General features: G+C 50.6%; 31 protein-coding genes and 1 non-coding gene across 32 annotated transcripts; 11 read left to right on the top strand and 21 right to left on the bottom strand.

The window, feature by feature from the left end:
• Positions 1–8,277: 8,277 nt before the first annotated feature.
• THITE_2116120 (uncharacterized protein) lies at positions 8,278–10,560 on the bottom strand. Its single transcript, XM_003653528.1, has 2 exons — positions 9,643–10,560; positions 8,278–9,583 (listed from the first exon to the last, which is right to left on the bottom strand). The coding sequence occupies exons 1-2, from the start codon at positions 10,272–10,274 to the stop codon at positions 8,650–8,652; spliced, it is 1,566 nt and encodes a 521-aa protein (XP_003653576.1). The 5' UTR covers positions 10,275–10,560; the 3' UTR covers positions 8,278–8,649.
• Positions 10,561–10,734: 174 nt separating this feature from the next.
• Positions 10,735–10,834, bottom strand: THITE_t58. The gene has a single exon. It is a non-coding gene; the product is annotated as a tRNA-Arg (tRNA).
• A 192-nt stretch (positions 10,835–11,026) lies between these two features.
• Positions 11,027–12,555, bottom strand: THITE_2116123 (uncharacterized protein). The gene is made up of 4 exons (XM_003653529.1): positions 12,253–12,555; positions 11,855–12,196; positions 11,418–11,792; positions 11,027–11,357 (listed from the first exon to the last, which is right to left on the bottom strand). Exons 1-4 carry the CDS (start codon positions 12,455–12,457, stop codon positions 11,200–11,202), a joined length of 1,080 nt encoding a protein of 359 aa, XP_003653577.1. The 5' UTR covers positions 12,458–12,555; the 3' UTR covers positions 11,027–11,199.
• Positions 12,556–14,279: 1,724 nt separating this feature from the next.
• Positions 14,280–16,626, top strand: THITE_2116127 (uncharacterized protein). Its single transcript, XM_003653530.1, has 10 exons — positions 14,280–14,432; positions 14,498–14,688; positions 14,747–14,964; positions 15,034–15,207; positions 15,265–15,371; positions 15,469–15,588; positions 15,660–15,796; positions 15,858–16,037; positions 16,119–16,247; positions 16,309–16,626. Exons 2-10 carry the CDS (start codon positions 14,601–14,603, stop codon positions 16,521–16,523), a joined length of 1,368 nt encoding a protein of 455 aa, XP_003653578.1. The 5' UTR covers positions 14,280–14,432; positions 14,498–14,600; the 3' UTR covers positions 16,524–16,626.
• Positions 16,627–18,296: 1,670 nt separating this feature from the next.
• THITE_2116134 (uncharacterized protein) lies at positions 18,297–19,813 on the top strand. Its single transcript, XM_003653531.1, has one exon. It carries the CDS (start codon positions 18,715–18,717, stop codon positions 19,564–19,566), a length of 852 nt encoding a protein of 283 aa, XP_003653579.1. The 5' UTR covers positions 18,297–18,714; the 3' UTR covers positions 19,567–19,813.
• A 2,839-nt stretch (positions 19,814–22,652) lies between these two features.
• On the top strand, positions 22,653–25,903 carry THITE_2116136 (uncharacterized protein). The gene is made up of 4 exons (XM_003653532.1): positions 22,653–23,352; positions 23,932–24,084; positions 24,141–25,730; positions 25,798–25,903. The coding sequence occupies exons 1-4, from the start codon at positions 23,045–23,047 to the stop codon at positions 25,808–25,810; spliced, it is 2,064 nt and encodes a 687-aa protein (XP_003653580.1). The 5' UTR covers positions 22,653–23,044; the 3' UTR covers positions 25,811–25,903.
• Positions 25,904–27,009: 1,106 nt separating this feature from the next.
• On the bottom strand, positions 27,010–29,564 carry THITE_2116140 (uncharacterized protein). The gene is made up of 3 exons (XM_003653533.1): positions 29,153–29,564; positions 27,777–29,038; positions 27,010–27,701 (listed from the first exon to the last, which is right to left on the bottom strand). The coding sequence occupies exons 1-3, from the start codon at positions 29,250–29,252 to the stop codon at positions 27,150–27,152; spliced, it is 1,914 nt and encodes a 637-aa protein (XP_003653581.1). The 5' UTR covers positions 29,253–29,564; the 3' UTR covers positions 27,010–27,149.
• Positions 29,565–30,204: 640 nt separating this feature from the next.
• THITE_2116143 (uncharacterized protein) lies at positions 30,205–33,736 on the bottom strand. Its single transcript, XM_003653534.1, has 7 exons — positions 32,550–33,736; positions 32,299–32,469; positions 32,046–32,229; positions 31,165–31,959; positions 31,022–31,100; positions 30,648–30,958; positions 30,205–30,560 (listed from the first exon to the last, which is right to left on the bottom strand). The coding sequence occupies exons 1-7, from the start codon at positions 33,617–33,619 to the stop codon at positions 30,213–30,215; spliced, it is 2,958 nt and encodes a 985-aa protein (XP_003653582.1). The 5' UTR covers positions 33,620–33,736; the 3' UTR covers positions 30,205–30,212.
• Positions 33,737–35,488: 1,752 nt separating this feature from the next.
• On the bottom strand, positions 35,489–36,301 carry THITE_151239 (uncharacterized protein; the record flags this gene model as incomplete). The annotated part of the gene is made up of 3 exons (XM_003653535.1): positions 35,489–35,736; positions 35,813–36,121; positions 36,190–36,301. 3 exons carry the CDS (start codon positions 36,299–36,301, stop codon positions 35,489–35,491), a joined length of 669 nt encoding a protein of 222 aa, XP_003653583.1.
• A 280-nt stretch (positions 36,302–36,581) lies between these two features.
• THITE_2116145 (uncharacterized protein) lies at positions 36,582–38,407 on the top strand. Its single transcript, XM_003653536.1, has 4 exons — positions 36,582–36,884; positions 37,010–37,133; positions 37,186–37,351; positions 37,407–38,407. Exons 1-4 carry the CDS (start codon positions 36,631–36,633, stop codon positions 38,342–38,344), a joined length of 1,482 nt encoding a protein of 493 aa, XP_003653584.1. The 5' UTR covers positions 36,582–36,630; the 3' UTR covers positions 38,345–38,407.
• Positions 38,408–38,508: 101 nt separating this feature from the next.
• THITE_2116150 (uncharacterized protein) lies at positions 38,509–40,127 on the top strand. Its single transcript, XM_003653537.1, has 3 exons — positions 38,509–39,404; positions 39,469–39,864; positions 39,975–40,127. Exons 1-2 carry the CDS (start codon positions 38,562–38,564, stop codon positions 39,796–39,798), a joined length of 1,173 nt encoding a protein of 390 aa, XP_003653585.1. The 5' UTR covers positions 38,509–38,561; the 3' UTR covers positions 39,799–39,864; positions 39,975–40,127.
• Positions 40,128–41,917: 1,790 nt separating this feature from the next.
• On the bottom strand, positions 41,918–43,066 carry THITE_2116154 (uncharacterized protein). The gene is made up of 2 exons (XM_003653538.1): positions 42,653–43,066; positions 41,918–42,564 (listed from the first exon to the last, which is right to left on the bottom strand). The coding sequence occupies exons 1-2, from the start codon at positions 42,898–42,900 to the stop codon at positions 42,033–42,035; spliced, it is 780 nt and encodes a 259-aa protein (XP_003653586.1). The 5' UTR covers positions 42,901–43,066; the 3' UTR covers positions 41,918–42,032.
• Positions 43,067–43,525: 459 nt separating this feature from the next.
• Positions 43,526–45,227, bottom strand: THITE_38248 (uncharacterized protein; the record flags this gene model as incomplete). The annotated part of the gene is made up of 2 exons (XM_003653539.1): positions 43,526–44,166; positions 44,249–45,227. The coding sequence occupies 2 exons, from the start codon at positions 45,225–45,227 to the stop codon at positions 43,526–43,528; spliced, it is 1,620 nt and encodes a 539-aa protein (XP_003653587.1).
• A 241-nt stretch (positions 45,228–45,468) lies between these two features.
• Positions 45,469–48,417, bottom strand: THITE_2116156 (uncharacterized protein). The gene is made up of 3 exons (XM_003653540.1): positions 46,273–48,417; positions 45,886–46,129; positions 45,469–45,829 (listed from the first exon to the last, which is right to left on the bottom strand). The coding sequence occupies exons 1-3, from the start codon at positions 48,136–48,138 to the stop codon at positions 45,738–45,740; spliced, it is 2,202 nt and encodes a 733-aa protein (XP_003653588.1). The 5' UTR covers positions 48,139–48,417; the 3' UTR covers positions 45,469–45,737.
• Positions 48,418–49,047: 630 nt separating this feature from the next.
• THITE_2116157 (uncharacterized protein) lies at positions 49,048–50,602 on the top strand. The gene is made up of 2 exons (XM_003653541.1): positions 49,048–49,634; positions 49,710–50,602. The coding sequence occupies exons 1-2, from the start codon at positions 49,214–49,216 to the stop codon at positions 50,291–50,293; spliced, it is 1,005 nt and encodes a 334-aa protein (XP_003653589.1). The 5' UTR covers positions 49,048–49,213; the 3' UTR covers positions 50,294–50,602.
• A 451-nt stretch (positions 50,603–51,053) lies between these two features.
• THITE_109958 (uncharacterized protein) lies at positions 51,054–52,596 on the top strand (the record flags this gene model as incomplete). Its single annotated transcript, XM_003653542.1, has 3 exons — positions 51,054–51,342; positions 51,453–51,570; positions 51,678–52,596. 3 exons carry the CDS (start codon positions 51,054–51,056, stop codon positions 52,594–52,596), a joined length of 1,326 nt encoding a protein of 441 aa, XP_003653590.1.
• Positions 52,597–52,986: 390 nt separating this feature from the next.
• Positions 52,987–53,919, bottom strand: THITE_37555 (carbohydrate esterase family 1 protein; the record flags this gene model as incomplete). The annotated part of the gene is made up of 2 exons (XM_003653543.1): positions 52,987–53,436; positions 53,515–53,919. 2 exons carry the CDS (start codon positions 53,917–53,919, stop codon positions 52,987–52,989), a joined length of 855 nt encoding a protein of 284 aa, XP_003653591.1.
• Positions 53,920–58,481: 4,562 nt separating this feature from the next.
• On the bottom strand, positions 58,482–58,928 carry THITE_2014523 (uncharacterized protein; the record flags this gene model as incomplete). Its single annotated transcript, XM_003653544.1, has 1 exon — positions 58,482–58,928. A coding segment is annotated over one exon (447 nt), but the record flags the coding sequence as incomplete, so codon positions are not given.
• Positions 58,929–60,220: 1,292 nt separating this feature from the next.
• Positions 60,221–61,468, bottom strand: THITE_2043632 (uncharacterized protein; the record flags this gene model as incomplete). The annotated part of the gene is made up of 3 exons (XM_003653545.1): positions 60,221–60,433; positions 60,552–60,972; positions 61,041–61,468. 3 exons carry the CDS (start codon positions 61,466–61,468, stop codon positions 60,221–60,223), a joined length of 1,062 nt encoding a protein of 353 aa, XP_003653593.1.
• A 610-nt stretch (positions 61,469–62,078) lies between these two features.
• THITE_2116160 (uncharacterized protein) lies at positions 62,079–63,394 on the bottom strand. The gene is made up of 2 exons (XM_003653546.1): positions 62,677–63,394; positions 62,079–62,608 (listed from the first exon to the last, which is right to left on the bottom strand). Exons 1-2 carry the CDS (start codon positions 63,273–63,275, stop codon positions 62,227–62,229), a joined length of 981 nt encoding a protein of 326 aa, XP_003653594.1. The 5' UTR covers positions 63,276–63,394; the 3' UTR covers positions 62,079–62,226.
• Positions 63,395–85,649: 22,255 nt separating this feature from the next.
• THITE_132430 (uncharacterized protein) lies at positions 85,650–88,741 on the bottom strand. Its single transcript, XM_003653547.1, has 3 exons — positions 87,406–88,741; positions 86,612–87,308; positions 85,650–86,521 (listed from the first exon to the last, which is right to left on the bottom strand). The coding sequence occupies exons 1-3, from the start codon at positions 88,563–88,565 to the stop codon at positions 86,165–86,167; spliced, it is 2,214 nt and encodes a 737-aa protein (XP_003653595.1). The 5' UTR covers positions 88,566–88,741; the 3' UTR covers positions 85,650–86,164.
• A 3,743-nt stretch (positions 88,742–92,484) lies between these two features.
• THITE_2116166 (uncharacterized protein) lies at positions 92,485–94,548 on the top strand. Its single transcript, XM_003653548.1, has one exon. It carries the CDS (start codon positions 92,539–92,541, stop codon positions 94,285–94,287), a length of 1,749 nt encoding a protein of 582 aa, XP_003653596.1. The 5' UTR covers positions 92,485–92,538; the 3' UTR covers positions 94,288–94,548.
• Positions 94,549–95,104: 556 nt separating this feature from the next.
• THITE_2088748 (uncharacterized protein) lies at positions 95,105–95,698 on the top strand (the record flags this gene model as incomplete). Its single annotated transcript, XM_003653549.1, has 1 exon — positions 95,105–95,698. The coding sequence occupies one exon, from the start codon at positions 95,105–95,107 to the stop codon at positions 95,696–95,698; it is 594 nt and encodes a 197-aa protein (XP_003653597.1).
• A 649-nt stretch (positions 95,699–96,347) lies between these two features.
• Positions 96,348–97,088, bottom strand: THITE_2021587 (uncharacterized protein; the record flags this gene model as incomplete). The annotated part of the gene is made up of 1 exon (XM_003653550.1): positions 96,348–97,088. A coding segment is annotated over one exon (741 nt), but the record flags the coding sequence as incomplete, so codon positions are not given.
• A 630-nt stretch (positions 97,089–97,718) lies between these two features.
• Positions 97,719–98,090, bottom strand: THITE_17825 (uncharacterized protein; the record flags this gene model as incomplete). Its single annotated transcript, XM_003653551.1, has 1 exon — positions 97,719–98,090. A coding segment is annotated over one exon (372 nt), but the record flags the coding sequence as incomplete, so codon positions are not given.
• A 1,112-nt stretch (positions 98,091–99,202) lies between these two features.
• THITE_2144678 (uncharacterized protein) lies at positions 99,203–100,444 on the top strand (the record flags this gene model as incomplete). Its single annotated transcript, XM_003653552.1, has 2 exons — positions 99,203–99,381; positions 99,502–100,444. The coding sequence occupies 2 exons, from the start codon at positions 99,203–99,205 to the stop codon at positions 100,442–100,444; spliced, it is 1,122 nt and encodes a 373-aa protein (XP_003653600.1).
• Positions 100,445–100,571: 127 nt separating this feature from the next.
• On the bottom strand, positions 100,572–103,355 carry THITE_2116168 (glycoside hydrolase family 31 protein). The gene has a single exon (XM_003653553.1). The coding sequence runs from the start codon at positions 103,202–103,204 to the stop codon at positions 100,700–100,702; it is 2,505 nt and encodes an 834-aa protein (XP_003653601.1). The 5' UTR covers positions 103,205–103,355; the 3' UTR covers positions 100,572–100,699.
• Positions 103,356–104,694: 1,339 nt separating this feature from the next.
• Positions 104,695–106,373, bottom strand: THITE_2144680 (uncharacterized protein; the record flags this gene model as incomplete). Its single annotated transcript, XM_003653554.1, has 3 exons — positions 104,695–105,967; positions 106,031–106,180; positions 106,240–106,373. 3 exons carry the CDS (start codon positions 106,371–106,373, stop codon positions 104,695–104,697), a joined length of 1,557 nt encoding a protein of 518 aa, XP_003653602.1.
• Positions 106,374–107,919: 1,546 nt separating this feature from the next.
• Positions 107,920–108,998, top strand: THITE_2116170 (uncharacterized protein). The gene is made up of 2 exons (XM_003653555.1): positions 107,920–108,113; positions 108,211–108,998. Exons 1-2 carry the CDS (start codon positions 108,028–108,030, stop codon positions 108,794–108,796), a joined length of 672 nt encoding a protein of 223 aa, XP_003653603.1. The 5' UTR covers positions 107,920–108,027; the 3' UTR covers positions 108,797–108,998.
• Positions 108,999–109,738: 740 nt separating this feature from the next.
• THITE_2031700 (uncharacterized protein) lies at positions 109,739–110,512 on the bottom strand (the record flags this gene model as incomplete). Its single annotated transcript, XM_003653556.1, has 1 exon — positions 109,739–110,512. A coding segment is annotated over one exon (774 nt), but the record flags the coding sequence as incomplete, so codon positions are not given.
• Positions 110,513–111,351: 839 nt separating this feature from the next.
• THITE_2048753 (uncharacterized protein) lies at positions 111,352–126,708 on the bottom strand (the record flags this gene model as incomplete). The annotated part of the gene is given in 5 exon segments (XM_003653557.1): positions 111,352–111,900; positions 115,923–115,926; positions 125,626–126,362; positions 126,438–126,526; positions 126,543–126,708. 5 exon segments carry the CDS (start codon positions 126,706–126,708, stop codon positions 111,352–111,354), a joined length of 1,545 nt encoding a protein of 514 aa, XP_003653605.1.
• Positions 126,709–127,357: 649 nt separating this feature from the next.
• THITE_2088758 (uncharacterized protein) lies at positions 127,358–127,690 on the bottom strand (the record flags this gene model as incomplete). Its single annotated transcript, XM_003653558.1, has 1 exon — positions 127,358–127,690. One exon carries the CDS (start codon positions 127,688–127,690, stop codon positions 127,358–127,360), a length of 333 nt encoding a protein of 110 aa, XP_003653606.1.
• Between the last annotated feature and the right edge of the window lie 5,092 nt (positions 127,691–132,782).

Raw genomic sequence — 132,782 nt, forward strand, 5'->3', positions numbered from 1 at the left:
TAAAACGTTGTACCGCTTTACGGTAATATACTTAGGAGCTCGCTATATAGCTTGACCGCTAGGCGCGTTTAGCCCTCTTTACTTCTTATATTGCCTCGTCGACTTTAAGATTCTACTATAGCGTATAGGACCCCTAGTTAAAGTTACAATATAGGGCTACTATATCTATAATACTAGTTAGCTTATATATAAGAGTATCTACTATATCCTTAAGTTCCTCTACTATATTGATCTCCTTTAGTAGGGTTAGGAACTAAGCTTTAGCCTTATACCTTTTATAGTCTAGTAGCGCTTAGCTATAGCCCTATAGTATAACGGCTCTACTACTACTCCCCTTTAATAGCACTTTAGCTACCTAGGGTATATAGTCCGAGCCTACTAAGTTAAAAGGTCCTAGCTACTAGATACTACTACCCTATATTGCCTAGATATAGTCGATTATACTATCTCTATTGCTTTACTATACTTAGATAAATATATTATATAGTATATAAAGCTTAAGCTCCTATTCTACTATAATTTAGAGTAGTATACTTACTAATTAAAAGGTCCTATTGTACTTGTCCTATATTAGGTAATAGGCGTTAAAGTCGTTTATAAGTATATTGCGCTCTCTCAGCTCTTGCTCTACTAGGGTATAAAATAGCGACCGCTACCTTAGCTTTTAGTTAGGCAAATAAATAAACTATACTATAAAGGGGTCCAATCCTTCTTTCTTAAACGTTATAGCCGCCTAATCTTCCCCTACCTTAGCCAACTATATTACGTAGTCGAAGCGTTTACTTATATATAGCGCTATTCTATTAACGCTATATACTATCTTATACTAGCTACCTCGCCTATAGGACGGGGCTAGGGGGGTCGTATCTAAGCGAATTAGTAGCTTCTAAATCGCTATTAGGTCGAACTCTTCTCTACCCTCTAACGTTTAGTTAAAGTAGTTTCTACTACTATCGATATTCCAATAGAGCACTCTTAGCGTTATAGCTATATATTTAGTATAGGATAGAGGCCCTTGGCTATTATTATATTAAGTTATAAAGTTGGCTCTATACTCGCGCTATATAGGGGCGCTATATAAGTAGCACTCCTATTTTATATCCTAGCTCCTTAGAAAGTTTATAAAAGCACTCTAAATTAGAATAGGTCTATATCGTTAGAGCGCCTTGCCCTCTAGATATCAATGAGCTAGCCTACCTTAGTAAAGCGTTTTCTTAGACGCTATTCTCCCGACTTATTCCCCTAGTTTCTACACTACGTACTTGCCTCTATCGCTACTACTATTTGAGACTAGGGTATATAGAAGGTAAATAAGCGGTCGTTGAACTACTTCTTTATATATTAGCGCTACTCCTTCGCTATCTTATAGCTTATATTAAAGGCTATATAGGCGCCTCTATAGTTAATATATTTTAGCCTATTCCTAGCTAGGTCAATCTTCACTAGGTATCTTGCCTCTCGCTCCCTTGCTATATCGCTATTGCTATACGCTATATAGACGTAGATTAAGCAATGTACCTCTTCCTCTTTATAGAACGTTACTTTATATCCCTACTTTCTATATTTAAAGTATAGAATTATATATACTATACCTTCGAAGCATTTATAAGGGTAGACTATATAATCGAGTAGGACCCCTCGGTCGATAAGCCTTACTACTTCCTTAACTATATATAGCTCGACTAGTATATATATTGTTTATAGCCCTTAACTGTCTTTAACATTACCCTATAGCGCTTATAGCCTTATATATATAATCTAAACCTTATTCTCCTTCGCTAGGTCTACCGCTAGGTAGTCAATATTATCTCTATACCTTATCAAAGTAGCTAGCTAAATGCCCTTTATAAACACTATAAAGGTATAGCGCTTAAGTATTATAGTTGCTCTAAACGTAGCTATAACCTATACCTTATTGTCTTTATTAGCAAACTACGCTTAGTGGTCCTCCTTAAAGGTAACTACTATATTCCTACTCTTTAGTAGCTTCTATACTACGATTACGCTACTTTCGCTACCCTCTATCGTCGCTCTCGTCGTCACTATAGCTATATTAACCGCCTAGACTATATTACCTATATTCCTATTAACAATATTTGTAAAGGCTTGCCCAAGGTCTACTATAAGCTTATAGAACAGTTTCTTCGATATATACTAAGTATAGCTTTCAAATAGCTAGGGCGCTACTATCGTAGCTACGCCCTACCCTACCACCTATACTTAGGTCCTCGCTTATATACTTCCAACGTTTACCTACGTCCTAACCTTGTTCTTAATTTATATAACCTCCTCTTTAATATAGTCGATACTCCTATATAGCTTATATACGTTGTAAAGGCAGTTTAGCTTATCTTAAAATACCTTATAGTAGTATATATATATAGCTACCTATATATATAGCTATATCTCTAGCAACACTAGGGTATAGAATTCCTATAGGAGCCTCGATCGCTTATCGCTAACGCCCTTAGTACGTATATTCTAATCGTTTATAGCTCCTATAGGAGGGAGCCTAAGTCTTTGGTCGCATCGGTCAGGGTATTCGTATACGTTAGCTGCAATGTCGCGACCTATAGTGCCCAACGCCGGGCTACCGCCATCGCTACCACGACCCACGTGGCCGCTACGCCCCCTCTACGACATTGTAGATAGGGGTAATTAGGTACACTAAAAACGCTTACGTCGTCGGATTCGGTTTTAGCTCAACAGTTCTTTCGCAATTGGCGTTTAAGTACGAAGAAGCTCGAATCGTAGCTGCTCCCTTTATATATATATTATATAGGAGCTATATAAGCTTTATCCTCTAGAGCCTTTGTTTAATATATACTACCTAGTAGTTAAGGTATAAATTGATAGGGGATATCTAAGTCTCGTTCTTAAGGTTATAGACTAATATAGCCTTATATATACTTATAATTACCTAAAGGTAGCTCGACTATATTGCGCTAAAGCTATATATAATTCTATATAAGGTCCCTCTAATTAATATTGGAGTATACTATACTACTACTCTATATAAAAGAACACTTCTAATAACCTTTATATAGATCTTCTAAACTTATATAATATATACCCTATATATCTTCGCTATAAGCCTTATAAAGACGAACCTCTATATAGCTATCTTCGCCTTTACCACCTTCTTATACACTTTGAAGAAGAGCTTATAATCTAGCTATATACCTAGGAACTTCGTTAATTCTACTAGGGCGAGCCCCAGTTGGCCTTTACCTAAGATATTAACGACCTCTATATATAGCTATTGTACCCTTATAAAGTAAATAAGCTCGCTCTTCGCCAACTCGAACTATATACTCTACTTTACTACTTATTTCTTATACTCGATAAACCCCCTCTCTAGTATATAGTAGTATACTAGTATATTCTATTTAAATATAAGGAGGTTAGTGTTATCTATATACTTAACTATTAAAAGCCTAATATACATCTTAAGAGTATAAAATAGAAAGGTAATAAAAAGGATAAACAGTGCTAGCAATAGTAGTGAACTCTATAGCGTACCTTGCCTTAGAGTTATAGGCTTAGCTATAATCCTATCGAACTATAGGTACGCTATACAATCCTTAAAGTAGCTCTTTAAAAGTATAACCAACTTCCTTTCAAAGCCTAGCTCCTAAAGTATATATAGTAGCTAGACCTAGTCGACCTAGTCAAAGGCGCCTTTTAAGTCTAGTTGCAATAGCGAAGTATAAGCGCTATATATCTATACCGTCTTTACTATATTAGTCACTACCTAGATCGCTACCTCTATAGACCTATACTACTAGAAGCCTATTTATATCTCTAGAAGTAGTTTATACGCCTTAGCTATAAATAATTACTCGATCTATAATAGCTACTTTAATGATTTTACCTACTATACTAAGTAGCGATATTAGATAGTATACCTCTACCTCTATCAACTGCTCTAAAGACTTCCTTAGCTTCCTAAGGACAACTACCTATATAGTATAGAATCTATATAGGAAGTGCTCTAGCTTAAAATAAGTATATATAATCGCTATAAATACCTTTAATAGCTTACCCTCTTTATTATAAGCTTTAAAGAACTAATTAGTAAGAAGGTCTTTGCTAAACGCTTTATTTAATCCTATACGACTTATAATCTCTATAATTTCAATATTATAAACCTCCTAGTTAATAGATATAGTATTATAAAAAGACCCTTTAAACTAGTTTCGGTCAAAGATACTATTGTACTACGCCTATAGTATAGGAAAAAAGCGCTTTATTAGCGCTTTAGCCTTCTAGGTATATATTATAGTGCTCTAGAGCTCGCTAAGCCCTAGCTAGAGCGCTAACAACGCTAGAGACTTAGAGCGTTAGTAGCTTTAAAGTTATATCTACCTTTTAATATCCTATATTAGCTTCTACTCCTTTAACGCTCTAGTAAAAGAGTAGCGCTAATATAGCGTCTACAACTAGCTAGTATAGCATTTAAACTGCTATACTACCTTATAGTAGTATACCTAGGAGCTTGCTATATAGCTTAATCGCTAAGTATGTTTAGCCCTCTTCGCTTCTTATATCGCTTTATTAACTTTAAGGTTCTACTATAGTATATAAGACCCTTGATTAAACTTCTAATATAGTACTACTATATCTATAATACTAGTTAGTTTATATATCAAGGTATCTACTATATCTTTAAGTTCCTCTACTATATTAATCTCCTTTAATAGAGTAAAGAACTACGCTTTAGCTTTATACCTTTTATAGTCCAATAGTACCTAGCTATAGCCTAGCAATGTAACGGCTCTACCGCTACTCCCCTTTAGTAGTACTTTAGCTACCTAAGGTATATAGTCTAAGCCTACTAAGTCGAGTAGCTTTAGCTACTAGGTACTACTACCCTATATTGCCTAGATATAGTCGATTATACTATCTCTATTGCTTTATTGAACCTAGGTAGACGTACTATAAAGTATATAGAGCTTAAGCTCCTATTCTACTACGATCTAGAGTAGTATACTCGTTAACTAAGAGGTTCTATTATACTTGTTCTACATTAGGTAATAGGCATTAAAGTCGTTAACGAATATATTATACCCTCTTAGCTCCTACTCTACTAGGGCGTAGAGTAGCGATCGCTACTTTAGCTCCTAGTTAAACGAATAGATAGACTATACTATAAGGGGGTCCAACCCCTCCTTCTTAAACATTACCGCTACCTAGTCTTCCCTAACCTTAGTAGACTATATTATATAGTCGAGGCGCTTATTTATATACAACGCTACTCTACTAGTACTATATATTATCTTATACTATCTACTTTACCTATAGAGCAAGGTAGATAGGGCTATAGTTAAATAGATTAGTAGCTTTTAAATTACTATTAGGTTAAACTCCTCTCTCCCCTTTAGTACCTAGTTAAAGTAGTATCTACTACTATCGATATTCCAATAGAATACTTTCAACGTTATAGCTATATACTCGGTATAGAATAGAGGCCCTTAGTTATAACTATATTAGGCTATAAAGCTAGCTAATGCAGAGAAGTGCTGTAGATATGTAGAATAATAAGATGTAGATTATAATGCCGGTGGATCGAAGATCTAGGCGGTGGTGCGCCAAGAAATATATGTCTGCAAAGTAGAACACATGTGCGCACACCGCCTGCCCGAATGGGCCTAGCGTTGCAAAGTCTGCAACGCAGGGCGTAGGGCACCCTTATCTAATCTACGTACACAGACACATAGGTCACATAACCCCCCTATTCCTCCTGCCCTATATTACTAGCTCTGTATTTATATTATATAGGGGCGCTATATAAATAGCGCTCTTATTTTATACCCTAGCTCCCTAGAACGTTTATAAAAGTACTTTAAATTAAAATAGGTCTATACCGTTAGAGCGCTCTACCCTCTAGATATCGATAGGCTAGCCTACCTTAGTAAGGCACTTCCTTAGGCGCTATTCCCCTAACTTATCTTCCTAGCTTCTATACTATATATTTATCTCTACTACTATCGTTGCCTAAGGCTAGGGTATATAGAATGTAAGTAGGTAGTTAAGGAACTACTCCCTTATATATTTATACTACTCCTTTATAACCTTATAGCTTATATTAAAGGCTATATAGACGCCTCTACAATTGATATACTTTAGCTAGTGCCTAGCTAGGTCGGTCTTTATAGGGCACTATACCTCTCGCTCTCTTATAGTACTACTATCGCTATACACTATATAGGTATAAACTAGACAATATATCTCCTTCTCCTTATAGAATATCGCCTTATATCTCTGTTTCCTATATTTAAAGTATAAGATTATATATACTACGCCCTTAAAGCGTTTATAAAAGTAGACGGTATAATTAAATAGAATTCCTTAGTCGATAAGCTTTATAGCTTCTTTAACTATATAGAGCTCGACTAATATATATATCGTCTATAGTCTCTAACTATCCTCGGTACTACTCTATAATATATATAGCCTTATATATATAACCTAGACTTTATTTTCCTTCGCTAGGTCTACCGCTAAGCGGTTAAAGCTATCTCTATACCTTGTTAAAGTAGCTAGCTAAACGCCCTTCGCTAATACTACGAAGGTATAGCGTTTAAGTACTATAGTCGCCTTAAATATAGCGGTAACCTATACCTTATTGTTCTTGTTAGCGAACTATACTTAGTGGTCCTTCTTAAATATAACCACTATATTCCTACTCTTTAGTAGCTTCTACGCTATAATAGCGCTACTTCCACTACCTTCTATAGTCGCTCTTATCGTAGCTATAGCTATATTAACTACCTAGACTATATCTCCTACACTCCTATTAACAATATCTATAGACGTCTATCTAAAGTCAACTATAAGCTTATAGAACAGCTTCTTTGATATATACTATATATAGCTTTTAAGTAGCTAGGGTATTATCGTTATAGCTATACCCTACCTTACTACCTAGACCTAGGTCCTTGCCTAGGCACCTTTAATACCTATCTATAGCCCAACCTTGTTCTTTATCTATATAACCTCCTCTTTTATATAGTCGACACTCTTATATATATATTATAAAGGTAGTTTAGCTCGTTTTAAAACATTTTATAGTAGTATATATATATAGTAGTCTATATATATAGCTATATCTCTAGTAGCACTAAAGCGTAGAACTCCTATAAAAGCCTTGATCGTTTATCGCTATTGCCTTTAGTATATATATTCCAATCGTTTATAGCTCTTATAGGAGAGAGCCTAAGTCTTTAGTCGCGTCGGTCGGGGTACTCGCGTACATTAGCTATAGTGTTACGACTTACGACGTCTACTATTGGACTACCGCTATCGCTACTACGACCTATATAGCTGTTACGCCCCTTCTACAACATTGTAGATAGGGGTAATTGGGTACGCTAAGAATACTTGTGTTGTCGGATTCGATTTTAGCTCAACGGTTCCTTTATAATCGGCGTTTAAGTGCGAAGAAGCCTTTCTAGTTTTTAGTAAGTAAATAGTATATAAAGGGCTATATAGGCTACTATATCTCTGACCCTACTAAACTAAAAAGGTGAGTTCTAGCGAGTTAGAAGGTAGGAATCGGGGAGGCCTGCCCTATATAGCGAGAACGTAGCGTAGGCGCTATATGAGAGTAGTATAGATAGAGGTGGAGGGACCGCTTGCCCTTAGTAGCAGGGCACTTAGAGCCCCTTTGGTGTAAGATTAATAATAATAATACTTAGGAGTTTATAAGGTTATAGGCTTGCTTATAGGAGTATAAAGCAAGCTCGAAAGGGAAGTGTAGGTTAGGGTAATAAGCCTCTCAAATATAGAAACCTAGTTTTTCGTTTATTCTAATTTATTATATTCGCTCTAAGAGGATCTAGATCTCTAATTATATATATTTAAGTAGGCTAGACTCTATGATTAAAGTTATAAAGGAAGCCTACTATTAAGATTAGTATAATAGACGTTCTTTACTACAAGTAGTATTGTTTCTTTTTCTAGAGGGCTATTAAGCCTATCCTCTTATTATTCAATATTTATTTAGATGGAGGCACCTAAGCTATAAAGATCTTATTATATTATATCCCTCTACTACGTCGCTACTAGACACACCTAAGCTATATATCTACCTATTGAGGAGACATCCTTCCTACTACTTAATACGTACTATCTACATCTATCTAGATAGACACTGCATTCCTTTTAAAGATATCTTATATATCTAATTTATAATATAGTAGAGTAGGTTAGCATAGAGGTTTTACACTACTTCAATATATATTAAGAAAGGTGCTTCTCTTATACAGAGTGGGGGGAGCATCTAAGTCTATATATATGTGTAGGCAGGGCTAATATATGCCCCCCGAGCGCAAGGAGTGGCATGCAGAGCTACATATGCTCTAGCTTGTGACATCTTACTACTATAATTTCTAACTATTGTGTTGCTTTGCATCTGTATCTGCAAGTGCTTTAACTGTGAAGTAATGTAGCGATTGACTCAACAGTTGGGTTCTCCAACATGCTCTTTCGCAGTGGCATAGGCGCCATTACAACTGAGAACCAAACGAGGATAAGAATGAAGAAGGACTCTGGAAAAGCATGTTGCAAGCTAGAATGCCAAGTGACTATATGCAGCCAAACCTAGCTATGCCTGTGTCTTCGCAAGCGTAATACCAGCTCTTTGGTTTAAATGACCAAATCCTTTACGAAACAAACGGCGCTCCCATTGCCTGGCCGACTAACCACCACAGCGGCCTCCTTCTGGTCCTCAGTAAGGTTGAGCTTGCTGTAGTACTCTCTATCCCACGCATCTCGCACCTCTGCAACTTTGTCCGCCGGCACGAGATGCACGCTGCACCCACCCCAGCCGGCACCGGTCAGACGGCTGCCGTAGCTGCCCGCCTTCCGCGCGATAGCACAGAGAGTATCAATCTCCTCGCAGCTGCACTCGTACACGTCGCGGCAGGACGTTTGAGTTTCGTTGAGGAGCGCACCCAGCTGACTGTTATACGAAGCGGTGTCGTCTCCAGACGGGCCGGTCTCGAGCAGGGCCATGAACTTCAGGACCCGGAGTGCCTCGGAGAAGACGTGCAGCGCACGCTGGCGCAGCTTGAAGCGCTCGGCGCGGACAGGAAACCGGGACGTGAACCTGGCGTTGAGCTCGTCCACCGAGATGTTGAGCACGCTGGCGATCTCTTCTCGCGTGTAACCCTCAACTTGGGTTAGGGTCTGCTTGGTGAGGGTAATCAGCTCGTCGAGCTGGTCGGGCACGGGCTTGCTCGAGGTGGCACCGGCGCCGTGTTCCCGGAGGGCGAAGTACGTTTCATGGAAGCCATGGAGACTGATACCCAGCGGTGCAGCATCAGGAGGAAGCTGGGTGCCAGGGGGGTTAAGCACTGCGTTGAGGTAGGCAGCGGCCAGGCTGCACTCGACCACGCGCAAGTTGTAATGGATCGGGCCCGTGACGAACTTGTCTGAAGTGACGAAAGACTGGGCCACAAGGAAGGTCAACTCCGGGTTGGTCTTGGGGAAGTAGACAGGCCGAGCCTTGAGGGAAGGCGCGAACGAAACGAAGAGCGCGGAGCCGCGCTCGGAGAAGACCGAAGCAGACTGATCCATCCTGGCGTCACAAGTCAGCTGCTGAATCCAGACGGAGGGTGAGGATGCCGAAATGCCTACCCCCCTGAGTTCACACCCACAGCGCGCTCGCTCACGATAGCCAGCTCGGTTAACTCGGTCTTGTTAACGGTGTGTTCGCCATTCGCAACCATGATTGCCAATGCGCTGGCGCTGACGAACGCCGCGCTCGAGCTTAAACCGCCACCAGCAGGAACAGTGCCGTCCATCAGGATCTTCATGCTACTGGGTTTGAAGTCTGCCCCGCGCTTCCTGCGCAAGTGCTCGAGAGCGCCTCGCAGGCCAGACTTGAAGTAGTTGGTCCACTCATGCACAGTGGCATCGATGTCCACAGTCTCGTAGGGAATATCGAACTCGCGCGAGGGGAATTTGGAGTCTTGCACGTTGGCGATCTGTACCTTAAATGTTCCAGGCGTGGTCGGGGTGAGGGCAGTGGAGACCACGAGCAGCGCATCGGCGGTGATGGCCATAGGGAGTACCGAGTACAGTGAGTAGTCGATGTGTTCGCCAATGATATTGACCCGACCCGGGGATCGTGAGATGAACTCGGCCGGATGCCCGTAAACCTCCTCAAACTTGGCCAGAAGGTTGTTCCATCGCTTGGCCTGCGTCGGCAACGCATCCGGGGTGTAAATGTCGCTCAAAGAGCGAGCAATAGGGACAGAACCGGCCATGTCGGAAGAGGGGACGCCTGTGCCGAGCACGGCGTGTGAGGTAGCCACCTAGAATGGTGGCTGGAAGCTTTGGGGATAGGAGCAGCCCTTGGCGGGAGCTAACGCGAGTTGATAGGCTGGACGTGGATTCGCGCAAGCTTGCGAGTTTGTTGCACTGCGCACAATTGAGGAACTGTGGTTTGAAGTGTGCACAATATGGGAAAAATAAGGTTTCCGCTGTTGGATTTGGAGGCAACATGTGATGAACTTAAGTCTGAAGTTGAGCACGTGAATTGGAGGGGAAATCGCTTAGCCTTATATGAAGGTAGCTAGCTGTGGCTCCGTCTGCCACAGCGCTAAGGCCATGCATATATCTTGTTTAACAATATTAAGTTACTGAATTCCTGGAAAGCTTGGCTTTTTGTGTAAAGAAGAGGAGAGACCTTGTGCAAAAAGAAACAAAAAAAACTCAAGCGCTTTACGACCAAACTGGGACTCGAACCCAGAACCTTTACCAACCAGCGAAGGCAACCTGCAGTGCAGTACCGGAAAGTAACGCGCTACCATTGCGCCATTCGGCCCTTGTGTAATACAACGTGAGCTTTAAGATATCATAAGAGCGGTATAACGTCTGCCCAGTCCTTACCGGAATCTCCAGAGATTTCGTTGGTTCACATCAAGAAGAAGTACTCAATTCAGTAATGAAACTAAACGCGCTGTGCACGAAAGAGAACTGAGGCTCTGTGGCGCAGTGCATGTGTGTGTGTTGGTAGCCCAGTTGTGCTTGAACAGCGATAGCCATGGCGTCTCCGCCTCCCCAGGGGCAAATCATTGTCAAGGGTTCCCAAGTCCTCGCCGTTGTTGGTCGGCAAAAAAAGAAAAAAAAAGAAAAAAAAAATGACGGAGTCACTGGGAAATGAAACGCTCCCGCCAGCACCAGGTTGTGTCAAGCCTTGTTCAAGGCGGCTCTCCGCGAGGTGCTGTTAGGGTCCAGGTACGGCTTCTCGCCAAGCCCAACAACGCGGTTTCCGAACCGCTCACCGTAGCTGCCGTCAAGGTAGTCAAAGGTTGCTGTGTGGAACACGGATCGGTTGTCCCAGATGGCTGCGCCTGGTTAGCGCCGGACAGGTAAGCAGGCATATTCGAGAGCGAGCAGTCACCCACCAATGTCGTTCGCGTTCTTCCACTTGAACCTAACTTGCAGATCGTGGTTCTTGTAGACCAGGTCCAGGAACCAGCTCAGCAGATGGGAGCTCTCCTCCTCGGTCAACCCGTTGATGTGCTTGACATGTCCGCCCACCGGGAAGATGCTCTTCCAGCCCGTGACCGGGTTCGTACGGACGACCGGGTGGATGGCTTTGAGCTCGGCGCCCACGTTCTCGGGCGCTCCCCGCGGCTTGTCGTAGAGATTGAAGCCCAAGTTATCTGCTACCTTCTGGAAGCCCGGCTGCTCAAACGTGGCCGTGAGTGTCTCGAGAAATTTCTGGTACGGCTCGCTGATCCGGTCGTAGATTTCGTAGCCCGACGCCCACAGGGTATCTATGGTGCCTCCTTGTGAGCGGCGGATATCTTCGCTGCGGCAAAAGCTGAGGGACCCTCACCTCCTCCCGTGGTGGGGAGCTGGACCAGGCGGAGAGACGTGTAGTCTGCCGGCACGGGCTCGAAGGCAATGTCACTGTGCCACTGGGCGCTGCGTTGGTTCTTGACGCTGAGCGTGTCGGGGACCTTCTTGGAGTAGAACTGCTTGTTCTGCACGGAGCTGATAGTGCTGATCTCGAGATCATTACCACCCAGCTCTCTCTCCGAGTTGAGGATCGGATGGATATGGAGCCCCGAGGTGGCAGGCCGCCCCGTGAGCTCTCCAAGCCGCAGAATCAGCTTCTTCTGGAGCTCATTGGTAAGGTCATCCTGGGCACGGAAAAACACGACTCCGCGCTGAGAGACTGCTCTTGTCAGCAAGGTGCGCTTGCCGTTTGCTCAATATCCGACATGGACTCACTGGTGATGGCGAGGTCCCTGAGGAGCTCGTCCGAGTTGGGTGCATTGAGCCACTCAACAAGCTTGGCGGTGGGAAACTCTCGGCCGATAACAGGGGTAACATCAAAGGACTCGTACGAGTCCAGCGCTCCTGAAAGCTGGAGAGGCTCGCGGACTGGCCCTTTGCCTCTCACAGGCACATCGGGCTCGACTGCTGAAGGGGCCATTGTGACGGTGCACAGCGTTTGGTTGAAGATAGGACTACCCGGGAGTCTTGCTGTTTCAATGTGATTGAGGCTGGTTGGAATGTGATGGGTTTGTAAACCTCTGGGTGTTCAGATTACTTTATACAATACCTGAGCCCAACAGGCCCGCGTTGCCCACAGTCACGAGTGACGAGATGGTTTCGCATCATCCCCAGCATCAGTCCTGCCGTGCGATAGCAAACCCCCGCGTTCCCCTCTTCGACTTACATAGGCAGGCTGTATTATTGCGTTTAGTGTGGAGCGGATATCGCCCGGTTATCGAATAGGCGTTGGTGACGGTGATGACGAGCTCTTGGTGGTGTATTCCGCAACTCCCTCTCGAGGAGAGTGGGATGGGCCGGTCGGTGGAAGCGGTCCGTTTTCGACCGAACAGAGCATCGGCAGAGCGAGAGGAGCGCCTTATCCAGCCAGTACCGCATTCGCGAAGGGACGAAAGCGGGGTAGAAGGACGTCGACGGCGAGCTTGCGTGGAGGGTGGCCTTCGGGGAAGACATCGGGAACGGCCAGCACGTGCGTATACCCCGGCCCAACCCATTCCCCAAAGGCCGTGCCCTCCGGGCGGGACACTTACTCTGCCGGCGCTCGGTTTCGCTTCGAGCCGTTTGTAACAGTCCCGGTGATAGCGGAGATAATGCGTGTCCGTGGGGGGACGAGAACGGACTTCCATATGGGCATGGCGGTTGGACAACCCCCATCTCCTTACCCCGATGCCGGGATCAACTTGCCGCGCCGAGAAAAGGAAGTGACCAGTGGCAGGACCCGCAAAGCTGGGCATGCCATCGCGCCCTTGCACCCACGAGGGTCGCGTCAGTTGCTGCACTGAGCACGTCTCATCACGTCATTGCTTCCCCTTTATGGGGTGCTTGGCGCTAAGTCTCAACGCGGGTGCTGACCACCGCGCTCGACAACAGGTTCATCCGCAAGCGACCCGCCAACGCGAAAGTATTCCGTAGTGAATGCCAGCGTCCCTGTGCCGTCGTCAAACACATTGGTGCCGTGGGGGTGTGGCGCCTTGCAATCTTGGGTTCGTTACGATGCTGCCCTTCCAGCACCCCAAAACAACATAGCTGCTCTATGTCACAGCGTGCTCGATCAGGTTGCCGTCTCAGAAGCATGCATGGCGGAAACTTGAGGTGTGCAAGGGTCAATGTTGACCAAGTCCTCATGCGCAGGCGAGGGCTAAGGAAGGGGAGCACCGCTTTTGCGCTGCGAGACCGGAGTTATACGGTGAGCCCTCATCTTCACATTTCACCTGACCGCAGACCGGGAGCAGAAACGACTGCCTGGTATTCGTCCAAAGTCGTTACAGCTCGCGGCTGGTGTGAGGCTGAATACCGAGACCCGGTTTCCAGCAATGCCCTGCATGCTCGGATATCCTGTAAGTTGTCCTCGACTTGGCGCAGAATGTCAGGTACATGCACCTGACGTGATTATGCAGACGGCGTACGCAATGGCCCGTATCTCACTCGGGCTCAGATAAGGCCAGTTCGGTCTGTCTCGCCCAGATGCTGCCCGGGAGCGGTATGAAAAGCTGGCACCGGCCGGTCTTCCGTCGTCCTCCGCGACTGGGTGCACACCACACACTGGCTTGATGACAGACTAGATTTCATCTTCCAGCAACAGCGCCCTACCACCATGGCAACCGTCCTCGTCCGGAATAAAATCGTCAAGGCGGAGAGGGACCCGGATGGCGAACTGGGCCCGGAGACCTCAACCACGTCGGTGAACACAATTCCACCACTCGGAGAAGCCATCCGAGCGAAAAGATTTTGGTTTCAAAGAGCAGTGTTATACGACCGTGACGCCATCGCCACCCAGGCAAGCTTTCCCCCAAGCCTCCCGGAATCACCAGGTCCACAGACGGGCTAACATGGTTACAGCCCAGCGTGTTCGATGACCCAGAAACGGCAAAGGAGTATCAGCCGCCCCCGCAGTGGTGAGTACTACGCGGGGCTAGCCGCACCCAGAGCCGGAGAGATCTGATGGTTGTTCTGTTGTCAGGGAGAACACCCATCGCTTCGACCCCCTGGAGCGATGGACCTGGCGCGAAGAGCATCGGCTGGTGCGCAAAATCGACATCCGCATACTTGTGTGGGCTTGTATCATGTTCATGGCTCTCGAGCTCGACCGCGCAAACATCAGCCAAGCCCTCACGGACAACTTCCTCCCAGACCTCGGTCTAACCACCGACGGTGAGTTGTCCGCGCACCCGGACGGTGTGTAGGCTCGGGATACTGACGGCTTCCTCAGACTACAACCTGGGGAACACCGTCTCCAAACTGGCCTTTCTCTGTGCCGAGTTGCCGTCTCAACTTGTCTCCAAGTGGATGGGTCCCGACCGCTGGATACCGACACAGATGGTTCTCTGGAGCCTTGTCGCGAGCAGCCAGTTCTGGCTGACCGGACGCACGTCGTTTCTCGTCTGCCGCGCCTTGCTCGGTGTTCTGCAAGGGGGGTTCATCCCCGATGTAAGCCATCACCACCGAGATGGAGAGATTTGCCCCATGAAAGTGGCTATCGGCTGACTCGGCCGGCAGGTGGTGCTGTACCTCTCCTACTTTTACAAACACCACGAGCTATCGTTGCGCCTTGCCTTTTTCTGGACGGCCATGAGCTTCGCTGACATCGGCTCCTCCCTCCTTGCCTACGGAATTTTGCACATGCGGGGTGTACAGGGGCAGTCTGGTTGGAGGTGGCTGTTCTTGATCGAGGTACGCACCGTTCCTTCCTCAAGTCCCCATCGAATCTGCCCCTGACGACCTAACCAGGGCCTTCTAACACTTGTTGTTGGTCTTTTTGCCTTCCTCCTGATGCCGGCCGGACCGTGCCAAACCGCGAGCTGGTTCAGGGGTAAGAACGGGTGGTTTACAGAGCGGTAGGTCCCCGCCCCCAACCCCCGCTGAACGCTGAGGGGTCTTTGCTCGCACTACTCGAATGGGTTGGACTGATCGAAATCGCATGCGCGTTGCCAGTGAGGAGAAGATCATGGTGAACCGGGTCTTGCGAGACGATCCGAGCAAAAGCGACATGCATAATCGCCAACCGATCACCCCCAAGCTCCTCTGGCAAAGCCTCAAAGACTATGATCTCTGGTGAGTAGCAGCCGAAAGACGCCCGAGAACGCACTCTGATCATGGATATCCACTGATCTGCCCCCGCCCAGGCCGCTGTATATCCTAGGGCTCACATTCCAAATTCCGATGATTCCCCCGCAGCAGTATCTCACACTCTCCCTCCGGGGATTGGGCTTCGATACGTTCCAGACAAATTTGCTGGCCATGCCCTACACCGTTATTCACGGTAAGTCTGAGACCACGCTGACCGATGCTTTGGCGAGAGCTGGAGGTCTGACACAAGCTAGTAATAACGATGCTCGGCCTAACCTACGTCTCTGAGGTCCTCGGGGAGTTGTCCCTTGTGGCCGGGTTCGGGCAGATATGGGCACTTCCCTTTCTGATATACCTCAATGCAGTTGACACGTCCAAGGTGAACCGATGGGTGATATATGCTGTCACCACCCTGCTACTCAGCTATCCCAATGGTAAGTCTGGCCACCAACCTATGAGTCCCCATCGGAGTACACCATAGAGCAGAGCGGGCAGCTGGCTGACTCCGGTGGTAGCGCATCCAATCCAAGTTGCCTGGAACTCCCGAAACTCCAATACTGTCCGATCCCGCACCGTGTCTGCCGCCAGTTACAACATGTTTGTCCAGGCGAGCGCCATCATCGCCTCCAACATCTATACTTCCGGTAAGTTTTCGACGGCAGGAGGGGGGGGCTCTGACCCAGGTGGGCGCTGACCACGTGCAAGATGACGCACCGCTGTACCGACGCGGAAATCGAGAACTCCTGGGGATTCTCTGCATGAACATTGTCCTGTACGGCCTCGTGAAGGCATACTATGTGTTCCGGAATAAGCAGAGGGACAGGAAATGGAACGCCATGAGCCCCGAAGAGCGGCTGCATTACCTGGCCACGACAAAGGACCAAGGAAATAAGAGGCTGGACTTCAGATTCCAACACTAGACGAGCCGGAGGCCTCGAGGGTCGGGGCAGAGGATCTTGGGAGAGGGGATTCGCGGCACCATGCATATTGTTGTATTGGCGGGACAGGGCGCGGTGAGGCTTGCCTCCGGGTGGTGCGTGGTCGAAGGGGGGAAACCGGGAGAGGCACATGGCCAACAGGAGGTACCTGAGGGCTGAGCTAAGGCAAGCAAAGTACCCTACCTCATCTATTCGGATGGGGAATCAAGAAGCTGCGCCGACCAGATTCGCCAATTTTTGGTTGTGCTCAACAATAGATGACTTGTAAAGTTATATCGTGGGGTAGCCCGGCGGGATTCCACTGGTTGGAGAGGACGCAGGGCAGAGAGAGATGGTTGTGATTGGGGCAAATGGAACCGAGTACCGTCGGTACCTCTGTACCAGGTATGCATGTGGTTGTTTCTGTTTTGGAAAATGGAAATCGTTTCAAGGGGCCTTGTTTCCCCGTCCTCTCCCAATTGAGTTGCGCTTTCTGTTCCAACAACATGGAACGCACGTTGTCTTTTGACAACGACCCAGGACCAGGTGATACCGAGCGCACGTGATCATTCCTGTGGACTCGTGGTGAGGAGTACGTGGAGTACGGATACTGTATTGTAACCTAACGGTACCTGGCGTACTCGTATTCCGGCGTACATGTATTCCGTACTGCGGTACCTTACCTGAGCTACCCCTCCACGTGGGGCAGGGCGAGGCTCCAAATGAAGAGCTCACCTGATGAAAGAGCTCCAAGCTCGTCTTTTAACCTTCCTACGGAGGCTCCGAGCTCGGACTCTTCGAAAACCCAAACCACCTCGACGTTTTTGCCTTTACCTAACCCGCTCACCTAGCTGCCCCACTATTGCCAAGAAAAATTTTCAAGGCCCTACAGAAAATAAACCTTCCTTACCTTCTTCGCCAATTACACTGCTCCACAGTGGTTGGGTCGACCGCAGTGCAGTAGTTGGGTCGACCGCAGTGCAATGGTCGGGTCGAGGGTAGTGCAGTAGTCGGGTCGACCGCAGTGCAATGGTCGGGTCGAGGGTAGTGCAATAGTCGGGTCGACCGCAGTGCAGTGGTCGGGTCGACCGTAGTGCAATGGTCGGGTCGACCGCAGTGCAGTGGTCGAGTCGACCGCAGTGCAATGGTCGGGTCGATCGCGGTACAGTGGTCGAGTTGAGGGAAGTACAGTGATTGAACTGACTGCAGTGCAGCGGTCGGGTCGAGGGCAGTGCAGTGGTTGAGCTTGCCTGTGGCTTGCATGCCTGTGGCTTGCGTGCCTATGGCTTGCGTGCCTGTGGCTTGCGTGTCTGTGGCTTGCGTGCCTGTGGCTTGCGTGCCTGTGGCTTGCGTGCCTGTGGCTTGCGTGCCTGTGGCTTGCGTGCCTGTGGCTTGCGTGCCTGTGGCTTGCATGACTGTGGCTTGCGTGCCACAGCCACAGGTACGCAAGCCATCGGCAAACCCGACTACTGCACTGCGGTCGACCCGACCACTGCACTACCCTCGACCCGACCACTGCACTGCGGTCGACCCGACCACTGCACTGCGGTCGACCCGACCACTGCACTGCGGTCGACCCGACCACTGCACTGTGGTCAATTCAGTCACTGCATTGCCCTCGAACCAACCACTGTACGGAAGTATTGTGCCCACTATGGAGTCGGTAAGGTACCTGGAAGGTAGGGAAGGCTTGTTTTCTGTACAGGTTAGAAAAAATTTTAAGAGGGGGCGGGGCAGGTGGGTAGGCGGGGTAGGTAAAGGCGAGAAAGTCGGTTGTGGTTTGAGTTTTCGAAGAGTCTGAGCTCGGAGCCTCCGTATTCCTCCATCAGGAGGGCCCCTGCAAGCAGCCAACGTACCTTGCCTGATGCTGGCCCTTCCTGTCAGAGCGCGACACTGGTTTCACCCCTTTGGTTCTGGCACTCCTCAGCGGTTTTGATCCCACATGAATAAGCGCGTTGCAGGCCCGGCGACGAGGCTAAGCACGTTTGCACGCAAACCCCACCTGCCTGCGCATCTTGCTGCCGCTGCCGGCTCTTCTTGTCCGCTTTTCTCTTCAATTTACCCGAGTGCCGTGCGCATTCCCCCCTGGACCAGTGTCTCGCCGTTGTCAACCTCATTCAGCCGCCACATAAGGGACGCTTCACCATCCAGCATCTATCAACATAGGGTAGCAGCAGCGCTGAACACGCGGACAATGGCTACTGCGGCGCAGGAACAGGCTGCGCTGGTCGAGAAGTCAAAGCGTCTCGCCGCCTACCAGGCCGTCAAGGACTACCTCCTCCCCGAATACACGAGGATAGGTATCGGTTCCGGAAGCACCGTCGTCTACGTGGTCGAGGCGATTGCCGCTCTCGGCCCCGCCGTCACGTCCAACATGTCCTTCTACCCGACAGGCTCGCAATCCGAGGAGCTCATTGAGGCGGCCGGTTTAAGACTCCAGTACATCAGCAAGCTGCCGGCAGGACAGCAATTGGACGTCGCCTTCGACGGTGCTGACGAGGTGGATGACGACCTGAACCTGATCAAGGGCGGCGGAGCATGCCTGTGGCAAGAGAAGATCGTGGCCACCAGCGCAAAGCGCTTCGTCTGCGTCGCCGACTTCCGCAAGCTTTCCGCCCGCCTGGGCACCACCTGGAAGAAGGGCATCCCCATCGAGGTGCTGCCCATGGCAGCCCCGCGCGTCCTCGACGAGCTCGTCAGGATGGGCTCACAGAACCCGCGTATTCGCCCCGGCCTGCCCGGCAAGGCTGGCGCGATCGTCACGGACAATGGCATGTGGATCATTGATGCGCCGTTCGCGCCGCTGCGACTGCCCAAGGATGTCGATAGCGCCAACCACACCGACACCGGGAGCGACGGTGTGTGGACCGTCGACGCGCTGGCAGACAGGCTGATCAAGATCCCGGGGGTTGCCGAGATTGGCTTGTTCTACGGCAAGAACGGATTGGAGGTTGCCAGCGGCGCCCAGAAGCCCGTGGCCGCGTATTTCGGAATGGCCGATGGTTCGGTTGAGGTCAGAACGCGTCCGATTCGAGGCGACAAGTGATTGTTTGGGCTCGCCATCCCTTGCCCTCCCTCGCCGCCCTGCGCCACCACCAACACGGAGATATAGAAGTAGACACACGAGCGTTAGATTTCCGGGAAGGATAGCCGGAGAGCCACATCAGCTCTCTGCCCAAGATTACTTGCTTCGGTGTGCTTCGGGTCTCGCGGAGAACCTAGCTGGACATTCGCTCTCCGCAGACCCATGAGTTTGGCCCAGGGGTCTGGCCCGCAGCGGAAGGATACCCCATACCAACGCTTTGGTGATCGGACCGTCCCGTACTACCTGTGTTAAGCTTCGCAGCAAATACACAGCCAAGGCGTCATGCCCCTGAGATCAGGAATGGCCGTTAGGCCGGTGGATGTCACATACTGGTTTCATCAGTCTACAACTACCTGGCATTGACCTGCGACCCCCGTTCCCCGTCGGATTGGTGTGCTGGCCACAGCCCGCAATCGATACCTTCTCAATTCCGTTGGTATCAATCTACTTGTGATCAAGACTCTTGTTTCCGCGGTCGGTTCCAGCTGAGAGGCGTGTCCCGCGCCTCCTCATAAGGCGAGTCGAAGGCGGGCTGTGCCGAGGGGCCAAGGGCTGTTCCGCGGGTCGGGTCGCGTTTCGGGGGTTTCGAGACAGCGCTTGCCAGGCGCTCCCAATGGACTGCGCGTTCGGGCGCTGCATCCAGGGGGGTCACAACGCCGAGGCATTTCCTGAAAACGCAGAGCTGGGACCACACAAATTCGCATTCAAGCGTTATGTACGAGCGCCTCAAGTTTGGAGCCATGGGAAGTGCGCAAAGAGCCCAACAATGCACGCTCGCGAACTCACGCCCACTGCGTAGGCCTTTCCAGCTGGCTGTGGGCTCGTTCGACACCGTCACGTGGCTGCATTGTGATGTGCCGCAGACTTGGCTTGGTTGGTGCCGCTCTGGCCAGAGCCGCCAGGGCATTCAACCTGGACAGCTAACGTTACCTTAGCAAGTAGCAGCTCCCCGTCCAGGAGGATAGAAGACCGGGCCGTCCCAGTTTCATTGCCCGGCAACTGGATAGCTGCATAGATAGGGTTAGGGTTATACGTCGATTCTTGCCTACTACCTACTGTGTAGCCAGACAGCTCGAGCGGGGCGGCAGCAGGCAGAGGGAACCCTCTGCGGAGGACTCGCAGTTAGTGAGCGAGGGGGAGGTCTTCATAGGATTGGCCTACGGAGAGGGACTGCGTGACGGCCTTGGGGGGAAGTGCGCCACACACATTTTTAGCCTGAGAGCTGAAGGCGGGCGCGGGTGAGATGGGGGCGGAGGCCGGCCAGGACTCTTCGGCTCCCGGCAACATGAGACACGCCGAGGGAAAACTTCTTTTGTGCGCCCGGCATCGTAGGGGACAGGATATGGTCCAACTGAGGGAAGTGACTGAAGTACAAAACTGCGGCCGCCGGTAACTCCACCCGCTCCCGAGAGTGTCGTGTTCCCCTGGGCTGTTTCCTTTGACCCCAACTGCGCCCGCAAATTTGCATCCGAAATTGCGGGTCCCGCGGCCTGGCGCGTCGTTAACTACCAGAAATTCAACGGAGCAGAGTGAGGCCAAGTGCCTCAAATGGCTAGGCTTCAACCTCCTGCTCGCCGACATCGACGGGACTGGCGGCGGGACTAACGCCGTATGTTGCGCGCAGTAGACCAAGTGCAGGCTCTGCGGGGGGGAACTGCGTTACGCGCCTGCCGGGGCGACGGATTGCCCGCCTGGCCGCCGAAGCGTCCGAGATTCGAGGGAGGGAATTGTTGCTTCGGGAACTGTGGAACCTGCGCCCGGAGGCGCAGGAAACCTTGTTGGGCGGCCACCCCAGAACCACTCACTACCCGGCGTAAGTCACTGATCAGCTCGGCTGCTTTTCAGGCGCGTTCTTGATCGCCTGGTGCGCTCTCGCCAGCGCTCAGGAAATCCGCTTATGCCTCTCCTCTCTGAGGATAGGAAAGGAGTTTGGAAGAGCGCTGTCCGAGACTTTATCGTTAACGTGGTGGGGGTGCGCAAGCCGGATCACGGCCCCACATAGCAGGGTAGGTACCTAGGTACCTGGTACCAGGTAGGTAAGGGCACATTCCTGCGCAGAACGCTCCCATTCTTTTCCAAGGCTGGGAACAGGAGGTTGAGCCATGATCATGCAAAGAATGCAAACGAGCTGCATGATCATGTATCAGGCACCTCACTGGCGAAAGGTTCCTTTCCGAGAGGAAGCCGGGTACATACCGCCGGTGCCAACAAAGCCCAGCGTGTGGGTCGCACGGACCCGCACGCTTTACGGAGGCAGAGAGGAAAGCGCCGTTGTGTTTGAGCGGCGGCGGGCTGCGGAAGGGCATCATCAGCCCAAGCGGCGCGCCCAAAGCTGTGGTGGGATAGGATATTTCAGCTGCCAACAGTTGCCGTCCAGCCGGAAGCACCGTCTTTCTGTCCCCAGCCGTCCTGCATGCAACTGGGATTGAGGGAGCAGGAGACCGAAGATCCGGGCCGGCGTCCTGCGGATGGACGATGCCGACCGGAAGCCTTCTGCGTCGATTGTGTTGTCGCGCAGCGGCTTGAATCAACAACCGCGCGGTTACTGCATGGCTTGAGGCCTGCTCGCGAGGCAGTACCTACCTGAGTTACGGAGTAGTGACCTAACGAGGCGGCGCCCTTCCATCCGGGTCCCCGCGGCGGGTCCATCACCGATCAGCGGCAGGGTCAGCGCCGGACCAAGGGCATCGACATGTCTCAGGGCCGGAGACGCTTAATAAGGACCCAAAAGGGTAAAATAAACAAAAAAAAATTAAAACAAGGACGGGAGACTTCTTCTGCAGCGCTGAAATCGCTTTGAGAACGCGGGATTGGGAGCCTGAAATAGGCGGCCGGATTGGGGTAGGCCCCACGGGTGACTGATCGGATCGCTTCGCTGTGTGTCCGGGCGCCGGGCTGCGAGCGGCGGCGGCGGCACGCTGGGGCATCGCACTGACTGTCGCTGATTGTGCCTTCCTCGCCTGACCCCACTTTATCCCCCGTCTTCTCAAAGTCACCCCCGGCACCATCAGCCGATCCGCCCGACTGTGGCCTCTCTTTCTGCGAGCGCTGCCGCCGCCTCCCGCCTCCCATCCCTCGCTTCCCGAGGTTGCAAGTCCGCCCAAGCCTTTTTTTTTATTTTACCCCAATCGACTCCCCGTCCTTCGTGGCCTTCCCTTTCTTTCTCCCGCTCCTCCCATCCCGACCGGAGTCGCGCACCGCACCGAGTGGCCCCTTCCCCGGTCTCCCTCGAATTTCTTGGGAGCCCGTTCCCTCGTGCAGCATCGGCCTTCCAAGTTCATCCGTCCGGCCCTGGTCCGGACCTCCCATTTTGTTCTTCCGGCACCCATCATCGGTCTCAATTCGGCGCGCCTTCTAGTCTCCCATCGCCACCCGCTTCATTTCAAACTCGCCACCTGCTCTCAATAGATTCCGCAAGGCACAGGAGACGACATTCGCAATGTCGGCGGTCGTGCGATCGACGGCCCTCCGTGCTGGCGGCGCCTGCGTGCGCTGTCGCAAGGGCAAGACCAAATGCGTCTACGAGAACGGCAGAGCGCCGTGCAAGAACTGCGCAAAGGGCATGCACGAATGCTATTTGCCATCTGAATCCATGAGCCACGGCGGCCACGGGGTGTCGCCGGCTCGAGTCCAGCAGCGAGCGCGCGAATCTCTGCCTAGCGAGCGGGCTGTCTCAAGCACGTCAGGCGACCGTCAGGCGCCTCCCGCCACGACGGTGTCGCGTCATGTCTCGACGACAACTGAAAAGTACGTTCTGTTTCCCCGAGTTTTTCAATTTCTCACCGATCTCTACTTTGGTTTTCCATTCGCGAATTTCGCGTTGCGCCTGATTTTTTCCTCGGTCTGCGAGTGCTTCCTTTTTTTTTCTTTTTTTTTTGCCTGCCTCCTCGGCTTCCGGGCGCTCCGTTTGCGCAAGCGCCTTTTTTCGCCCGTCCCGGGCTGCCTCCACCGCCGAGCCTTAGCTTGCTAGCGCTCGCACTCGGAGGGCCTAGACCAGGCCCCAATTTTCTCCGCCCGGCCCTCATTTCCCAAACCGGCCCACGCAATTTTCCCTTTGCTCCGTCTCGACTCCGATGGTCTTGGCCTTGGCGGCAGCGGCCCGTGTGGCGAACCTGTCACAACGCTCCCTCTCCACGGATGCCCACCCTCCGTCGGCGCCAGCCGTTGATACGTGCAGCCGCAGTCCCTTCTGCCTTCACCCTCCCCCCGGCTTTGACAGCCTGAACAAGGAGACGCCGCGACTCTTTTTGTTTGCTGCTACCAAAATGACGAACTCATCATCAGTGCCCCGGTATCCGAGCCAGGCTAACGGCACTGCCCTCACAGACTCACTCCCGAGTTGATGCAAGAATGCGAACGTGTCATCACGAAGACGCTCCCAGCATGTGTGGCCTTCCATAAGCCCTCTTTTCTTCAGCAGCTGAAGAATGCGACAATGGACCCCACGATGGTCAATGCACTCCTTGCTACCGCAGCCCGGTAAGCGGCAACCCCTGTTTCCAAAACTCCCGGCCAGCTCTAACCTCCAATGACAGGCACTCGCCGGCCATGATTCGCCGGTACGGTGGCCATGGGGGCGGCTCGGCCGCTGCCGAGCATTTTGCCAGTAAGACCATCGGGCTCATCATGCAGGCACTGGATCAACCCAGCCTCGCGGATATCCAAGCCCTGTGCCTGCTCGTGATCCATGAATGGGGCTGCCGCAACGCCGTGCGCGCCTACATTTACCTCGGCCAGGCTGCGCGCATGGCCCAGATGTACCGTGTGGTGCATACACATCACCACCAGCCCGATCCGGACCAGTTTCTCCAGGATGAGTCGTTCCGGCGCACACTTTGGCTCATCTATGTTCTCGACTGCTTCCTCACCAGCAGCCCTGGCCGCCACCCGGCTCTCTCGTCGCTTGACGTGAAGGATGTATCCCTGCCGTGCCCCGACATGAACTATCACTTCGGCAGCCCCGTCTATGTCCGCACCTTGAGCGGTGCTTCGCCCTCAACCATGGCCGACCCAGCTGGCCCTCTGGGCGAGGTGGGCGAATTCGGTCACATCGTCTTAGCGACCAAGGCTTGGCGCAACGTTGTTGAGATGATGACGACGACCACCCTTGAGACCTTTTCGGAGGAACAATGCATGGCGCTCGAGCAGGACATCGAGGTCATTCGACAGTCGCTGCCGCATCATTTTGCGGACAAGCCTGGCCAGATCACTCTGCACATCACGATGGGTAGCGGCTACACATATGCGATGATCCACTCGCTCCTCAACTGCGGCACCATCTTCGTGAACCGGCGCCGCATTCTCCAAGTCGTCACGGATGAGAACTTTTCGCTCGAGGCCTGGCGCAGCGCCTCATATCCGCACGTTCAGGCTGTGGACCGCATCTTTGCCGCGTCGCACAGCATCATCCATTCTCTGCTGTCCCTCGAGAATGGTGCGGATAAGGATAGCATCCTCTGCTTCCCGATCTTCATGCTATTCTCAGCCTTCACGGCGGGCTCGACCGTCGCGTATCTGACACTCAAGGGGCTAGCGCCGCCCGACGTTACCGAATCCGCTTCGAGCATTGTTCGCGACAGTTTGAGGCTCTGCCACGAAGGGTCCCAATCTTGGCCGCTGGTGCTCCCCTGGCAGCGCCACCTCTCTGTCATGTCCAAGGTCCTGCGCGAGGTGAACAGCACTCCGCGCGACGCTCGCGAGTCCCGCGAAGACAGCAGACATGCTCAACGTGTGTCGCCCTCGGTCCGGGACGACATTGCCAGCCAAGCCGATACAAATCCGGACGCAATGGACTACGACCAGGTGGCAGCCCCCAGAGCCCATGGTGCTCTTTCTTCTGCCGCGGAGGGCCGTGACAGCGAGCCTCCTGTCCCGAGACGGCCCGGGATCACGACGATCAATGGTGGATCTGCCGGTGCGTCCACCCCGGCCACGGCTAGCCCCCCTCCGGGCCCCATGCCGAAGGCCGATTCCCCCGGTGCGACGTCGTCTGCGTCCATCAGCGGCATTCCCCAGGCGCCGCAGCCGGGGCCGGATGTTGACATGACGGCGATGGAGCTCTGCGCGGCTTTTGAACGGCAGCTCTTAGAGCTCGATGACCTGGCCGCTTTCATGGGAGGTGGAGTGTGAGTCTCCCCTGGTGTTCTCTCACCGGCCGGTCTCCCTTGGATTGAGCGGCTAACAGTGCTTCAGGGCTCCCAGCTAAATCACTGCTAAATCGGTGTCCACGCTGGCAGTTTGCTTGATATGTCACTCTTGTGTCCCTCATCCGATTCGGAACCTCGGGTGTCATCGGGATGGTGACATTGTACATTAAAATTGCACGGATGGAAGCAGACAGTCGGAGCTGAAGGTGTCTGGTCTGTTCGAGGGCTGCGATACGGTTCATGTATGACTACCCCCCGTCTTTGCTCTGTCTGTTGTTCTCCCCTTTTTCTTGCCCCCTTTGCTTTTTTACCCACTTTCCAAACGGAATTGGAGGTGGTATGGTTGGTGGAGTGCCAGGATGGACGTAAGGGCGGCTTGAGGTCTTTCGTTTCGCATGGGGTTAATCGGCGGTGTCCTTGGCGTTGGTCACTCTGGCGCTCAACAAGGATGGGAACGGGTGTGGTGTGGACACACCAAGGATGTACCGGACTTGGCGTCACATGTACGAGATTAAACACGGGGGAATATTGTTGCGCTTTGCTTGGGAGCACAGACGTTGTAAGCTCCTATTGCTTTGCATTGGGCAGTAGAGAATGTCAGGATCTCAAGGACATTCGACCTAACACATAGCAACCCAAGTTCCAGGGCAGTGTGTCTTGGCGCTATATCTTCCTGCGCAGTGATACCCCTCCCTCTCATGAGTGGCATTCAACCCCCAATGACAACACTTTCATTTCGCGCCAACCCGCCGGCCAACAATCCCTTTCCCCTCGTTGCAACCCGAGAGCAGGAACGTCAAGGTCCCATTTGCTGATCGTCAGCCAGAGCGGCTCGGCCCGTGGGCCCGCCTGCAAGGCTCCCCTGCCCCATGTTCCTGATACATCCCTGGCTGCCTACCAGTAGCGTACTGTACTGTACATACCTCCACTACCGAGCTTTGCTCACCCGCAGTTGATCCTGTTCCCAGGTTTTGCGCACAAGCACGTAACAGAACAAAGGGGCAAGTGTCAGCTGTTCTATGGGCCGTCGTCTGTCGGTACTGCCATGAGGTTGGAAATAGGGCTCGCTGGCTCTTCTTCGGGAACGACATTTTCGTTTTATCTTGCAATATCAACATTGCTCGTCTGTCCAGTCCTGGCCAAAGAACGTGCACAAGTAGTCTCGGGGAGGGGCTGGTGTATATACATACCCCCTCCAATGCGCAAGCCTAGATACATAGCTATGGTATAGGACAAATCGTCACAAAGTGCGTGCCACGTCCATTACGGCAGTGTCTTGAAAACGACAAGAGATACGCGATTAGTCAAAAGCGCAGTGTGTCACGGTGTAAACAGATTCCAACCGAAGAGAAGGCCTGTTGGGCAATGTGCTAGCGACGGAGAGGGCCGAGGCCGAGTCTAGCTCCCATCGCCCTCGCCTTTGACCTCGCCCAGCGCCTTGTGCAAAGACAGGACGACGTCCTTCAGCTGCTTGACCTCTTCCCTCAACCTCCTGACCTCGACTACGGCGGGATCTTCGTCCAGGTTGCTCTTGGCCGCGTCGACCTTCATCTTCCAACCGTCGGCCTCGAAGTCCAGCTGTCCCAGCATTTGCTCCCACTCCTCCACCGTGTCGTCGTCGGCTTCGCCGCGGGCGCGGTTGCGGCGGATCTCGCGGGCCCAGCTCGTCTCGAAGTAGGCCGAGATCAGCAGCAGCGGGGAGTAGATGACGCCCATGACGACGTCGTTGATGCGCTCGTACGTCTTCTTGTCCATCCACCACTCGAGCGGCAGGGCGAGGAGGAAGATCTCGATGAGGTTGAAGGGAGGGATGAAGACGTTCTCGTCGGGCGCGCGCACAAAGGTCAAGGTCTTTTGGGCAAACATGGCGAGGTACTCGTCGTTCGCGTTGTCGTAGATGTCCTGGTAGGCGGAGTTGTACAGGGCAATCAGGATGTTGAGGAGTACAACCTGGGATTACGCATCAGTCAAACGTTAGGAGTGAGGGGTGGGGGCAACGAAGGTGGCGGGTTGGAGAGAACAGACCATGACAACGAAGGTGAAGCAGTAGTAGAGGATCAGGCCAAAGGGCGGCCGGAATCTTTCGAACCCGCTGAAGTCCGGAGACTGCATCACGGCGTTGGCCATGGACTGGATGATGTAGAGCATGTCTTCGGCAGCCCTGTCATCGGCGTAGTCGAGACCGACGAACGCCTGCAGGAAGCCGAGGATGATGACGACCAGAAGGGCGAAGAAGATGATGGACTCCTTCATCATGACCTTGAGCACGACCAGCATGGCGCCGAAGAAGCGGAAACTGTCGAGGTACAGCAGCAGGCGGGCCCAGAACATGGGGGCGCTCACGGCCAGGAAGCCGTAGCTGAGGGCGCTGTAGTGATGGCGAAGCCCGCCAGGATCGTCCGGGCCGTGGCTCAGGGCGACGCAACGGAGCACGAAGCTGGTGGCCAGCAGGGTGTACAGGATGGAATTGAAAGCATTCCAAAAGTTCAGAATGTGGTAGCCGACCTTCCAGAGCTTGGCGATCTCGTCGCAGATGAAGCCCAGGGTGAAGGTGTAGAGCAAGCCCTCGACAAAGTCGATGCCGGCGTCTTGATTGACCGTGTTCATGGCGACGGTGTACAGGCCCAGGTAAGCAAAGGATATGAGCATCTGCGTGGCGTTCTGGTACATGGGCGAACGCATGCGGTCCGGGTCGAGGTGGGCAGCGTAGGACGTGTTGTCCTTGTCCCTGTAGTCGATGAAGGTGGCCGGGTCATCCTCGTCCTGGACCAGCCAGCCGCGCCAGAGAAAGTTGATGCACTTCTGGTAGCCCGAAGAGCCGATGACGCGCAGGGCGTGCAAGTCGACGGCCTTCTCGACGACGTTTACAGGGTGCGTGGGGTGGCCGTTGACCAGGATGGAGTAGCGCTTGAGCAGGACCGAGTGCAGGAGGTACTCGGCGTCCTCCTCGGACTCGATGATCTTCTTGGCGATGACCTCGCAGGCGATGGCGCGCAGATGGTGAAGGTCGGCATCCCACAGCTCCAGCAGGGCCTGGTGGCGCCACCAGCGCTTGTTGACCAGGAGACAGAACACCACGCAGGCGCCGTGCTCGCGGCCGCCGGCTTCCTTGGCAGCCCGGACGACCTTGGGGGTGATGACCTTGCTGTGCGGGCTCGTCACCAGCTCCGGCTTGAGCTCGCAGGGGACGCATTCCTCGATCAGGTGGCGGATGCGGAGCGCGACCTCGGTGACGGCCTGCGCGGGGATGGCCGACTGGATCGATTCATCGCGGTAGCGCGGCAGCACTGGGGGCACGCAGGGGGTAGGGGGTCAGTGTCTGTCTGCCGTGTCTGCCAGTGGGGGGGAAATGGGGAATAAAGTAACGACACACGACATGGCGACAGGGCGCGCGCACTCACGCCGTTGCCTCGACTCCTCCCACCAATTGCTGTGGTCGCGATGGCCTCGCCTGGGGTCCCAATCCCAGCCCAAAAGGCGACTCCATGTCTGTCGCGGCATCCTGGTTGGCGCTCGACCTCGTTCTGAGCTCCGAATCGCACCGCGACGCAACGAGATGTGGACACTTCCGTGGGCCTTTCTGTTTTGGTGGGGGCGGAGCCAAGCCGGAGCTGGTGCGCCAATCCGCGCTTGGAAGGCCAGGAGCCGGGCACCCTTTAACAGCACACAGCTAAGGACTCGACGGACTGACGGGTGAGGGGGGAAGGGGTAGAAGCTATGGAAACTAAGACGACGAGGAAGCAGGCAGTCCTGCTATGCGCCGTCTAATTTAGTGCTGGTTTTTGAGAACCCGAGATCGGCTTCAGCTCGGTGTAACAAAAGGGCTACCTGGATGACGTAGGTTTCAGACAAGGGAGCGAGTTAGTGGGGCCTGCTTTTGATGTTTTCTGAAATAACAATGGACTAACTAACTCAGACAAGAGGTTGATCCAGAACCCCGTGCCAACAAACAAAACCCCCAGAGATATTTGGACATTAAGTACCCTTGACGATTGGGCGGGCGGCGGAGGACACTGTTACCGTGGGTTGGGTAGCAGCACATCACGTTATGCACCGAAAGAGACTGTGCTGAGATAGTGCGATTCGCCAGTCCATCCCGCTCAGGGTTGGAAACACCAAAGAGCGCCGTCTATCTCCGTTCCGAGGTAGTCCGTGGCATGCAAAAGAGACATACATGATCAGTGATGTGCAAATGAACGCCACATTTAAGAAACGCGGGTATCGGGCCGAGGCAGAGACGGGACTGGAGACCGAGACTGATAAAACGGGAGAATGCTCATCATGCAAGGAAGGAGAGTAGGTAGTCCTGCACCGAGTCGGATGCAGGGGGATGCAAATCGACCGCAGGAAGGGGTATCCGTTATCCACCACCAGTTGACCGAAAAGAGCACGGAACGCCAGGGGCGGGAAGGACGAGGAAATACAAAAGAAAAAGGGAGGAAATGAAGAAGCAGGCCCCAACTAAAAATAACTCCGCATCGCATCCTGGTAGCCCGTGCCGCCCTTCAAATCCCGCTCAAAGTTGGTTTGCACATCGAGCACCTGCCGGATGTGGCTCATGGACAGCGGCTCGCCCTTGTTGACCGCCAGAGCTTGCGCCGTGCGGACCGTGTTCTTGATCTGCCTCCCGTTGAGATCGTGCCGTGCCAGCATGTTGTAGTCCTCCTCGCTGAACGGCATCAGGCTGATCTTCTCGAGCACCCGCACGCGCTCGATGAAGATCTTGAAGATGGCCTTCTTGGCACGGTGGTCCAGGTTGTCGTACCGCAGAGCGATGTGGATGCGCGACTGGAAAGCGTCGTCAAAAGTCTAATAAGCAGGCAATACTCGTTAGCTCGTTCAGTCAGTAGGATTGGGGGGAGGGGGCACTCATTCGCCGCCGGGTTCTGTGCCTACCTCCACTCTGTTCGTCGTGAGGAAGAGGATCCCCTGGAAGTATTCGAGTTGCCGGAGGAAGATGCTCACGAGCGCGTTCCGGTGGATGTCGTGCATGTTCCGCTTCTCCAGGAACACGTCGGCTTCATCCAGCAGCAGGATCGCGCCCCAGGCGTGGCAGATGTCCAGGATCTTTTGTAGCTCGCTCTCGAGGAACCGCGAGTCCGTGCCCAGCTCGCCGGCCGACGCCATGTACAGAGGGCACTTGAGAAGCTCCGAGATACCCTCGGCCGTCAGGGTCTTGCCGGTGCCCGGAGGGCCGTGAAGCACGGCTAAAAAAAACAAGGTCAGCATGAACCTGTAACAGACAGGTAAAGAACCCCGGGGAAACGAACCGACGAGGCCCTTGCCCTTGCCCTGAATCACGTCGTCGATGCTCTCGGCGGCGTGGTACTTGTGTGACTCAACGAGCGCCTGTAGTTGACAGACGTAGTCAGATACAACGCCACAGACGCGTCAGTTTCGCAGCTAAACGTACCTTGACGATGTCCTTGGTCTTGGGCTCAAGCACCAGGGAGTCGTAAGCAGTCTCGTTCCATTGGATATCCTTGATGCCGGACACGGTGAACTCCAACCACATTTTCTCGGCAAAGGCAAAGCCGAGCACCACCGGAGATGCGATCAAGTACTCCTCGTCGCTGAACTCGGGGATCGGTTTGGCCCCCTTGCCCCCTGCCGGAGTCGCCGTCCCGTCGTCGCCGTTCTCCTGCGGTGCGTCCTCGCCCTTCGCAGTCACCTTGTCGAGCTTCTCTCCCCGGCCTCCTTCGTCGTCGTTTTCTCTGGGCGCGCGGATAACCTGTACGTTGCCCTTACCGTCCTGGAAGACCTTGGTCACGAACTTGAGCTTCTCGCCGCCAGAACCAGCGTCACCGCCGACATCCGAGTCGCACCCGCAGCAGACCGATTCGCCGTCCGAGTCGTCGTCGTCAGAGAGCTCATCCTGGTCCTTGGGTCTAACGAGAGAGATCGGGTAGTTGGGGTTGATGCGCCGATGGATGCTGGGGTCGATCATGACGCGCCCGTTGATGTTGACCTTGATGATGGACTTCTTCTTCTTGAAGTAGGCCATCCCCTGGTGGCTCTTGTAGTGCACGCCGCTGAGGGACACGAACTTCTTGCCGCGCTCGATCAGCTCCTTGCGCAGCTGCGCCTCGTTCTTGTGGTACTGCAGCGGGTAGCAAGCCAGGCTTGTGATCTTGCGCGCTCCGCGGAAGTCGCCAATCTCTTCCGCTATGCTGCCGAAGCCGAACTGCTTCCCATCATACTCGAAGTACTACAAAAGGCGCGGAGACCATTAGCAAAGGGGGATCCGCAAAGAGGAGTTTTTGGTACTCCCTCAGGAGGACTGCATTGCCATACCTTGCCCTCAATGTAATAATACCCGCCCCTCATCAGGCCGTGATGTCTCTCCGCCATCTCGACCTTGAACACACGGGGTTCGTCGTGTGAACCGTACGTGGTCGTGAAGGCCAGCGTGTTCGGCTTCCACAGCGCCCATAGCAGGTCAAATGTGATGAGGCCGTTCTCCAGCATAGGGTAGAGGCTGGTTGAGTGGACGTCAGCAGAACACATCCGAGAACTCGGGGGAGGAGAAAGTGATGAGGAGGCGCACCTGTTCTTGACGTCGGCGTAGTCCTTGTCAATATACTTGATCAGGACTTTCAGATGCTGCCGCTTGGTTTCTGCCCGCTTCTGCTCCTTCTTCCGGCCGTGCCTATCACCCTTGGCTGCTTTCGCCTTCTTCTTCAACTCCTTCATGTGCTTGCGGAGATCCTCGAGGTACCTGGCCACGAGTGGTTTCAGTGTGTGAGGAATTCATGCCTCCGGCATGGCAGCCTTTGGGGAAAGGGGGAAGCGACTTACAAAAAGAGCATGTTGGGATCGAGCTTCGGCGTGTCGTCGACCAGGCTGACGCCCTTGATGCCGCCCATGACCTCCTGCAGGCACTCACGGAGCAGGTTGCTCTTGATGTCGACGATGGTGGCCTTGTATTTGCCCTCCCAGTCGAACGTTCGGCGGACGTGGAAGAGGAACTCATCGTACTGGGCATCCACGGTTCCCTCGGCCGTGTCCTGGAGCTTGAAGTTGTGGATCGAGTCGTCCCACACCTGGTCGACACGCTTGTAGTCCAGCTTAGTAGCCTTGGCTCGCTTCTTCTTCTCTTTCTGCTGCTGCTTGGCGTCCAGGAGGACGCCGGGATCAATGCCGCCCAGGCTGAGGTTCATGCGCGAAGAAGGACGCACCCCTCCGCGCCGGGCCCTTGGCTGGCCGCTACCGTAGATGGGAGGGGGCAAGGTGTTGTTGATGCCGGCGTTGTACTCATGATACGAACCGCCGCCGCCATGGCGCTGCTGCTGCTGCTGCTGCTGCTGCTGCTGTTGCTGCTGCAGCTGCTGCAGAAGCAGCTGGAGCTGCTTGGCCAGGTCTGCCTGGGTTAGCTGGGTCGCCTCGTCGCCGGAGCTGCCTCCGTCACTGGCGTCCGAAGAGTCCGAGTCGGAATCCGAATCGGACGAATCATGCGACTTGGCCGTCTTCTTGTTGTGCTTTTTGGAGCGCGTCTTCTTCTTGGCTCTCTGGGGATCCTGACGCTTCTTGGCTACCCGCTTCTTCTTGGGCCCGTCTGCTTCCGAGTGGCTGTCGTCCGAAGATGAGGACAAAGAGGCCGCATCGGTGCTGTCATCGCTTTCAGAATCCGACGCCGACTCCGTGGACGACGCTGCCTTTTGTGACTTCTTCGGCTTGCGTTTTGTGTGCTTCTGAGAGCACTTCTCCTTGGACGGTTTCTTATTCCCGTCGGCCCTGTCGTTGGCCTTGGTCTCCCCCTCCACCGACTTGACGTTGGCCTCGGCAGGGGTTTTGGGCTCCTCGCTCTTCGCCGGCGCTGGCGGGGTTCCTTCGCGCACGTCGGCTGACGTCTTGTGCTCGGTGTCCATGGCTCTCGCCGCGAAACGGAAGACAGCGGTGCGGGCTGGGGCTTACTCGGGCGCCGTGGACTGCTCGCCGAGCCGGGAAGCTGAAGAGTTTGAGTGGGAAAATGGCCGGGAGATGGCGACTGGAGGAAGGCAGGGTAACTCAGAGAGAGCCCGACAACCCCTGCGGGCGCTGTGTGCTGTGTGACTCAAGGAAGCGACGTGGCCGGCTGAGGGAGGCCCCGGGAGGACGTAGCAAATGACAGCGGGGCCGGGGAAGGCACCCGATGCGAAGCCAGCGGATGCTCGGCGATGCGCTGTCCGCTTGCTCTCACGTAATGGTCAGCCGGAACTCTCCCAGGCAGTTCACTATCGAGAGCGCAAGAGAATTGGCGTCGCCGGGCCTGTTTCTATGAAGGGCCACAGCAGCGATTTGGAAGTGGGATATCAGATATGGCAAATGGAGCTCGGGAAAAAAAGATGAGGCACCAGCAAGGAAGAATATAGAATGAGTCCAGGCAAAGAGTGCCGGCTGAGCACGGCCCGGCAAGATGTTTGCAACCGGGAAACGAGGAAGAGCTCATCAGCACATTACCACATGAGTTACCTACGCGCTTTTCTTCGTTGCGTCCGAGACCCGGGACGACTTGCTCTCGCTTGCGCCGGTTGGCGTTGCACCTCGCCAGTAACTAGCGGCTGTGCGCAATGCAGAGTGAGGTGTCTGCCTGTCGCGCTGTTCTGCAGAAGTCGGTGAAGGTCGAGAGAGACAGCGAGTGAGGTGCGATTGGGTACAGGTACGACGGATACAGGGTGCAGTGCCGGGGGAGGGGTTGGTGCCACTCAAACAAGTCGACCAGGGTAAGCAGCCCGGCTCTCAGCTTTCCCAGACTGCTGGGATCGAGCCACGAGGAACGGGTTGGGGAGATCGGCAGACATTAAAATTTGACGGCAGAGGCAAGTTGGTATAGCGACAGAATGACCGCAGAACAGGAAGGGAACGCTGCTTGTTCTTAAGTTGCCTCTTGCGAGGGACACCGCCGCATGCATGTGGCTTTATCAACTAATGTTCTAACGCGAAGTCAACCGCGCTGGCGGGACATGAAACGAACTGAACCGTGTGAGCTCAGTCGTACGGAGGATTCCGTACGCTTCATTCCTTCATTCGTCCACTGGTCAGCCTTGTTTTGCTCGACTGGCCAGCAAACCTGCATCGGGAACAGGCAAGCGCGGCTGCCTGGGCCCCCTGGCGAGCTGGGGGAGATGCCGCAACCGATGAAACCCCCACTGCTTGGCTGGCTTCCTAACTGGAGGCCAGGGGGGAGGGAAGAATAAAAGAACTCAGCTGAGTGCAGACTCTGTTGTCCGGCAAGGACACTTGGCTGCCGAGTAGTGTAATTCGTGCCCAGCCGGGACGACGGTATTCCGTTGCCCTGCTCCGGAAGCACATGGCGAAATACTGCACACACGGAGTAACTAGGTAGTTACGCAGTACCTCTTGCTGCTCGCGGAAGCACAAGGTCCTGCTTTGGTGAACCTCCTTCCCTGGCGCACCCGTGGCATCGTGCCACGGTTTGACGGTTGGCGGCACGACGCTAGTGTTACCTCACTCCCTAATGAGCGGTAAGGGTCGGTTGGTCACCCACTGAGCCACAGAAGAGAAGCCGCCACAGCGAGTCGGACCCAACAACCAGCTAGTTAGTTCAACTAGCGGGTCGGGAGGTCGGCTGCATGAGAGAACTCCCAATCAGGACCTGCGCTTGAGGTCATCCCGCTGCGGCAGACCAGGCAGCCAACAAGGCTGGGTCTTCTCGAAGCTCGACACATGCGTTGTCCACGCGGGCGGTTGGGGCCGTGCCGGACGATACTCAACCCAGTTCCACAGAAGGCATTCGCTCAATCATGGCCGCCCCGGTCACGCTTGTCCGTCGTTGGTGAGCGCCTCCGGCAGGCAACGAACATGCATGGCGGGCCTGGGCTGGGCTGAGACATGGACGCCAGCGTCTGGCCAGGCATGCTAAGAGCAGCCGAGGGACCTGCTTGCTGCGTGGTGGCTTCGGGTAAAATAGCCACGATAAGCGGGAACCTGCAGGCTCCGACTTGGGTATTGGTCACGCCGAAGAACAGGACGGGAGGCGGCTTTGCTTGTTTTAGGTTGACAGATAATATGTAGTGTACGGAGAAAATGGAGAGCGTCCGTTGGGATGCGTATGGACATACCAGTCTTTTCTGGCGGAGCTAGCGTGAGTCCTCCTTGGACCAGCACCGTCTCTAAACCGAAGAACAGGCAGGCAGGTCGTGCCGACAGCTGCTGCCTGATCACAGTTGATGGCCAGTGGTGGATGCTGTGGCTTTCCGTGTCCATCTCACCAGCCCATGCAGCAGTTCCGGCCGCAAAGGCCTTGGAGCGGGAGGAGGCGAGGCTGGCAATATGCTTGGCTCGCTGCGGCACTCTTCCAGACTTGCTTTGCATGTCTGATCCAATCGCCCGGCCTCGCACGCCGGTGGCAATGCTCGGCCGGCAGAGCTCTGGCCGACACAAACTGGTTGCAGTATTCCGGTGGTGCCAACCAGTTCACCAGAAGCGGGTCTCGTACCGGCGACTTGCCATGCTGCTGTGACGCCGCATTGCGGCCGGGGCGCGAACATTTCGCGGTGCACACATGGGGCGAAGGGCTGCAGAAACGAGGCAGAATCGACAGTTGGCATTGCGCACGGCGTTCGGGTTGATTTGGAGGACTTGACATTGAGATTGAAGATGTCGCCCGTGGATTTCCGACCCCATTCTCATGCAGCCTCATTGCACGGCGCCTGGCGCGATGGGGGGGCGGGAGTTTGGAGAAAAGCAAGCAAGGGTTGGTTGATTCCATGCGCAGCGATTGCCTTCCGCCAGCGGCGGGTCTCATCAGTTGTCCCACGTGATCGTGGCAATCGCCAGCCCTAACAACAGTAAAAGCGGTCCATTTCCTTACCCGGTAACTAGCGCGCCCCGGCGGGGCAGCTTCCTACTGCGTCGGAAACGGGAATCGCCAACTCCAATGGCGGAGAAGAAGAGAAAAGCACCAGGCTGGCCGGGCGAGGCGGGCAGCGGGGCCGGGACTGGGCCGGGGATCGGGGCCAATGTCCAGGCTGCAGCACCCCTGGGCGGACCCCAAGCGGGCTTGCCGAATCCCGGGGCGCAGCCTCGTCGTCCGGCGCCCGGCGTGCATGCTGACGGCTATTTCCGCCGGCTTTACTCGGCCGAGCCGGACTTCAAGCAGCTTGCAAAGCAAGACCCTCGCTTTGCTGCAGTGTACGCTTTTGCTTGTCTTGCACCCCTCGATCTTTCTGACCGGGACCCCCTACCCACCTTATCTCGATCACCCCCTCGCCCATCCTCCCCGCTTATGACCCACGGATCTGCTGACGTCCTTGCAGCCTCCAAGACAACGGGCAACTAGACTTCAGTGATCCTGCGGCTACAATGCAGCTGACGAAGACACTGCTGCAGATCGACTTCGGCTTGAAACTGGAGCTACCCCACGATAGACTTTGCCCTCCGGTACAGTCGTTGCCTCGGGTAGTCTCAGACGACACGTCTGATACCGTGCCAGGTTCCAAACCGCCATAACTACATCCTCTGGTTAAAAGACCTCATGGACACGACATCATACGAGCCACCCGGCCGGAAGTTATGTGGGCTGGACGTCGGCACCGGTGCGAGCTGCATCTACCCCCTCTTGGGGACCGTCCAGCGGCCCTGGTGTTTTCTCGCAACAGGTGAGAGGCTTACGCGCCTGACAGGCAGAGACGTGTTTTCTTAACCTCACCGCAGACATCGACGCCCAGAATCTGGACTATGCAAAGAGGAACATACAGCTGAACGGCCTAGAGGACCGTATCCGGCTCCTGGAGCGGAAGCCAGAGGATCCACTGGTGCCGCTCGACGAGTCGGGTGTACAATCGATTGACTTCGTCATGATGAACCCGCCGTTCTACACATCGGAAGACGAGATGCTGTCATCAGCAAGGAAGAAGTCGCGGCCGCCCATGTCGGCCTGTACGGGAGCCCCGGTCGAGATGGTCTGCGAGGGCGGCGAGGTCGGCCATGTTGGCCGGCTGCTGCGCGAGTCCCTGGTCCTGCGGGATCGGATCCAGTGGTACACGTCGATGCTTGGGAAACTCACCAGCTTGGAGGTGCTCGTCGAGCAGCTGCGCGAGAACGGCATCGACAACTATGCCGTTACCGAGTTCGTCCAGGGGAATAAGACGCGACGGTGGGCGCTCGGATGGAGCTTCGGGCCCATGCGGCCGGCCGAACGCGTGGCACGCGGCATGAAGGCGAATATCTGGAAGAAGATGCTGCCGAGATCCGTCACGATGGAACTGTTGGTATCGCCGCCGGACAAGCCCGTCGGCCCGGTAGTCGCCCGGATCAACGACGTCGTAGGGTCACTGGAGTTGCTGTCCTGGACTTGGGAGCCGGAAGCAGCGAGAGGCCTGGGAAGGACGAGAGAGAACGTTTGGAGCCGTTCTTGGAGGAGGAAAAAGCTGCGAGAGCAACTTGGAGAAAGGGAAACCGGTGATCACACCGTCATGGCCACGGAATCGGAATCGGAAGAATGCCGTCTCGGATTCGAGATCGCAGTTGCGGTCAACCGGACGGAGACCAGGGTCAGCCTTCAGTGGCGTGAGGGTCACGACCCGCTCTTATTTGAGAGCCTGGGCGGCTATCTGAGAGGGAAGATGAAAGATATTGGAATAGACAAATAATTGAGGAAATAAATGGCTGACAGCCATTGTTGCCTGGGCTGTGTAGCTGTTATCGGTTTGGCGTTGTGCTTTCAGGGGGAGTAACCGTATCGTTACGAGTGTAAGTTTACACGCCTGAATGTCGCTGTCAGCAGTAAATTTCAGCAGTAAATTTCCCAGAGAGTGTCACTGGTCCATCACCGGCAGAAACTCGGTGTTCGCGCCACCACACTCCAGCATGACGGACCAACCGGCACCGCAGCCTTCGGGGCCGGCTCGCTTCACGGCGCAGAACAAGTCGACCCACGAGCGACTCTCCACCAACACGGTCGGGCTGGTTGCCCTGTCCGATTTCCGCAAGCGACGCGCCGAGGTCCTCGAGCAGCAGGAGCGCGAGGCGCGCGAGGCAGCCCTCGCCGCGCGCACCAGCGCCACTTCGACGCCCGACCGGTCGCTGACTGCAACGCCGAACAACGCGAGCGCCGACAGCAGCGAGGCGGAGAGGCAGAGGGCGAAGAAGAAGAAGAGGACGAAGGCTCTGGTGTCGTTTGGCGGTGACGAGGAAGAGGAGGAGGACAGCTCCGGGTCGCAGCTGACCGCTGCCCGCGGCCTGCAAAAGAAGGAGAAAGTGAAAGAGTCGGATGACAAAGATGACGGGGAAGCTAATCGCGCGGGAGCAACGGGGACGGAGAGCTCCTCGGGCGATGACAGGGAAAAACGGCCGGCCAAGGTGGCGGTGAATACTTCAGTCGGCATTGTGCCGCGGGCCTTGACGAAAGCGGCTCTGCGGCGCGAGGCTGCCGAGAGGGAGGCGCTGCGCAAAGAGTTCCTACTGCTCCAAGCGGCGGTCAAGGCAACCGAGATTGCTATCCCTTTCGTCTTCTACGACGGGACGAACATCCCCGGCGGCGTCGTCAGAGTCAAGAAGGGCGATTTCGTCTGGCTCTTCTTGGACAAGAGCCGGAAGGTGGGCGCCCAGCTTGGAGTCGGCGCAGACAAGAGCGCCAACGCCAGGCGGGACTGGGCCCGGGTCAGCGTGGACGACCTGTTGCTTGTCCGAGGCACCATGATTATACCGCATGTGAGTCTGGGCCATATGTAACCTTTTCTCCCCGAGAACACATTTGTATTGACTTGCCGTCTAGCACTACGATTTCTACTTCTTCATCATCAACAAGACGGTGGGCCCAGGCAACAAGCGTCTCTTCGACTACAGCGCCGAGGCGCCGTCCACCGGCTCCGGACATGCCGGCGCTGACGCGGCTGGCACCATCAATCGTGCCCCTCCTCCACTCTCCGAACTCGAAGGGGCCTCGGATGACCCAACCTTCACCAAGGTTGTTGATCGGCGGTGGTTCCAGCGCAACAAGCACATCTATCCGGCCAACGTCTGGCAGGAGTTTGATCCCGAGAAGGATTACTCGAAGGAGATCCGGCGGGACCCCGGCGGAAATGCCCTTTTCTTCTCGAAATGAGGCGGCGGGTCGTGGCTATCTTGACCGGATCGGTTTCATGGCCTTGCAAAGCAGGCAGGACGGTTGGTGTGTTTCCTCACCATATATCGGCTCGACCTGCTCCGGGCTGTCTCTGTGTGTGAGCGTTGTCGGCCGTGTTCGCAAGCGGTGGTGTCCTTTGCTTACCCCTCAACTAGTCAACTGCCAGATGCACCAGCCCAGGAAGGCCAGCATGAGCCAGCCCGGCCAGAAGATCATCAGCAGCACGGCATTGCCGCCGGGCCCCAGGAGCAGAACGAAGAGCTCGAACTCCAGCCTCTTGCGGAAGCGTCTCGACTGCCGGCAGTCCCAGGCCGTCCAGGCGAGCCGCTTGGCCACGACGAGGCCTCTGGCGGCGAGGAGCCTGGAGGCGAGGAACAGCTTCCAGGCAGCGCTCTTGCTGGCCCACACGGAGGCTGCCGCGACGACCGTGGCGGCGAAGTAGGTGCGCACGAAGAGGTGGAAGGCGGCCGAACCGACAAGCTGCTGGAACCGCAGCGCGCTGTTGACGAGGGGATGGAGGGCGGAGATCACATCGGACCGCTGGCTGTGGCTGAGGGAAACGCTCGGAACCGTTCTCGAGGCTGCTAGGGGTGCCATGGTTGTGGAGAGGTGCTGGCTGGTGTGAGAACACTCTCGTCTGGCAAGTGGGAAGGCATGATGTCCAAAATCTCGGGAGATCGCTTGGGCGGAGTTGATGCGGCCGGGAGAGAAACGTTGGCCTGCTTTAAGTACGGTGGTGGAGCTGGCGGGGACGCTTGGAATGAGTGGTTCTTCGAGAGAAAGCTTCGTGGACCTTGGGACCCCACAGGCGAACGAGATGGAATGTCTTGGCGCCCATTGCGACCTGACCGTGACATGCCAAGCCATTTTCGTCTGCCATTCGTCGCAATTTGCTTGCCCCGCCACCAAGTCACTCGCCGGTCCCGCCGCTCACTGCTCTGCTAGGGGTGTTTGTCACTTTTGTCCGCAACGAGGTAGGGGAGACATTGCCATCCTCTCGCTCGCTCCCAGTGTGTACACACACTACCTCAGGTATTTCACATTGATCTGCTGCTCGTGGTGTTGTGGGCCCGGGAACCCCGCGCCGAAAGGCTGACCCACGTGGGGGATTTGATTCGTGATCTGAGCAAACAGTGAGTGACGGGTTGCACTGAGATTGAGGTGCAGCCGCCGAACCAGGCGTTTTGACACATCCGAGTGCTGGCTGCAGCGGGGGGTCTAGGTGATCAAGAGCGGTCGTTTCAGGGTCTCGACGCGCGCGCCGCGTGCACCTTATGCCGGCGGCATGCCTTACTCCCGAAGAAGCAGCGTCGGAGTCCCCAACTCCCCGTTGGTGGACCACAACACATGTGTAGCGTGGATGTCCCTCTGTGGACACCAATGCAGTACCAATGAGTCTCCAAGACTCTACAGGAGTGTTCCCCAGTGCGCTTTCCGACGGCGCTCCCAGACACCTTGTCTTCCATCCCGGATCCGGCCGGGATCGGGCCCGTTAGCGCTCGGTGGTGCGGGGCTGCTGGAGCGCACAGCGGGGCGTCCGCCCTCCGGAGTACACCTAGGAACGTGCATCGGCCTCTCTGCTGATTGGCCGCACGACCCGGCTCTTTTTGGCCCGGATTTGGACAGCTGCAGCGAGTCAGGCGCTGATTTGAACCACGAGAGACGATGATTGCATGAGGAGTGTACAATCGCGTCCAGTCTGGCCATCGAAGTCGGCCATGTGCCTTCGCAGTATGCCGATGCCTGCTGCCCATCATCACTGAAGTGAGTTTTGAGTCCCGACGGGACAGTACGGGGAGGGGACTGCAAGAGATTCAGTGGCCGAACTCGCCAGTTGGCCTATGACCTATGCTGGCACATGCCCTTGACCTGGCTTTAGCTTAGCCTCAGCATCCCGGCACTCGTATCTGCCTCTTCCCTTCACAATTAGCATCCTTTCCTCTGCATTGAGCATTCTTCTAGTCTATAATTGGCATCCTTCTGGCATCCTTCTCACTGCTCCTTGTATGGGGGAGCTGAGGTCATACTTCCCCAACTACCAGGTTGGCATTTCAAGCAGGGTGTGGATTCACCACAGGGGAAGCAACCAAAGTGCAGACTGCAGAGCAACCAAATAAACCAGAGAGGGAGGTATTACATGTTCACACTAGCTAGAGTGGCAGTGTCCCTGCACTCCAGTACTATCTTACATCGCCCGTTTCCAGAATGATCACTCACTTGCCCTTCACAGCATCCAGCCCCATCAACCTTCTAAATCCCTTATTCTCCACAACAGCAGAGCCTCCCAGCAATCTCTGCACCCCTTCTCCCTGCAGAGCGCCATCCCACATTCCCATTGCCATACCCGTCAGAAACCGACCGAGAGGCTCGGTCGGACTCAACCTGCTTGTCGCCGAATACCGCATAACTGGAAGCAAGATAGCAGCCAAAAGGTTTTTGGCGGCTCCCATCTCGGGTAGGTAGGGCTTGAGCTCGTCATGTCCGGTCCAGTCGACACCGCCCGGGCGGACGGTGGTGGCGCGGAGGGAGGAAGGGTCTGATTCCTGCATCTTGGCCAGGGCAAGCTCGGCTTCGCCTTTGATGCGCCCGAAGAACGGGGTGAGGCGGCCGGGCGTGAAGGTGGCACCCTCGCCGGAGACGTAGACAAAGTGGAAGGGTTCCGTCTTCTCCCCGGTCTTGGCTGGGAGCGATCGGAATGCTTCTGCCGCCGCCAGCGGGAACGTCTTCGTTATCTTGACGTACTCTCTGGGATGACCAACAATTCAATCAGTCAGCGAGCAGGAGCTATGCAGGACGGGCACGGTGCTCGGTAGCGAGGCTGGAACTCACTCACTCTTTGCTAACTTGTGTTTGGCTGATTCCCAGGGCCCATACGCAAGCTTGTGCGCCGTCCAGCTTCTTGAGGAGGTCGCGGTCGTACGAGGCGAAGTCCTTGTGGATGATGACGTTGATGCGGTCGTCCTGGAACTTGACCGGCCGTCTAGTGAGGACCGAGATCTTCGTAACGCCCTTGTTTCTGATCATCGCATCAAGTACGGCAGAGCCCACCAGACCGGTGGCGCCGGTTACAATGAGATGCATCTTGTCGTCGTGCTCGCAGTAAGCCAGTCAGAATGCTGTCGTGCTTTAGGTAGTGTATTATGATTCTGACGCGAGATACAAATCCGGACTCCCGTCGCTTGATCAATGTCTTTTCCTCAGGGGACAATGTGGGTGATATATCAGGCAGCTGTGGATTAGGTATGGATGTTAGGCAGCCGTTAGCGGCGTCAGCATTTGCCGGGGTTAGGAGGCGCCATAAACACCGTCGGAGATAAGCTGGCGCTGCAATTACCGCGACGGCCAGGAACTGAGATGCCAGCAACATCTCTTAAAAATGCCCAACTTCCCTTTTGGCTGCTTTCGCTCGTAAGAGTGAGGAGGTGACTTTCTTTTTCTTTTTTTTTCTTTTTTTTTTCCTTTACCCTACGTGTCCTCCAATCCCCCAAGGGTCGCTTCTCACGCCGGAAGTCTCCAACGCGGCTTCAGCGTGGCTGGGAACTTCGCTTTGATTACTCGATAGAAGCCACCCAGGGGAAGTGCTCATGTCCAACATGTCTAAGGGAGGTACATCAACATGAAACGCCTAAGTCCTGTACACAGTACTTCCTTTGATATACTCCAGTTTCAATGGCCCCCAGAGACTCGGCCATACAATCCGTGAATCTCATCCTTCGCCCATCAATGCCTTGATCCTAGCTAGGTGAGCTGGTGAGATCCCGCGATTGGGGCTGACGCGTTTCTTCGGCTGCTCCTCTCCCTCGTCGACTAGCACCGTGGCCTTCCGCTTCAGCCCACCGCCCGCTTCTCTCGAGATTACCCACGCCTGTTCCAAGACGACCTTCTTCTTCTCGCCATTTTCGCCAGTATCCAGCTTGGTCAGGGCACCGAAGGGGATGCAGGAAATATCCCCAGTTGCCCGCCTGGGTGGCGCATCGCCAGTCTCGTCCTCCTCGTCGGGCTCGCGCTCGTGGTCTACCACCGAGAGCCACGCTTTTGGCCCGAGAGCCCGCGTCTCCTGATCGCAACCGGGCTCGCCCCACTTCTTTACGTCGCGAGAAGGAACTTCGACTTTGTATATGTATGGCGCTCTCCTTATGGCCAACTTCAACTTGACCGCTTGCTCGCAAATTGCTGAGATTTGCCCTCTCACCTTGTCTGCGTTACGGTGAAAGGTGAAGCGTACCACGGGCTTCAGGGCCTCGAAGATTTCATTTGTGATTCCCTCGATGTTACCTGGGATGTCTCTGAGAGGTGATGTGATGTCGATGGTTGAGGCTATCCAATTCTCTAGAAGTGAGCGGTCAACTAAGACAAAAATAGAGTGGTCAGTCAGCTGAGAAACACTGGATGAGTTGTCTCACAAGTATGGTCTGAGTTGGCAACTTACCTCCCCGAGCTGCCAGTTCCTTTTCCAGAGCGCGAAGATGGGCCTCGGAGGCCGAGATAGAATGGTGCTCATCACTCCTGAGGAACGCCTGGAGCCCGAACATACGAAGCCCCGGCCGCAGAATCCGGCGAAAGAGCAGATGGAAGATCTTAGCCATGACCCGCCATCTCCGCTGCTGCCCGCTTGCGCGGTTCCAGGTTCTAGGATGGAATAGCTCGTCTGCGCCGACCGCAGTGTTCGGCAGTTTGCCGAGTTGTAGCGCAGAACTCTCAGTGAAGCCCAGTATGGACTCCCTGAGGCCCAGAAATGCGGATCTAATGGCCTCATCCGGGTCCAGTAATTCCTGGGGCTCACCAGTCCTCTTGGATTGTGCGTCTGCTGCGCGTTCAGCTTCTTGTATTTCTTTCTCCAGCATCTGCGCATGCATCTGGGAAAGCCGCAAATGCCTCTCCATGCTCGCGAGTGTCTCCTTGTCCTTGGCCATTTCTCTTTGTAGATTTTCCATCCGAAGGCGATGCTCCGACTCTAAGGCAGCCACCTCGGCGTCATGGGCTGTCTGCTTGCGCTCGGTAATGCCGGGTTGACCGCATTGCTCAAGGAGCTTGTCGAGGCGCTCTATGAACTGTTGGGATGCCCTTTCTGCTGTTTTTTCCAACTGTTGTATGCCGCTTAAGACGCGATGAAACTCGAGTTGGATGACGGCAAAGTTATGATCAAGGGTCTGCCGCAGCTCTTCGCAGTTGATCGTCCCCGGCTCCGACAGCTGCCGTGGTGTGGAACGGAAGCGGACTCTTTCCGCGGCCATTCTGGTAGACCCAGGGCCAAGGATCGAGGAAGCTCTTGTCTTACGGTGTCCTAGGAGACCCCAGTGATTGCTCAAGAAGCCGTGCCGCGTTAACCTCCGGTGCTGGGAGCCCAATGGGCCGGGCGCAGCAGAGGAGTAGGGAGCCAAGCGGATGAGATGCGTTGGTCGATCCATTGGAGAAGCCTATGGCGAGGTCACAATTCACAAAATTCAGACCCAACTCGACGAGATTGTATCAAATAAGAGATAAAGGCAGGCAGGCAGTTGACGCCGGGGCTACGTTGTTTGGTGCGGTTGTGGAATAAAGAACCAATTGCCGGACTCGGCAACCGCTCCGCCCCCAACGCTAAAGGTCTTTTCACGTTGACGAAGTGGACCACCGAGACAAAGTACTACAAAGCGAGGCACGGAGGACTGCTGTAAAACGGATTGTCCCAACTCGTTGACGTGCATGTGTTGGTGAGTTTGCATCTTGGTGTGACCCCCGCAGTTAAACAAAGGTCTCTAACGGCTTCTCACCCGAGGCTTTGCATCTAACGACACTGTCATTGTCAACGGAGTACTCGTTTGCTTCACTAATACGCGACTATCGCCTTCTTGACACGACGTGGATTGACCAGTGACCTCTGAGATTTCGACGAGCCTGAAGCGTCGGCCGAGCTGGTTCCGGACCCTCAGTAGTCATCAGAGATCATCAGAGGTAGTAGACCCAGAGTCGCCGACGGAAGAGTCAGAGCTGATGTCCTGCTGAGGGTTGGCGGGAACCAGGATTGAATCTAGACAGAGAGTCAGGACGCTGGAGCACCAAAAGCAAAAGCGCGGGTTTCCTTACCTCCGCTGAGCCTCAAGCCAACAAAGCGCTTACAGGTCTCTAAGCCGCTTCGCAGGACCTCCAGCTGCTTCGTGAGCTGCTCGCGTTCGGCACGGATCTCTTCAGGTTCCCCAGCAATGCGGGCGACCTGGTCGGCCGGCATCTCGAATACCGACACTGGGGACAGGATAGCAGCCAAAGCAGAGACCAGCCTCCCCTCAATTACTTCGACAGCTACGTCGTCAATGAAACGCTTCAGAGCGACCTGTTTGAGCCTCGAACTGTTAGCGAAGTGTACACGACTCGCTCCCGATGCTCGCTATACTCCCGATGTTCCCGATGCCTGACGACTACCGGATAGCATGTTACGAGGTAACGGCTGATGCGGGGAGAGGTGGACAAGCTGACCTTGTAGTAGGCGTTCAGACAATCCAGGGCGTCACTAGCGGCAGACCGCTTGACCTCCGGCTCAGTGCTGGCAGCCAAGGCTCTGGCAAGTGCTTCGAGGTTGAATGTGCCCCTCCATTCCGGGCCAAACTGCAGTGAGCTAACGTCAAAGAATTTGGCCAGGAGTCTCTCGGCTTCTTTCCGCATCCTCTCGCGGCGCAGGTTCTCGAGCGCCTCCGCAAAACTATGGTCGTACGTGATGGGGTGCGCCTCCTGATTTGGTCTCAGCAGTTCGGTGGTCTTGTCCCGCATCTCGTCAAAGATGCGTCTCATTGCCGGTTTGACAACCTCATTCTGCAGAGCCTTGGCCGCCAATGGGTCTGCCGAGTGAGCCACGACCAACTCGACGAAGCGAGAAGCTGCTTTCCACACCTTCTCCACGTGACGACGAACAATGGCCTCCCATGGCCGAGACTGCTCGATGAATAGATCCGCCACAATCATCGGGTTGAAGGTCCCCGGCAACTCGCGACCTCGAGTCCTGCGCAAGAGGTGCTCGATGTGAGTGATGAACTCACTCCTCGTAATCTTGATGGCAGTGGAAGATTCGCCCGATGGTCCGGCCGCAGACGGCTCATCTGTGATTTCCCGGTAGTGGCCGGCCCGGGACATCTCCTTTGCGAAGTCTTCATTGAGATTTTGGATGATGGCCCGTAGACGTTGCTGGTACCCAACTTCAGTCTTTGCGTCCACAAAGAAGCGATTGTTGATATAGTGCCCGCCCACGCCGGCCGAGACGAGCGCTTGAAATTCCTGGCTGATGTGTAGCAAGTAGCGCATTTGCTCGGTTGCGTTGGCTCGTGGATCCCCAAGGTCCTCAAGTTGAACTTGAGTGGATCTGGACTTTTCTTCCATCTCGCTCATCAAGCTGGGAAGCTCGGAGGCTATCTGCCCGAGGAGCACTTTGCTGAGACGGCTGCGAAGCTTTTCGATACCGAGTGACGAGGGTGGCAGGCTGGCCCACGCCCCAGAGCTGAAGAATTCGGCTTCTTCGGCGTCGCGTTCCGCAAGAGACCATGAGCCTTTCTCCGAGTCCATGTTCTTCAAAACATGCCAACCGTGGCGGAATACAACCTGGTGGTTCCTGGCGAGTGACACGTACAAAGCCTCGCTCTCGCCGCCGGGAACCAAGGTGTCGGGCTTCGTAATGACGCCCAGCGTCCGGTTGCCGCTCTGGTCCGCTTCGCGAGCCAGCTTGAGGACGACCTGGTTGGCAAAGTCGTTCTTCGCCGACACGACGGCCAGGATAATGCATCTTGCCTCCTTCATGTAGGACTGGACAAGACCTTTGATCAGCTCGACGTCAGACACTGTCTGAGTCTTGGTCTCGGAGTGGATCAAGCCGGGGAGGTCGACAATCGTGAGGTGAGGGCGGTCTGGGCCGGTGACCTCAACGCGGAGGATGTCTTGCGCGAAAGCCCTTCCATGGGGTGTGATGCCCATGGCGAGCTTTGCGCTCTCAATCAGCTTTGGAAGATCGGCGAAGCCGGCCAGTTCCTCGTGGAAGTTTCGGAGCGCGATCTGTTCGGATTCTGAACGGGATTCATGGGGAATGATGGATACGCGGGCGCTGAAATGGGCAGTCCTGCGCAGGACCAGCTCCGTGGGGAATCGGGTGCACAAGTTGCTTTTGATCGGAAACGAAACGCCCGAGATGGCTTCCAGAACCGAACTCTTGCCGGACGACTGATCGCCGCAAACGATGATCTGGGGCAGCGAGACGTAATTGTTGATGCCTTGCAAGCGGAGCTGGTCGATCGAATCGAGAAGGGCGAGTTGGTCCTCGGAGCAGAGTTTGCTCAGCGCGTTGCTGTTGAAGGCTGCCATCCTGCCGTCTTCCCTCATGGACTGCCGGCGATGGAGGCCGATTGACAGTCGGTTGATCCGGGCCTTCGTGCCTGGAGACTGGATTCCGTCGCTGAACTAATGATGTGTCGGCTTCGAGAGAAAACTGAATTCCAAGTTGACCCCTCGAGGTTCTCTTGGGGGAAAAAAAAGAGCATCTAGGTACACAGTACAAAGTACCGCGGCTCAATCTCGGGACCAGAAATCAGTAACTAACTGGATTCGGATGGATTTGACATTTCAGCATCTCGATAAGACGACGGCCGTTGCATCCATAAGGTAGTGAGTTAGTGGGGCGAAGGTTGGCCAGGAAACCCCCTTAGTGTCTTGAATGGGATCCTGTGGTGGAGCCCGGCCATGAACCTGGGAACTTCGGATGCATCACATTCACAGCCAGCCCATCACAGACAAGTGTGCATGAGTCAAACAGAGGAGTCTTTCACTCTTCTCGTCAACAGTGACACTTTCTGCCTATAACCTTCAAGTAATGGATTACCAGTGAAGTTGGTCTTCGTTCACAAATGGAGGTGTTCTTCAAATGTCACAAAGGTACTCTACATACCAACTAAAATAGTGCAACTCAAGCAGGATTAGGTTCCCTTGAGCACTGGCAGCGACGCCCACACCGGTGCCTCTGGGTTCCTCTGGGTCGATATCAATGAAACAACCCAAATCCGCCGTCATTGAACCTGGTTTTTCCCGAACTGTATATCATGTATCATCCAATACCTAGTGGGTACGATATTCTCCCTGCCATGGGGACGCCAGAGTCCATGTGCTGCTTGTGCGATGGGATAGGCTGTCCACATATAACCCCAACCCCGAAGCCACAACCTTCTCCTTTTAATGATCCATGGTCGCGCCACTCGGCTGATGATGACATCGTGCCCCTCCGGGCCTGCATTAACCACATCTTAACCGCCACCGTTTGGCCCCCAACCAATCACTCCTCTCTGCACACACACATATAGGTAGTGAAGAAGAAGCTCGCATCTGAAGACGGCGTGGAGGTAGCCCAGGGGAAAAAAAAATGTCGTCCGCACAGGTACCGAAAACAATGAGGGCGTGGCAGTACACGACGACGGCCGGCGGCATCGAAAAGAACCTCGTTTTGAAGGAGTCGGTCCCGATCCCGACCACATCCTCGCGCCTCGGAGACAACGAGCTCCTGATACAGGTCCTTTCGGCCAGCCTTAATCCGGTCGACTACAAGCTGCCCGAGCTGGGCGTCGCCGCCCGCGCCGTGATCCGCACGCCGGCGACGCCAGGCGGCGACTTTTGCGGGCGCGTGGTGCAGACCACCAGGACAGTGGACAGTTTTGCCATTGGCGACCTGGTCTGTGGACGCATCAACCCGCAGCAGCACGGCACCCTGGCCGAGTACATTGTTGCACCGACCAAAGCCTGCGCGCATGTGCCCCAGGGCGTAGACGTTGATGAAGCGGCGGCCCTGGGCGTTGCAGGCATCACGGCATACCGTAAGTGGCATCATGAATCCTGCTCCGGCACTGGGGGACAGGAGAGGGAAAAAAACTGATGACGAACTGAGACAGAGACCATCGTCCCCAATGTCAAGCCCGGCGACAAGGTCTTCATCAACGGCGGGTCGGGCGGCACCGGCACCTTTGGCGTTCAGATCGCCAAGGCGCTCGGATGCCATGTCACAGTGAGCTGCTCGCCCGGCAAAGCCGACCTCTGCCGCTCGCTTGGTGCCGACGAAATCATCGACTACACATCCAGCGACGTGTCTCGGGCCCTCAAGGCAAAAGGCCAGGTGTTCTCCCTGGTCGTCGACAACGTGGGAACTCCCGAGGACTTGTACCGCGCTGCCGACGACTTCCTCCTGCCGCAGGGCAAGTTTGTGCAGGTGGGCGCGCCAGCGAGCTTGAGCACTGTCAAAACAGTTACGTCGAGGCTCCTTCTACCTTCGTTTCTCGGAGGCGGCAAGCGCAAGTATGAGATGTACAGCATCAAGCGCAACGTGGACGATCTGAAGCAGTTGGCTCAATGGGTTGCCGACAAGAAGATTCGGGTGGTTATCGAGCAGACCTACGAGCTGGAAGAGGTGCCTAGCGCCTTCGAGAAACTGAAGAAGGGGAGTAATGCGGGCAAGTTGGTTGTTCACGTCGGAAAGTGACAGGCTGAAGATGGTTGGCTGGGGAGTATCTATTTGGAGTCGGGTAATTCAAAGACATGTCGTAGTTGAAGGGACACGGCGCTTGGCCTCCTCCATAGGTTAAGGAGCTGATGATAGGTGTTGCTGGTGGTCTACAACGCAGGCCAACACAATCACTTTTAAGTAGCCCATAAACCTTAAAGTCTGCTAAGGAAGACACAACTTGCCAAACAAACAAACAAAAAAAAGAAAAGAAAAAAAATAAAAAAAAAACCAAAAAACAAAAAAACAAAACAAAAATAAAAAAAAACAAAAAAAAAAAACAAAAAAGTCAAACAAAAAAATAAAAAAATAAAAAATAAAAAAGAATAAAAAAAAACCAGAAAAAAACCAAAAGAACAGAAGAGGGAAAAAAAAAAAAAAAAAAAAAAATGGGGCGCATGCGAGGCGATGTGGTCAACTTGATGGGATGTAGCCGTCGGCGCCACTCCTGCGACTTCGGAACTATGCGACCAACGTCGTTGGCGGCGCGTGCTGTGTAATCTACGTTCTAAACAGCGGGGTCCTCGTGGTTGGTTGCCCCTGGGAGCTGGGTCTCTCAGGATGGCGGCAATCGAGCCGAAAGGAACGCTTTGCTTGACGTGTTTCGAGCCGCCATGTCCTGTGAATGGGCGTAGCTGGACTGTTTCCCAGACGCAAAACCACACAGAACCGGCCAGTTGGCCACCTGTTGGAGCTAAATACCTCGTAGACTGGACAAACCGTGTCGGCATCGGCGCCTATGTCCCAAGAGGAGGCATCTTCCACCGTGCGATTGGGCGCAGAGATCTGTTTGAATCAGTATGAGGCGCTCGGTTTCCTCACTGCTGCCTTGGAGGCTTGGAACTCCAATCTCTGCAGAGAAACGGGTGAAGCCCAGCGGGCTGTGAAGAGGAGCCATAACAAAGACCTCTGCCGTTTCGTGACTGCTTGTTCATCCACGAGGCACATCTCGCACAATGGCCGAGACTGTCACACGGCCCGCGGTGCCGGCCACGCCACTGCAAAGAACAAGTTGACGGGCACAAAAAGTGGGCAGCCAGCCAGTTCTTCCTGTCCTCCAAAGCCTGCATCAATCCCTGAAAAATCCAGCATCCACCCGCCCCTAGGCACGGATCCCCAACTCTATCACCAAGGCAAGTGCCTCGCCCTGGCCGACAAGCAAGATGTCCAACGCCGCCTCCACGCATCGGCCAGACCTATTGCCTTCCGCTGATGACCCCCGCCTCGGCGATCCCGCCCTTCCGCCTTAAAGCGAGGTCAGCACAGATAATCGCAGAAGGCGAAACCCGCGACTCTCACGGGACCCGCCGCCGTCCATCGACGCCCCTTATTTCAGTAGCTATCCCTGGACCTACCCATGCAGCGAGAATGGGTGTCGAAACGTCTCAGAACTTGCTGTGAGACGGAGGTGGGACCAGCTGGTCGTTCCGCCGCGGTCTGACCCTGCGTTCCTCAGCAGATATTTGAGGTCTCATCTGCCCGCCCAACACGAGTCTCCAGAGGTCCCCCTGTACGGCCTAATGTGGCTCAGGCAACGGATGATGGCCGCCAGGCCGGAGACCAGAGATGCCACTGTCCCCACTCGATATCTCGGGATCCGATCGGAGGAGACCATGAGGCGGCGGACACCGGGGCTGCTATCACCGTCGCCTACGCCCATTAACGACATCCACCTCGACCGCTTTTCCGGGACCCGCTCTTCCAGCGGGCATCAGTCTTCGGACCCCAACGAAGAGAACGACACGAGGCAGGAGTTGGAGATGCAGGTGACTCCCCGGCCGTCTGTGCCCTGTAGCGGGAGGGGCTCCAGTTCGTTGCGGTCTCACGGCACTAGCTCGCGCCGGAGGAGCGAAGGGGACAGCACGAGTGCAAGAACCCAACCGGGCAGGGAGTATTTGCAGTTGCGGTGCAAGGATGGGGATCTCTGGATCACGAAGAACACCTGGGTAGTCTCCGACTCCCCCCCGCGGCACCTCGATCCCCAGGATTCCGTGACCTTCCTCGGAACCCTGAGCCGCGTGGACGCGGCTGATATCAGGCGACTGATGTTTTCGGATGGGATGCAGCCATCGGTCGTTCCGATGTACCTTGACGCGCTCAGGGCCCGCGGTGGCTCGTCTGCGCTGGACGGGCTCGACGTGACGACGCTCAGAAAGGCCTGCAAGTTCATATCTGCTGATAACCCCGCCCCCCATCCAGAGTCTTGGGCGGACTTCATGAAGAGAGAGGCTCTGCAGCTCAGGACTAAGTGGACCTTGATGCGTCGGGGCTTGCCTAGCTAGGCGTGGCATGCAGAACAGCGAGAGAGGATAAAGGCAGGAAGGTATGATGAGATCAAGCCGTCGGAGCAGCAGGGGGCGGCCTGTGTTTGAACAAGGCAGTCGGATAAGGGGCGCTGGATTCTTGTGTTGCGTTTTCTCCTGGGGTTTGCCGGGTAGGGGGTTATGCAAACGGCGATAGTTGAGACTCTTTTTGCACTCCAACAGCAATTCGCGGATTGACGGGGAGGGTCACTGATGCATGACCTTAGCTCCATGCAACACAACCGCTGCGTTTTCATTCTCTCTCTCCTACGTGACCCCCCCCCCCAAACACGCTTGCCTTTCCCGCTGCCGTGCCCAGCCAAGCGGTCTCACATCGAACCTGGAACTTCGACGTTTTCTTCCTCACTCTCACAGCCCAAAGAACTTCATGTCATCGCTCCCACGAATCGGCACCGTGTGTCCGACGCCCTGGGCATAAATGCCCACGAGATGGTCGCCCCAGGTGTAAGTCGTGTACCTGGCCTGCGGCGTGTTGGCCTGGGTGGTGTCGGGCTTGGTGTAGTCGTAGCCAAAGACGCCGCACCACTCCTTGATGGTCTCGTTGTAGTTGCTGGGGTAGAGCGTGGTGTCGGCCGAGCCGTGGTAGATCTGCATCTTGGGGCGCGAGCCGTTGTAGCCCGGATACATGTCGTGGACCATCTTGGCCCACACCTCGGGCGTGCTGTGGATCTGGCCGTTGGCGCAGGAGCTGTTCCACTGGTCGGTGCCGCCGGACTGGCTGTAGAAGCAGCCGGCAGGGGTACCGGAGTAGACGATGCCTGCGGCGAACATCTCGGGGTACGTGGCCGCCATCACGTTCTACATACCGACCGCCGTTGCTGTCAGTAAAACAAAATTGGGCCGCCTAGGCGGGTATTCATCATCGTCCAGGCTTACCGTCATCATGGCGCCAGACGACGAGCCGGTCACGAACACCTTGCTGGGGTCGCCGTTGTACTTGTTCAGCGTGTAGTTGACCATGTTGGCGATCGAGTTGCTGTCGCCGCCGCCGTTGTGCGTGAGGGCCGCCCTCGACGACACATCCCAGCAGGTGCCGCTGTAGGGGGACTCCGGATAGATGACGATGAAACCCTTCTGGTCGGCCAGCTGGGCGTAGGGCGACCCGCTGTAGTATGCCTGGGCCGTGCCGGTGCAGTAGTGGATCGCCACGATGATGGGCGGCTTCGCGGCCAGCTTGCTCGGCACGTAGATGTACATCTTGGTGTTCGAGCTATTGGGGCCGAAGTCATTGACCCGGGTGAGGGCAGCCTGAGCGCGCCTCAGCGGGGTGCTTGGCTGCATCAACTCATCGAATACGGGATGGGCCAAGACGCTGCTGCCCGCGAGGGCCAGAGCGGCCGAGATCTGGCTGAGGAGCTTCATCGTCGCAGACTCACTACTCCGGAATGTCTAGTGATGGCTGAGGGTCAACACTTCACGGGGCCATGGGCCATGTCAGCCCTGATATACGTTTCCGCATTCCGGATGCTGTATGCCCCGGACGCAAACCCCGCAGGACATATATACCGTGTAAGATAGACATAATAGACTACTTCCCTTCCCCCGGTACCACGTTCTCGACAGTGCCGCCAGAGCGGGTACCTTACCTGAATGGACCGCTTCAGAAGACAGAGATGCAAGTCCAATCGGGAAACGATGAGACACTGGTGCCCATTTTACCCGGACGCGGCCCTTGACTTGGCGTGGTACCCCGGATTTTGAGAAACAGAGGAGAGAGGGACCGGGAATCGGAACGGGAAGCAGATGGCACTTGGCTTTGAGGTGCCCATTTTAGATGGCCCTGGCGCGCTGGGCGCTGGTGAGTGCAGCAGCTCAGCGCACAGCAGTTGAACTGTATTCCGTACCCCCTCGGCGCTGTCTTGCAGGCCGGGAGTCCGCAGAGCCAGGGGCTAAACGGGAGTTAATCTGGGAAGAGACGAGCTGGGACTTAAAGTGGTCCCCGCCCAGATCCCCGATATGGCCAGATCGCCAAGGAGGTGCTCGCTCCGTGGCTCGGAGGTCCTTCTGCGGTTTGTGTCCACAGTCATATATCATGGGCCCGGTGTGGGCCTGTCGGACGGACATGTTTCGGGAAAATGATCATCTACGTGACATTCCTTGCTGCGCCTATTCATGATTGGCGCGCGTGGATGCAAACCCGCGTCAAGGCTGGCGGGTGACAAAAAAGACCGAGAAGGACCTAACCAACTTACACAGCACAACCACTTCTGTTCTTGTGAATCTCGTGCAAATCTCTAAGCCCCCTCTACCGCCTCCGGTTCCCCCACAACAACTAACGGCACCGGCTTTTGAGTCCGCATCTGGCGATCCAACCGCCCCTCTCGCCTCGCCTTCTCAACCACGTCGCGCCCCTTGCGCAGCCTCGCCCGCCATCCCTCTACCCACCGCCACGCCAGCCTTGCCTCGCCAACAGCCTCGGCATACCTTGGCCAGTGGGGACTCCTGCCACTCCTGTCGCTGCTGCCACTCCGAGGGCCGGTGGCAGGCCCCGCGTGAACCGGGCTGGCCTGCGTGTTCACAGTCGCCGCCTTCCCACGCCCACGACCGTCATCACCGCTCCCCTGCTCCTCGTCCGATCGGCCATCATCATGGTCCATCGAGACCTCGGCCGTGACCGAGAGGACGCTGGGCTAGATCAAAGTTTTCGGCCAGCACGATGACCTCGCTGCTTGCGGATGAAGGGGTGCCGGCATGAGCCGGCCCCTGCACTCGCTGCTGCTGCTTCTGGGTTCGGTCTTGGCCCTGACCTTTACCACCTGGACCCTGAAATGGAGCCGACTCCGCGCCACGGCTCACGCTGCCGTCCCTTGCCGCGCCCGAGCGTGGTCAATTCTGACGATCGGGGGGCAGACGGCTCCGCGAGGGAAGGGAACTTCGCCCCGCGTCTTCTGGTCATCGGCGGCGGTCGGCGCGCCAAAAGCGGACATGGAGAATCGCTTTGGTTGCGCTGTCGGGGAGGGGCTTTCGGGTTCGCGCCGAGGAAGCTGCTGGTCGTCGGCGAGCCACGCGCCGCTGGAGGGCTGCGAGCCGATGGAGCTGGGCAGGGAGCGCCGGTCTGCGGCGCCCGTCGAGCTGGACCGGGGCTGTTCAGAGATACTGCGCATCTGCTGGAAGAGGCTGTCCGTTGTGGTGCCCTCGGTGGGGCTGCCGGTGTCCTGTCGGTTGGAGGGGCCTGCGGTTGCGGTGATCGGCTCTGAGGTCTCTACCCGCTGCCGTGGCGCCATGGGACTGACTGGCGTCTTGCTTTCTGTTTCATCCCTGGGCGTGCCCCGTTGAGCAGATAGAACCGCGCTGTACGGCCGGACCTTGTGACGTGGTGATCCAGTTAAGAGCTGACTCTGAATTTCGGGTTCGATCATGCTACCGTGACCGGTATGGCGTGGCGACGGAGGGGTGGATATCGTGCTGAGCGTGTGAAGGGACTGAGGTGTCCAGCCATCATTTGTACCCCATGGCATGCTTACGATGCCGTCCCGGGTTGTCAAGGTGTCCGGCGTCACGCAATCCGACGAGAAGAGGGACTCGTGTTCGACAGGGGTCTCAGGTCGCCTCTGATCTCGCTGGTTCGCAAAGAGACCCTGACTGGATAATAATGTCTGCGGCCGTTGGGTCGACTTGGTTCTTGGAGGAGGCATTGTGCTTGTTCCCTCCTCGCTGGCAAAGTAGTTGCTAACAGCCCCAACCCAGCTTCTACTCCGGGCGCGGACCTCGGGAGATGTTGTGATTTCGATTGAGGTTTCGGGAGCTCTTCGCTCTGCTTGGCTGGTGCCCACGTAGCGCTCTACCATCTCCCTTGGATCTTCCGGGCTTGACCGCGAGACAGGTGTACTTTGTTGACCGGCTTGGACGTTCTCTGCGACTGTGGCTCTTGGAGGCAGGGCCGGCAACTCCTCGCTTCGTTCGTCATCGTCGTCAAAAAGCTCGTGGGCGCCGTGAACGGGGGTGGTGTCCTGGTGTCCCAACTCGCACTGCCGCACGCTATCCCCTTCATAATGCTGACTACCCAAGTAATCGTCGTCGAGGCCCAAGCTCCGGTGATCGTCTGTCTGTTCTTGACTAATTGCTCCCAGGGATCGGTGAGACGGCAACGGCGTAACGAATTGCTGGGAGTCGGTGTCAGTATCGTCGTCCTGTGGATACTGACCCTGAGCCTCGCAATATTCCTCCCTGGTGTTTGCTAAGAAATCATGCACATCACTCTCAAGTCCGGTCAACCTCCCCTGGTCATGGTCCGCACCCCTCCAAGCGCCAGGGGCTTCAGTATTCGCTGGTTGCCAAGCATCTGCAACGGAATCTGACTGTTGAGAAGAGGAATAGCTTGTTTCCATGTCCTCGTCGCTTTTTATGCGCTCTTCAATCCCTTGTTGCTGAGAGTCTTCGTGGGGTTTTGGACTGGCCGGCGCCGTTGGCTTCTCGGCGGCCGTGTGTCGTGCAGTCTCCTCGATGTCAGCCTCCGTACTCGTTCCCGGTCCACGATCAGGTTGGTGAAGGCCACCCGACGCTTGATTGGCTTCGTCACGCAGCACCAGGTCAGAATCCCCATGTCCGCTGAGATCGTCTTCTTGGATGTAGCTCTCCTGAGCTCGTCCGTCGGCTCCTTCGGACAGATCGCTTGATGTCCAGCTTACGTCCTCCAGATGCGGAAGAGAAACAGGACCCGATACTTCTGAATCATGCGGATACGGGTTTCCAATCGGCTGTGCCTCGACCGGCGGAGAGGTGGACGGGATCTCTTCGCGGTCTGAGACATCGCTTTGTCGAGGAGCCTGGCTAGCTTGGGTTGTTGGAACAGACACAGCAGGATTATCTTCGAGAACTTTGCATCTGGGAGACAGAGTATCCTGTGCAGCATCGAGAGCACTTCCTACCACACTTTGTTCGGGTAGGTCGCTGTCCGCTTCTTGGTCGGCCAGGTCCATGACGCTGGTCAGGGGCTCTCCCGCTTGTGTCGACATCTTCTCGTCCAGGGACCCGCTTTCGTAATGGGCGTCATGGGCAGTAGGGGACGTTCGCCCAGCAATATCCGACCTTCGAGGGCTAAGCTCAACGGTCTTCTTTTCTCCACCGGGCTCCGAAGTATCAGCTCCATGGCTCACGGTGCCAGGGAGACTCGTAACCCTATCTTGTGGAACAACGGCTCTCGCATCGGCCTTCAAGCCCTCATCGTCCCCATACATCTCTAATCGAGCCGAATCGGGTCCTTTTGCGGCGCGCGTCTCATCGGCTGGACCGCTAGCACTGGGCTCTGGCTCAACCGGGCTCAGGGCAGTGGCTGCCATGATTGGTGTTTCCTTGAGCGGTGCCATCTCAGGAGCTTCCTCGTGGACCATATTGAGGGGCTCCGAGAACTCGCGGGATTTACGGAGGTCTCCCTGCGGTTCACGGATGACGCCGCAGAACTCGAACCCGTAGACCGCCGGAGACTGCTCGGGTCCTGGGAGTTCATTGTCGACACGCTGTGTCGATGAATCCAGCTCGGCGGTGCCTGTGTCGACTTGCGGCTCTCGGCTGGTCGTATCCTCGTGTCTTGCCAGGAAAGGTGCGTGAGGCTCTGTCTGCGATGCCTCATCCGCGTCGGGTGGATTCTGATATTGCTTTTGCTCGACCAAGGACGTCGAGTGGCTGAGACGTCCCGCATTCCTTGAGGATTCCAGTTGTGCGATCGGCAGAGAATGTGGAGGAGCGCTTTGTCTCGCGGGTTTCCTCGGCCTGGTCAAGGCAGTGGGTAGTGTTAGAAGTGTGCTCTCCAGTTGCTCCTCAATCAGACGGTTGAGTTCCTTATAGATCGCAAATGTTAGGCTCGGAATCCGTGTTTGCGTCACATGGCTCGAATCGTTCGCACTTACCCTTCTCCTCTCCTGCAGTGCTTCAAGTTTCTCGCGAGCCTGGGCGATGGCCACCCGAGCCTCCTCTTCGACCTGGTTCATCAAACGGTCCGTTTCCTGCTCAACTTTCTCGGTATCTTCCGTAAGCTTTCTATCTCGGGCCGCGTCTTCCTCTCGATTCCTTTGGGCCATCTTCTGGTCTTCTTCCTGCCTCCGTCTTGCGCGCTCCTCGTCCTCCTTCCTTCGCCACTCCGCGAGCGCCTCACGCTCTGCCTTCCGCTTCCGGCCCAAGAACTCGGACTCGGAAAGAAACGCAGAGGACAAAGCCTGGATGGCGTCATCGCGCCGTTTTTCCAGCTCGTAAAGTTTGGTATCGTGGACCGTGTGGTCAAGTGATGCAAGAGTGGCATGTAAGCTTGCTAGGATCTCTTGCATCTGCGTGAGGAGCGCGGAGACGTCCATCGTGGGCCCCGTGCCGACCGGATGTGCGACGAAGGATAGGCGTAGAAGAAAGGGGCGGGAAGGGGGACGCTGGGACTACCACTTTCTGCGGACCAACTGATTTATCGGCGTCGCAGTTGCCCTTCCCCTAATGATGCACAGCTTCTTGAGAGCAACGGCTCTACGGAGATATGACGGCTAGCGGTGCGGTGACACGCTGGGCGGCCAAAGGCCGCCGTGGACGTTTTATCGTAGACCACCGCCCACAAGCGGGTTGAAGCAAACAATATGATGGTCCCGGAACAGGCGGATGTGTTAGTTCCTCAATGCAGACAGCAGCACTGCCGGGACAAATCTGCCAAGCCAACAGCTAAGTACAAGACTCCGGCGAGGGGAAAAGCCCACAATGACGCGGGGAAGGTTGGCTAGAACAGTTCGAACAAAGTAGACAAACCAACGCAATCTTCGGCCGTGATGTTGAGGCGATGATCGGACCTCCACATTGTGACGTTGGACCTTCGAGCTGGACAACTGCTCCCCACAAGTTTGCCCGCCCGCTCGTCAGCGCGCACATGCCAGTTGGTTGGCCGTTGGTTGGCTATCAGTCAGCCCTGTGTACTACGTGGTCCGGCCCTCCCGGCTTGGAGCAGGAGAGTGCCCGCTTTGTGGATTCCGATGACACAGGAAGGCGACCCTCAGAACCGGGGATGCCGGCCGAAATGTGGCATGCCATTACTGAGCTTTCGAACAGACGAAGCGGCGGCCTGGCACCTCATGAGGCTTGGGGATCTCGCTGGCCGTTAGGGAGCTGCTTGCTGGAAGAATAATCCAGGAGTTCCCCGACCAGGAACACAGGACAAACGAAGTGGCCATGTGCCATATCCCGACGACCGGGATCACCCCAGGCGTTCACGATGATGCACGGACGTGCCTGTTTGCCATAGTGGTCGCATTTCCAGGTTCCGCTCCGGCTTTCCTGGCTGGAGCAGCTCTTGCGACAGGTCGGATGGGGCTGGTAGGCTAACTTGGTTTGCCGCTTCCTTCCCTTCATCCTTCAAAGCGCACAATCACCGCTTGGACTTACCGCGTCTATTGTTGCAGGAATATAAAACTAGGTAGATGGACGTCCTCGTCGAGTGCGCCTTTCTCTCCGGGCAGTATTGAAGGCCCTCTTCTTCAAGTCTGGAATGTCCTTAACTCATTTCTTCAGTTCAGGATCGTCCTTAGCCACAGGAGAGAGGTAGTTCGAGGCGGTTCTTGGTTGAGGCGCGTTCCAATTCACTGTTACTGTCAAAAGTGCACCGAGGAAAGCAACCTTAACCGTCTTCAACCCCCCATCGCTCCCTCACTATGCCAGGAGGATACACAACCATATCCCGTTTCGGAATCTCAAAGTCGCCTGGGACCCGAGTCGTCCAGTCCCGTGTAAGGGCGATCCACTTCCAGTCCTGTATGTCGCGACACGGCCCCAGCTGATGGTAGGATGTGATCGTAACTCTCCAGCCGTCGACGAGGGGCCCAACGTCATCCTGGTGGATGTTCCAGATCAGTGGCCGACGCCCCTATTAGCACAGCATACCTTTCAGGCATACATACCTCGGTGTCTGAAGTACTGTATATACTGTCAGAGCGATGCATCTCACGCACCTCAGCCGTCTCAATGGTGATTGTGTAGTCAGTTAAGCACTCGACGCAAGCCCTCGTTACATTTCGGCAAGCCCGTAATAGCGCTAGTCCATTCGGCGGCTTCTTCACCTCCGGCATAGGGTCCCTCCCATTACGGGCCTTGTAAAGGATCCTGGTGGCCGAATCCGAGCCCACATGAATGCAGATATGGTAGTGTCCCTCGTCGATGGCGTCTCGAACTATCGAGGCTCTGCCTTCCAGAACGTGCGATATGCGGAGAAAGAGCTCGTTGCCCACGACCCGAGCGGAGGGGATCTGCCGCCAGGGTGGGCCTGCATCCCAGCTGTATCCCCAAGCGGGCTCGGTGAGGCTATCTAAGGGAAGGCCATGAGAGGGACCGTAGAAGTGCCGGTTCATAACAAGCCGTGCAAGGAAGTGATACCTGTTAGATGGCCACAGTTAGAGGGCGCAAAACCTCGAATATAAATGTATAGAGCATACAGCTTATACGGATAGCCCCTCCAGTTAGGATCAAAGGCCCATGCTTTGTAGTAGCGAAAGCGATTGCACTCCAATATAGGCCATGAGGGCGAGAAGAGATGTAGTTGGCAACAGGCGGAGCAGTAAACAAAGCGGTCGCCAAGATCTTTTTCAAGCAGCGCTAAGATGCCAACCCGACACTTGACGTGGACTTTGGCAACCTCCTTTGCCAATGCAAGGCGGAGATGTTTGCAAGTGAGCGAGAGCGCGACAATGGATTCAGGTGATGAAGAGAGCTGCGCCGCAATGGACAGGAGGAGCTCGACCGGCAGCCTGAGAAGCCCTACCGGCGGCAGACTTGGGGGCGTTTCCGGTGCTGGTGTCGGCGTTGGTGTCGGTATCGGCGTCGGACCTGGAGACGACGAGGATCTATGGAGGTGAGACAATCTCTGACCCATGGCGGACGACGTCGGATAGGCCCTGGAAACAAGAAAGGGTTGTTGAGAATTCCCGCAGACACAGCGTTTCTCGATGGAAGATAACAAATTTCAACACAGGTCATGATGTGATTATGATGGCCTGTAAACAAGGTCTGTGAGCATGAATGGGACCTCCACATCGTTCACCGTTCGCTTGAGCGGCCCCACAGTCGTGAGGGCGGGAAGCTCGTGTGGCACTGCCTTGGATGATCCCTGAGCACTGGGTGGCAAATCGCGACTCGTTACACCTTCAAGATCTTTTCATCGTACACATGGGCTAGTAAGGTTTGAGACCGTTTCAGAAGTGACCGGGATATTCGCACCGGCTGTGAATACTCCTGAGGGAATTGTGTTTTAACTGATCAATTTTCAAAATGAGTTTTGTTATCAACAGGCTCATGATAAAAAGGGAATTGAGGCTAGGCTTCAACACATGAGACGGCCGTCCGGCGCAAATGTGACAGTAATGCCCACTGGTTGTAATATTGATGCCAACTAGTAGCCGAATGTCTCTCAGCGTTGCGTTGTGTTAAATAAAATAAAATAGTATGTACCAATGTAGTGCCAGGAGTATGTAGCTAACAGAGGTGCCGCTGGCAGTCACCCCTGTGCCGTGCCAACACACCGAACCCTGAACCGCTGCTGATGTATTGTGTCAAACAAACGTGCTCTTCCAGAGCATGCTGTATAACGATGTAAAAAGAACAAAATATGCACAGGCCCTTCGCCACAGATGCTCAGAACCTTGCGACAGCAGCCTTGGCAGCAACGGCCACCCTCCTTCTGTGCGCCTCCCTGAACTGGTACCGCTCATAGGTGCCAAATCCATAGGCAACAAGCCCCAGGAGAAGCCAGACGCTGGTGATGATGAGGCCGATGGGGAAAATCATGAGCTGGATACCGGGCAACACAAAGGCGACGGTGCCGTTCTTGAGCCCAGCGAGCTGGTCGTTGACGGCGAGCTGGGCAAGGAGAAGATTGCTCATGACCACATCCTTCGAGAAGACGCCGGTGACGAAGGCAGCTTCATTAGAGGAAACGTTGGTGCTGACCGTCTGGCCGTTGCCGTTGGTGGCCTTGAGCGTGACGATGGGCATGACGAGAGCTTGCCATTGGGCCCTTGCAGGCAAAGTTAGCAACAGGGAAACCTTCCGGTTGGGTTCTCGGCCAGGTAGCCTGAGACTCACATGCTCACTTGGCCCGTCATCTTGTCCTTGTCGACCTGCCCGACGAACATGTACGACTGCAACAGCGGAAGATCCGTGCCGTTGCCGTTGTCTTGCCTGGCCCTGAGTCTCACTGCAGAGGCCGCACTGGCATTTTTGACCTCGGAGACCGATGCTCCCTGGTAGCTGAGCTCGACTTGTATCTGGTCTTGCGGAATGCCCTGGAAATCGCCGGTGGGAGGGCTGAGTTGGAACAGTCTCAGGTCGGCCTCGAACGCGCCCGTCTCGTTGTTGAGCAGCGGCAGGTTGTAACACACGCAAGTGCCCGACGGATTCGACGCTGTATGCAGACTTCTCAGCGAGTCCTGGCAGGCAGCATTCACCTGGGTGTTCCACGCGTTCAGGTCGATGCTCCCGTCGGATTTCAGTGGGGTTCCGCTGTTCATGGTTTGCCTCGTCTCCAGATATGCCCGCGTCTCCAGGCTTGCCATGGCCGATTCTTCCAGACTCCGTTCCACCGTCCGGCCGTTGCGCGTCAAGCCCTCCATAACCAGGTCCCCAATTCCGGCCTGCGCCCCTATCGCCAGGAGGGAGGAGACGAGCGTCCTCTGCCAAAGCATTTTTGCGTGCATGTGTGCGCAGCCCTGTAACTTCCACCTCTTCGTCCTGGTTTACCCAGTCGTCCTTCAGATTAACTTGTGCCCCCCCGCGCCTCGACCAGTCGTTACGGTAATGGTGAAAAGGGGCGCTGCCGATTCCTGCCGCCAGGTCACTCTCCCCGCAGGCTGGTGGTGATTAACTCGATGTATCCAAATGTATCCAAGAGAGAATGGTCGAAGAGAAGCGGGACCCGCCCGGTGAAGGGAAGGACGTTCGTTTCTTTGCCCTCTTCCAGACGACAGAGAGAAAGATTGTGAACGCCGCGCGACGAAGGCGGGGGAGAGAAGAGAGAATGCAAGACCCGAAACGGGAGGCTAGAGAAGCGGAACCAAGTGATTAAGCAGCCGGAGGACAGAATTATGCAAGGGAAATCGAGCCGGTCAGGATCTGGAACGTGGCCTGACTCGGCGAAGCGAATGACAAGGTCTTGGAAACCAAAGCAGGGGAGAGCATGATGTTTGGTGACAACGGGGGGATGGAGTACTGTGTATATGGACGCATGGGGACCAAAGACGGGATGGGAAGGTCTGGCCCAATGACATGGCACAGGACGGCCCCGACTCGCCCGGCTTGGCGCCGGACAGCCAACCGGGGAACAGCTTTGTCGGCTCAGTGGAGGCCAAGCTAAAACGCTGGGCGCCGAAGAATGGTGGAAACAGGCAGCGTGGGGTGCTGACCTGACACGGGCGGAGTGTCACTCTGGAACATTTTGCACAGCGCTTGCCAGCGAAAGGCAAAAACTCGTACGAGGTTTCCCTGCCATTCGCAACAACGGGGATGGGCCACTGTGTGATCGCCGTCCAGAGGTGCGACGAGAAGCGCAGTGCGGTCGGTGTCGGATCGACCTGATGAGACGCCGTGGCCCGGGGTCTGCTGCAAAGGGTGGCCATTCTTCGCCATCCATTGGTCGTGGCCGGGGTCTGGGGTTGGGCCAGCCAGAACCCCAGGAGACCGTTGCATTGATTAAGGCGCCCGACATATGAACACAGGCCATATGAATCGCTGGCTGGCGGGAAAAAAAAAGGGAGAAAAAAAGAGGGAACACAGAACAGAGGAAACCATGTGCCACAAGCTCCTTTCCGCAACCAGCGCTTTGCTTTCCGGTTGTCGCGACGCCTTTGCTGGCTATCGAGATTACGAAAGAGGCTTGCAAAGGGAAGTTGGGTTTTCGATGAGGTGTGGGTCGGGCAGGACTTCCGATCTGGCCTTGCGGTTTTACCTAAGATTAACTAACGCAGTTAAGTAATAAGTTTAAGTTAATTAACCTACACTATTCCAGAATCGGATTGGGCGCGCCTGGTCTTGCCCCTGTCTCGCCTGCAACCCGGAGCATCTGGCCTCGCCAGCCAATGGATCGATGGGCCGCTCGAGATTGCGGATAACCACTGCCACTTCTTGCTTCGAAGGCTTCCGTTTCATTTTGCGGTGCGTTTGGTTTCGAAGAGGCTGTCGGGCGCTTACGCAATAGTGTAGCTCATTTGGGAGGCTCACTACCGACTGTTACTGCGCAGTCAACTCACACAGCGTCGTACAGCACGGAATAATCCGACGGAGTACATCCCATGGGTTATTCTTAAAGAGGTCCCGCCAAGACTAATTTCGGAACCTACCGCTTACAAGTATTTACAAATCGCCGTGAGGGGAGTAGGGTCACCACGACTTTGAGTAACATCAACAACGAAGACTTGCAAAGACTCGTAGCAACAACTTCGTAAAACCTCAACCAAATCGAAAAAAAAGAAAACGAAGTTAACCCATACTCTAACCTTGACCCGTACCCTAACTATAACCCGAACCCTAACTAGAGGGGGGCTGGTGCCGCCCCCCGCACCCCTGGCGAACTAACCCTTGGCGATAGTGCAAACCCCGTGGCGGTCTTGGCGGGGTACTGACGTTGTAAAAACATTGCCGACAATTGGCCGAAATTAGTCTTGGCGGGACCTCTTTAAGATCCAGCCATCCCATGCATGCGCAAAGAGCAAGTGCAGCTTAGCTCTCTGAGCCAACCATCATTGCTGCAGAGCCGCACGATGCACTCGTCCGGCACCAGACGCAGCCACGGCGTCAACGTGCTGAGGCGCGGGCCGTCCACGACATGCTGCAACTGACGCCGACACAGAATGAACATCTGAGTGTAACTCAGGGCTGCGCCTGGGCCTACCCGCCGTGACCAGACGCCCGGTTTTGCGGCCCGCTCGGAAGGCTGCGGCACAGAAGTCGATGCAATCTCGTGCAGACTCAAGACGACGGCCAGCGGGCGAAACCCGACCCACATCCCTGTTGGAACCGCTGCGTAGGCTTAGGAAGATGAAGCTATCACGATACAAGTGATGTATACAACTGGGAGCAATTGTAGTGTTGAAGATATTGTATTGTAGGAGAGAGGCTCTTTAGGAGCCTAGTCTTAGGCGGCAGTTGGGCATCAAGCTAGTGGATCCTAATCTCGGTGAGCTAGCCTAGAGCCCTAGGCCGGGCCGGTTCTAATAAACCCCCCTAGGTCGAGCCTCCGGCTCTAGCCTGCTAAAACTAGTAATCTATAAAGCTATTCCTAACGCTACGTCCTTCCTAATCTGGCAATTCTATAGTGTTGAGGTCCTTCTATTATTACCCTGATCTACTAAGCTTTATATACCTACTTGTCTTAATCCTATATATTATATTATAAATCGAACCCTTTATTCGGTTAGAGCCTTCTTCTAGCCCTATATTTCTTCCTTCTATATTGCCTAGTAGGTATAGATCTTAATAAGGGCTTAGATATCTACTAGATTAAGCATTTCTATAAACTTTTTATAAGGCTTTAGTTCTAGCGCCTTTGTTAGGCTATTAGCTAATATCTAGTTTAAAGGTATATAATCTATATTAACCCTTTTATTCTAAGCTTCTTAGTATAGCTAATAGTTATAAATATCGATATATTTTAGCTTTGTCTATAGTATAGGTATCTTAGTGTTGATTAGCTAAATCGTTTATTTATTATTATATTGGATTAATAGGATTTTATTATTTAGATAGATCTCTAGTACCTCTAATAGGTATTAAAGGAATATACCTTCTTTCGTTGCCTATATAAGTGTTAACAACTCTACTTCTATAGTCGATATAGTTACTATATCCTATTTACTAGCTTACTAGACGATTAGCCCTTTAAATAAGATAATAGTAAAACCTTATAAGCTTTTACAATTAATACTGTTGTTAGTGAAGCTAGTATCGTTAGCTACGATTAGGATATCTTCTCCTCCTAGCTAGAGGGCCTAGAACTTCGTTCGATAGAGGTATTATAATACTCGATTAGCTATATAGTAGTATTCTAGTCCTAAGTTCTAATTGAACTATATAAGCTTAAAGGCTATAAAGGTAATATCTAGGTATATATTAACGGCTATATATAGGATTAAGCCGACCTTCCTTTAATAGAGTCTAATAGAGCTATAGCTAGCAATATTGTTGTATAGGAGTAATTCGCCCTTAGCTATTAAAGTCTCTAGCTCTCCTTTTTCCTAGGCCAACCTTATAATTTTCTTAATATACGCTATCTAGCTAAGCTAAATTAGGCGCCTCTTATAGTTGTAATAAATCTCTATACCTAGGAACTATAGGAGGTTATCTCCTCCTATAAGTTTATACTTTTCTTATAGCTAGCTAATTACTTTATTAGCTTAATATTAATCCTTTTTATAATAGGCGAAGACAATATTATTTATATAGAAGAAAATAATAATACCCTTGTTCGTTATAATATAAGGCTCTTATAGTACAACTTAGAACCTTAGGTTCTTTAGGGTAGCTATTAGCTCTTATTGCTAAAGGAGGGGAGACTTCTATAGGCTATAGAATGTCTTTTTTAGCTTTAGGATAGTTCCTAGCTTATAATAGCTATATAGTATCTCTATATAGATATCTTTATCGATCTTTGTATTAGCAAAGGCGTTAACTATATTAAACTACTTTAGTTCTAGGTCGAACCTTGCTATAGTAGTAAACACTGTTCTAAAGGATTATACAACGAATATAGCTATATAGTTCTTTTTAGCGAACCTCTTCTTTTACTAATCGCTATATACTATAAGCCTTGCTTTATACTTAATAAGGTGTCTACTCTTATTAAACTTATAGATATATATCTATATATAATCTAGGATCTATTTACTCTAGACCTCTTTATTATAGTAGTAAATCTCTTCTTAGGAGCCTATTACTTTATAGCTTCGAAGATAATTGTATTTAGCTTCTAGGAATAGCTAGCCTAGTAGATAATCTTTAAGTTTAAAGTATTATCGAAGTATAAGTAAAAGTATCGACTAGTAGATAGATCTAAGCTTACCTTCTTACTATAGGCGATCGACTTCTTCTTAGGAGATCCTTTTAGCACTACTATTTTCCTTCTTAATAGCATTGACTACCTTCTTAGCCTTCTTTTTATTCTTTTAGGCGAGTTCCTCTCTCTCTTCCTCTATATAGAGGACCCTCCTTAAGTACCTACATTTAGTAGCTCTAGGGCCTAACGTTCCTATATTAAAGGCGGCTTCCTATAGTTGGAATACTCTTTTAGAGGCTCTAGGTAAATATAAACCTAGGAAGGTAGCTACAATTAGGGCGTTTAGTAAAGTAGGTAAAAGAGTTAAATATTAGAACTCTAAGAAAGTGCCTATAGCATTGCCTTTTACTATAATAGTATTTAACACTTCTTCGATAGTAGCTAGGCTCTCTTCTAGTTCTTTAAAAGTTGTTAAAGGCGTATTAAACGCCTTTGTTATATCCTTTTCCTTAGCTATAGGCGTAAGATTATCATTATCCAGCTAATCGGTATTATTAGCGCCTTTAATATTAAACTAGCGCTTTAGCTCTTTAAGGTCTACCTAGGGAATGTCCTACGCTATAAGCTTTAGATCGCCTAGGTATACTTACTTCTTATTAAAGATTATATTATATATATATACTACTTAGTTAGTAGCTAGGTTCTAAATATAGTAGATATTTAAGGAATTGTATCCTATAAAGTAGCTAATCTAAGCTCTTAGTCGGAACTACTTAAAGCGCCTTTCTTTCTTCTTAGTAGTATCTATTAAATTGGGGTGATAGCCTACCTAGATATAGGGACCCAGTTTTTCTGTTTGTTTCAATACGTTGTATTCGTTGCTAGGGGGTTTGGCCCTTTGGTTATATATATTTAAGTGGGCTAAGCCTATCTTCTTCGTCATTAAGCAAGACATTAAGCAGTTGTCAATATACGTTCGTTGACACTACGTTGGTGGTTTTCCTTTTTCTAAGAGGGCTATTGAGCCTCTCCTTTCGTTGTACTACCTTTATCTAGACGATAGGTATTCGAGCTATTGAGCTCTAACTATATTCTTATTGTCTTTTGTCTTTCTACTATATCCTACTAGCTATACCTAAGCTATATATCTTCCTTTTAGGAGACATTCTTCCTACTATTCGATATATACTATCTTTATCCGTCTAGAGGGATATAGCATTCCTTTAGGGGCTATCTCGTATACCTAGTCCTAGGTATAGTAGGGTAGGTTAGTATAGAGGTTTTATACTATTTCAAATAGGGGCTTAATTAGGAAGGAGCTTAGCTCTATATCTAAATAGGATAATATAGACTACGAAGTCTTCTAAGATCGTAGAACTATACAATGCTATATTAATAGCTATACAACGACGATATAGCCGACCTATTAAAGCTCCGATATACTGATATTAGTATCTCTAGGAGGCGTAGAAACCTATTGAGGCGTATACGTTCTAGGGGTCTGTTGAGACCTTGTCCTAGAAGACCTTCCTTTACCTAGATAGTGTAGGGTATCGAAAAGATATCTTATTATCCCTAATACTTTGAAGACCTATTGAGGCTTCGCTATTATCGACGTAGCGGTTATAAAACGCTAACCTAATCGAAAGACGATAGTTCTATCCTCTTAAATAGAGATAAAGGTAGAATTTTTATCGATTATCATTTTCTTCTCTAGTCTAGCTAAACTAATTACGAAAGTAGTTAAATGTAGTAGCTACTTATAAGCTTCTAAGCTTAGAGCTATACCTTTATAACATTTAGCTCCTTCTAATAATATATTTAATACTATTTTATATTAGATATAAGGTTTTAGTATAGACTTTTACTTTTCTTTTTAAAAGCTATACTCTTACCACTATTATATTAGTTGGGTTTAATATATTAGTTGCTAAGGGTATCTAGGTAATCTACAAGGAACCTATAGTCATCCTTTAAGGCCTCTAGACTATATATTCTAAGGGAACCTAGCTTTTTAAAAGGTTTTCTTCCTCTAGATAGACATCGAAGGAGCTAATATTCCTATAGAAGTATATATATTAGTCTTTTTATAATCTATTGATATAGTCGTTGCCTTTCTTAAAGACGATAGCTAAGCGCCTAATAATTAGACTTTAGCGATATATATATACATTGTCTATAGAAGCTCTAAGAATCCTATCGACCTCTATAATACTATTAATCTTAATCCCAACTTTCGAGGAAGAGTCCAAGGACGTATCTGTCTTATAGCTTTTCTAAGGTATACTAAGCGAAGAAGATCTAACTAAAGTAGTATAAATACCCCTTTCGTCTTTGCTAGATACCTCTACTCTACTTATCTATATAGAGGCACCTATAGTAATACCTTCTAGTCTCTCTGAAGCTGAAGCTCTAAAGAAGATAACTAAGTACGTTCTTATTACTATGCTTAGTACAACCTTTCTAACCCTAGCAAAGGCTAGCCTTTAGGGCTACTTCTCTAGTTAGAATGCTATATATTAGATTAAGACCTTTAAAGAGATATACAAGGCTTATTAGGTTACTGCGACGAAGTGTTGCAAGTCGCAATTAACGTTGTTGCCCTAGATACCGACCTCCAGGTTAGGTCTCAGGAGCTCGAGGGCTTCGCAATACTTGGAGACCACCCAAGTAAGCAAAACCACAAGTGCTTCCTAGCAGGGCACTCGGGGCACCTACGCCCGCATGTGGTTGCCTAAGCCACATAACGCGGTACTGCTTGGGCACGCTGTTGATGAACACTAGCTCCCTTACAAAGGAGTCTTATAGTTCATCGCACAGGTTCGAGTCCAGTAGTGGGCACCACTTATTATACGAACAAAGTAGGTTGCTACCCAGCCTCGTCAGCCGAGGTTGTGGAGCACTCAAACCAAGCAGGAGCTTCGGAGGAGTGCAAAATAGATGTTTTGCAAGAGTGTAGAATATAGGCAAGTGCCTGCCTAAATACAGGAGTGTGGTGGCCTATATATAAGGTGGCCTATGCACTGTTGCAGGGCCCAGTGCTGTTGTGGGGCCCAGTGGGCCCAGTGGACCCACACTTACGCAGTTGGCTACAGGTGGCCACAGGTGACCCACAACTGTGTGTAATATATTTAAATATATCGAGGTAGATATAAATATATATTTGAAGCTCGGTTATCGTTTCGATAGTTGGTTAAACGGTCTTTTTAAGATTATTGAAATGGTGCAAAACCTCTACACCAACCTACCCTACCATACCTAGGATTAGGCGCGCGAGATAGCTCCTAAAGGAATATAATATACCTCTGGACAGATAAAGATAGTGTATATCGAGTAGTAGGAAGGATGTCTCCTAAGAGGAAGACATATAGCTTAGGTACGTCTAGTAGGATATAGTAGAAAGATAAAAGACAATAAGAATATAGTCAGAGCTCAATAGCTCGAATACCTATCGTCTAGACAGAGGTAGGACAACGAAAGGAGAGGCTTAATAGCCTTCCTAGAAGAAAGAGGACTACCAATGTAGTGTCAACGAATATATATTGACAACTACTTAATATCTTACTTAATAATAAAGAAGATAGGCTTAGCCTATTTAAATATATATAATTAGAGGGCTAAACTCCCTAACAACGAATATAATATTCTAAGATAAATAGAAAAGTAGAAAAACTAGGTCCCTCTATATCTAGGTAGTCTATTACCCTAATCTACACTTCCCTTTCAAGCTTGCTATATACTTCTATAAGTAAGCTTGTACCTTAAAAGCTCTTTTAGTAGGCACTTCTTATCGTCGCTACTCCTTAAGCTACTCCCTATATATAGTTTACTTAGCTCGTAAAGGTCTAGTTGGCTATAATAGCTAATCCCACTGTCTTTTATACTCCTCTACCTCCTTGATATATATATCCTAGCCCTACTACTATACTAGATACTTATACTTATAAGCAAAGGTATAGTCGTATAGGTTATATAGTAGTAGGCGAAGTAGATATCTAGGTTTTATAGGCTCTTTACAAAGGCGCTTACTATAGTGCTATACTAAAGGTAATATCTAGCTAAATAATATAGGTAATCTATATATCTAAAGATACTTCTATACTAGCGTATAAGGCATCTTAAGGTAGTTTAACCTCCTTATAAACGTATAGACAAGCGTCTCCTCTTCCTAGAGGTAGAGATCGAATACTATCTTCTTAAGGGCTATCTATACTAGTACCCTAAGGTCCTTAACTAGGTCGCTACTAAGGAGACGCTCCTAGTCCATCTTGTCTATAGGGGTATCAATAAACTTTCGTATTATAGTCGCTTATAGCGTAGTAATCTCTATAATCTTAGCTTTAACATCCTACTAAGTTGATATATTGTTAAAATCTTCTATAAGTGCTATTAGTGGACCTAAAGCAGTTTGTTAGTCCTTTAGTCGAAGGGGTAGAATAATACTAGGTACTAGAAATGTACTCTATAGCTATCGTCTAAGGTCGTCTACAAGGTCTTATAAAGGTGGTACACCGCTTAGCTATCCGTCTAGTAGGAGTCCTACAACCCTATAGTAATATACTTAGTAGGCTACGTCCTTCTTTAACTAGGGTACAAAGATAATTTAGGCGATAGCAATTACTCCTTTCTCGCTTTAGTCAAGGAGCTAGGCTTCTCTAAATGCTACTAAGTATATAGCTAGGATCCTAAGTTCTATATCGCTAAAGTAGTTGTAAAGATATATAGGTAGGTTATTAAGTCTAGGAACATTAGGCGTAAATATATCGTTGGCCTAGAGGACTTCGATCACCTTATCTTCGTTGTACTCTAAGACTATAGGCTATATAGGCTCTTTAGTCGGAGATAGTAGGTCTAAAGGGAGCTTATATATCTTACTATTGTCCTATAGTAGTAAAAGGACTACCTTAGTATAAAGTAGATAATCTTTAAAGGTACTAAGAGCTAGCTTATAAGTTCCTAACTATAAGTATAATATATACTATTATACAACTATCTCGCTATCTCCCTAGTATAGCTAAAGCTAGGGTAGCCTAAACTACGTCTATTTGTCTAGAAGGCGGGGCTAGAGTTCTTAAAGAAAGGCCTATATAAACTTAAGGGCGAACTATCTATATTTCTATTCTAAACTTTGCTAAAGGCAATAGACAATAACCTTCTTATACAACTACGTCTAAGGGAACCTATAGATAGACTAAAAGGCGATCTAGACCTTTGATAAAATATCGGTATATATCTCTAAGCTCTTGAATAGGGAGTCGAAGTAGTAGAGCCGACCTCCGACTTAATCGAAGATCGTAACTACCCAATGCCTTCTGTCAACGAAGCAAAGGAAAACCTAGAAACGGCAATTGTTAGCAATAACCCTTTAGTTAGATCGGTAGAACTCCTTTGGTATAGGACTATAGTCTAAGACCAGCTATAGGTAGATCTAGAGATAGTCCTTGTAAAGGCGAAAGAAAAACTATATAACATCTAAGATCGTCTTATAATCTAGCTATTCCTTACTAAGTAATATACCTTCTATATCGAAGAGCGAAATACTTATATCTATAAAATAGATATTGAAAAACCAATCTATCGAAGACCTTCCCTCTAGCTAGTCTAGGAATAGGTACTTTATAATCTTAGGGTTCGCATTAAATTAAGGGCTTAGGATCTAGTTAGGTCGTCGATTAATTATATCTTATAGGTACTTCTTTAGAGTCTATAAAAATAGGAAAAGCTTAGAGCTAGTCTTACCTAGGTAGCCTAGTATCTTTAAGCCTAGCTCTTACTATATAAGGGAGGTGTAATATTATATTTAATCGCTATCGTTAATAGGCCTCTATAAACCTTGTAATATATAAAACTTAAGCTCTCTAAGTAGCTACTTCTATCCTAGGTTAGTAGTTATATTAGCCTAGGGCTATATAGGCCCTATAAAATTAGAAATCCTACAACGGCCTATAGCGATATTCGCAATAATATATAAAAAATTGGTTTATAAGAAAAGTCGCTCTCTAGGTAGAAAGATCTAGACTAATTAAAACGATTATAAAAAAAAATTAAAGCGCAATAGGCGAGGTAGAAGAAATGGTTAATTGTAAACGAACTAGTAGGAGGATTAAGAAAAAGGGGTAGGCAAGCCTTCGAAGGTAGGAAGGCTATTTAGCTCTTTCCTAAACTAGGTAAAAGAAAATAAATAAAGCTTATAGCGTCTACTAATTAGCTAGAAATAAGTATTCGCCTTCTAAACTCTTAAGGCCTTCCTCTTCTCCTTACTATCTTAGAACTATTTTCTTCCTTTAACCTTCTTACCACTTTATTCTAATGCCCTCCTCTCTCTAGTTGGATCAGGTTCTTAGCTAGGTCTTCCACTTCCCTTTCGAATTTATATATAGCTCCTATATATAAATTTATAACCTAGAAACTATAATGCTAAGCAACTAGTGTACTTACGATACGTTGTAGGAAATTACCGATAAAGCGAATAACTAGAGGCTATTGCTATATAGGATTATAAACTACTAGATCGATCTCTTGCTAGTACTAAAAACAACGATCTTTATAGCCTAGAAGTACATCTAGGTAGTCTAAAGTAAGATAAAGGATCTACCAATACTGAAAGATAAACGCTATATTAACAAGTATACTATAATCTTAGTCGAATATAAGGCTATCTATAGTATAATTAAGATCTATCGACTAAATATTAGATTACTATATATCTAGTAAGTCCTACTAAGCAATTAGTAAGATTAGTATAGAATATAGCGATTAGTTTATATCGATAATAAGCTAGTTAATATAATTAAGTAGCACTATAATACCTAGGTCCTTTATCCAATATTTGTAGAGTATTATAATAGTAGACTACTTAGGCGTTAGATATATTATCTTACTATACGCCTAAACTAAGCATTAACGCTTTTAATCTAGGTATAGGGTTATAAATAAACGCTATGCTTCCTTTTTATATTCGCCCTCTAAACAAAGGAAGATTGACACTCCTATAGTAATAAGGTGCTTTACTATAGCTACGAACTATCGTACTAACGTTCGACAACTCCTTTTAGTAAAGACGGAGACGTCTATATAACTTAGCCCTTTAATAGCTACGCTTCTCTTACTCCTCTCTTTAGCAATAAGTACGCCAACTACATTTAGTTAGAGAAGGAGTACACTTAGACTTATATCTATAGGAATAATTAGAAGTACCTAGCTTAGGACTTAATCTTATAGGACCATCTTCTATATAATCCAAAGAACAATCCTAGGCTAAAGCTACGTTTAGAAGAGGTAGGCTAAAAGTGGTTTATCCTACTAGAGGTTACTATTAGGGAACAAATAGCGTAGTACTAGGCCAACTATAAGAGCTTACGTTACTAAGGGATAGAGAAAATGGACAAGGATAGGTAGAGGGTAGAATATAGTCTAGGAGCTTAGCCTATAGACAATAGATCGAGAGACTATATATCCTAATTATAGATTTTTCTTAGCCTTGACTTTAGCTCTAAGAAACTTAGTCCTATACAATAGAAACTATCTATCTAGAGGGTAGAAGTGAAAACGAAAAGGCAAGAACGACTATAAAGCCTCTAAAAGTAGGGCTACCCCTTAGAAAGAAAACTTAGGTACTAGCGAAAAAGAATAAAGGCCTAAGAGATAAAAATAAGTAAACAACAGTGAATAGACGAAGACTAAGTAAGACGTAGCTAATAGAGATATTACTAGTAAATAAGAGGCCGATATAACAATAGGTATTAAGAAGAAAACGTAGTAAAACGCTAATGAAACTATCGAAGGCGATAACTTCTAGGACCTCCCTCCTTCTTAAACTATATATCTTTATATATCTAGAGGGCTAGTATTAAAAACTAGGTAGTTTTCTATATAGGATTTCTACAATAAGCTTTTAACAAGGTCACTCCTTTTTTACCCCCTTTACAATAGTATAAGTTTAGCTTGCCTAAAGCGCTATAGTACAACTAGGGGTTTCCTCTTTAAGGACCTCCTCCTCTACTATAGTTGCAACGTCCTTAGCGACTATTCGTATAATTTCCTCCTTTAGTAGGCTATCGCTATAAGTACAATAAGGATCGCTAAGGTAGTATCGTCGACTAGTTAAGGCACTATATAGTTCACTACTATAAAGAAGCCTAACTAGTTGACTACTATCGGAAGTCTTAGCTAGTTAATAGGGATAACAACCTATAGTTTAGTCGCTAGTATTCTAGTTGTCTTTAGCGGCACTAGACCCCTCTTCACTATTCTTATAGAGCTTTAAACAATTGTCGAGGTAGTAGTGTTCTCCTTAGAAGTGTCTAGTATATATCTCCCTATCGTAGAACACTAAGGTAGCTAAGTCTCAGCTAGCGCTAGGGCTAGGATTAGCTCCCCCGTCGTTCTATACTTCGTTATAGCGACTATCGAGGCGATAGCCTCTATCGAGGCAGCTATCGTCGTAACGACTATTATAGCGACGTTCGTCGTTGCTACGCCCTTCTAAGTAGAGGAATAGGTTTATATTGTCTACTTCTAGCTAAATGTTATCTAGTTTAAAGAACTTCTTTATATAATTCGAAGGATACAACGTCTAAATAGATATATTGTCCAAAGTCTCTAAAAAGTAAGTGTCTTAGTCTTTAATTATCTAAATGTAGAATAGGCTAAACCAATAGTACTCTAGCTTCTAGACTAAGCTTATATCTAGCTACTAAACGTTATTGTAGACGAGGACGAGGTCGTTAACAAATATTACTATATTTTCTAGACGAAATTTACGTTTATAGGCTTTATTATAGTGTTCAACTAGCTTTTTACAAGCTATAGTAACCTATTTGACGATAATCTTATAGTTGTACTTAGCTTTTTAGAGGATATAAGTATAGAGGGCAATAAGCTTTGTATAAAGTCTTATAGGATCCTCTCCCTTTATTTAAATATAGATAGAGTCCTAGGTAAGAATTTACTAAGTAGGAACATTAAACTCGACTAGACTAATAGGCTTATAGTTATAGGTAAGAAAGAAGGGAGATATTCTATAAGAGCCTTTAACAGTTATACGATCTATATATAAGATATATAGAAGGAGCTCCCTCTATCTCTTTCCTATACTATTAGTTATCTTTATAAACGAGGTAGCAATTAGGATATAGCTAGCCTCATTTACTCTATTTATATACGAATTGTATAGCGAAATAATAACTCTCCTAATCTATAGTTTATAGAGGATCTCCTTGACTTTACCTTTGAACTTAGAGCCTCTATCGACGACTACAACAATAGGGTAGCCCTAGCGACAAAGGATATACTATATAATGAAGGACTTAATAGCCTTAGAGGATTTATTCAGTAGGATCTTAGCCTCGACGTATCCTATAAGATCGTTATATACCTCAACGAGGAAATACTTCTTCTCCCTATAGCTAGACGGTATATATTGGATATCAAGGTACTATTTAGCAAAAGGGAAAGGCGAAGGTATAGTCTAGTTTACCGTTTCCTCGAACCTCTAAGCATTGTACACCTAATATAGTATACAAGCCTGAATCTACTCTACTATATCTTCGTATATACTATGCTAATAATAGTGGTTCGTTACTCGTTAGTATATCGCCTCTCTCCTACGATAGCCAACTTCGCTATAGCATTAGTCGAAGATTAAACGCCTTTCTTTAGAGGTGTCAACAATATACCTATAATATTACGAATAGTTCGTATTTTAGAGGAAAAGGTGACGATCCTTAACAAAGTACTTTACTACTTCCCTTTTAAGCTAACGTCGCTTCTAGTATAGCTTATAGCCTAACAGGGTCTCTATCGTCGATAGGAAGTAAGCGATATCCTAGGAACGCTAAGAGTAACCGTTCTAAAGGCGGACAAGCTCTAGCTTCCCTTCTAGATACAATGCCTCTTCGCCTATATAGTTAACAAAGATCTAGGCGTCGACCTAATTGTTGATATCCTCCTCTACTTCCTTCTCTATATAGTCAGAGGGCCTAAAAGGTTTATAGGACAACGCATTGGCTACAATGTTCTTAGGACCTAGGATATATTTGACTTCAAAGTTAAATAGATAGATCTAGGTGATCTAGCGTATTATTAGAGCACCTAGGATATCGTTTATAGCACTATTGAGCTAATAGACTAGAACTAGAGTATTAGTCTCTATAATAAAATGTATACTAAAGAGGTAGCGACGAAAACGCTTTAGGAGAAAGAGTAGCCCCTTTAACTCCCTCTTTGTAATATTGTACTACTTCTCTACCTTTAACTAGATGCTACTCTCGAACTAATATAGATATCTTTTACTATTGAGGCCAACCTACTTGAGTACCCTATCTTATCCGAAAATACTAATGTTATAGACTAAAAAGATTATACTAAACTAAGGATTACTATAGATAAGTATCGCTAAAACTAAAGCGGTAATAATTTTCTCCTTTAGCTTGTCTATCGCCTTCTATTTAGAAGGCTCCTAGGTCTATTTAGTATCTTTCTTTATTAGGGCGTATAGAGGAATCGTGATAATTGTAAAACCTTTGATCTAAATCTAGTAGTATCCGACTATTCTAATGAAGGTATATACCTCTTTAACGTTAAAATAGGTCTTCTACTCCCTTATCTTAATCACCTTCGCTTCTTTAGGAAGGCGCCTCTCTAGTATATAGAGATAACTGAATAGGACTACTTTTAGTTATACCTACTTCAATTTCTTAGTAGCGATAGTTGTACCTACTAGCTCTATATTTAATAACACTATATCGATGTTCTTAAGATGCTTAACAACAAATTCTCAATGTCCCTCTCTATTTAGATAGCTAGTATAATCAGATTAGGGACCTTTTATAGCGATATCGTCTAGGTAAATACGACAGATATTAGAGATAAGGTTACTAAAAATCGTTGTTATAGCTCGCTAGAACTAGGTAATAGAATTTATACCTCCTATTAGCAGTATATATATATAGAAGAGCCTGATTAACGTTGTAAAAGTCGTTAAATCCTAGCTACATTTATAGAGGTTGACCTAGTTATATCTAGAGAAGAGATCTAGGAAGGACATTAGTCTATAGCCTTTAAAGTCTTTACTAAATTCCTCTATAGTAGGCGGAACAAAAGTATTATAGATCGTTATAGTATTAGCCTTTTAAATATTATTAATAAGCTATAAACCATCGTCCTTTTTTAGAACTAGGAACTAGTTATTATAGTAGCTCATATAGCTATACTCAATAATTCCTTATATTTGCCTCTCTCTAAGTAGATCAACAACCTTCTATATTAGTAGTTTCGAGATTGGGATCGACTTACTTTGCTAAGCCTTATATAGGATAGTCCTAATATACTAGGGTAGAATGACGTCTTTATAGATATACCTATACTTAGTAAAATCCTATATAAATATAGCCTTCTAGTTCTATAAGATCTTAGTAAACATCTCTCTCTTTAGCTTAGTAAGAAAATCGTCTATAGTAACAAGCATTTCTTAAAGACGTTTCTCAATAAGTCTCGAGCCTAGCTTAAGATCCGAAAAACGAAGGACTATAAGGTCTTCCTAGTCCTTCTCGAACTATATCTTAGCTTTGGCCTTTGTAAGCTACTTTTCTTACTATAATAGGTCTCCCTCTAGTATAGAGCTATTCGACAATACTAAGTCGATAGGCTAAACCTTGTTTACAACATTCTTCTAGAGTATAAACGTCCTTAAGGCCTCCCTAAACTTATAGTAGAATGCCCGCCTTAGCCTTCTATTGGAAAAGAGGTTTCTAATTAGGGTTCCCCTCTTCCCTTTTAAATAGGGTAACAATTTAATCTTACCCTTCTTCTTCTATCTAGATAGAGAAGACAATAAATAAGAACGTACAATATAAAAAAGAGTACTAAGGAGTAGTATATAGGACTTCTATAAAATAAAATGAAAAACCGCTTTACCTATATAATCGTCGAGGAAACTAAGAGTAGTCTCGCCCTCCTCTATCTCTACCTAGTCAAAGATTCTTTTAGGACTCTTCGTCAATCTTTAAAATTACTTTTAAACGGATAGTTATATTAGAGATAGTAGGCGATTCTACTAGACAATCTTCTTAGAGACAATATATACCTAGACTATCTTCTTCTCTATAATTAGATTAGTGGTAATTAGATTATTATTATAGTAATCGAAGGTTAGGGCAATATCCTTGACAAATAGTATACTAAGGATTGCTTTATAGCTACTAGTAGTGTCCTTAGTTATAAAGAAGTAAAGGTTAATACCGACTTCTCCTAGATATAGAGTGACCTAAGTCTCTTTAATAAATAGTACTAAGCTATAAAGACCCTTCGAAATAACCTTAGTAGGCTAGTATAGTATCGTATACTTCTTAATAATATTTATCGAGATATAGTTATACTTTGAACCAAAGTCGATCAAAGTAAGGTACTTATTATAATAGCTCTTTTTAAACTAGATATATAGAGTAGAAAGAGACTATACTTTTATCATTATACTAAGTTCTATATACTATAAGACCAAAAACGTTGAGATAGACTTCTAGAGTAGGGTATAGATATAATTGTCAACGTCTTTAGGTAGACCTTTACAAATCTAACGCTTCTAGAGGCTTCCTATATAGATGCTCTATATACCGTCTTTAGTAACTCCAAAGATTATTAGAACTATCTTAGTCTAACTAGAGGAAGAGTCGTCAAATATATTTATATTAGTGTATAGAGCCTATATATAGACCTCTATATCTTTTAGTATAGTAGTCGGTCTATTAGGCTTAGGAATATTAGACCCCTTATAGTCAATGACCTCGACGTTGATAGAAATGCCCTATAGGTATACGATTAAAGCGTCCTTATACTTAAGTGAGATATAGACTAAGTTATTAAAGGTTAGACCAGTCTTCGCCTTTATCGTAGTATAGATTATATCCTTTATATATAAAGGCAACGTAGTAACCTTCGACGTAGGCGGCTTAGACTATAGCTCTTCTTTCTTTATACAATTCGCTATAGCTAGGTTCTTAAAGATAGTTATATAAGGAGGCTCCGCTAGAGGTATAGGAGTATCGCCTATCTAGAAGTCATCTTCCCTTTCGTCCTTAGCGAACCGACGTTTAGTAGGCGGTATACTTTGAAATATAGTCTCCGCTTCCTTATCCACTTCCTCTTTAGCTTCCTCCTCGGTCTAGTTAAAGAGAAGAAGAGGTAGTCGATAGAATTCGTTAGCCTTTAGTATAGGCTATAGGACAACCTTCTAAGTTAAAATACGACCTCCCTCTAATAGAACTATATAAAACGACAATTGATTAGACGCTATATAATAGAAGGCGAAGGTAAGCTTAGGCTCCCCTTTGTATATAAGACGATTGATCATCGTCTAGACGGTTGTAGGCTCCTAATATAGTTTAGGCTACTAGAGGTAATACTTATTTAGCACTAGGGATATATCTAGCTTAAATAGGCGACTATTTAGGCGCTTATACTTACGATAGTACGCCTAGTATATAGGGTAGCTATTATACTATAGGCAATAGGCTATATATATAAGGACAAGCTAGCCGATCTTGCCGACCTTTTATATATTATTAACATCTACCTTTGCAAAGGTAATCGTCTTGGCTAGTATATAGCCTTTCTTACTTTTATCGCCAAAGTAATAGTCTATACCTTTGCAATATATTAGACCTATAGCTATAGCTTTTATAGCTTCTATATACTCAAGGACTATATAGTTAGAGTTACTACAATAATAGCAATAGCTAGAGCTTATAGGTCTACTATAGCTAGGAGGACGACTATCAATATATAGGCCAGTGATAAAGCCAATATATCTCTCCTATAAGCGGCTCCGCTACTAGAAATACGTCTAAAGAACCTCGATCTCGTTAAAAGTAGGATCAATTCTATATAAACGGAGGGCCTCGATCTTCCGTTTAAACTACTTAGCGATCTTCTACTTCTAGATATATAGATATTAGAGCTAATTAGCTAGATCGTCGATATTGTCGAATATAGATATAAGAGCTTTCTTCGGCTCCTCCTCTTTATACTTCTATAGCTTAGGGGTCGTCTTAATAGTAGACGTGGCCAAAGGCGAGTAGTACTTCTATAGATCGATCTTACACTTATAGATCTTAAGAAAGAGGTCTCCTACGTTAAGACCCTTCTAAAGAGTATTTTAAATAAACTTAAGGAAGTCTACCTACTTCGCAATATAGATAGAGTCCTTGTCGTCCTTCTTTAGGGTACGCTAATAGTCCTTAAGAGCTACCTAGATCTATTGATCAAGTATATACTATATAGTTAGAACGATTATATACTATAGCTCTTTATAAACTTTGGTAGAGGCGATAGCATATATATAGTCGATCAACTCAAAGTGGTCGTAGATAATTTTGCTAATCGGCTAGTATCTCCCTTTAATTAGATTATAAAGGTAACCTCTATCTCTATACTATTTAGGATCGTCGCCCTTCTAGCGCTTTAGGAACTTAGCTTTGAAAGTTGCCTAGGTCTCTTAGTCCTTTTTCTCCTAGTAATAGATAATAGGCTAGATCATAGTATTGTACTAAAGCTCGAATAGGTATATATAGGTCTTGTTATTAGTAACTTAATAAGCCTTATATATCTCTTCGAAGGTCTTAATCTAATATATAGCATTTTAACTAGAGAAATAGCCCTAAAGGCTAGCCTTCGCCGAGGTTAGAAAGGTCGTACTAAGTATAGTAGTAAGAATATACTTGGTTATCTTCTTTAGAGCTTCGGCTTTAGAGAGACTAGAAGGTATTACTATAAGTACCTCTATATAGATAGGCGGAGTAGAGGTATTTAGCGAAGACGGAAGAGGTGTCTATACCACTTTGGCTAGGTCTTCTTCGCTTAGTATACCTTAGAAAGGCTATAAGATAGATATATCTTTAGACTCTCTCTTAGAGGTTAGCGTTAAGATTAATAGTGTTATAGAGGTCGACGGAATTCCTAGAGCTTCTATAGATAGTATATATATATATCGCTAGAGTCTAGTCATTAGACGCTTAGCTATCGTCTTCGAGAAAGGCAACGACTATATCGATAAACTATAAAAAGACTAATATATATACTTCTATAGGAATGTCGACTCCTTTAACATCTATCTAAGGGAAGAAAACCTCTTAAAAAACTAGGTTCCTTCGAAATATATAGTCTAAACGCCTTGAAGGATGACTATAGGTTCCTTGTAAATCACCTAGATACCTTTAGCAACCAATATACTAGATCTAACTAGCGTAATAGCAGTAAGAGTATAGCTCTTAAAAAAAAAAGCAAAAGTCTACGTTAAGACCTTATATCCAATATAAAATAGTACTAGATATATTATTAAAAGGAGCTAAGTGTCGTAAAGGTATAGTCCTAAGCTTAGAAGCCTATAAATAGCTACTACGTTTAACTATTTTTATAACTAGTTTAGCTAGACTAGGGAAGAAAATGATAATCAATAAAAATTCTACCCCTATCTCTACTTAGGAGGATAGAACTATTGTCTTTCGATTAGGTTAGCATTTTACAACCGCTATATCGATAATAACAAAGCCTTAATAGGTCTTCGAAGTATTAGGGATAACGGGATATCTTTTTAATGCCCTACACTGTCTAGGCAAAGGAAGGTCTCCTAGGACAAGGTCTTAATAGACCCTTAGAATATATACGCCTTAATAGGTTTCTATACCTCCTGGAGATACCGGTATTAGTATACTAGAGCCTTAATAGGTTGGCTATATCGTCGTTGTATAGCTATTAATATAGTATTGTATAGTTCTATGATCTTAGAAGACTTCGTAGTCTATACTATCCTATTTAGATATAGAGCTAAGCTCCTCCTTGATTAAGCCCCTATTTGAAATAGTGTAAAACCTCTATACTAACCTACCCTACTACACCTAGGATTAGGCGTATAAGATAGCTCCTAAAGGAATATAGTATACCTCTAGACGAATAAAGATAGTATATATCGAGTAGTAGGAAGGATATCTCCTAAGAGGAAGATATATAGCTTAGATATATCTAGTAGGATATAATAGAAAGACAAAAGACAATAAGAATATGGTTAGAGCTCAATAGCTCGAATACCTACTATCTAGATAGAGGTAGGACAACGAAAGGAGAGGCTCAATAGCCTTCCTAGAAGAAGGAGGACCACCAACGTAGTGTTAACGAACGTATATTGACAATTGCTTAATGTCTTGCTTAATGATAAAGAAGATAGGCTTAGCCTACTTAAATATATATGATTAGAGGGCTAGACCCCCTGACAACGAATGCAACGCTCTAAGACAAACAGAAAAGCAGAAAAACTAAGTCCCCCTATGTCTAGGTAGTCTATCACCCTAATCCATTATTATACTATATTCGAAGATTAGTATACTCTATAAAGTAGATAGACCAGTAGTTAGCTACTACTATAGTAGCTATAAAGGTTAATATCTAGGTAAAGTGGTTAGTCTAACGTTCGTAGTCCTTATACTTATAATCTAGATCCTTCTCGACCTATATAATGACTATAGCGATATTATTATTAAACTACTTTTCTTTTTTATTATAGAGCTTCCTCTAATAGCTATTTAGTACCTTGATACTAGGCTACTCTTATAAACCCTCGTTCTTAGAGAGGGTCTAGGAATCTATATCGTCCTCCTAGGCTATAGAGGCAGTGCTAGGCTGCTACTCGCCTATAGTAGACGCTCTTAGATTTGCTAGAGCTTTTACATTAGCTATAGCTTCTATAGCTATAGCTAGTATAGAAGCTCGTAGTTCGACGATATATTCCTAGAGCTTACGTTGGATATACTCCTAGGCGAGGTTATAGGTATTGGCTAGTATAGGCTTTGGGAATAGCTCTACCTTACCCTCGAAATAGTCGAGTAAGTCGAGGTACTTAGCCTTATTGACGAACTTACGATTCTAAACTACCTAGTTATCTAGGCTAGCTAGGATAATATCAATCTTTATATTGGCTTTCGAAGATATAGTAGTTACTACTAAGTGCTATATATAGGGCTATATACTTAGAGATAGGGCTAGGTTTTCGAGCCAATAAGACTCTTAATTGTTAGAACCGCTATATAGGCTTAGGAAGATAAAGCTATTACGATACAAGTGATATATACAACTGGGAGCAATTGTAGTGTTGAAGATGTTGTATTGTAGGAGAGAGGCTCTTCAAGAGCCCAGTCTTGGGCGGCAGTTGGACATCAAGCTGGTAGATCCTAATCTCGGTGGGCCGGCCCGGAGCCCCAGGCCGGGCCGGTTCTGACAATCCCCAGATCCGACTGAACCGAATCGCCACATTGCCGCCGCGGCGCCGCCCACGCTGCCGGCCGAGGGCACGGCTTCGCTTCGCTACCAGCTGTGCCTCCACAGAAACGGACGCACGCGCCTTGCATTGAGTGGCGGCGTGAATCCGTCTCAGGTAAGAAATTGTTGTACGCACTTCCGGGAACAAGTGAGGAACTGTTCTGGAGGGGGGCCATGCCAAGAAGGACATGGAAAGTTCATCAACAATTAGACTCGGGGAGCCGGCCGTTGCCGTTCTCGTCCAGGCTCAGTTCGGATTGTTAGCGCGTCGGCTTCAGGTAGGAGCCCATTCGCTGGCCGGAGCTCTGACTCCTGGAGTGGGAGGCTCCAGAAGGGCGATGAACAAATTGCATTGGGGAAGATGCCAAGATGCCCTGCCCTGCGAACGTCGTCAGTCGCATCAGCCAGCAACTGCATCTGCTCATTGTATTTTCCCCTCGAGAATTGCCTTGATGCGTACCTGATCGAGCTTGAAGTGGCGGCGGCGCAGCCGCTCTCTGAACGTCAGCGACGGTCTCGGGAAGAAGAAGTGTACCAGCTGCTACGGTCGACATCTGTGAGCCAGTCGTGGCCTTGTGGGCCGTTAGCAGAGTAGTCGGAGTAGCGCCGTCCACGGGCTTTCTAATGGTAAAATGCTGTGGCAGCTGGAGGCTGGTCTGCCATGGGTTGTTCAGTCAGGCCACGCCCCGTGCAGGTATGTACAGACAACGTGGTGCAGCATCAAGTCGAGGCATTCGCAACAACACAGGAACAACTTGTCACATCAAGTCAGGTGAAGACATTTTCCTAATTTTCCACGCATTTCCCAATCTTCCCAGTCTTATCGCCGAGCACCAGCCAGTTCCGATATGTGAAGCCAACTCCATCCGTGGCCGATGCTCTCGACGCGGTACCCAATACAATGCCGTCATACATAATATTAGAAATAAAAAAAAGAAAGAAAAAGAAAAGATGACAAAAAGAAACAAAGAAAAGAAAAAGAAAAGAAAAAAGAAGAAAGAAGAACAGGAAGAAAGAAGAGAAAAAAAAAAAAAGGAAACCCCAAAACTCGGAAGTCTAACGCACCATGCTGTGATTTCCTTAAAAAAAGAGACTTTTGTGTGCAACTTATGCCATGACCAATCCTTAACCCAGCCCGTCAAACTCAGGGTCACTGTTGCCGAGAGGTGAAGATTACCTGAATGAGAGAGCGAAACTAGAGAGACAAGCAACAGACTATCACAAGTCGCTGCCAATCACGCCCGAACCCCCCCTAGCTGAGACGCACACGCACCGTCATTGCCGTCAGATGTCCTCGGGCGGGCCATCGACGGCGACCTCGGACGCGGTCTGCGAGTGGGCGTGGAAGTGGCCGAGCCTGCCGCGCGGGCTGCTGCCGCGGCTCTGGCCGGGCATGGACAGCGTGCGGGCGCGGCGAGACCCGGGCCGCGGGATCAGGCGCGAGCGCGAGCGCTGCTCCTCGAGCGCCGGGCGCGCCTGCTCCTTGGAGATGACCAGCCCCTGCGTGATGGACATCAGCTCGCCGCCCTCGACCGCGCACATGCTGGGCCAGACGACCAGCAGGATCTCGTCCGGGTCGATCTCGCCCTCCATCATCTCGTCGTCCGGGCCGTGCGACGCCGCGTCGTGGAAGGCGCTGCTCTGGCTGGTGCCGCCGCCGTGCTCCGTACCGTCCGCGGCGGTGCCGGCGGCGGCGCTGTCGGGTCTTCTCCCGTCGGGGGAGGCCTCGACCGTCTCGAGGCGGTCGTCGGGGGCGACGGACTCGTCCGGGTCGTCGGTGGTGTGCGGCACGCCGGCGGCGTCGCGCTCGGCCGCCTCGGCGAACTCGGGCAGCTCCAGCACCTGCCAGTCGAAGTCGTCGTAGGGCGGGCCGAAGTAGGGCTCGATCTTGATCTGGGCCAGCTGGATGCGCATCCACTGATCGCGGGCGAGCCGGCAGGCGGCCTCGAGGCCGGAGCAGAAGGCCTCGAACTGCAGCGCGCCGAGCAGGTGCTGGACCAGCCACGAGACCTCGCGCACGACCATCTTGACGCGGCGCGCGCCCAGGTCGGCCTGCCGCTCCGGCATCATGGAGAGCAGGGTGGCGCGCATGTGGGCCTCGCGCGTCGGGTCCTCGTCCTCGAGCGCGCGCAGGAACTTGACCAGGTTCTCGTCGTCGTCGTCGAGCAGGTACACGGGCCGGAAGAGGTGCTTGTGCATGGCGCGCGAGAGCACCGCCAGCACGGCGCTGATGCGCATGCCCTTGGCCGCCGGCGTGTTGGACTGCGGCAGCGGGATCTGCAGCTGCGTCGCGTGCTTGAGGTACGGCGAGTTGCGCAGGTTGGTCCAGCACGACGGGTCGGCCAGGATCTGCTCGTCGATGTCCGGCCGGAACGTCGCTTCGACGAGCGTGACGATGGTGGTCCAGATCTTGTCCAGAACGGTGACGCTGCGTTGCGGCTGATGTTAGTATGTCTGTATGTATGTGTGTGTGTGTTTGTGTGTGCGCTCGGCTTGGAGACGGAAATGCGCTTCTCGAGACTTACTAGGTATCGTCGTTATCGCTGTTGAGGACGATGCGGTACTGTTCGAGGTCGGTGAGCTTCCCCCTCGTGATGTGGAGGTTCTGCGTGGTGTCGTCCAGCTGGCTCTGCAGGTCGCGCCCATGTGCCTCTGCTTTGTCGGCTCGTTCACCCTCTGCTTTTAGCTTGCCATGCAGGTCCTCGATTTCGGCGTCCTTGTCGGCCACCGTCTGCTGCAGCGACGCGATCTGCTCCTCGGCAGCCCGCAGCGACTCCTGCAGGCTCTCGATCTCAGTGTTCTTCTGAGTGATGGTGTCGTTGAGCGACGCAATTTCTTGCCTGGCCGCCTCGAGCTCCTCTTCGAGCTTCCTCTTTTCCTCCTCGAGTGTCGCAATCCTCTCCTTCAGCGAAGCGATCTCGGCTTCATTGTCAGCCTTGACCTGCTCGAGACCGGCCTTGGCGGCCTCGAGATCGGCGATGTTCCCCTTGAGCGTCTCAATCTCGGCTTCGTTGTTGGCCTTGATCTCCTCCAGATTAGTCTTCGCCGCCGTGAGCTCCGCGATCTCGTCCGCGGCCTTGGCAGCAGCAGCAGCGGCAGCCTCCTCGCCGAGCCTCTTCTCCTCCTCAACGGCAGCCTTGGCCGCTTGCAGATCGGCGTACTCCTGAGAAGTCTTTGCTTGCAAGTCTGCGTACTCCTGAGAAGTCTTTGCCTGCAGGTCGGCGTACTCCTGAGCAGTCTTCGCCTGCAGGTCTGCGTACTCCTGAGCAGACTTTGCCTGCAGGTCTGCGTACTCTTTGGCAGCAGTCGCCGCAGCCTCGGCGGCGTTTGCCTTTTCCTCTTCCAACCTCTTCTGCGTGTCCTCGAGGTCGCCTTCCAACCTCGTCCTGGCAGCGCTGAGTTGGACGATCTCCTGCACCTTTTCCTGCACCAAGTGCTCGAGGTCCTTCTTCTCGTTCTCGATCACATCCTTCTGCGCCTCGAGTTCGTTCCGGAATTTCCGGTACTCCTCGAGCACGACCTGGTGCGAGGTGGAGAGTTTGTTGTTCTGCTCCTTGACGTACAGGAAGTCGCTGAAGACGTCGGCCACGAGCTTGTAGTTCGGGTCGGACGTTAGGTCGCGAATGGCGCGGACCAGGCCGTCGACCGTCTGCGTGGGATCGGCGGAGCCGATGTGGGAGCCCATCTTCGGATTGGGAGCGGACTGCCCAGCGGACGGCCTGGTGCCGGTGCTGTGGGTAGAAGAATAGCGAAAACCGTGGACCTCGGCGGTAGCCAGCTTGGATATCTTGTGTGGGGAACGGGTCGACAACAAAAGGAAATGAGAGCAATGATGCTCTTGTCGGTCGGTGTTAGGGGTTGAATTGTGTCGTGAACCTCAGACGGAAGTTCGCGCTGTGAATGGGCCGGAGGAGGAGGAATTGGAAGAAGATGCTTGGCTGGCTATATACCGGAGATGTCGCCCGAGACATGTGAGGGCCCTTCTTGCCTGACGGCGACAATGATGACGGGCAGGGCAGACTGGGGTCTCGGACCGGGAACCACACCCGGGTTTGGCCGGTGGCTGGGCATTGAGTCACCCACGCGAGCAGACGTCAAGCAACGACAGATCAGCGGACTGCCGCGGTGCCCAGCAGCCCAGATTGCCGAATGATGGGTGCCAGTTGGGCTGGGAGCTGGAGCTGCACGAGTCCTGGGAGGGCCGGTCCCACTCGTCTGGCTGGCCCATCACAGCATGCCAGATGTGAATGGCAGCACCAGACGGAGCAACGCAGCCCAACCTCTGCATTTCTCGAGGCATTGTTCGTCCGCTGGCCTTGCTGCTTGGTCGCTCCACCTCATTTTACTCGTGTTCAAGCCGCCTCACCAATATGCAGCGCCCAGACTCAAAACAGGAACTGGCCTGCTGGCCTGTCGCCGTCGACGTTCGAAGCACTTGACGTGGCAGCATCCACTGCCAACACTCCGGCGCAGGGGCATCGTTTGGCGTTGATTGGCCCCGCTTCCGCCGGTTTTCGACCCCACAGACTCGCAGCGCCAGCAATTGAAAGTGCACGACCGTCATCCATCGGTCTGGAGATGCCCTCGTGGACAGCACTGGAGCCCCAGCCCCCTGGCGAGCCGGGCTGTCCCGTTCGCTCCTGGCTGCCTGGTGGATGCCAGATTCCTCCGTTGCGTGCTGAAGCTGTCGGCACCGGTGCCGGTGAACTGGGCCCTCCCGGCCCCTCCCATCTCAGATCGGCGGGAAGCAGCCTCCGCTAGCGCTAGCCGCGATTGTGGGCCGCCGCTCGAGCCAAGCATTGGGCTCGAGTCTCAACGGTCGGTGCCCAAAACGGGGCGCGCCCAGAATGAGACCGCGGTGATAAGAACCTCTTGGCCCGTTTCTTTCTCAGGGCAAAATTGAGCCCGGCAGCTTGAGTCGGAATTGTTCGCCGTCGTTGAAACGGAGCATCCCTTTTCGCCTCTCTGCCGCATCTACCTTGTCGGGAGCTTTCGGATGGACAGAATATCCCCCAGAAACTTCGTTGAATTCCTATGCCTCAGTTCCCATCTCCGCTCGTGACACCCTGGCCTGGGGGCTGAGACCGCCGCCCTAGTGTACAGCTGTACGGAACGTACATACACACCGCTTAGCCCCTCAACTGGACCCCTTCTCTCGCCTCGGGTGGATCCATTTCACCCCAGCAACAGAGGTCATCTGACAGCGGTGTGCATTCAGTTCCTGGTTGGTTTGCTCTTCATCAGCCTCGTCTCTGTTTGCCAGGGCTTGAAGCCTCCGAATTGAAGCCTCCATGTCTGCGCAAAGCCGGTGCTTGGGTCCCTGCCGTTCGCTGTGGTTCTCTTGTGGCAATGAGCTGCAAAACGAAGGACATTGAGCCTGCGCAAGTCAAGTGAATCAATTGAATGTCGCCTCGCCTTCAACTCTTGTGTCTCTTCGCCAGATGCTTAGCCTCGAGTTCTATGATATGGCAGGCGTAAGTAATCATTGTGGCGGGAATCCCTATGAGCCGGGAAGCTGTCGGTGTAGATTTCCCAAGCGACAGGGTAGTCGTTTTTCTCAAGCGATGGGATTTCGTTGTCTAATGTAACCATATAGCAAGGAAGACCACTTTGCTGTAGGCTGGGCTCCGACGAAGTGTGCGCTCACCAAAACCCATTCTTGGGGGGGAGAAGACCCGCGAGAGACGGGACTGGAAGATGGAGGTTGGAACACAAGCCAGTAAGCAATAACACCGCCCCCTCTTACTTGAAGTTGCGAAATAAATGAGTAAGGTCCGCGCGTCAACCTCAAGGCAACAGTTCAGCAACCTTCATACATAAACGTGCCGGGAGTTCTTCCCTGGCTTACGACTTGAAGAACAGGTATCGGCCCGTTTCCCATTCCCGATCTTGCTGCATTCCGAGAAAGAATCCCCGGCCTCTTCTCAGTTGCTGATAACGCTTTTGTAGTCCCACGTCAGTGACCGAACCAAGTCAGTGGCTGACGGCTCGGAGACCATGGCGCAGCAAAGAGACGGTAGCGCACGGTTCCCCACCCAGCAGACAACTCGGGGAGGTTGGTAACCGTGTGGTTGGCCATGGGAATTCGCTCTCGTCTCCCGAACATGGCGACGGTGTCGTGAGACCTCTGTCCGCGAGGCCTGGGCCTCAACTGGACACGGGTACCGGAGGCGATGATGATGCTGTGCCGAGGGCCGGCCATTCAGCGCGAACGGACTAGATGAGCGCAAGCTGACCCTCCTGTTGCGTGCGGCCAACAAGCCCGCATGCCCACATGGAGGGGTAAACAGTGAAGGCGCTGCATGCCTCAGTTTCGAACCCTTGTCGCACTGTCGGTGGTGAAGGGTGTGCACATCCTCCCCCCCTTGTTCAGGGCGCTGATAGCCGATGTCAAACACCACTTACCACCGCCGGAGACCTAGAGAAAGTCGAGGCTTGCCATCCCTCGGGCAGCCGGGACAGAGGGGGACAGCTTGGATGCCGGCCTGTGTCTGTGAATTGCTTCTCAATTTCCCGATCTCGGCAGAAGCGTGCAGCCACTTGCATTGTAGTTGGGTTCTCGGCCATGACATCGACCCCTATCCTCAGGCTGGCATTTAGGACTACAAGACAGAAACGCCGCCGCCGGACCGTCGGGCCTTGCCTGAAGCACATAAAAGAAGCGAACCTATGAGTTTGCGCCAATCGGTACACCATGTACGGTGTCGAAACGTGGATGGAGACTTCTCAGCGACAGTCAAGAGGTCGACTTTATGGTACCGACCCGCACTCCCCGCGCTGTTTTCCGTACCGTCCAGTCATGTCACGCCTCTCCTAGGGGATAAAGGCAAGGACGAGTAAATACTTGACCCCCAACCTTGGCTGCCATTCGCCTACTGTGGTGATAAAGACTGTATTTTGGACAAGACTTTGATTGGTTCTTCGCGCAGGCTGACTGCGAGCCCTACCATGTTTGGGCGGCAATATCGTGATCTTTACCAAGTGCCGGCGACGATGTTATGTACCTTACTTATTGCCTTGCCCGCCATGAAACTCTACCCTTCTTACCTTTATGTGATTTACCCACCACTTTCAATTCAGAGGACTAGGACCTTATAATTCAAAACACATTTGTTCAGGATGTGGACCGCCCGGGTGACAAAAGGGTCGATCAATTCTGACGACACAAGCATCTTCCCTCTCTTCGTCCTCTATGCCGGACCTCCCTTCTACGTGCACACATTGAGTTCCCAGCCACCGAGTCCGATGATGAATGTTTGCGACCTCCTTGATCAGCTATGCCATGGGGCGCCGTTATCGACTATCTTCACTTTCGGAGTTTCCGAGGTTGATGTTCCCTATCGCGACTCTCGCAGGGGCACCAAGTATTTCGACGATGAGCCTGTTCAGCCGATGTTTCCCAGCAAACGAGCTGCTCAACGCGCGAAGCCAGCACTTATCTCCGCATCGCCAGTTACGTAATGGTCAAGGCCGCCTGGAGCTCTGCGCTATCATCCCAAAACAGCAGGTGAACGGTTCCATGGCACGAACCCGGCAGGTCGAGGATTATTCCCAGACCCCACTCCAGGGGTTGGTGTTGGCATTTCAAAGCCCACTTGCGTCAGCGCCGATTTTACCCTGAACAACCACAAGTTGACCCCCTCTTTGTTGGCAGCGCGATGAAGTCGACGCCGCCTCCTGTCCTTCCCATCGATGCGGGCTCTCCGCACGGGGACCGCGCGTCCTCGCGGAGTCGACGCTGCGTCCTTGTTTTCATCGCACTGGTCCTCCTCCTGCTTGTCCGCTTCCCAGATATCGCGTCCTTCAAGCGGTTCATCCCCTCGGCCGAGAGCGAACATGACTTCGGCTCCGGATGCGCTCAACCTGACCCCTTGTTCCCCAGCAACCACCCGGAGCTCGACAAGGCGTTCGAGCACATTTCCAGCGAGTCATTCAGGAACGCCACCATCCGCCGCCTCTCGGGCGCGGTTCAGGTCAGGACCGAGTCCTTCGACGACCTCGGAGCTATCGGAGAAGACCCGCGGTGGGATGTCTTCTACGACTTCCATCAGTATCTGGAGAAAACATTCCCGCTGATCCACGAGAAGCTGCTAGTGGAGAAGGTGAACACTCACGGCCTGCTGTACACGTGGAAAGGCAGCGATGAGTCGCTGAAGCCGACTCTCCTCATGGCCCACCAGGACACCGTGCCTGTCCCGCCCGAGACCGTGCCCGATTGGACGTATCCTCCGTGGAGTGGCGCCTATGACGGAAAGAATATCTGGGGCCGCGGCGCCAGCGACTGCAAGAACCAGCTGATTGCAGCCATGGAGACGCTCGAGCTGCTGCTTGAGGCCGGCTTCCAGCCGAAGCGGACGATCCTCCTCTCTTTCGGCTTCGATGAAGAGTGCTCCGGCACCCGTGGGGCGTCGCACCTCGCCGCATTCATCCAGGAGCGATATGGAAAGGACGGCATCGCTGTGATTGTTGACGAAGGCAGCAGTTTCGAGTACGCGTGGGGGACTCTCTTTGCGAAGCCCGGCACGGCGGAGAAGGGATACACGGACGTGCACATCACCGTTCGGGCGCCAGGCGGCCACTCCTCCGTTCCAACAGACCACACCAGCATCGGGATCCTCAGCGAGTTGATTACTCGCATCGAATCCGAGCAGTACCGAACCCGCCTTGTGGACTCGAACCCCTACTACACCCAGCTCCAGTGCGGCGCGGCATACTCGCCCGAATTCCCCAGCAAGCTCAAGAAGCTGCTGCGCCGCCGTCTCTCTTCAGCTTCCTCCCCCCACGGCACCTGCAAGGCCAAACCGGACCATCTCGCCCTCGAGGCGGCCAAGCAGGGCCCGGCCATCAAGTATCTGATGCAGACCTCGCAGGCCGTCGACGTCATCTCAGGCGGCATCAAAGTCAACGCGCTGCCGGAGCGGGCCACGGCGGTGGTCAACCACCGCATCAACATCGGCGAGACCACGCAGGTGGTCAAGGACCGGCTGGCGGTGCTGGCGGGCGCCGTCGCGCGGAAGCACAACCTGACGCTGCACGCGTTCGACGGCAAGGAGGAGCCGTCCTCCATCATCCTCTCGCCGTCGGCCCACGAGCTGGAAGCCGCGCCGGTCACGCCCGCCGACGGCTCCATCAGGGGCCCCTTCTCGGTCCTGGCCGGCACGACGCGCGCCCTCTACGGCGAGGAGGTGGTCGTCACGCCGGGCATCATGACGGGCAATACGGACACGAGGTACTACTGGGACCTGACGAGACACATCTTCCGGTTTGCGCCGGGGCTGGACCCGGAGGATGGGCCCGGCCTGGGGGCCATCCATACGGTGGACGAGCGAGTGAGCGTGCTGAATCATGTCAACTCGGTGAAGTGGTTCACGTTGTTTGTGAGGAATATGGATGAGGCCGAGTTGTAGAGCGTTATCACGGCTTGGGACTGAACTAGCACGGCAACTGGGTGGCTGAGGATTAGAAGCGTAATATGTGCGGGGTAGCTGGCGCTTGACCGCTGATTGAGTCGTAGTAAATGTTAGAAAGAAGTGACCCCTGAAAAGTATTCCCTCGCGTGGTGGACGTGCTTCGATCCCGGATTTTGGGGTCACGGGCTGCTGATAAACAAGACGGTATCCTAGGTGCTATACGCCCGTTCCTCACGACTTAGCAGTGTGGCGTTCCTGGCCCACCTTACCCAGCTAGAACACTAGAGCCTCAGAGGAGGAGAATGGAGTAGAAGCCCCTGCTTGCAGTTTAATAGAGCAATGTTCGCGCAGTAAGAGCCACTCAGGCCAGCCCTTTCATCGAAGCCATGTTTCAGAAGGGAACACAAAACTCCATGAATCCACCAATGATGAGCATTGGCAGTGACACTCTGGCCTCCCACTGGCTGCGGACAAGCCAAGTGGAGGTGGTCCGGCGGCTCGGTCCCGCTCGCGATTCTCGGGCATCGGGGCTTTGTGGCGCCGTATCACAGCTGCTCGTTGTGATATGTCTTGGGCCGATCAGCCCATGATGCCGCTTGACGATTGGATTCGGGCTTGAGAAGCACCCGGCGTACATGACTGTCTTCGTGGAAATCGGCTCAGGACTGCAGTGTGTAGGTATATGAGCTTGAGTTGCCCCTCAGTCGGGCTCGGAAGCCGGACTTACCCTCAATAATGCTGTCAAATCTGTCCTTCCCTTGCTGTCGTTTGCACAACCCCAAGGACTTCAAGGCAATACCTAAGTTGGGGCATAATGCCAGCCGCTTTCACGCCGCCCGGAACACGAACCCTCAGTGTGCTACAATCCGCGGGCATACCGTACTGGACCAGTCCCCCACCATTCCTACCGCCATTTGCAGACCCAACCAACACCAACACCAATAACAATAACAACAACAACGTCCCGGCTCCCTTCCAAACAGACCCGAGTGACCGTTCCGACGGCACAAACCTGCCTCCCGGCATCATCGCCGCCATTGTCGTCCCCATTTTCGCCTTCTTTCTGCTCGTGACCGGCCTCTTCGCCTTCCTCCACTACCGCAGACAGAAAGCGAAGAGGGATGAGATCGCCAGGAAGGAAGAGGGCGCCTCCGCCTCGGCCGACCACGTCACGGTCTCGGGAGCACTCGATCCGCCGCCGCCATACGACGAAGTCCACCATGCGAGCCCTCGTGCAGAAGGGGAGCGGCGATGGGAACATCACAGCGATGTCAGTGGCAGCGAGGAGGAGGAGGATTCGGAAGCGATGGGGTCTCATGCGACAATCACAGATGGGTTGGACCCGGGGAGGCACCGTGACCGCAGCGAGGCGAGTTTTCCGATCATTCCGGGCTGCGGCATCATATAATGGACGGGAAGCAAGATCGATGCAGGCTGGAGATGAAGGACGAGGTCTTCCACAAGACGCGATGTGAACATGAGCAATGATGATGGCTGGTAATGACACACACGAGTATACCGTTGGCATAGATAAAGTAACTGAAATTTTGTCCAACCGCTTCCCTTGTCCATTCTATACAAACCAAGCAAGCCACTCATCGGCGTCGTCGCCCCTTCGACCCAGCGGAATCTCAGAACTCCGCGCTCTCGCCATACCGCTGGACCCCCCACTCTCGCAACCCCTCCGCCAGCGCGTCCGCAAACGGCGCATCAAACGCCCTGCCCGATTCCATCCCCGACAGCCGGCCAGTCCGCCAGGCAAGCCAGCGCTCCAGCGCGGGCCGGCCCTCCACATCTCTGAGAATCCCAACCGCAACATCCACCACCGCCGGGTCGCCGTCGTCATCGCGCGCGTAGAACACAGTGGCGCCGCACACGCCGCAGAACGCGCGGCGCGCCCGCGCCGACGAGCGGTAGCACCGCAGCGTGCCGAACCCTTCGAGCGCGGGCGGCACGGCGGGCGGCCGCGGCGCGGAGGTCCAGGCCACGGCGTGCGTGCCCGAGACGAGGCGGCAGTCGCGGCAGACGCAGACGCGGGCGACGCGCTTGAGCGCGGCCGGCCCTGTCGCGCGGCTGCGCGGGTCGTGTTCGTCGTCGCCACCCGGGGAAGAAGGAGTGGGGCTGGCCCGGACGAAGCGCGACAGGATCGGGTCGGCGGCGTCGGCGGGCGACGGGCGCGGGAGGGCGAAGCGCACGCCGCCGCAGCGGCACCCGGCCAGGAGGGCGTCCTCGCCGACGTCCGGTTTGGGGGGCTGGTAGGTGGCGAAGGGGAAGCGCGGGTCGTCCGGGCTGGGCTGCCAGACGTGGATGGCGCGGGAGCCGATGGAGGGCAGCCAGGTGGACAGGTTGGGCTCGGTGTCGCGGCTGGTGAAGCAGTGGGCGCGGATCTGGAAGGTGTCTTCGTCGTGTGCGGCGAAGATGGAGGTCGCCACGCGCCACTCGGGCTTGCCCGTCTCCGGGTCCGACTTCAAGTCTCTGTCGCCGATGTGACAGCCGCAGGTGCTGCAGAAGAACCGCTCACTGGGCGCTTGAGGGGAGTGGATGTAGGTCGTAAGCGACGATTCGATGGAAGACGGCGCGACAAACTCGGGCTCGATGCCTTTCGGCAGTGGCGCGTGGAAGCAGCAGAATGTCCCGTGAGTGGTGCGGCAGATGCTGCAGTGGCAGAGATGGACGGGCAGTGGAAGAGCCGAGGTCGGAACCGTGACGGTGAAGTGCGCCGACTTGCAGTGGCACTGAGCAGTCAGTGTCTTGTATGCAGCCGGCAGCTGGTGGGGAAGGTGAAGGTCAGCGGCCATTTTGACGGGAGCTCCTTGGCTGGATGATTCCGCAGGCTGTTGTGAGATGACGGTTTGTGTTCATCAGAGGAGGGACACACGTCGTCATCGGCCAAGTACGCTTCTACTTACCCGCTTTTGTAAGCACCTGCTAGGCAGCAACCCCGCAGACCAAGCGCGGATGACATGAGTTGGAGTCAACCTTGAGAAAAAGCTGCCATTTCAGAGCATGGATGATCTGACCCTTATTCCCCAGTGTGTTGTATCGCAAGACTGGCGGGGGAGATTTATCGTCACGACTTGGATATCAATTGCTCAGAAATATCCAGGATACACCCAACCACTTCTCCTGCCCGTCTGCACTTCCCCCTATATGCTCCCTAGACAATGTACGTGTGTTTTCATTTGGCTTATGATGAAACTTCCGCCGAAAACCCGTGCGAAAGTAGTAGAGCCCGCTCTTAACTTGTAGATGTACACCAAGCTCTCCATAGCTGTCTTTTGAACATCCTGCGAAGTAGGAAAGCTTCAGATTTGGAGCAAGTCGACTCAGCTCGCTCCGATGTCCTTTTAAGAACTCATAGAAGGCCATTCTTTTCTCACCGACCCGTAGATACGATGTATCCTGTTCTCCAGTCAAGGGTTGTTAAACCTTGAGCCCTTGCCGCTCCAGAAGCTCTTGTCGACCTTGTCATCTACCTCCGGGTCCGCCTTGCTGTGCTTGCTCTTAAACTCCCGATTGTGCTCGTCCGCCTCGGCCTGCTGCTCGGGTGTCAGCTGGGGCTGCTGGCCCGGCACGCTGGCGTTGCTGATCTTGGGCTGCGGCGGCGCGGCGCACGAGCTTTCGAGCGGTTTGCCGCTGCCGGTCCGGCCGCGCGCGTCACCGTCGGCGAGCGTGTCCGGGAGAACGCCGGCTGTCGGACTCGACCCGGACTCGACGGCGTCTTTGCTGCGGGAGCCGCCGCTGGTGGCGCTGGGCCCTTCTGCGGATTTGGGGGACGAGGAATTGCCATTGCTGTAGCCACGCGTTGTGCGAGACGAAGATGCTTGGATCGCAAACGACGTATGAGCGGGCAGCCTGCGTGCAGACGCAGACAGGAGGAGCATGGAGAGGGTGGGAACCCAGCGCGGTTGGAGTCGGTTCATGGCTGCAGCTTTGTTGTTCGTGTCAAAGTGCCAAATTCCAATGTCGGAGGAAGCCGAGTTGGGGTACGAGATTTGGGGTTGCAAAAGCTGGCCAATGCCTAAAACCAGGTATAGTGGGTTGAGCTGGTGTTCTTTGAGGTCGGATTCACGGTTATCAGGAGCAATCACTGGTCTGCGAAGCTGGTCGCTGTGGTCGAACATTCCGATGACATCACCACCGCCCAAACAATGCTCCGTTAGTTACCGTCCAAACCCTTCCGCTCAATTGAGCAACGTCGCATTTGCCCCTGGGGATCCCTCAACCGAACTGCTGGAGCTCCTGCAGTAGTACACGTAGACCGGTCACATATCTCTCGTGGACTCTCTAATTGCGCCTGTTTGATCAAACGCCGTGGCTGTGGCGGCACCTAGGAATTACACGGTAATTTAGTGCCCTTGTCGTCCATCGGATTCGCCAACGTACTATGGTGATTATAGTCGCAAGCTTAGCGTTGGATAATGCGTTTCAATTCCACGATGTGCAATCACAGAGCACCCGGCCGAGGTTCCGAGCCTGTAGTTACGGAGTATGGATGCCGAGAGGGACCTTTGAACTATCGGCGTGCCTAAACCAAACCCGGCAGATCCTTCTCAATGTCACACACCCCCGCTCGAATCATGGGGCCCAGGCACAGACGGGGTCCGTGGCACCCGTCTTCCTTCCAGCCTCACGGCATACATATGTGTAATTATGTGATACGACCACATCATGCAAAGCCGTTCCTCCGCGTCTCGCGGCCCCCACGGTTGGAGAGGGGGAGTGCTTAAAAGCTGGCCAGCACCACCACCGTGATGTTGGCCGGCACCTCCCCATCATCACCATCATCACCATTATCACCCACAGCACGCTCACCATCTGTACTCGAGACTTTCACGAGATGTCAGGCGCGGTCTCGGCGGCCACTGCTACAGCAGTGGAGGCCACTGGCGGCAGCGAGACGAGACTCGTAATGCCAAGCCTCCCTCTCACTGAGCGCCTCAGATTCGCCGTCGTCGCCTTCCTCTGGGCCAAGCTGCTTCTCAAGTCGATGCACATGTACAGCGAGGCCAAGAAGTACTTCGTCTCGCCGGGCGAGAAGGAACCTGACCTGGTCAAGACCTACCCTGTGCGCAAGTCTCTGGCCGTGCGGTAAGTAGGCTCCCCCCCCCCCAAACCGGGTTATTCTTATATGTTTCCGCCCCCAATCACCGAGTTTGATCTCGTAATTGAGAGTTCACCACTCCTGAATTGAGCTAACCCGAGAGCCAGCATCTTCTTCCCGCCCAACTACGACCGCTCCAACCCGTCGCCCCGATCGGCCAAACTGCCCACCCTCCTGACCATCCACGGCGGCGGCTTCGTCATCGGCCAGCCGAACGACAACGACAGCTGGAACCGGGCGTTCGCCAAGCGGCACTCCTTCCTCGTGGTGGCGCTCAACTACGCCAAGGCGCCGGCCAGCCCGTTCCCCAACGCGGTCCACGACATCGAGGCGCTGGTGGCCTGCGTCCTGGCCGACAGCACGCTCCCCGTCGACACCGAGCGCGTCGCGCTGGGCGGCTGGTCGGCGGGCGGCAACCTGGCGCTGGCGGCGGGCTCGCTGCCGTCGCTGCGGGGGCGCCTGCGCGCCGTCGTGCCGTTCTACCCGGTCGTCGACTTCGTGCCGAGCTTCGCCCTTAAGGCGCGCGCGCGCCGCTACAAGCCGTCGCTGGGCGGCTTCCGCGCGCGCGAGACCGACTTCCTGCTCTCCATGACCGACCTGTTCACCTGGGCGTACGTGCCCGCCGGCCAGCGCTGCGACAACCCGCTGCTGAGCCCCTTCTACCTGTCGCGCGCCGACCTGCCGCCGAACATCTTCATGGTCGCCTGCGAGCTGGACATGCTGTCTATCGAGGCGTGGCGCATGGCGTGCAAGCTCGCCGGCAAGCGGGTGCCCGGCCTGGACGAGGTGGTCGGCTGCCAGGAGCCGGTCGGCAAGGGGGTGCTGATTACCGAGGGCGATGAGCGGTTTGCCTGGGAGGTGACGCTGGAGGACGGGTCGCGGTACAAGTGGCTACTGGTTCCAGACACGATTCATGGCTTTGACCAGGACCATATCGGGGAATTTACTAAAGACCCGGTGCTCCAGGAGGATGCGCAGATCAAGACGGCTAAGGTAGTGGACATGGTGGGGCAGTGGTTGTTGGACGGGCCATTGAAAGCAGAGGCTTAATCAACTTGAGGAAGTTGGAAATTGCTTGCAAATAGCCATTGGAAGAGGATCAAAGAGGATCATCCTTCGCATCTCATCTCAAACCATCGGAATGTTGCTCCCTGCTGTGATAGCCTGCTTGCGGCCTAAAAAGAAAGCGGGCTTATTGGTGAGAACAGCGAGCATCAGAGAACACCGAAAGCATGCAACAAAGCCAAGAGAGAGCCGAAATAGGGCGACCCCGAGGTATCCAGGCGACTGCGACACACCACGCACTTATACAATGACATATTCCTTCAGCACCTCCTCAAGATCCTCCGCGGCAGGGGCCTTCGCATCCGCCCAGACCTCGTGGCCCCTCGCACTCCCTGGCGCCCGCCCTTCAGCAGCCCAGATCTCCATCACCGCGTTCTTGACCGCGGCATCCACTGGCGCCTTTTGCAGCCGCTCGACCCTCGCCTCCACGGCATCCCCGGCTTTCGTCACGATGTCCCACACGATGTCCTTCCGGTCATACCACATCTCGCAGCGATGCAGCATGTCAAACACCCGCGCGTTGATGTCGACCACGTCGAGCTGCAGGTCCCGCCCCAGCGAGATCTCGAACCCGTCGGGGTTCCAGCGGTGCACATTCCCCAGCGCGATCGTCGTGCACCCGCCCTCCTTCGTGACCCTGAACCCTGGCACCTGCGCCTGCACGTCGGTGCTGGTGTGCCCCACCAGCTTGACGTTCCACTGCCGCCACCTGCCGGTGCCGTTCCACTCCGGCCCGATCACCAGGATGCCATCCTTTTGGTTCCAGGTGATGGGCGTGCGGACGAAGGAGCTCAGCGCCGGACGCGCGGCGGAGTCGTCGTCGTCGGCGCCGCAATCCCCCTTCTCGGGCTCCTCGACTAGCTCGAAGTGCCCGTCTTTGCCGACCACGAGCAGAATGGTGATCTCCGTCGGGCGCGGAGAGCCATTTGCAAGCTTGGCGGTGCTATCCAGCGGGATGATGGTGCCTTCCTTGGCGAGCACGGGGATCTTGGTCAGGTCGCGGTGCAGGTGGATGTACCTGTTGCCGTCGTAAACGAGATGCGGGTGGAACAGGTCGACGAAGCGGCCCGGTGGAAGCCAGGCACGGACGCCGCCCATGAGGGTGGCGGTGCTGTTCGGAGAGGTGATGGGGGCTACGATCAGGTCTGGGCCGAAGTAGTACTGCCGGGGTACCGTGTAGGCCTCCTCATCCGTATGGTTCCAGTACATAGGCTGGATGAGCGGCTCGCTCTCGTAGCTCGCCCGGATGTTCATGGTGTAGAGGAAGGGAATCAGACGGTGCCGGAGGATGAGGAAGTCCTTGATGACCTTGAAAGCATCCGCCTCCCAGTTCCAAGGCTCCTTTGAATTCCAGAGGCACTTGGAAGAGTGCAGCCGCAAGATAGGCGAGAAGCAGCCGAGCTGAACCCAGCGGACCGTCAACTGGTTGGATCTGACACCGGCCCAGTGTCCCCCGATATCGTGGCTCCACCAGCCGTAGCCGATGTTGGATGCCGTTGCCGTGAATTCGGGTTGGAATTCCAGGCCCTCCCACGTAATCTGCGTGTCGCCCGAGAAGCCGATCGGGTAGCGGTGCGAGCCGGTACCGGCGTACCGGGAGAACGTCAATGGTCTCTCCAGGACCTTGAGATTCCGCCGACTAGTGAGATAATGGTAGTGGTTGAGCACCCACAGCGGGTCCACGCCGGGAATCTTAGATCGGGTGCCCTGCTGCCAGTCAATCCACCAGAAGTCGACGCCCTGCTTCTCCAGGTTGAGTTTGAGCACGTCAAAATAGGCGTCGAGGAATTTTCGATCCGTGCAGTCGAACCGGATCGGCTCTCCGCGCGAGGTGTCGTGATGCAGGGCTTTGGCTACCGCCTCGTACTGATCCTCAAACGCCCGAATGCCGTCGGCTGGATGGTCGTTGAGCGTCACTTTCAAGCCCCGCTTCCGTAGCTCCTTCATGAATCCGTCTGGATCCGGAAAGAGGTCGCGGTTCCAGCTGTAGCCAGTCCACCCGCTGCCGTATTTGCGAGGGATGTCAACCTTGTGCCAATCCATATCGATGACGGCGACATTCAACGGAATCGACTCGCGTCGGAAGCGGTCCATGAGCTCAAGATATTCGGCGGCGGTATATGCGTGGTATCGAGACCACCAATTCCCAAGCGCCCAGCGCGGCAGGAGCGGCTGGTTCCCAGAGATGCGGTAGAAGTCCCTGATGGCGGCTTTGTGGTCACCGTTGTAGGCAAACACGTAGCCGTCGATGCGGCCCGGGCGGCGCGTCGCGATCCAGCCGTTATCAAACAGCATGGATTTGCTGTCGTCGAGCACGGCATAGGCCTTGCGGGAGAGCACGCCCGGTTCTAGGTCAATGCGGCCGAAGGCGCCGTCGAGAGTCCTGGCAGTGCCGCCAAGGTCTCCGTAGCTCTTGCCGTCGTACCGCCAGACATCATTGCCGACCTTGACCGAAAACCCGGCCGACGAGAACCGCTTCTTGTCGTAGGTGAGGTGGAAGCCATCCGTAATGATCTCGAGGCTGTCCTTGGACTCCACGACGCGGTAGTGCGGGGCGTCGAACCACCGGAATAATGCAAAGGTGGACACACGGTCTTCAAAGCCGCCATCCGGTGACCATTCGTAGCGGACCAGCCGGTCGGTGAGGATGGTGAAGCGGTAGTGCGAGTCTCCCTTGCCGCCGGTGACAATGGCCTTGGGGTTTGCCAACGGCTTGGACGGAAAGCGGTACCGGCTGTCGGCCATTATCTCGGCAGGGGATTCGAAGTCAACGGGGTAAGGGCACAGGAGGAGAGCAGTGCTGGAAGAAGGCAGGGAAGGACCCGGCCTGCTGGTGAAGATGGGATGGAGGGTATTCTGCTGAAGAGGAAGCCGCATCCGGTCTCACCGTGGTCAGCTGTGCTCCCTGTCCCTGTTCGGCTCCGCAGTGGGTGCGGGACGCCCCACTGTGGGGAAGGAACTGCTGACCACTGCCTGGCCAATTAAAGCAGGAACGGCCCTCGTTTCCAGGCAGCCCCAACACCAACCAGCGCTCTTGGCAGTTCACGCCCTCTTTGACAGCGGCCCAGCAGATGGGGAAGGCAGGGAGGTGTGACCTGGCAAGTTTCAAGGCGCGAACCCGCGATGTGCCCGTGGGTTTCACAAGTACACCCTTTTCGGTTGAGAGACTTCCACTTGGTCTCAACGGACGTGTTGCGCAACAATCCCAGAATTCTCCGTTTCTGGAATGCACCTGGTGACCTGCAACAGGACAATCGAGGAAAGCAAGTGCAACTTGAGATGTACTTGGAATTGGATGGTCTCATACGAAGCCAAAGAAAGTCCGCTCGTGATAGCGCTATCCAAGTCTCTGGGAATCAAAACCGAAGATAGCAGATGGCACGAGTATTCACCCAGTTACTTCCGTCCTCGTTCAAGTGCTCCTACATCATCAGATGCTCTTCACTCCAGGTCAAGTAACCTTCGGCCGCTACCGGCTGCCCTGGACCTGTTCCTTCAGCTGGTGCTGGCTGGAACAGAGAACACCGCGATGCGGTCAGACAGGCCACGGCGTGTCTTGCTTTTGGCCGAATCATGCTTCTTATTGCATGGCTCCGTGGCTGACTGGGGACTGGCGGATGGTGGATGACGCCCTGTTTAGTTTTCAAAACCGGAGGGTGATTGCATGTGCTGAGACTATAGACGTGAAGCTAGACGTGAAGCTCGTTGCGAAGCTTTTGCCCGGCCAACGGCGACAGCTGCTGTGCCGCGCACGATGGGAACGACATCTGCCAGGTGATGCTGTTTTCTTATTCCTTCGCGCGGGCAATGCCTCCTATGCGGCGAGCGGGAAGCTGGAGACTTGCAAGTTGGTCATGGATCTTGATGGTCGCTTGGACAGGAGCAGACCACCCCTGGTAGGCTAAAAGCGACATGCAAATTGGCTTCGATGGAGGACAGGTCCTCTGTGTATCGGTGAGGTCGAGTCAAATGGAACCGAGCGGCTGGCGAAGAACGACAAGGCCTCAGTTGTAGCCAGTGGCGAAATTTTGAAAATGGATTGGCTTGAAGATTGATTACATCGTGTATGTGGGAAGGGATGAGGTGCTTCCCGGGAGGGCGACATTTCCTTCATTAGCCTCAATCGCCCAGAACGCCATCGGAGCCATCATTATCAAACGGTTCAAACCACTGAGTCCGGCTCAACGCTCGAGCCAGCGTTTGAACCCTCCGCCAAGCCATAAGGTACCAACCGCTCATGACCACGCTCCAGTGTTGACATCAGTATCCAGCGGCTCGTCCCACACCTCGCTGGACTCAGACGCCGTCCGCTTGACGCCTGTTTCGGTCCTAGCCAGTATTTCAGCTTGCACCTCGGCAAACTTCTGCCGCCAGTGCTCGACGTCCTCGGGCCTCCGTAGCAGGCCGGGGAAGTCGATCAAAGCAAGGAGAATATCGGCGACGGCAGAGCTGTACGGCCCCCGCGCCTTTTCCAGCGCGTGGTAGGTCTGCAGGAAGTAATTCACCGCCTCGTCCGGCCGGCCGGTGACGTAGCGCAGGAAGCCCATGATGAAGAAATAGGTCGGTAGGACGCGCTGGAACTCGGCTTGATGCGTAGGAACCGCGGGGATCTGCGCGCCCACCCGGCTCAAGATGTTCTCGGCGTCGCCAAACCGCCGGCAGGTGATGAACGACGTCGCCGTGCCGAGCAGCAGGCGGCATTGAGCGACGGAAAGCGTCTGGTCGGGCGGAGCCATCTGCTCCAGAGCCCGGCGCGTGACGCGGTCGATCTCATTGCCGGCAGCTGAGCCCTGCAGCCTGAGCACGAGGAGATAGTCTCGCAGGGCATTGATCGTGTTTTCATCTTGAATGTCGTCGTCACTGCTCATCTGGTCGAGCCGGACCTTGGCCGTCCCTTCCAAGACAAGCAGGTACTCGGACGTCGACAGCGACCTGATGCGCAGCCAGGCCAGGCTCATCGGGTGCTTGGCCCCCAGGATAACGCGGCACAGGCCGGCTACGAACTTCACCACCGCCCGGCCCAGCGGCGGTCGCCGGACAGAGAGGTAGAAGCAGCAACGCATGAGGGCGGGGAAGAGCGTAAAGTCCTGGTCCTTGATGATCTGCGGTAGGTCGTCCAGGAGGTGGTTGACCAGGCGGACGACGTCGGCGTCGCGGCCTGGCCAGTCCGACACACTGCGTACCTTGTCGTACCATGCGTTCAGGCGGGCCGCGGCCTCAAAGCCCCCGGGGCCGACGTAGCGCCGGTGGGAGGGCGAAAGGTGCCAGAGCCCCTGCTCAAAGGAACCCTCGGTGTAGGTACGGAAGAAGCGCAGAATCTCCTCGTGGACGCGGAGCTCCTGGGCGGCGTCGAGCTTGGGCGGCACGGAACTTGACGTTGTCCGTGGCGAACCGGGCGGCGGTGTTATGCATCTGATGTCGTCCCCGCACTTGCTCGACTCGAAGGCGCCGCGGCCATGCTTGGCCCAGAAGCCCGGGGTCCGCGCGAGATAGCGCTCGACATCTTCCCTGGCGGATTAGCTTTTCTCAGTGGGGTGTTGCCAGCGTGGACCGGCACTGTCTCCGGCTTACCAGTCGACCGGGCGGCCCCGGATAAAGAAACAGGACTCCTTGCCCTGGACATCCCGTTGCTTCTTGAGCCGGAGCATGTAGGCCACTTCGGCGGCCTTGTTGTTCTTGTCAATTCCCCACTTCCGGATGCGTGTTCTGTACATCTTGACTCTGAGTTTGGTCAGCACCAGCTTATGGCAGAACTTCCAAATACGGAACAGGAGCCGCACGTCGCAAAGAATAAGTGGTGCGAAGCCATGTACTCCATAACCTCCTGCAGCGACCGCTTCTCCTCCAGATACAACCGGGTGATGGTCTCCCGGTGAGCCGCCCAATCCTCCGGCCCCGCGTAGAGCTCCTGCATGGCTGTTTCGTTGCTTATGGATAAGTCTGCATACGGATGGGATTCGAGCATTCGATGAGTGATGAAACGTTTCCATGAATGTGCCAGGCCCCTTTAAGAATTGCTGGCCGGGGCAGTCTTGCCGGGCCGGGCGGTGCGTCAACTCGGCTGCGCCACCGCCGAGCCGGGATGGACTTGCTCCCGAACACACACCTCCGGCCACTGTGCGAGGCAGCTCTTGAACTTTCGGCTGTAAGCTGAGGTGCCGAGTGGCTGGTTGACAAAGCTTACTGAGGTAGTTGCTGTGTACGGAATAGTTATTGTGGGGCCCCAAATGTCCTTGCATAAGGACCCACAAGCTAGGTAGTCCCTCACCTACCAATCGTAATGAACTTGCCGCAAGCCACAGAGCAATTGGATGAGGAAATGTGGTCAACTCCGTTCACAACGGATACTTCCGTCTTTGGTCTGGGTACGGAAAAACTGCAGGACAAAAGAGAGTGACAATTCTGCATGCAGGATGAGCCGGAAGGGGAGCTGTCTGGAGAGGACAGGCTGCTTGGTGGTCCCCTGTAATTCTTTTTTGCCGTCCGTTCTTCCGGCCTCGGTTTTTCGGTCGCTGAACTATGGACTTAGTAAGCGGTTCCCAACCTGCGGCCGCCACGCTATCGCCCACTGCGCCAGCAAGAACGGGACGACGATCCTCCTCAGCTTCAGTGCCGGCACAAGCCACGACCTACCAGTAGCCTGACGTGGCAGCGACAAGCCTCATCCAGAAAAGCGAGTTTGCGCCAAGCAGAGCCGGAGAGGGACGAAGTTGTTGAATAGGTAATCGGAGAGGAATAAGGAATGTTGATACGAAATCAGCACTCAATCCTCTACACACAACAAGAGATGTGTCGCTTGAAGACGTCTAAAGAGCTCTACTGTTTTCCTTTTAGTTGGTATTTCTCCTAGGTACCACCGAGGCACCTCGTTGAGCTCCGTCAGAGAGACGAATCTCTTACGCTCCCACACCCGCATGGCAGAACTTAAACCTGGCCGACTCCTCAGCCATGTGTTGCTAGAACGAGGTCTCGGTGCGGAGCAGGCGACGTAGACATTCAGGCCTCTTGCAGGGGTGTGTTTCCATCCCCATTGAATCCATTTAGATCATTCGGCTCTCGAACGATGGGTTGGGTGTTCTGTGCCTGTCTTGTGAGTTGCCCAAAGCCAGGTTTGGACTGGAGGGGGATTGCGCGGACGTGGATAACTAATCCGCAGAGGGTCTCTAACAAAAAATGTACGGCACATAGGCATACACAGTAAGTTCTACTTGAAGATCAGTGATCACGACATGCTGGGGGCTGCACTATACACAGTATGTCATACCTCTCCTGCCTGTCTTACCACATGAAGGGAGGTTTAGATAATTCAAGCGGCAATTATCCGCCAGTGAGTTACTGAGCTGCTCTCCATGCTGTTTGGATGCTGAGGAAGATTATTCTGTAGCGATCCACCAGGAATGCAGGGACCTATGTGGGGCTTGGCGCTGTCTGGCCCATGATCCAGCCGCGCAATGGCAAACCATCACTGCTGACTTGCACCGAGCCGCAAACGGCTCTGCTTCCCGGCCGCACTCCAGCTTCCATTGAGCCATCAGCTGTTGCGCACAGTTGGCAACAGCAGTACAACCATGCAGCTCAACAGAGAGCGGCGGCGAAGAATCTGCAAGATGCTGCACAAGACGCTTCCGGAACCAGGCACGGCCGAGTTCGAGCTGTAAGTCAGGCCCATCCCTGCATCCATCCGTTGATCCCGCCTATCGCCGGCGTCGATTGTCGGCCGAGTCGCTGAGAGCGCGCGTCCCTGGCCACAGATGGACGCAGAACCAGCAGCGCTCCCCGCTCCTCCGCCTGCCGCCCGAACTCCGGAACCGGATCTACGAGCTCGTCCTCGACGTCGGCCAGATCAACGTGTGCTTCAAGAAGTGGGAACACAAGCCGCGGACGCGCAACGGCCAGCGCTACTACGCGACCACTGAGGGCGGCTTCTGGTGCCGCATCCTGGAGAAAGACCAGAACCCGTGGAGGCAGACCAACAACAAACCCCTCCACCCGCCACCGCGCCACGGCATGACCCTCCTCTCGCCCGTCTGCCGCCAGCTCTACCACGAGACCGTGCTGCTGCCCTACCGCCTCAACGCCTGGTCCTTCGAATCGTTCCACGTCATGGACCGCTACGTCATGAAGGAGAAGCGGCTGCCCTTGGCGCACCGCCGTGCGATCCGGCTGCTATACACCCAGACCGTGTTACCGGTGGCGGTGGAGAAATATCTTGGCGGTTTGGAGGTGGTCGTGCTTGAGACGGGGCTCACAATGGTGAAGCGGACTGTGGAGGCAGGCCCCGAGCAGGGCTGTCGCAAAACGGTCGTGTGGGATGTCTACTCCCGCAAATGGAAGTGACCCGGTCGGGGCTCGCGTTGCTGTCACACCCCAACCAGCCCTTGCCAGGCGCATGGCTGACGCTTGGTCGTCAACGAAAACGGCCAGTGCCCCTCAGCAAGCTGCGGAAGCTGTGGTAGCTGAGGATGCCTCTCATGCCGTGGTACATAATGCTGGGCCATTGTCGTCCCGGAACGGGCTTATGCGTGGGAATACCGAGACTGCGGGCGCAGCTGACACGCCACCCCGTCTCTCACCACCAGGGACCGGCGGCTGAGGAGAAGACCAAGCCAGTTCGGTACTATGACGGCCTGCTCTCTCTCCAAGAGCATGTGTGGCAATTGGGTCTCTTCAGTTTCTGACCGAGGACTCACAGCCTGTCAACTCGGGGGTCTCAGTGGAAGTGAGACCTGCTGCCACTCGTGATGAACACCTGCCCAGGTGCTGGTAGGTTGGACAAGGCCCAGCGTGTTGTGCGGAGCCTTGACGCGTCGGCCCGGTTTGGTGCCCCAGCCGCATCGGCCGGCCTGTTGGAGAACACTGACTCGCCCTGCTCATTGCGAACTGCTCACGTTCGCTGTGTTGCGAGCGCTTCTCCCCATCCACTCCGGCCCCACTATCACACACATTTCATCGGGATGGTAGGGAAGTGAATTACGTATTGTTTTCGGTGTCAAGTGAAGGGCAAGTCGGTCACTACGTGGTGCCAAAACCGCGTGGTGTGATCACGGCAGGAAAATGAGTGGTTTGGTGAGGGCTTCTCGCCATCGTTCGAGATTGTTTGGATACAGAAGATGATATCGTAGCCATTTTCTCGTCTTTTGCGTCTCTCTTTACCAAGCAGCCCCCCGATATGGAGTCCGTCAGTTCGAACGGGCTGGTTCAGCCAGCTCGCGCTGAAGACGCTCACACTTTCAGCAGCGTGGGCCTCGTGCCGCTCCTCCTCCCGAACGAGCTCGCGTTCAACCCGCACCCAGCCACGACACAGGCCGAAGCAGTATGCACGTACTTGATCTTGCCTCCCTCGACCCGGAACAGGTGGCTGTCCGGCATCGGCGCCTGGCCCTGCGTGCGGTCCAGGCCGGGGAACCCGATGAACAGGTCGACGGCGCCCATCTCCACGTCCACCACGTACCGGCGGTACGGGATGACGATCGTGCTCGGCCACACCATCTCGCACTCCCCGTCCTTCATCTCCCCGCGCGCCGCCATGCCGCCCTCCAGCCGGTAGCACGGCTCGGACCACGGCACCACCACGCTGGTGTTGTCGAAGCGGTCAAAGTAGGCGTCGCCCAGCGCCTGCACGGCCGCGCGCGAGGCGGCCTGCTGCGCGGGCGGGATCGGGTCCCAGTTCTCGCCGTTGTTGAGCTCGAGCGTGCCGGTCGCGTTGAACAGCCAGTCGCCCGGCTGCGTGACGACCGACTCCATCAGCGTGGCCTGCTGCGAGGCCGCGTCCAGCACGATGCGCGTGTGGATGACGTGCGGCCGCGGGTCCGTCGCCGCGATGAGCTCCGTGAAGGTCGCGCACTCGTCCGGGTCGTGCAGCGAGCGCGCCACGTCGATCTTGAGCGGCGTGGATACCGCGCCCGTGCGCAGGTCGCTGAGCTTGTTGTTCTCCAGGTAGATGAAGTTGGGCGAGGCCGTCGTCAGCGCCGTGAGCAGCGCCGGCTGGCCCGACTTTTGCGCCGTCACGTAGGTGCTGGTGATGTTCTCGAGGAAGGAACGGGGGCAGGCCGCCGCCGAGGCGACGCCGCTCAGGGCGGCGAGGGCGGTGAGCACGGTCGCGAGCGATGTCATGATGGGCAGCGTGCTGTGTGTGGATTCAACTCCGTGAACAGACAACCCGCTCGCATACATCGACAACTGGGACCGTGGCGGCGTTCTAAATGCCGGAGGGACATAACACATACAGGCAGTAAAACTAGCCCCCGATGAACACTTTATGGCGGCGTGTAACACACATACAGTGGCCCTGTGCGGATATGCAGGTACAACGATTGATTAGATGCCCCTGTTGAAGGGACTCCGTCAATCAGAGTGCGGGCGGCCCAACCCCGCTCAGGGCGTTCACGAATCGCCGCTGGCAGTGTTATTAAACTGTCGTTGCTGGGTGCTGCGCATGCGGAGTGAACTCGGGGGAGGAACGGGATGTGGTCAACTGCCGGATGTAGGGTCGGCCCCCTGGCCAGGGGTTAATTTGGAAGCGCCGGATATTGCGAATCCCCTCAGCTTGAGCCCTTCAGGGAGCCGCCTTCTCCAGAAGGATGCCACCTTGGGAATGTTGGCTCGTTCCCTCATACGTGTACGTGCTATATTGGTTGATCGAGAACAAGCATGGGAACGGTGGACCAGTATACTTCAACATTGCGAGCGCTACGGAGCTGGAACTGGCATAAGCCATCAAAGTCGGAGCGCCGCAAACCCAGTAATTGTTTGTCTATCTGTTTGTATATCCAGAATCCCTGTCCTCAATGCTCTTGCTCGTGTCCAGCAAGCTCACTGCCAATCAGAGGAGATAACGCCAAATGGTCAAGGGAAAGCTAGAGAAAGAAAAGGCATGTCCCGACGGCTACGGTTCACACCTCAATCGCCGACGCGGTGTGGCTGTCATGCATCAGCGGGTTGACGACGCGCTCGTCCCAATGGAAGCCGAAGTCGTCACCGAGCTCCTTGCGGCAGGCGGCCGCGACGGCGTCCCAGACGTTGTCGAACACGCCGAAGCTGGCCGGGTTCTCCTCGTCGTTGGCGCCGCCCTGGAACACGCCGGTGCGCACGAGGCAGGTGTTCCAGCCGTACATGTTGCCGCCGACGATGTCGGACGCCGGGTTGTCGCCGATCATGTACATGTTCTGCGGCACGCGCTCCTCGCCGTGCAGCATCTCCATCCACGAGGCGATCACCTCGTCCGCGTACTTGTACGTGGCCAGCTCGGGCTTGCCGTAGACGACGCGCTCCAGCTCGACCCCCGTCAGCGCCTTGTACATGGCCTCGAGCCCGATGCGGAAGGCGCCCTGGCTCATGCGCGGGATCGGGTGCTCCGTCGGGCACAGCAGGTCGCCCTGCGAGAAGTAGATGGGGATGCGCTGCGACACGGGGTCCCTGGCGACCGTGCCCAGCCGCCCGTTCTCGTGTCAGAACCAGCCCGGCCCGGGGTAGCGGGCCGGCCCACCGAGATTAGGATCCACCGGCCTAATGCCCAACTGCCGCCCAAGACTGGGCTCCTGATCAGGAGAACTCTCCTATAATACAATATCTTCAATACCACGATTGTTTCTAGTTGTATATATCACTTATATCGTAATAGCTTTATCTTCCTAAGCCTATATAGCGGTTCTAACAATTAAGAGTCTTATTAGCTCGAAAACCTAGCCCTATCTCTAAGTATACAGCCCTATATATAGCGCTTAGTAGCAACTACTATATCTTCGAAAGCCGATATAAAGATCGATATTATCCTAGCTAGCCTAGATGACTAGATAGCTTAGAACTATAAGTTCGTTAATAAGGCTAAGTATCTCGACCTACTTAACTATTTTAAGGGTAAGGTGGAGCTCCTTCTAAAGCTTATATTGGCTGATATCTACGATCTCGCCTAGGAGTATATTCGACGTAAGCTCTAGGAATATATTGTCGAACTACGAGCTTCTACGCTAGCTATAGCCAATATAGGAGCTCTAGCTAATCTAGGAGCGCCTACTATAAGCAAGTAGCGGCTTAGCATTGCCTCTATAGCCTAGGATAATAATATAGATTCCTAGACCCTCTCTAAGAACGAAGGTCTATAAGAGTAGCCTAGTATCGAGGTACTAAATAGCTATTAGAAGAAGCTCTATAATAAGAGGGAGAAGTAGTTTAACAATAATATCGTTATTGTCATTATATAGGTTAAAAAGGATCTAGACTATAAGTATAAGGACTATAAACATTAGACTAATTACCTTATTTAGATACTAACCTTTATAACTACTATAGTAGTAGCTAACTACTAGTCTACCTACTTTATAGAGTATATCGACCTTCGAATATAGTATAACAACCTTAAAAAGATTATTTAGCCAACTATTAAGACAATAACTAAGCTTCGAACGTATATTCGTATCTACCTCGATATACTTAAATACCCTAGGAATATATATATTAAGGAGGCTAATTTCGAGAAGTAGCTCATTAAGTAGGAGAGCCTAATAGATAAGGCCTCCCTCTAGAAGATAAGTAAAGCAAAAGATCCTAGCCTATAGTTCAACGAATTGATAGCTATACTAGAGAAGCTATTTCTAAGCTTTATTTCCCTTTATATTATAAGTAAGATAGAGATCTTTAAGAAGTTAACCTTTCGAGATATAGCTATAAAAGTCTATAAAGGTATATACCTATTTCTTAAGAAGGCGCCTAGCTATATAGGAAAAGGATCCTTCCTAATATATAGCCCTAGAGAGAAAGAAAATAAAGACTTTAAGCAACTAGAAGATTAGAAGGATCGCCCTAGGCACTAAGCTAATTGTAAAGAGGGAGCTAAAATTGGCTAATCCTACTCTAAACGTAAGCTAAGTATATCTATAGCTCCTAGTACCTCTATAAGGTCCTTAAGTATATTAAGGAAGTGCTATATTTACAATTACTTTTATCTAACTAAGCGATACTATTATTTAAACCCTAAGAGTATACTACCTATATAGGAACCTAGAGAATATATTAAGGCTTATATAGAGGCTAATTTAAAGGCTAATTCAACTTTATAAGTAGAGGCTAATAGGCTCTAGATAAAGAGGTCTAGAAGTAGCCTCGTTAACGATATAAAGAGCAATATAGGCGAAGATCCGCTACTATATTGATTAGCTAACTACTTTAAAAGAGCTATAGCTACGCTTCCAACGAAGGAGCCTAAGGTCCTTAAAGTAGATATAGCCGATGCCAACGCCCCTAAAGAGGGCACTACTCCTAAAGAGAGTACTACCTAGGAAGAGGGTAATACCCTCGAAGTAGGCACTGCCCTTAAAGTGGGTATCGCCCCTAATATAGGTAACGCCTCCAATATAGGCACTAACATTATAGTGATATTTAGCTACTAATATATTGTAAGAATATAGTAATAGAGAGCTATAGGCAAATGTATAGCGAGCTTTGCTACAATCCTAGCTATATTCTAGGTAGGCTAGAGATACCTTTTAATTAACTTAGTGATCTTAGATTTAGGGTTAACTATTTATATCGCTAACTATCTAAGTAGGTTTAAAAGGCCTCCTAAGTTGGCTATATCTAATAACTATATCTAAGTAGGCGAGTACCCTATTTAGATTAAAGAATATAGCGAGATAGATATTAAATTATATAATAATGAGGGTGTTATAGTTCTTACGTTATATAATGTAGTTTACTACTTAACCTTTATATATAACATTATATCGTTGGAGTAGCTTAATTGATAAGGGATTTAGTAGGACAATAGGCTAGAGAGTATACTAAACTACCTACTTAGGTACTAAGATTATATACTCTTTAGATATACTACGAAGAAGCTCTAATAATATATCTTCGAATATATACTTAAAGACTATATACCTATAGCCTTTGCTATCTAAATAAAGAGACTTAATTGTTAGGCTCGTTATATAGAAAGTGTAGTAGACGCTATAACTTAGTACCTACGCCTTAGCTATATAGGCCTAAGGGCCTTTAAACACTTTGTCAATTGCTTATAAGGAGGGCGTATTAAAGGTGTATCAATATTCGAGTATAATAGCTATAGCCTTAGCAAGTTAAAACGTAGGCCTAATTGTATTCCTAGGCCATTGAACTACGGCCTAGGCGATAGGATCGCCTTAGATCTATACCCTTTCTAGGAAGGCCAATAGCGCTTTAAATATCTACTATTAGCGACAGATCGCTATTTAAATATAATATAGGATTACTATCTATACGACTATAAGGCTCTAGGTATCCTAGTAGCTATTAAACACCTTGCTACATTATTTAAAAAGTAGTATTAGCTATATATCAAGTTCCTAGAGTATAACAACGAATTTATATAGGTAAGCGCTATTACTATCTAGGTAGAGAGACAAGGTATCCGAATAGAGCCTTTAGCGCCTAATATACTTATATAGAATAGAGGCGCTAAATGCTTAGGGGGTATAATCAAAGAGAAGGCTAGAACAATAGCTATTAGCATATAGTTGCTAGGGCAACTATAGCTAAAGGTTACTAGAGCTATAGTATATCTCTATAATAAGACACTATCTTTAACAATAGAGTAGATAACGCCACTAGATCGCTTTTATATCTTCTTTACTAAGAGAGATAGCCTAAGAGCCTTAGAGTATAAATCGTACTAAAGGCATTTAAAGGTCTATAGTTATAAGGTATTTACTATAATAAATGCTACTAAGAAGAAAGAAAGGCGCTTTATATAACGTACTAGCCTTATAGCGTCTACAAATAAGCGTACGATATTCTATTCAACTACCTTAAGGAAGGAAAAAGGAGAAGTACAGGCTACGGTCCCTACATATAGAGTTTTTTAGGGGCTCGCGAAGTAGGTTCGGACCAACGTTATTCCAGGCACGAGGCAGGCCTACTACAGGTCCGTCCTAGGGCCGCCGCGGATCCGTCCTAAGGCCGCCGTAGATCCTAGGCGTAGCCCTATATACCTAGCCTAGGTATAGCCCAGTCTATAATATACCCCCCCCGCCCCGTTGGATAGCTGAATTAGAGTATATATAACGTTGTATTGAACGCGGTTTAGGTCTAGCGTAACGCTAGTCGTAATAGACGCTAGTACCTACTATCTAGTTGTATAGCGCCTACTTCGCTATTAGGGTAGTCTAGCGTAGTTGCCTATTAAGGCCTTGCTACTTATAGCTATCCTATTGCCTAAGCTTAAGTTGTTTATTTATATCGCCTAGTAAGCCGCTAATTAGCCTTTCCTCGTTTTATATATTTATATATTGTAACTACATTGTACTAAATATACCTACTAATTATATATAATCTAACCTTGCCTACTGTCATTTAAACCCCTTCTCCTATATAATTTGACTTTCTCGTATTTTCTTCCTATATCTAACGCGCGCCTCCCCTTCCTCCCCTACGATCCGTTCTTCCCCTTTCTCGTATAGTAACATCGTTCTCCCTATTCTACCTCGTATACATTTCTTTTCTTTTATACTCCTACCTTACGTCTACCTATACCTTCGAGCACGTTGCTCGTTATCGCCTTAGCTCCTATAAAAGTCTCTTCGTCCCCCCCTTCGACAACGATATAGTTTTAAAACTCGCCTACTACGTTTATATATAAGAACGCTAAAATGTTAGTCGCTACTACTACTCTTAGAGGTAGTAGCGTAGGCTACTATCCTAATGGCGATAATAACAAAGACTATAATATAAGTGCTTCTAAGACGACTCTACTATAGACCTAAGTTGTTTATTAACTACGATGTTATAGAACTGAAATAATCGCTAGAAGAACGATAAACTATCGATTAGTAGGTTCGTTGTCGAAGGAGACTTCGACGACAAAGAAAACGAACTACTCTCCAACAAAGGAGAGTTCTATATATAGTATATCGTTCACCTTCTTAGTAGTACTAAGGTCGAATATATCTCTAGTCGTAATAAATCTTATAAAGAATGTTAAAGAGCCTATACTATATATAAGTAGGACTCTATATTATAGGTAATAAACCTTTACCTTCGATCTAGTCTAAAGAAAATCCTTAAGGTGTATAATATAAGCTAGGCTATCGAGACCTTAGCCTAGAAGAAGATAAGCTTATAGTCTATTCGCTATATAATCCTTAAATATAAATTTCAAAAGCTAATATAGTCTTTCTAGATCGCTTTTAACAATATATAGATATATCGTATCCTTGCTCAACCAATACTACTCCCTCTATCTATTACCGAGTAGACTTTAATTTGCACTATCCCTTAGACCCTAGTCGCCTCCCCTACTACGTCGAGCTACTATAGGGCTTTAATGCCCTATAATCTACCTACCTCCTCCTTAGACTGCTCTACTTAACTAGCCGCCTACCTAACTTATCGTTTAATAAATAACAAAGAAGCCTACTAGTACAATATACGCTATTTAGTCGACGTTATTACAATAGTCGTTAATACTAATAACCATCTTATCGACTATATTTTAAGCTCATTGTAGTCTAGCCCCTCTCTATAAAGCGGCTATAGTACAACTTCTACTAAGTACGATATTGTCCTAGTTCCCTTTGTCCTATATCCCTAGCGCCGTCTATCCTTTCCCCTTAAGAACCTTGTCTACGTCCCTTAGGAACGTACTAATCCTCTACTTTAAACCCCTAGTAGGTCTAATAGATAGCCGATTATAGAGGTACTCTCGTCGTTTAACAAAGGTGTCGAGTACCTACCTATCGACGATATAATACTATCTAAAGACAAAGAGGCTATAGAGTAGGGCTAAAGACAGCTCTATCCTCTACTATAGCTCTACTCCTGCTTTATCCTACGCCTCGACCTATTATCGAATTAACCTACCGACTAGAGTAGTTATAATAACTTTGATATCCGCCCCTACCCTACCTTGGAGATCCTAGAGTAGATGATATATCGGCTATTAACCCTATTTCCCTTCAACTTATATCTAGGTATCCTATAGTACTATAGGATTAACGCTAAGGTAAAGCTAAAGGACTACCTACATCTAAGGAAGGAGACCTAGTTAACGTGTCGAAGCCTCTTTATATTTATATTTTTCTTATTGTTCTTTCGTAATAAGGCTATAGCTAGATATATTAGGGTAATCATATATTTAATAGTACTACCGAGCTATATTCGTTTTGTCATTGTTGTTTCTTATAAAGTAGTCTATATATAAACATTGCGTTTTCCCTTCCTCCTTTAGTTCGACGCTAGCCTATCGTTATATCGTATATCTCCCTATTCCTATTCGAACTTGTCGAATATAGTAGTATCTAAGAAGTTCTCTAAAGGCTCCTACATTAGTTTATTATAACCTACCTACTTAATATATATATCGTAGTTATTTCCCCTTCCCCTAGTGTTCTAAGCTTTAAAGATCGCCTCTACCCTATACTCCTACTAAAGAACACCCTCCTTCGACGTAACCTATATAGGGTCTAGCCATTTATCTATAACTTTCTACAAAGGGAGTAGATTGGAGGCTACTCGCTCAACTAGATCGATATAGAAGGTTGGGTATAGACCATTTAGTATATCGAGCGTCATCGTCAAAGGGGTAGGTACTACGACTACCTTATACTTAGTATTTAGCTAATCGAGTTTCTTACTAAGGCGGTTCATCTTTATATTATATAGAGAGAGCTATACCTTGTCCTTTACTTTAAACCTCTTAGCTAGACGACAAGAGCGGTTTACATTCGTCTACTACCGCTACTATATATATACGATAGCTACTTAGGTCTACTCTATTCCCTTCTTTAGATAGCGAAGGAACCTAGTAGTGTAGCCCTCTAAGGTCGCTATAAACGCTATTAGAATTATAATAAGTTGTATAGAGCTTATATCGAACCTATAGAAAAGGTAGTTTAGGCTTACCCTAGTTATAGATAAGTCCCTATTGTTGAGTATAAACTAGTAGGCTAGGAGGTATTTAGGCTAGTCGTACTATATAAAGGAGACGAAGATCTAAAGGATAGCCTATACCTCTTAGTTGATCTACTCTATTCCCCTATCCATCTAGGGATAGTAAAAAGTCGATAAGAGCTGCTCTACCCCTATCGCTTTATATAGTACGGTTTAGAACCTACTTAACTAGTCCGACCTATAGTCAATTATAATTTAAGTCGGGAACCTATAGAAGCACTACTATACGTTATAGAACTAGAGGGTATACTCTTCTACTCTTATCGAATATATTGCCTTAAGCTATATATACTTAGAGAGATAGTTGGTAATCACTATAAGGTAGCTAGGTGCCCCCTTGTCTCTTATAGGAAGGTCGGTTATAAAGTCAATAGAGATCTACTTCTAGAAGCGATTAAAGATAGGCAAAGGTTATAAAAGCCCTTGATATAACTGCTAAGAGATCTTACTTTAATAGCACTAGTTGTAGTTCCTAATGAACCGCTTTATATTAGACGATATAAGGTCCTAGTAATAATCTCTCTAAAGTATTTTAAATAGCTTATTGCGCCCTAGGTATCTTAATATAGCTAAGTTATAGATCTACTAGATAATCATAGTAGTTAGGGGCTCCTATATAGAGAGCTAGAGACGGCTATAGAACTAGAGTACGCTTTATACGTTAAAGGAGTAGTCTACGATCTAGGTTTATATTATATTCGCCTTCTTTAGAAACTTCTAAACTTCGTTGTAAATAGCTCGAAGTTGGTAAATATAGTGCTCGTCTTCAACAATACCCTTGTCCTATAGGGCTATGAGCTACTTATCCTCGAAAAGCATCTCTTCTATAGGCAACCTAGCCTCCTTCTATATATTAGTCTAGTATACTTTAATTGGAGGGAGTAGCTAGGCGATATACTAGTTATCTTTAGGCTCGTCTTATTTATACTAAGAAAGCGTATTAGGATATAAGGCCTAAGATCCTAGCTAGTACTTTAGCTTAAAGTTAAATAGGGAGAGCGTCTCTATCTATTAGGCCTACTATTTATTAATTGGATATAGCTAGGTAAAGTACTTAAGGTTCTTATAGTTGGTTAAGATAATAAAGGGGGCTACTATACTCTAAAGCTCCGTCGACTAGGCCTTGAGATATAAGATAATAGCCAATAGCTCTTTGTTATAGATAGTGTAGTTACGTTTAGCGGAGCTCAGTTTTATAGAGTAGTAGGCTATAGGGTAAAGAACCTCGTCCTCTCTCCGCTAAGATAAGTATCTACTAAATGCTATATTAGAATAGTCCATTTCTATAATCGTCTCTCTCTTAGGATCCTATTAAGCGAAGATCGGCTCCGATATAAACGTGGCCTTAAGTATATCAAAGGCGTTCTACTCCTTTTTACCCTAGTAGAAAAGGACGTTCTTATAGGTAAGGCGTATTAATAGGGCTGTCTTCTTAAAGAAGTTAAAGATAAAGTTGCAATAGAAATTAGCGAATCTTAGGAAGCTTTATACTCCTTAGACTTTACAAGGTGCCTCCTACTTACAGATAGCTTTGATCTTCTTAGGGTCGAGGTAGATATAGACCTCTACCTCTATAATATACCCTAGGTACTTAACTTCCTTTATCGCGAATATATATTTCTTAAGGTCTAGGTTAAGGCCTACGTCCCTTAGTCTTTGGAGGACCTTATATACCTTCCTTATATAGTCCTTTCAGCTCCTATTCAAGTATACTAAGACGTTGTTAAGATATACTATTATATAGTCTCTTAGCGTTAGACCAAGGGCGTTGTTAATATATCTCTAGAACGTTATAGGAGTATCTATAAGCTTAAAGGGGTAGACTAGCTACTCGAATAGTCTAAACCTTATATAAAACGCTATAAAGTATTTATTTCCTTCAACTATCTAAATACAATAGAATATAGCCCTAACGTCTAGCTTTATAAGCCATTTGGCCCTAGCTAGGGACCGAAGAGTCTCTTTAATTAGGGGGAGTAGGTACTGATCTTGCTTAGTAATCTTGTTTAAGGTTTAGTAGTCTATATAGAACCTCTATCCTCCTTCTAGCTTCTTTATAAAGAGGACTAGGGCAGCTACTAATAAAGAGCTTACCTAGATCTATCCCTTATCTAATAGGTCTACGACCTACTTTCGAATCTCTAGGAGATAGTCCCTTGGTATATTATATAAAGGTCTCTATAGGAGCTTAGGAGGTTTTCCGTCTAAGCTTGTCTTAAGATAGATATAATAGTCGGCTTCCCTCCGATAAGGGGGGAGGTCGTTCGCCTTCTCTTTGTCGAAGAGGTTAGCGAAGTTATATAGCTCCTTTAGCAAGGCGACCTTCGGGTCTAGGTTAGTATCAGGCTAGGAGACGGCCACTCCTAGTATAGTGGTCATCTTATAGATACTAATGACGAAGAATATATCTTATATCCTTTTAGACTTCTTCCTTTATACTTTATAGGCTAAGCTTATAAATATTACACCTATAATTAGAGTAGCGTTGACTTCCTTCTACTATAAGGAGCATTTATATACTTATAGGCTACTTTACGAATTGACAGTAAAGACCTTATTAGCTAGGTCTAGCACGATCCTACAGTAGTTTATCTAGGGGAGCCCTAATATAACGTCGTAGGCTAGCCTTAGTACTATATAGAATATAGTAGCATTGATCTACTTATCGATGTCTATTATAATGTAGGCGATATATATGATTTTCTTTATAATTTGCACCCTCTTGACTACAATACCTAGGGTATAGAGAGTCGGTAGGCTTATCTACTTAATCCCTAATTTCTAATATACTCTCTCGCTAATAGCTCTATAGCTCTAGTACCTACTATCTACTTATATATTTATAAAACTAGAGGAGTTTAGAAAAACAGAGATAAAAAAGGGGGGCTTATCTATTCTCTCTCTAATCTCTATAAACTCGTTTTATAAACGGCTAGGTCCTTTCGGCCCTTATATAAGACTTTATATAGGGGCTACTCTTTTCCCTCCTCCTCTTTAGAGGGAGAGTCCTCCTCTACCTATTCCTTAGCCTCTAACTTATTGATATCGACCTAAGGAGCTAGTCTCTTAGCTAGGGCAAAGGGATAGGTAGCTACAAAGTAGCCCTAGCGCTTATAACGAATATAGGCTCTAGCCTATTAGCATACTATATATACCTCGTCGCTTACCTATTTCGCCTATAGCACGTTTATACTTCGTTTTCCTTTGTTCTACTACTACTTTCCTCTATAACCCCTATTAGCTCCCCCCTAAGCTAGGGCAATGTAGGTCGTATTAATCCTAGTTATCGGTATATCTCTATCTATATTCTTCTCTATATCCGTATTGGGCCTAGATCGTTTACCCTAGGACCACTAATGTCGTTCCTCTAAGTAAAGGGCCTCTAGGTCGGTAGTAATCTTATAGTACTTTATAATGGCTATAACGTAGTCGTTCTATAGGACCCCCTATCCTACTACAATATACTTCAACTTTAAGGAGAGGCATCGTTATAGTCTAATAAGTCGTACCTTGTCGCTCTAATTAAGTCCTCTAGCCTTCGATAGCTTCGCTTTAAAGCGAACAATAAAAAAGGAGAATAGCTCGTTATCTCTTTAGTAGAGTATATCTAGCTCCGTTAAGGCTATAACCTACTTATAGAGGTCTATATAAACTATTACAAAATACTTAAGAAATACTCCTAGGTTATAGTTGCAACTAGGTCCTCTTAACTTATAGAAGGCTATAACCTTAGCCTAGACCCTCTAGCTAAAGTTCCTTTAAATAAATACCTATTGGTCGTAGAGACCTTCGATAAAGTCTTAGTCTACTACTAAGATATACGTTATTGTAGCCCTCTAAATGGCAAAGAGCTCCTTTTTACTATCGAAGGGTTATCCTATAGGAAGGCGCTTCTATTATATCTAAGGAGCTGCTAGAGCTATAGTGTTAGTTGTCAGAGCTTAGGCGTTTACTACTATAGGGGTGTTTATAGTCTAAGCTATAGCAATCTAGGCTATACGAAGTTCCTTAATAGTTGCGTTCTAATATATAATCGTCTCCTATAAGAGTTAGAAGTGTTTATAGACCTAATCTAGGTCTAAGACCTATAGGACGCCTAGGTTGTTTATAATAGCGTCTAGCCTATTCGGTACTAACGTCGAAACGCTTAGCGTACTACTCTCGTCTATACTTGAAAGTAATAGCTACTCTATCTATACGAAGGTAGTTGAACTATAATGTACTAGCCTTATAGCGTCTACAAATAAATGTACGATGTTCTATTCAACTACTTTAAGGAAGGAAAAAGGAGAAGTATAGACTACGGTCCTTGTACATAGAGTTTTTCAGGGGCTTACAAAGTAGGTTTAGACTGACGTTATTCCGGGCGTAAGGCGGGCCCGCTATAGGTCCGTCCTAGGGCCGTCGTAGATCCGTCCTAGGGCCGCTATAGATCCTAGGCGTAGCCCTATATACCTAGCCCAAGTATAGCCCGGTCTATAACACTTTAAACGATTCTAACTAAGAGCTTAGATCGGCTACCTTATAGGATATAATTCCTTAAATATCTACTATATCTAAAACCTAGCTACTAACCAAGTAGTATATATATATAATATAATTTTTAATAAAAAGTAGATATACCTAGGTGATCTAAAGCTTATAGTATAAGATATTCCCTAGGTAGACCTCGAAAAGCTAAAGCGCTAGCTTAATACTAAAGACGCTAATAATGCTAATTAGCTAGATAATAGCGATTTTATACCTATAGCTAAGGAAGAGGATATAATAGAGGCGTTTAATATATATTTAATAACCTTTGAAGAACTAGAAGAGAGCCTAGCTACTACTAAGGAAGTGTTAAATACTATTGTAGTAAAAGGCGATACTATAAGTACTTTCTTAAAGTTTTAATATCTAACTCCTTTACCTACTCTGCTAAACGCCCTAATTATAGCTACCTTCCTAGGCTTATATTCACCTAGAGCCTCTAAAGGAGTATTCCAACTATAGGAGGCCACCTTTAATATAAGAATATTAGGCCCTAGAGCTACTAAATATAGGTATTTAAAGAAGGTCCTCTATATAGAGGAAAAGAGAGAGGAACTCGTCTAAAAGAGTAAAAAAAAAGCTAAAAAGGCAATTAGTACTATTAAAAAGGAAGATAGCAATGCTAGGAAGATCTCCTAAGAAGAAATCGATCGCTTATAGTAAGAAGGTAAGCTTAGATCTATCTACTAGTCGATACTCTTGCCTATACCTCGATAGTACTTTGAACTTAAAGATTACCTACTAGGCTAGCTGTTCCTAGAAGCTAAATGCGATTATCTTTAAAGCTACGAAGTAATAGGCTCCTAGGAAGAGATTCGCTATTATAATAAAGAGGTCTAAAGTAAGTAGATCCTAGATTATATATAGGTATATATCTATAAGTTTAATAAAAGTAAGTATCTCGTTAAATATAAAGTAAGGCTAGTAATATATAGCGATTAATAAAAGAAGAGGTTTATTAAAGAGAACTATATAGCTATACTTACTATATAATCCTTTAAAACAATGTTCACTACTATAGCGAGGTTCGACCTAGAACTAAAGTAGTTCAATATAGTTAACGCCTTCGTTAATATAAAGATTGATAAAGATATTTATATAGAGATACTATATAGCTATTATAAGCTAGGAACTATCTTAAAGCTAAAGAAGGCACTTTATAGCCTATAGAAGTCTCCCCTTTTCTAGCAACGAGAGTTGACGGCTACCCTAAGGAACCTAGGGTTCTAAGCTATACTATAAGAGCCTTATATTATAATAAACAAGGGTATTATTATCTTCTTCTATATAAATAATATCGTCTTCATCTACTATAAAAAGGATTAATACCAAGCTAATGAAGTAATTAGCTAATTATAAGAAAAGTATAAACTTATAGAAGGAGATAACCTCCTATAGTTCCTAGATATAGAGATTTATCGCGACTATAAGAGGCGTTTAATCTAGCTTAGCTAGATAGTATATATTGAGAAGATCGTAAAGTTAACCTAGGAAAAAGGAGAGCTAGAGACTCTAATAGCTAAAGGCGAATTGCTCCTATACAACGATATTGCTAGCTATAGCTCTATTAAGCTCTATTAAAGGAAGATCGGCTTAATCCTATATACTATTGTCAATATATACCTAGATATTACCTTTATAGCCTCTAAGCTTATATAGTTTAATTAAAACCTAGGACCTAAATACTACTATATAGCTAATTAAGTATTACGATACCTCTATTAAACGAGGTTCTAAGCCCTCTAGCTAGGAAGAGGAGATATCTTAGTCGTAGCTAGTAATACTAGCTTTATCGATAATAGTATCGATTATAAGAGCTTATAAGGTTACACTATTATCCTATTTAGAGGGCTAATCACCTAGTAAACTAGTAAATAAGATATAGTAACTATATCGACTATAGAGGTAGAGATATTAGCATTTATATAAGTAGCAAAAGAAGGTATATTCCTTTAACGTCTATTAGAGGTACTAGAGATCTATCTAGATAATAAGATCCTATCGATCTAGTATAATAATAAATAGACGATTTAGCTAATTAATACTAAGATGCCTATACTATAGACGAAGCTAAAATATATTAATATTTATAACTATTAGCTATATTAAGAAGTTTAGAATAAAAGGGTTAATATAGATTATATACCTTTGAACTAGATATTAGCTAATAGCCTAACGAAGGCGCTAGAACTAGAGCTCTATAGGAAGTTTATAGAAATATTTAATCTAGTAGATATCTAGGCCTTTATCAAGATCTACGTCTACTAAACGATATAGAAGAAAGAAATATAGGGCTAGAAGAAGGCTCTAGCTAAATAGAAAGTTCAATTTATAGTATAATATATAAGATTAAAAAGGGTAGGTATATAAAGCTTAATAAATTAAAGCGATAGTAGAAGGACCTTAATACTATAGAATTATTAGATTAGGAAGGACATAGTATTAGGAATAGCTTTATAGATTACTAGATTTGGTAGATTAGAGCCGGAGGCTCGACCTAGAGGGGTATATTAGAACTAGCCTAGCCTAGGGTAGCGGGCCAGCCTACCGAGATTAGGATCTACCGGCCTGATGCCCAACTGCCGCCCAAGACTGGGCTCCTGATTAGGAGAACTCTCCTACAATATAACATCTTCAACACCACGATTGTTCCCAGTTGTGTACATCACTTGTATCGTGATAGCTTCATCTTCCTAAGCCTGCGTAGCGGTTCCAACATCTTGGACCGTAGCAGGTCGATGATGATCTGCATGTCAGTGGCGTAGTCGCGCGAGTCCGAGAAGACCAGGATGGCGTCGATGTTGACCCTGGCGAAGTCGCGCGGCAGCGACGAGGCGCGCTCCTCCTCGGTGAAGACCCGGTACGGCGCGATGGTCGATTCCCAGGCGAGGATGTCGTTGGGCACCACGATGTCCTTGAAGCCGTACTCCTCGGCTACCTCGCGGCACCGGTAGCCCTCGCCGCCGACGACGAGGACGGTGTTGTAGTACTCGGCCAGCGCCCGCATCGGCGTGTGGCTCTGGATGAACTGGTCGGTGCTGACGGGGTTTTGCAGGATGCGCGCCAGCTGCTCCGTCCGCGCCTTCTCGGGCTTGCCGGAGCCGTTGGTGAGGAAGATGTGCGGAATCTTGAGGCCCAGCTGGTTGTCACCATTGAGCATCTCGAGCGCCCGCCTCGCCTGCGGGATCAGCCGGTCGCCGTGCACGAGCACGCCGTCAATGTCGAACACGAAGGCCATGTTCTTGGCCGCCTTGACTTTGTCGGCGTGCACGTCCTGCACCTGCGAAGTCAGGATCTCGCGCGACGGCTGCACCTGTGCCCCCTCCGACTGCTTGCCGGCCCGGGACGCCGCCTGATCCTCGGCCGGGAACGTGACGCCGCTGAGGCGCGACTGCCGCTTCGACCGCGGGATGGGGAGCGTGACGCCGAACGAGTTTCGCGACACCCGCCGCGCCTTCATGCTCGGCGACGCCGAGAGGTTGTGCATGAACTGCGTCGAGTCCGCATCCAGCGGCCTCAAAGCCGGCACCTCGATGGTGTTGTAAGACGTCGGCGATGTTGGGATCGTCAAGTTGCCCTCGAGATCCCCCCAAGCTCGTGCGTCTCCTCTGGCCCCGGCTGTCCTGCCGCGAACGTGTTGTCACATTGCTCTTACTCAAGCTGTCCGTCTTCCTGTGCTGGGTTGGGAAGTCCACCATAGGGTGAGTGGTCTTCTCGGGCGAGTCGGGCGGAGTGTGTATCTGGTGCTGCTTGGGCGGCGGAGCACCAAAATCAATGTCTTCGAACCCCGGCTTCGACATGCTTGCTGACCGTGTTGCAAAAACGAATGCTCCAGATATTCAATACAAGAGATATCAAAGAGTAGGGCAGTTCATCCACCAGGAGAATGTCCAGAGTAGGGGATTCCTAAATGGGATGGAGCGCCTTTATATTCCGGGGACAGAACGCGAGCGAGCTTCCCAGAAGTTTCCTAGCCTGATAGACTGCAATCTGATTTCGTCTGAAAAGACGTGCTTCCTTGCCCTCCGTCTCGTGTGGGTGGCCTCCGGCGCTGCATATTAGGCAGCGGCGGCGTCGTAGAAAGCCCCGTTACCCACCGGCAGCTCCAGTATGACGCCAGTATGGAGTAGCGTCTTGAAGGATATTTCCACGAGAGCCCCGACGATGGGGAGGGTTGTTCCTTGGCATCGGCCGTACCTAGTAAAGCCGGGACATCTTCTCAGCTGGGTTGTCACCGCTCGTTTAGAGGTGCTCGGCGGGGGCCTCTGCCAGGCATTTTGGTCAGACAGAGCTGATCATCGCCAATGCAAAAAGCTTGTACTAAGTGATGTTACAGGGCGAGCTGCATATCACAGCCGATGGCCAGAACAAGCAGTGTCGGCAGGTATGAAGAACCTGGGCTTGCATCGATGTCATCATAGGCTCCAACAGCTGAGCAAGCCCGAGATCTCAGACGTGTATCTGAAAGCAAGGAGCGTGGGCGGAGCCCGAGTCCACCGCCGTGTCGCCTTCGTGCCGCCGAGGCGGCTTCCTTGCTGGTGCGCTCGGCTGCAGCCAGTGGGGATACTCCTGCTCGGGGGCGACGGGTGGCCGGTTCGACAGCCCTGTAATAAGGTGCTTATTGTGCAGGAACATGTACCCGACCACGGGCCCAGCATGCTGACATGACTCGGACCCTGGCGATCGGAACCCGTTGCAGCTAGGCCAGGTGGGTTCGGGAGCGCCAGGTAACTGCCCTTGCCGATATCCCGCAGCGGTGGAGCCACAGTCGATCCCTCTCATGCCTCTGGAATGTAGTGTACGTCACACGTGGGACCACGTCTGAAGTTGCGATAGGACCCTCGAGCGATCCAGAAGAAGCGCGTCTCGAGAAGCATGGAGCACGGCTCCCCGGACCAGATGCCTCTAGAACCGCGCGAATTTTGGAAAACGTTGCGGGGAGTAGCAGCTCGGCCGAGACTTGATAGATTTTGTCTCGCATCATCCCAAGGGAGTGGTGTCAGAACCAGCCCAGCCCGGGGCACCGGGCCGGCCCACCGAGATTAGGATCCACCGGCTTAATGCCCAACTGCCGCCCAAGACAGGGCTCCTGATCAGGAGAACTCTCCTACAATACAACATCCTTAACACTACGATTGATCCTAGTTATATACATTACTTATATTGTAATAGCTTTATCTTCCTAAGCCTACGTAGTAGTTCTAACAATTAAGAGTCTTATTAGCTCGAAAACCTAGCCCTATCTCTAAGTATATAGCCCTATATATAGCGCTTAGTAGCAACTACTATATCTTTGAAAGCTAATATAAAGATCGATATCATCTTAGCTAGCCTAGATAACTAGGTAGCTTAGAATTGTAAGTTCGTTAATAAGGCTAAGTACCTTGACCTACTTAACTATTTCGAGGGCAAGGTAGAGCTACTTCTAAAGCCTATATTAGCTAATACCTATAACCTTGCCTAGGAGTATATCTAACGTAAGCTCTAGAAATATATCGTCGAACTATAAGCTTCTACGCTAGCTATAGCTATAGGAGCTATAGCTAACGTAGGAACTTTAGCTAATCTAGGAGCATCTACTATAGGCGAGTAGTAGCCTAGTACTGCCTCTATAGCCTAGGATAACGATATAGATTTCTAGACCCTCTCTAAGAACAAGGGTCTATAAAAGTAGCCTAGTATTAAGGCATTAAACGGCTACTAGAGGAAGCTCTATAACGAAAGGGAGAAGTAGTTCAACAATAATATCGTTATCGTTATTATATAGGTCGAGAAGGATCTAGACTATAAGTATATAGACTATAAACGTTAGACTAATTACTTTACCTAGATACTAACCTTTATAACTACTATAGTAGTAGCCAACTACTAGTCTACCTACTTTATAGAGTATATCGACCTTTAAATATAATATAATAACTTTAAGAAGACCGTTTAGTCGACTATTAAAACGATAATTGTTATAGACCAGGCTATACCTGGGCTAGGTATATGGGGCTACACCCAAGATCCACAGCGGTCCTATAACAGGCCTATAGTAGGCCCATAGCGAGCCCACCTTATACTCGGAATAACGTCGGCCTAAGCCCCTATACACAAGCTCCTAAAAACTCTATATATAAGTACCGCAACCTATACTTCTCCTTTTCTCTCTTTAAAGTAGTTGAATAGAACATTGTACGCTTATCTACAGACGCTATAAGGCTAGCACATTACAGTTCAACTACCTTTATATAGATAGAGCAGCTATTGCTTCTAAATGTAGATAAGAGCAGTATACTAAGCGTTTCAATGCTAGCACTAAGTGGACTAAACACTACTATAAACAACTTAAGTGTCCTATAGGTCCTAGACCTAGATTAGGTCTATAAACACTTCCAACTCTTATAGAAGACGATCGTATATTAGAATATAACTATTAAAGAACTTTATATAACCTAGATTGCTATAGCTCAAACTATAAACGCCTCTACAGTAGCCAATGCTCTAGCTCTAATGACTAGCGCTATAGCTCTAGTAGCCCCCTAGATATAGCGGAAGCGCCTCCCTATAGGACAACCCTTCAACGATAAAAAGAAGCTCTTTACTACCTAGAAGGCTATAATAGTATATGTCCTAGTAACGGACTAAGACTTTATTAAAGGTCCCTATAACCAATAGGTATTTATTTAAAGGAACTTTAGCTAGAGGGTTTAGGCTAAGGTCGTAGCCTTCTATAAGTTGGAAGGACCTAGCTATAACTATAATCTAGAAACGTTTTTTAAATATCTTATAATAGTCTATATAGACCCCTATAAATAGGTTATAGCTTTAACAAAGCTAGATATATTCTGCTAAAGAGACAATAAGCTATTCTCCTCCTTTATTATTTACTTTAAAGCAAAGCTATCGAAGGCTAGAGAACTTAATTAGAATAATAAGGTATAACTTATTAAACTATAACAATACCTCTCTTTAAAGTTAAAATATATCGCAATAGGACAAGGGGTCCTATAGAACGACTATACTATAGCTATTATAAAATACTATAAGATTGCTACCGACCTAGAGGCCCTCTACCTAGAGGAACGACATTAGCGGTCCTAGGGTAAACGACCTAAGCCCAATATAGACGTAGAGAAGAATATAAATAGAGATATACTAATAACTAAGATCAATATAACCTACACTGCCCTAGCCTAGGGGGGAGCTAATAGAGGTTGTAAAGGAAAGTAGCAATAGAATAGAGGAAAACGAAGTACAAATACACTATAAGCGAAGTAAGTAAACAACGAAGTATATATAGCGCGCTAATAGACTAGAGCCTATATCCGTTGTAAACGCTAAGGCCACTTCGTAGCTACCTATCCCTTTGCTCTAGCTAAGAGACTAGCTCCTTAGGTCGATATCAATAAGTTAAAGGCTAAGGAATAGGTAGAGGAGGACTCCCTCTCTAAAGAGGAGGAGAGAAAAGAGTAGCCCCTATACAAAGTCTTGTATAAAGGCCAAAAGAACCTAGCTACTTATAGAACAAGTTTATAGAGATTAGAGAGAAAATAGATAAGCCTCCCTTTCTTATCCCTATTTTCCTAAACTCCTCTAGTTTTATAAATATATAAATGAATAATAGGTACTAAAGCTATAGAGCTATTAGCAAGAGAGTATATTAGAAGTTAAAGATCGAGTAGGTAAGCTTATTAACTCCCTATATCCTAGGTATAGTAGTTAAAGGGGTATAAATTATAAAGAAAATTATATATATCGCCTATATTACAATGGATATTAATAGGTAGATCAATATTGCTATATTCTATATAGTCTTAAAGCTAGCCTACAACATTATATTAGAGCTCCCTTAGATAAACTACTATAGGATCGTACTAGACCTAGCTAATAAGGTCTTTACTATTAATTTATAAAGTGGCCTATAGATATATAAATGTTCCTTATAATAGAAGGAAACTAATACTACCCTAGTTATAGGTACAATATTTATAGGTATAGCCTATAGGGTATAAAGGAAGAAGTCTAAAGGAGTATAAGATATATTCCTTGTCATTAATATCTATAAGATAACTACTATACTAGGAGTGGCCGTCTCCTAGCCCAATACCGACCTAGACCTAAAGGTCGCTCTACCGGAGGAGCTATATAACTTTATCAACCTCTTCGACAAAGAGAAGGCAAACGGCCTACCCCTTTATCGAAGAGAGGCCAACCATTATATCTATCTTAAGACGAGCCTAGACAGAAAACCTTTTAAACTCCTATAAGGACCCTTATACAATATACTAAGGGACTACCTCCTAGAGATTCGAAAGTAGGTCGTAGACCTATTAGATAAGGGATAAATCTAAGTAAACTCCTTATTAGTAGCCGCTTTAATCCTTCTTATAAAAAAGCTAAAAAGAGGATAGAGGTTTTATATAGACTACTAAGCTCTAAACAAGATTATTAAATAAAACTAGTACCTATTCCCTTTAATTAAAGAGACTCTTTAGTCCCTAGCTAAGGCTAAATAGCTTATAAAGCTAGACGTTAAGGCTATATTCTACTATATTTAAATATCTAAGGGAGATAAATACTTTATAACGTTTTATATAAGGTTTAGACTATTTAAGTAGCTAGTCTACCTCTTTAGGCTTATAAATACTTCTACAACGTTCTAGAGATATATTAACAACGCCCTTGGTCCAACGCTAAGAGACTATATAATAATATATCTTAACAATGTCTTAGTATACTTAAGTAGGAGCCGAAAAGACTATATAAAGAAGGTATATAAAGTCCTCTAAAGACTAAAGGACATAGGCCTTAACCTAGACTTTAAGAAATATATATTCGTAGTAAAGGAAGTTAAATATCTAGAGTATATTATAGAGATAAAGGTCTATATCTACCCTAACCCTAAGAAGATCAAGGCTATCTATAAATAGAAGGTGCTCTATAAGGTCTAAAAAGTACAGAGCTTCCTAAGATTCACTAATTTCTATTACAACTTTATCCCTAACTTCTTTAAAAAGATAGCTCTACTAATACGCTTTACCTATAAGAATATCCTATTCTATTAAGGTAAAGAGGAATAAAAAGCCTTCGATACACTTAAAGCCGTATTTATATTAGAGCTAATCCTTACCTAGTAGAACCCTAAGAGGGAGATAGTCGTAGAAGTAGACTATTCTAGTATAGCACTTAGCAAGTACTTGTCTTAGTAGGGAGAGGACAAGGTTCTCTACCTTATAGCCTACTACTCTACAAAGCTAAGCCCTACTAAATATAATTACACTATCTATAATAAGAAGCTATTAGCTATTATCTCTTATCTTAAAGCCTAGTCAATAGAGCTCCAAAGTATAGTAGCCCCCCTTACTATCCTAACCAACTATAAGAACCTTAAGTACTTCACCTAGCTACGTCTAATCAGTGAACGACAAGCCTAATAGACAAAGACGTTCTCCCTATTCAACTTCGAACTAAAGTACTAGCTAGGATCCTAAGCTTTATACCCTAATATACTCTCTTAATATAAATAGGACAAGCCTAAAGATAGCTAATATATCGCCTAGCTACTCCCTCTAATCAAAGTATATTAGACTAATATATAGAAAGAGGCTAGGTTACCTATAGAAGAGATGCTCTTCGAAGACAAATAGCTCGCTACCCTATAGGATAAAGGTATTGTCGAAGATAAGTACTATACTCACTAGCTCTAAGCCATTTAAAACAAAGCTTAGAAGTTTCTAAAGGAGGTAAATATAATATAGACCTAGATTATAGACTACTCCCTTAATATATAAGGTGTACTCTAGTTCTATAGCTATCTCTAGCTCCCTATATAAAAGCCCCTAACTACTACGATTATTTAGTAAATCTATAACTTAGCTATATCGAGATA

The sequence above is a fragment of the Thermothielavioides terrestris genome, chromosome 2, assembly GCF_000226115.1.
Source record: "Thermothielavioides terrestris NRRL 8126 chromosome 2, complete sequence".
NCBI lineage: Eukaryota > Fungi > Ascomycota > Sordariomycetes > Sordariales > Chaetomiaceae > Thermothielavioides > Thermothielavioides terrestris.

What these genes read in the sequence shown, in the direction of transcription:
- THITE_2116150 (XM_003653537.1), top strand. Translation starts at nt 38,562, where the DNA reads ATGACGGACCAACCGGCACCGCAGCCTTCGGGGCCGGCTCGCTTCACG. An exon ending in GCACCATGATTATACCGCAT is followed by an intron (nt 39,405 to 39,468) that starts GTGAGTCTGGGC and finishes CTTGCCGTCTAG; the next exon opens with CACTACGATTTCTACTTCTT.
- THITE_2116143 (XM_003653534.1), bottom strand. Translation starts at nt 33,619, where the DNA reads ATGGACACCGAGCACAAGACGTCAGCCGACGTGCGCGAAGGAACCCCG. An exon ending in GATCCCAACATGCTCTTTTT is followed by an intron (nt 32,470 to 32,549) that starts GTAAGTCGCTTC and finishes ACTCGTGGCCAG; the next exon opens with GTACCTCGAGGATCTCCGCA. An exon ending in TACGCCGACGTCAAGAACAG is followed by an intron (nt 32,230 to 32,298) that starts GTGCGCCTCCTC and finishes CCACTCAACCAG; the next exon opens with CCTCTACCCTATGCTGGAGA.
- THITE_2116166 (XM_003653548.1), top strand. Translation starts at nt 92,539, where the DNA reads ATGAAGTCGACGCCGCCTCCTGTCCTTCCCATCGATGCGGGCTCTCCG.
- THITE_2116127 (XM_003653530.1), top strand. Translation starts at nt 14,601, where the DNA reads ATGTTCATGGCTCTCGAGCTCGACCGCGCAAACATCAGCCAAGCCCTC. An exon ending in CCTCGGTCTAACCACCGACG is followed by an intron (nt 14,689 to 14,746) that starts GTGAGTTGTCCG and finishes CGGCTTCCTCAG; the next exon opens with ACTACAACCTGGGGAACACC. An exon ending in CTCAAAGACTATGATCTCTG is followed by an intron (nt 15,589 to 15,659) that starts GTGAGTAGCAGC and finishes GCCCCCGCCCAG; the next exon opens with GCCGCTGTATATCCTAGGGC.
- THITE_132430 (XM_003653547.1), bottom strand. Translation starts at nt 88,565, where the DNA reads ATGGGCTCCCACATCGGCTCCGCCGATCCCACGCAGACGGTCGACGGC. An exon ending in AGCGATAACGACGATACCTA is followed by an intron (nt 87,309 to 87,405) that starts GTAAGTCTCGAG and finishes GCCGCAACGCAG; the next exon opens with CGTCACCGTTCTGGACAAGA. An exon ending in CCGACGACCGCCTCGAGACG is followed by an intron (nt 86,522 to 86,611) that starts GTCGAGGCCTCC and finishes GGCACCAGCCAG; the next exon opens with AGCAGCGCCTTCCACGACGC.
- THITE_2116134 (XM_003653531.1), top strand. Translation starts at nt 18,715, where the DNA reads ATGGCTACTGCGGCGCAGGAACAGGCTGCGCTGGTCGAGAAGTCAAAG.
- THITE_2116157 (XM_003653541.1), top strand. Translation starts at nt 49,214, where the DNA reads ATGAGGGCGTGGCAGTACACGACGACGGCCGGCGGCATCGAAAAGAAC. An exon ending in TGCAGGCATCACGGCATACC is followed by an intron (nt 49,635 to 49,709) that starts GTAAGTGGCATC and finishes GAACTGAGACAG; the next exon opens with AGACCATCGTCCCCAATGTC.
- THITE_2116156 (XM_003653540.1), bottom strand. Translation starts at nt 48,138, where the DNA reads ATGGCAGCCTTCAACAGCAACGCGCTGAGCAAACTCTGCTCCGAGGAC. An exon ending in GTCTGAACGCCTACTACAAG is followed by an intron (nt 46,130 to 46,272) that starts GTCAGCTTGTCC and finishes AGGCTCAAACAG; the next exon opens with GTCGCTCTGAAGCGTTTCAT. An exon ending in TGGCTTGAGGCTCAGCGGAG is followed by an intron (nt 45,830 to 45,885) that starts GTAAGGAAACCC and finishes CTCTCTGTCTAG; the next exon opens with ATTCAATCCTGGTTCCCGCC.
- THITE_2116168 (XM_003653553.1), bottom strand. Translation starts at nt 103,204, where the DNA reads ATGGCCGACAGCCGGTACCGCTTTCCGTCCAAGCCGTTGGCAAACCCC.
- THITE_2116145 (XM_003653536.1), top strand. Translation starts at nt 36,631, where the DNA reads ATGGCGGAGAAGAAGAGAAAAGCACCAGGCTGGCCGGGCGAGGCGGGC. An exon ending in GACCCTCGCTTTGCTGCAGT is followed by an intron (nt 36,885 to 37,009) that starts GTACGCTTTTGC and finishes ACGTCCTTGCAG; the next exon opens with CCTCCAAGACAACGGGCAAC. An exon ending in CTGGTGTTTTCTCGCAACAG is followed by an intron (nt 37,352 to 37,406) that starts GTGAGAGGCTTA and finishes ACCTCACCGCAG; the next exon opens with ACATCGACGCCCAGAATCTG.
- THITE_2116120 (XM_003653528.1), bottom strand. Translation starts at nt 10,274, where the DNA reads ATGGCCGGTTCTGTCCCTATTGCTCGCTCTTTGAGCGACATTTACACC. An exon ending in GTGGGTGTGAACTCAGGGGG is followed by an intron (nt 9,584 to 9,642) that starts GTAGGCATTTCG and finishes TTGTGACGCCAG; the next exon opens with GATGGATCAGTCTGCTTCGG.
- THITE_2116136 (XM_003653532.1), top strand. Translation starts at nt 23,045, where the DNA reads ATGTCGGCGGTCGTGCGATCGACGGCCCTCCGTGCTGGCGGCGCCTGC. An exon ending in GTCTCGACGACAACTGAAAA is followed by an intron (nt 23,353 to 23,931) that starts GTACGTTCTGTT and finishes CTGCCCTCACAG; the next exon opens with ACTCACTCCCGAGTTGATGC. An exon ending in CTCCTTGCTACCGCAGCCCG is followed by an intron (nt 24,085 to 24,140) that starts GTAAGCGGCAAC and finishes CTCCAATGACAG; the next exon opens with GCACTCGCCGGCCATGATTC.
- THITE_2116170 (XM_003653555.1), top strand. Translation starts at nt 108,028, where the DNA reads ATGCAGCTCAACAGAGAGCGGCGGCGAAGAATCTGCAAGATGCTGCAC. An exon ending in GGCACGGCCGAGTTCGAGCT is followed by an intron (nt 108,114 to 108,210) that starts GTAAGTCAGGCC and finishes CCCTGGCCACAG; the next exon opens with ATGGACGCAGAACCAGCAGC.
- THITE_2116154 (XM_003653538.1), bottom strand. Translation starts at nt 42,900, where the DNA reads ATGCATCTCATTGTAACCGGCGCCACCGGTCTGGTGGGCTCTGCCGTA. An exon ending in CAAACACAAGTTAGCAAAGA is followed by an intron (nt 42,565 to 42,652) that starts GTGAGTGAGTTC and finishes TGGTCATCCCAG; the next exon opens with AGAGTACGTCAAGATAACGA.
- THITE_2116160 (XM_003653546.1), bottom strand. Translation starts at nt 63,275, where the DNA reads ATGCTTTGGCAGAGGACGCTCGTCTCCTCCCTCCTGGCGATAGGGGCG. An exon ending in ATGACGGGCCAAGTGAGCAT is followed by an intron (nt 62,609 to 62,676) that starts GTGAGTCTCAGG and finishes TTTGCCTGCAAG; the next exon opens with GGCCCAATGGCAAGCTCTCG.
- THITE_2116140 (XM_003653533.1), bottom strand. Translation starts at nt 29,252, where the DNA reads ATGCCGCGACAGACATGGAGTCGCCTTTTGGGCTGGGATTGGGACCCC. An exon ending in GGAGGAGTCGAGGCAACGGC is followed by an intron (nt 29,039 to 29,152) that starts GTGAGTGCGCGC and finishes GCGTGCCCCCAG; the next exon opens with TGCTGCCGCGCTACCGCGAT. An exon ending in GCTTCACCTTCGTTGTCATG is followed by an intron (nt 27,702 to 27,776) that starts GTCTGTTCTCTC and finishes GCGTAATCCCAG; the next exon opens with GTTGTACTCCTCAACATCCT.
- THITE_2116123 (XM_003653529.1), bottom strand. Translation starts at nt 12,457, where the DNA reads ATGGCCCCTTCAGCAGTCGAGCCCGATGTGCCTGTGAGAGGCAAAGGG. An exon ending in CAGGGACCTCGCCATCACCA is followed by an intron (nt 12,197 to 12,252) that starts GTGAGTCCATGT and finishes TGACAAGAGCAG; the next exon opens with TCTCTCAGCGCGGAGTCGTG. An exon ending in GCTCCCCACCACGGGAGGAG is followed by an intron (nt 11,793 to 11,854) that starts GTGAGGGTCCCT and finishes GAGGCACCATAG; the next exon opens with ATACCCTGTGGGCGTCGGGC.